At 41.8% G+C, this 144,179-nt stretch overlaps 1 protein-coding gene across 4 annotated transcripts; it reads right to left on the bottom strand.

The window, feature by feature from the left end:
* Window positions 1-9,889: 9,889 nt before the first annotated feature.
* On the bottom strand, window positions 9,890-115,083 carry KCTD1 (potassium channel tetramerization domain containing 1). Of its 4 annotated transcripts, none has more exons than XM_062568147.1 (5): window positions 115,052-115,083; window positions 46,697-46,875; window positions 18,948-19,092; window positions 16,437-16,742; window positions 9,890-12,836 (listed from the first exon to the last, which is right to left on the bottom strand). In XM_062568147.1, the coding sequence occupies exons 1-5, from the start codon at window positions 115,058-115,060 to the stop codon at window positions 12,678-12,680; spliced, it is 798 nt and encodes a 265-aa protein (XP_062424131.1). In that variant the 5' UTR covers window positions 115,061-115,083; the 3' UTR covers window positions 9,890-12,677. The 4 variants fall into 4 exon arrangements, with proteins under 4 accessions (XP_062424131.1, XP_062424132.1, XP_062424128.1 ...); XM_062568148.1 differs by lacking the exon at window positions 115,052-115,083 and adding an exon at window positions 82,518-82,626; XM_062568144.1 differs by lacking the exon at window positions 115,052-115,083 and adding an exon at window positions 80,427-82,251.
* Between the last annotated feature and the right edge of the window lie 29,096 nt (window positions 115,084-144,179).

Below are 144,179 nucleotides of genomic sequence, written 5' to 3' on the forward strand. Positions count from 1 at the left end.
GCAGGGATGGCTGCAGCATGTCAACATGACACACGAGAGCAGAAGTCTACAGTGGGGCAGTGCCAGCGCCAGGCTATGTGTAAGCGTGCGAGTGGCTGGGTTGATAGGAGAGATATTTCTGGTTTGCCCGGAAGCAAATCTCTAAGTGGTGTCCCTAGGAAGAAGTTGGAAAGGCAAAATATTTTTCCCCCTTCCTTCCAAATTTATTACTGATAAATCTAAATGTCGAACAAGTACTTGGCACAATTCCTAGCAGAGACTAGCAAAAGATAAAGTCCCTACTCTGACAAGTTGGATCAAACTGTTACCTGCTTCCATCATTCGTAACATAAGGTAATGTGACCGTTTTTTTAGAAATATTGTTCTAGCTACAAATTCGTCTAGAGCTGCAGGGTCCAGGAAGCATGGAGTAGTTTGGGAAATCTGGCCAGTTATAAATCCAGAAACCTTATTTAAGCCTCTTGTATTGCAATATTTGGAATTTTCTCCCCTGCTTCTAGCAAAATCACAGCTGAAACTTTCCACTCAAGTCAAGCGGGATCTCAAGTTTGTCAACGCTAACCTATTTTAAAAGATAGAAAAAAATGTAGAGCATAAGATAGAAAAAAGGAGCTTTTAACCTGCCAAATAAGGCTAAAATATCAATCTAGTAGTTATGTTAAGCAGTCCAAATGAAAATTATCTAAATGTACAGGATTATAGGAGAAGAAAGAAAACAGATGACTGGAAAGAGATGATGAAAAGAGGTTTAAGGGAGCAGAAGGATATAAAACATGGGAAAATGCACCTCAGCATGAGGAAAGAGGCTGAAGAAGTGCAAGGAGGAGACAAGTGGAGGCACACTGCTGTGAAAAATGTGACAGACACGGGACGCACAGATGGGCTCAGCATCTTCCACATTGGGTCCTGCGCCTGATCAGCAGGGCAAAGAAAGTCCCTGGAGAGGGAGAGGGCCTTTGCTAATGGCCAACTGTGGAAGGAGAGCTGCCTCGTTCCTCCCACACTACCACCACTGGGCTTGGCCCCAGCAGTGCTTCAGAGGCTGCTGGTGGCTTCTGAGCAGTCTCAAGGTCTTCTCCCCAGATGCAGGTGCACCTACACACCCCTCCTGTGCGCCCCTGAGGTGACCTGCTCACTCCATGCAGGACAAAGTTATTTGGGAGCACACCAGACACTTCTTGATGGTGCAATTTTAAAGGCCCATGAAGTTGGGAGTGTAGCTTCAGCCTCTCTGCTCACTCCTGCCATCCCTCCTGTGCGGTGAAATTGTTGGCCTTTCTCTTCTGCCAGGGTCTCCAAGGCAAAGCAATGTGCTTTCTGCCTGCTTCCCCCTGCTCTTCAGTGATATATCCACCAGCACACAGCTTCGGGGAGTGGAAGAGACAAATGCCTCACATTCAGAAAACGCATTTTGGACTTTCAAGAACTATGAAATGAGGCAGCTGTCCACTGTGGGCAATTTAGCTTAATGTGATACTGAATTCATCTGTTTAATACACCCAGATGCTCCAGCCGTGAGTGCATTAAAAAAGTTCTTCAATAAATAATGGAGATGTGAATAGGTTTTTTTCATTTCTTTTTTTTTAATGAAAATGGCAAAAACAGTAATTTGCTACTGTACATCTGCATCAGTTATTTAACATGACATCTTGCTGTAGTAATAATCCATCAACATCCAGTATTACATATGGATTCATAAAAAGGTTTATGCTTGTGTTGGTGCAGTTGCTGTCTGACAAACCAATTATATACATTTTACAATAAATTATACATATTGAACTGAGAACCTGCTGTGTTAATTCCTCACATTTTTATAGGGGAAAAATGTGGTCATGGAGTGGCTTTTTTTTAGCATGTTGAGAAAATGGCATAAGAAGATGCAAAGCCTTCAGGTTTTTCAGAGCTGAAAAAAAACCAATATTTACTCCTACAATTTACCACCACTAAAACATGCAAAAAATCAGGAAGAATGAACATTTGGCGAGGCTTTCTCTGGTGTCTTCTCGCCCCTCTGTTCTTTAGGCATCTGCAGTTTTGCTCAGTGAGGTATAGAAACATATGCGCAATTTCAGTTCTGTGAGTGTCCCATTGAAATCAAGACTAAACTTCTAAGGTGCTGAAAATTATAGGTGTATGCCAAAATACCTTTCTGAACTGGGGCGCTATAGAGGAAAGAAGGAGCTCTGGGGCTACCTCTCTAGCAGCTCTGCTGTTTGTTCATTCTTCAGCAGTAACGTGATGTAATTATGAGCTACAGCTTTGCTGTTCACAGGCTTTCTATGAGTAATACGTTAAATATAGTTTATTACATCAAGTGCAGCACTGGCACCCAACGGCTTTCAACCATCTTTAGGACTGAACCCCCCCATTCGGTTCCCTACCAAATATGAATAAATAAATAATTGTTGTAAAAAAATCTGTCTCAGAAAAAAAGATCAGATGGTAGAATTAAAAACCCGGAGAATGTGATGAGGGAAGGAAAGCAGAATGAAGTGCTATCTTCTTAGTTATAAGAAGATGCAGGATGATTTTGATGCTCCAGAAACAAACAATATAACCTAAGAGTGACATTTGGAGGAAGAAATGCAGTTATGTCCCGTCGGATCTCTGAGAAGTGCAAGGAAGCATGAAAGCCCTTTCCCTGCTGCTTTTCATTTTAGAGACAGCACATGTAGACTATTCTGTGTTTTCAAGGAGACCTGAGAACTGTGGCAATCGCAGCTTTTCAAAGGAAACTGCAAGCTGGAAAGGGAAGTTGTTTTCAGAGACTGCTTGGAAGGCTCTGGTTTTATTTATTTATGTTGTTTAAAACAAGAGCGTCCAGTTGTCACTTGGGAGAAAAGGTCTTCCTGCAGAAGAGTGACAGCTTAATCCTAGCGCGTGCCGCTGAGATGGTCTCCCTCCTTGCTCTTCCCAAATCAAACCTCTACTCAGAAACAGCCACTGTTTCTCTAAACTGCGCGATTAAACCCTGGATGTGAGGTGGGGGAACGGGCAGACACAGAGTGTACATTCACTTTGAAGAAACAAAGTCATGCAGTGGTATAAATAATTTCTTTTCAAGTCACATACATATTGTTCCTATTTCTTTTTGATGAACATGTCTGTAACACATGTTGAGCCAGATAGTCTGACATCATGGCCAGAGAAGAAGACAGTCTTTGTAATTAATATACGTATGTTGGAAGAAAATAATTAAAACATAATTTGTAACAGAACAGGCTTTTCAGGCTGGCTCTTCTTTTTTTTGCCTAACATAGAGTTAGACCTGGCCTTTTTTTCACAACAGCAAAGGGAGCTGCAACTGTTTTTCTTCTGTAAAGAATGGAAGCTATCATCAAGACCATTTTCCCCTCTACACGGTATGTTTCACTTGAATTATTGTCCTCCTCCTACTTTTACATACGAACAAAAAAGTGCTCTCTGATCACTTCCTCACATGAACCCTGCGCTTGCCCTCATCCTTCCTAAGTCTTATCATCACTATCCAAAACATAAACTGAACATCAAAGCTCTCAGTGATCCCAAATGCTCATTAATACTTGTTTTATGACTTTTTTTTCTTTTTAATGTAGTCTTCTTCCTTCCACAGTCTGCTTTCGCATCTCAGACTTCCGCACGCCCATCCAGGCTGCCGAGCGGAAGGGCGAGTGCAGGACGCGCTGAGCCCTCCGGCCAGCTCGCTACCCAAAGACGTAACTTACCTGTAACTTGAGGACACAGCTGGGCCCGTTCCTCCGAGCCTCTGCGCCCTGCTCACGGGTATTACGTGCTTTGGCAGCACCTGGGAGGCCTTGTGCCTTTTCGCGGCACGATGGCCTTCTCTGGGCTGCTTTCTCTGTCGGCATTTTTTTTAAAACAAGGCTGGTTTATTTACTGGTTACCAATTTATTTAAGGCACTGAGAGCACCGGGTGAGCCATAACGCTTTTTCACATAGATAGTGACCTATCCACCCATGTCTGTAGCCAGCACAATCACGTCATGGGAAATTTTTTGCACTGTGGATATGTTCTTCCACAATAGAGCACTTGATACCATCAAGTGTCAATGGCAGGTGTAAGGCCATATTGCTCTCTCTCCCCCCACAAACATTTCCCATCTCCATCAACCCCTAATCCGGGAGATGAGAGGACTTGTCCCTGGAGGGATTGACTTGAAGGTGGTGCAGGGAGTTTGGCACTGGGTTTGCCCAGGACAACCCCAAACATCCCCAGGAAGCCCCTGTTCTGCCCTGGCAGCTCCCAAGAGCCAGGTGCTGTGAGCCAGAGGAGTCACACATCTACCTGGAATTTGCGACAACAGTGTATTTTAGGTGTTCCCCCTCCCCCCCCAAAAAAACGATGCTGCTCTTGCAACACTTGCTCCTTCGGCAGCCCCAGTCTAGCTGGAGAGGGCAAAAAGGGGGCTATTGGCTTTCAGTCAATAAAGGGGGGCCTGTTAGTTGCCCATGCTAAGTGAGGACCACATCGGTTGTGCAGAGCACTGGGCTGGTGGAGACTGTTGCAATAAAAATAAAGTCAAGCCAAATCTCGGGGAGAGGTAAATGACCTAATTTTTAATGACATGCTTTGAAAGGGCCTGTTCACCCTACATTGCAGTTGTTATCAGGCCACTGTGAAAGACAACAATGACAAACAAGCAACAGCCAAGGATGTGTCTGAATTTCTATAGTAAAAAAAAACATTGTATAGCAAGGTAAGTATCTTTTAAATGAAGGCAGGTTGGCAAAGAGATTCTAGAAAAAGACTAAGATGAAAAAGTAACATTTACTACCAACATATACAGAAACATCTTGCTTCTCATCTGCTCATCACAGTATGGCCCCAATGTCTTTGATACATCTCATGGAATAGATTAGAAGACCCATAAAATATAGAACAGAGAAGAGGAAAGAAACATTTCCTGAACATTCTCTGAAATATATTTTTTTTTCTATCAAAACAAATAAGTCTGATGATTGACTTATCATCTCAGCATTGCCCTTTGGGCTCAATGGATATATTAACATTAAGCAGGTAATGACTTAAAACAGTTTAACATACAGCTTACAGCAGGGTTGCAGATCAGACTGATTTGCAGTTGTATCTGAAAAATCACAAATGCTCTACTAAATTTAGACAAAAAGATAATTGTGTTTAAAGGTGTCAGTGGGAAGGTAGTGAGACAACAAATGTTAGTGATCTCACTGCTGAGCCAGTGCATGCAACAGCGCAATGCAATTGGTTTGGTCACACTGAAAATGTCCTTTCCATGAGTCTGATGCTCATTTGATTATCCAGAGAGTGACTGGAGGATTTTTCCTTTCCAGAAAGGGGAAGATCAATCAGAAGTGAACTTGAATGCATGAAACGTTAAAACACCAAGTTACATACACTAGATTTGATTTTTCTTAAACATTGTTTCTCTGTATTGCCTCACTAGCCTTCAAAGTACTCAACATACTCTGCTCATGGAATATCTGGTTTCAGGCAAACAGCATGGCAGTTTGCCTGAGCTGAAAAAAATATGCTTGAAGTCTGCATTCACAGGCAGCTTCAACATCCTGAGGAAAATGCTTTGTTTTTGTAGCCTGAAAGTATGTCACAAACATGAATAGAATTATATGCTCACTCTCCCTCACCCTCAATCCTCTTTACCTTAGGAAAAAATTATACACTTCCAATTACAGGGCCAGTTAAAATCAATACAAAGGTGGGAGAAAACACATCATTTTTCTTATGGAAGTAACTGTTTTCATTAATTTTTCATTAGTCCTGCTTTTGTTGTGCTATCCATCACTGAAGGAGCTGATATGCAGTAGATTACATTTAGGTTATATCTTACATGCTTCCAGGATTTAGTAGATATTGCCTGATAAAGCTGCAAGCTTTATGGCTTTAACTTATGTCTATCAATAATGCATCAGAAGAGATTTTTTTTTTCTGTACAACAGTTGTCCCTGAGCCAAGTGGTTTTCTACTGGAATAGTTGGATCAGTTATGTTTGCTACTATAGCACAGCTTTTAAACTACTCATCCAAAAGCCACAACCATGAGAAAGATGAGCAAATGCTTAAGGAGGAACATAGTCCGCAAGCCCCAGTTTCCTGGTGTTGTAATTTTGATTTGGGAACTTTTGAAGTCAAGAGCCAGAAATGCCTTGCCTAATGTCAGCAGCCAAGCTCAAAACATCCCCATCATTGACCATCCTGGTGCATATCTAGATTTTCTTGTGATCCCTGTGAACAGCCAAAGCCTTTTCACATACTATACCAGGGATTTTTTTTTTCCTCCTGTAATGGCTGAGTTCTGTGGTAAGGAACTGAAATATCATACATAGAAAATTACAGTCATTACTGAAGAGCAGAGCTAAAGGAAGATCAAGACATTAGCAGAGCCTACTTAAAACATGAAAGGTGAGGGGATACTTATTCATTTATTTTTCTCTCAGCTGGGAAGGAGTTAGGAAAAAAAAATATCAAGCCTAAAAATCTTGTAGTGGTATTTTTAAAGCCAATTCGGACATCTCATAATTTGCTTGAATAGCTTTTAACTCTTAGCTTAAAAAAAAAATACGTCATAGCACCTCACTGATTTCGAAGTCTTTTATGCTCTAAGAGTGGTTGTAAAAGACGGACTGGCAATTAATTAAGTATAAATCTTGAAGTGTAGCTTGCCATCAGTGTGCTTGGAAGTCCGTCGTCTTTAGTTTCCCCAGCTGTAAGATGAGCTTATTGCTACCTCCTTCCCTTGCAGGTAGAGAGATGCTTAATTGAAGGTTTGTACAATGCTTTGAAGAGACAAAGTACTGCGTTAGAGCCGAAATTATTACTCTTGAGCTGCCTAGGCACAGCCCCAAGCAGAAGAAAAACAAGCCTCCCGAACTGAGGAAAGTGAGGGGAAAAAATGCACAGCTAGTTTTATTATTTGTCTGGCAATGAATGTATTTAATGCAAGACATTCAGATTTAAAGTATTTATTTATTCAGAAGCTGTAAGGTTTACTGGAATCCTTGCTATAGATCTTTAGATCCTGTGTCCATACTCTGCTTGGTTTTTTTGTTTATTTGTCTGCTTGTTTATTTTTCTGTTGAGCTTAATTTCTTTGGGATTAATCAAGTAAAGTGTCAAACATCCATTTGTGATCCTCCCTGAGCCCCTTGGTTGGCACTGATGGCAGAATGAGTACGGCGTGTGAGTTTGGGGGACTTTATGCAACACAGTTTTTGTTTTAAATCGACTCAACACTAAAGTATTTCGTAATGGTGACTGGGCAAGGCCAGGCAGCCCATATTATGTGTATGGCAATGGGCACAAACTGACCCACAGGAAGTTCCACCTGAATATGAGGAAGAACTTCTTTCCTGTGAGGGTGACGGAGCACTGGACCAGGTTGCCCAGAGAGGTTGTGGAGTCTCCTTCTCTGGAGATCTTCAAGGCCCGCCTGGATGCAACCCTGTCTAACATGCTCTAGGAGACCCTGCTGAGCAGGGAGGTTGGACTAGATGATCTCCAGAGGTCCTTTCCAACCTTACCCATTCTATGATTCTGTGATTTTCCTCAGAAAAATTAATAATAATATTGGCAAGCTACATAATAGAGCAGAAACCAGAAGACCATTTGGGGTTATAGATGAGATCATTCATCAGCACAAACTCAGGAGTCAAATCTCTCTCTCCCCTCTCCCAGGCTCCCCCCCCCCCCCCCCCCCCGGCTCACTCCAAAGAAAGTAAACTGGAGTTGTACTCTGAAGAGCGGTGGGACAGACTGGCTCGGTTTGACAAGGGCTAAAGCACAGAGCGCTCGTGAAGGAAGAGCGGCCGCTTTGGTTACACACCTGGTTTACTTGTGATGCAAAAAGAAGAGCTCAAGAACGTACAGCTTCAGTGCAGCTCGGGGCTAAGAAGCTGTCTGAACCATGCTTCCTCTGACCTACAGCGGAAAACACTGTTTTTTTTTTAAAAAAACATGCAATAGAGACGACACACAAGTTTTGTCTACGCAGCGTGCAGACAGCTGGTCATCGTTCTGCACATAACCCCCACCTCCCACCTCTAACACCTCTGACTCAGCTCGCACCTGCGCTGAGGGGTGACTCACCGCGAGTTCAGAGGCACAAAGTGGAATCTGCCCCTTCACATCTGGCAGCTGACAAAAACAGTATTTTCTTAATTATTTTAGGGGCGCAATGTTTTAAACTGCTAGCCAACGAATCTACAGAAAAGAAAAAAATCTCGGATGTAAGGAAAAGCAGACTATCTACCATCCGCTTCTGGAGCCTGGTCTTGCACAAGCAGAGGATGCTTCAGGGGCTGGCGCTGACATCTCTCCAGTGCAGACGTTAGCACCCCTAGCCAGTGACCAGGACACCAACTCAGGTTACTGCTGCACAACTCTGGGATGAATTTCTGTGCTTGGCACCTGCGACTTTACTGGAAGAAGGGTAATTTTTAATTAGGACAACTTTAAAAGGGCACTTTTTAACAGTCTCAATCTCAGATGCGAGGATCCAAAACACCAAGACTGTTTTGGGCTCTTCAGTATCCAGATCAATGAGGCAACAGCCAAAGTTAACACATGGACTTGCTGCAAAGTATTGATTTTTGGTGGTGGTAATCCCTCTAGACCCTCAAGAAATAATAAACCACTCAAACTGAAGCCTGAGAAAAGCAACTGGTCTGCAGGGCCTGAGGGTTTCTTGGTTTCATTTCCACTGCAAATAAACCTCAGGCAGCAAGAATGCCTACACATAAATACCAGTTGTCCCTAGAAATAATTCATAATATAGAATTCTGCAGTCAAGAAATGACAGACGTAAATAAATGTTTTTATTCCTCTTCAAAACTGACCATTGGTCAATAAAAAATCCCTTCTTTTTCCTGCCTAAAACAACTCTCCCTCCCTCAAATACTTAAAAATTGGAAACTTTAAAGAAAAATGCACTTGACAACTCATGTGGATGATGGTAAAAATCCTGTAATTAATATATCAACCAATTCTTAAAGGTTATTGCAAAAAAAATAGGTTCATGAACAAAATGTTTCTCTTCAGATTGAAATCTGTGCTTGTTTAACATAAAGAGAAATAACTAAACAGCTGTTTCAGATTTCATAATTTCACATGGTAGTAGGTTGTCCCCATTGGATTTTGTTATAGATTCTCATTTTATGGATCTGCAAGATCAACTTTTATTATTATTATTATTATTATTATTGTAATGGGGGATGCAACAGGATTCTATCAGACATCAGAAGATAACGTCCTAGCAATAAATGCTGGTGCTAATCAACCACTGAAATTATAAGTGTCTTTCTAGACATACAGCAATGGAAAGACATACTAGCTGGGTCAAACTACCCGGCCAATAAGAACTTAGAGGTGAAAAATCAGTAGTACTTATTCACAGGTAGCATAATAAAAAAAAAAAAAAAAGAGAGAGATTAACATTTTGACTAAGTGGGACTTCACTTGTCCTGTCTGGTGAAACTGGACCAGGTTAAATTAAATCAGTCTTCAAGGGACACTGACAGCCTTAAATGTTCATCCAAGAGTGCCGGGATCTATACTTACATTACACAGTTGTGTAATATATTAAGGAGGCACTAGGGAAAGAAATAACCCCTAGAGTGATGGTTATTGGAGAAATCAGGCATTAACATTACAGAAAGCAATAATGAAAGTTCCTCTGCTGGGGTCTCCCTGGAAGGAGGGGTCTCGTGGGGTGCTTGCACTCTCTGTGTGTCCACAGCAGTTCTCCCAACGGCAGCTTACTTGAGTTGCCAGAAGTACAAGGTTGGCAGCTACTGTTTGCTGCAATTCTTCCACTTATTAGTTAAATAAAGCACCACTGACAGCATAAAATGCATTTATATCTTTTATATATATAAAAAAAGATTAAACTACTGTACATGTCAAAATTACTAACCTCCAGAAAAGACCTGACCGTACTCGTAGTCTGATCCTTTTTCTTCCCCCCCTTTCCCGGATATATTGCTTATTTGTCTGCTGGTGAGTTTTTCTAGAGAACATTTTAAAACCACATTGTTACGAGCCTCAGTTGCAGACCGGACAACTCTCATTTGCTCTCTAAAATCAACATCTAGTTTACTGCTGCCTATCGGTTTTCATTGGCCAGTGCTTGGTTCATCATGACCTCTTACTCCACGACCACCGTGCAAGTGCAGCGACGTTTACGTTCGGGGCTCGCGAGCGGTTTGGGACTCGATCCACAGTGGCTGCCCACGCAGCTGCAGGCGACCGGCCACTCGGGGACAGGGAAGGAGCACAACGGTCTCTTCGGTGCCGTCGGGCCAGGCAGGCACGCGCCGAGCAAGCTCGGGTGGAACAGGCACCTCCCCGCCCGCGCGGCCCCCTCCGACGCCTCTGCGCGCGGGAACGCCGCAGCCAGCAGGGCTTGCTGGGATTTGGGAGAACATCTGGGCTTAACAGGCAGCAGGAACGTCTCTTCAGGTACACACATCGCTGCTGGTACGTGCTTTGGAAGCGCAGACAGGGTTTTTGCAAGAAATAGTCTCTGCAACGTCACACTGCTTTGCATCAGCGTACTGGCAACGCGTGGGCCTGACCTCTTTCCCGGCATCACAAACTTCGTAGCGCTTCCAGCAGTCTGGAGATCTGCGAAAAGTATTCATTTCCCATGGTTTTTGCTTTCTGACTTCTATGCAAACTAACAACCAAATTTGGAGCAGGAGAAGCAAGTGCTTGTTTATTTTGCAAGAGGATGACTGGCTGCTAATTGAAAACAAGCATTTCCAACGATGCAGCTGTTCCAGTACTGTGCAAATTTGTACCAACAGATCAGCATCACATGAAGATCTAATAATCAGCTAATGAACTTTAATTTTTGGAGCGTCTCCCCCCACCCATTTCCATGTTCCCGTAATTTCAAAACCACACTGATAAGTGCTGTCAGACAAATATTTAAGTATTCCCTCAGACAAATTTTAATAAAAAACAGCAAAATGCTAACTGAGTTATCAGACTATATTAAAAACCTCGTTACACATATTTACTTTAACAGTTTCTTTTTCTTTTCTTAAATAAATAGCAAAGTGTCACCAAAAGGAACGGAATGCCTGCACCATTGAGTCAATAGAAATTTCCATACTCAGATGAACATACAGTCATATTCCGCAGTATTGCATAAGAAGGTACTTTGGAGGAGAGAACGTGGCTGCTGGTGCGTCGCCTGCGACAGAAGCATCAACGTGCGCAGAGCTCGCGGAGCAGCACGGTTACGCGGCGCGCTCGCAAGACCTGGCCGAGAGGAAGCAGGGCAGGCGCGCCGCTGACCTCGGCGAGGCTCCGCGAGGGGACAGCGCAGAACTCGCCGCCCACGAACGCGAGTCGCGCAGCCGACGGCCTGCCGCGAGGGGCTGACAGTCCTGCTTTCTGGAGAGAAGAGCGTTTGCTTTAAACACGGGAAATCAAGAGCATTAAAAAGCAAACCGGCTGACTAACGCTCATCACCAGGGCAAGGCATCTGAGAGCTAAAGCTGCCAGCCCCTCCCTGAAGAAGGACCACGCAGCTATCAACGCTCACTTTTTCGTTTGCAGAACCCATTTTCTTGACTGGTTTCCCTGGGCTGAACTGGCTCTGTTTTTAAGTTTGACCAACAGCCTCTCTTTAAACCGGGGCAGAGCTTAAAAGAACGGCGCTGGAGGGAAACCAGCGACAGAAGGCGCGCCAGGCAGCGGCTCGGCTCCGCGGGGCCCCCGGCTGCTCCGCGGGACCCCGGCTGCTCCGCGGCCACCCGCGCAGCCGCCCCCCGCCTCGCTGCTTCTGTTGGCTCACATCAGACCCTCGTTACTTTAAACAGAGTTTATTGTATTTAATACATTATAAAATTTGAAAAATTGTAGGAAAGCAGCAGATTCAAAGCAGAGCATCTCTACCAAATATTAATTATTCTGGCCCCCTTTGAAAAAAAAAAAAAAACACAAAACAAAAGGAACAACAACAAAAAAACTCATTCAAAAGAAAAGTTAACCTTTCACATCTGTGAGGGCAGACAAAAAGTGTGCGACTTCTGTACAAACTACATTTAAAATTTCAGTTGACTAGCTTTCCAATGCAATGGATGGTCGTCTCCTGAACGCCTGCCCATCCACCTCTAAAAAAGACAGACATAAACCTCCATATGCAAATAAAGTTGAATCAAGGTGTACACCTAAAAAGTGGATGGCTGTTTGGCAATGGAAAATGTGTAAGAGTAGTCAATGTATCCCCCAATGGTAATGGCTTGTATACCGTTAAGTGGGCCCGAGTAAGGCCTAGGACACTTAATGGCCATCACAGCACCAACCTCATCTACCACTTTTTTTTTTGTTGCATTTCCTACCTTTTGACATATACATACATACATATATGTACATACATATTTATATATATGTACATACTTTTATATATATATATATATATATGTATATATATGTATATGTTTTCTTTTACACCTTGAGGTTATTATTATTACTACTATTCCAAATGTTCCCATATGAATTCAGGTGTGGTCTCTATATTTGATATAAATGTGTCTTTTATTCAATTTTAGGTTCCAGGACTTGTTTGGAGTCCAAACTGCACATGAAACGTCCCCCTTTTTCTTTTTTCCTCTTTCTTTCCTTTTTTTTTTTTTTTTTAATTTTTTTTATTTTTTGCATAAAGAAACATGTCCATTTTAGTCCAGAGGTTCTTGCTTTATTCGAATGACGGAAGGTGCACGAGATGTCCTTCTGAGTTCTCGTCTCAGTACGTATTCACTGAATTGGGAAGAGTCCACCCCACCTCCGCATGAGCCAACAATCTCAAACCCTCTTTGCTGTAACCTCTCAAGTACCTGCAAAAAGAGCAAACAAACACTTATGTATAAGTAAACAGACTATTTGTTGTCAAAGGAGGATGACTGCCATTTTCAAATGGATCCAGCTAGGAAATAAAAGTTGTTATATAGATCCATGAACAACCTCTGCTGGAATGTCTGGACTGATTTCTGCTGACTTTGTGACTGAGCAGTAAGAAGAAAAATAGAGAAAAAAATATTTTTAGTGCTGTCAACAAATACAGTATTTTTCTATCAACAAAAACATATTTGAAAAAATGCCTTCTCTGCTTTGCAAAATGGCAAATATGGGATTACACAGCAGGCAAAGGAGAATGCTGAATAAATATCTAAATGACATAGTGATAACATAGATACTAAGATCACAATTTAAGAAAAGTTACCATTAAATTTTCCAGAGGCTTAAAAACTGACAGTGATTGCAAAGATCTGTGGTTATACTGTTATCTTTGGTTAACATAGGACCTTTTAACTTTAATTATAGGACTAAAAAACCAGGCCTATACAACATCTTTCCTCCCTTTTTACATCCAGAGTTCACTTGCAGTGGAAGATATGCCTGCACAAAAAAAAAAAAAAAAAAAAGGAGAGAAAGAAAAAGAAAAAGGAGAGAAAGAAAAAGAAAAAGGAAAGGAAATTGAAGGGAATTCGAAAAGCCCCTCTGTGGCAGAGGGGCTTTGTTGATAATCCTAATGAGACAAGAAGGGCTGGTGAAAAAGCAAGAGGATCCACGTGTTGAACAAGCAGATTCCACAGAGATCTCAGGTCCTAACATTAGTACCAGGCTGCTAAGAGCGTGCAAGTGCCAGGTTTCCTTCCATACCACATTTTTTTTTTTTAATTATCCTTGTTCATACTCTTTTAGTATAACTTCAGAGCTCATGTGTTCTTTCTCCTGCTTATACTTGTTGGTACTTTCATCTTCATCTATCCATCTATTCTGCTTTCTGGGCTTCCTTCTCCTCATCTGCAAAGGAGGCTTTCATGGGGTGTCACCGGGGTGACCTGCTCAGGGTCTCCTCCTCCTGCCAGAGGAAGCAGATGCTCACAGACTCCCCTCCCATGAATTGGGAGCCTGTCCAGGGTGACTGAACTTCCCCGGGATCGTGCTGGGAGTGAGCTTGTCCATCGGACTCCTCTCTGCCGTGAGCAGCTTTCTCTGCTCTCTGTTCACACATGGGAAAGCTGGGGGAATACTGAATTTTTCCTAGCTATTTCACCAATTAGCAAATTAGCTTGCAGCATATTCTAGGACAGCAGGGGAAAACAGTGGCAGAAAACTGCTGCCCTGCTGGGGAGGTGGGGGGAGCAAGCTGTGGTTTAAAGTGCCTAAAACTAAAAGATTTGCCATGTTATTACATGCATTGCTTCAGGTGGGCAAATGATTCTCCAAAATACCTGAGCACAGCTAATTACACAGCAGACAAATCTCAAGACTAGAAATTCATGAAAAATGTAAACATCACAATTTCAGTGCAGTTTCTATTTATCCTCATCTTTAGCTTTTAATATTATAAGCCAAAATCCCCCAAATATGTCTTAGTGCAAGCTACTGAGAAATACAGCAGGAGAACCTAGGTTGCGAGAGAAAACGTGAGGGTAGTAATCAGTCAGGAAACTAGCCCAGTCTTTGGAAAACCTTTTAGTCTGCACATCACTCCCCAGGTCTACAAATAGTCCCCGCTCCACTTCACATTGCGATTAGGATTGAGAGGCACTCAGGCCCTCACAATCCTAACAGATAACGGAGGATGTGTCAACAGCAACATAGGTACCATGGGATCATCTTCTCTCCTGAAGCCTATTCACATTTTGCTGCTCTTACTTCAGTTTCTCACATGAGTAAATACACTTGGCAACTCTTATTTGTGTGATTAAATATCAGGATAAATAAAAACTGCTTTGACAACTATCGTAAGTTCTATGGACAAACAACGCGCTTTGAAGTCATATCCCTTTTCGGTTATAATTCTAAACGTTGAAGGAATGCCTGAAATTTGTATCAGCCAATATGAAAAAAAAAAAAAAAAAAAAAAAAAAGCTCCTCAGAGACACAACTGTCCAAGTGTAACATGTGTTAACAGTATCTTGAGAGGTCCAGTTATACTGCTGTGTTACAGAAGTGGCACATATACAATAACTAGTGAGCCCTCAGAGCATACTCCAATGCTCAGCTCTTCTTCTTTAGGGTGAGGAGCAGAGCTTCTCCGCCTGGATGGAAAGAGCTGATAGATGGAAAGATGTCAAGCTCAGTTTGCAGTTTTTTTCTGTGAAAGACCTTACCCATGAGTCTGGAGCATTTAGTAGGTGTATCTAAACCAAACAGCATCAGTTGCACTAAGGACAATTCCAGATTAGCACAAGATATGCTAACTAAATGGAGACAGGTTTGTTTATTTTTTTAAATCAACATAGAGGACAAGATGAATGATACTATAACTTGTAAGCTGATTGCAGTTCTTCCAAAAATTACTTAACCTCTCCCCCTAAATTTTCCTTATCCATTTCATATTAGATTTTTTTTAACTGCTACTTATTTAATATATTGCTACAACCTCTACTATGTCATAATAAAACAGGAAAAAAGTACTGAATGTGAAAGAGGAAGACCTTCCCTAAGATCACAGAAATACAGATAGGTGACCACCTATGATAAGCAGACATGTAATTGTTTTTATTACCTCATCAAGAAGTGAGAAAGAATAAGCTGTCTTCACCCAAAAGTAGAAAGTAGAGGGCAACTCAATACGTCTCTTCAAGAAGTATTAACATCTGAGGCACTGAGATGCCTCCACGTGGCTAAGACTCAACAGATGCCTTCTTCCATGGCTGCAAGCATTTTTCTCCAGAAGATGCTCTTATTTCAGGAGGAAGAGGAAGAGGAGAAGGCCACCCATGTTTTCCTTTCATGAAAACGACTACCTCCTTTCAGCACCCAGTGTCTGAATCCAGCCATGCTTACTTAACTCATCCTCATTTCCTTTTCCTCTCACTTCTCACTTAATACCCTGAATGAGAAACTGAGTCTTTATCTTTTTCTTCCTTTGCACTTCCTATCTAGTTTCAGAGCTCCTACAGACTCTAATAAATCACAGCATCTCTGCTACCTTTCTCAGCATGTGGAAGTTGTTTCCTGCGCAGGTGAAGGAAGGGACAGAGCCCTCATCTCCACAAGAGGATACGATAGTTCTGTCAGGATGTGGCATCTTCCTTTCTTGGCTTGAAATGTCCCTGTGGCTTCCCATCAGTCCAGAAAACAATTTATAACAAGCAGGGCAAGGGATGGGAAGCAGGTTTGAATGGTCACCTTATATTCAATGTCAAAAAGTGTTTCATCAAGTATACAATGTCTTTATATTCAGGTAAATGCGTACCTCCTAAAGCAAGTTTTTAACACTGTTGTAGTTTGTTTTGCAAAGAGATTCGGTCAGAAAGCATGTAAATTAAGTTGAGAAAGCAGCTCTGACCCACAGAATTAAATAAGTAGTTTCCAGTTGATTTTGTTCATCAAAACCCTCCAGTGACAGAGAGGCAGATCAATCCACTGGCACCCCATCAGCAAGCTCCCTCCCCAAAATTGTGTATGTGACTTCCTACCTGAACTGAGTTGAGGTGACAGTATCCATTCAGTGGAAATCTGATGACATGCGTTGAGTCATGATTCCAGCCAGCATTGACAGAATTACACATCACATCACCAATTTCTGGAAACACTTCTTCTATCAATGACTTATCGCCACTCAGTGTAATCCTCTCTCCAAGATCTGGGGCAACTCGCACCACCAAGCACTCACAAGACTTTGAAAAGCGGCCAGTCTCCCGGTCCTGTTTCCACCTTTCCATTTCTCCTAGCATGGGCTGAAGCTGAAAATATTTTGCTTCTTCATATAGCAAGCTGTAGTCCTGGAAGACATATACGTTACTGTGTACAATTAAGAAAGAGGCATTGCTAATGCACCACTTCATATACATGGTTATTCAGGCTAACGTGTTTCTAGATTTGGACCCTTCGGACATGCTTCACAATTGCTGTGTAGGAAGGTATAATAAAACAACAGCGCAAGCAAAAACAAATAACCATCAGCCACTTGAAACAGCCTGAGTATGGTAGCATTTGTGAGGGGAGGGGTAATGTAATGCTCCCTTAACTCCTCATACTATGAAATAATCCAGACAGTCACATCCCACCTTTTCCCACTTCTTTATCCCCGTAGTGATGTCATAAAATAATGACCTCATTGAACAGATGGAACAGAATTCAACCAGGATTCAGAGAATTCATCATCAGGAGCCATCGCGTCTTACAGCGATACTAGCAGGCACAGTAACAGGTATAAGCATGTAAATGAGGGAGCCTGCAACGGTTCTAAGTGTGAAATGATTCAGATATTTGCATAATGAGTTGCATATATTACTGCATTTTAGAAATTAAGTGTTTTTTAATTCCTCCCCATTGCGCCAACAGAATTGTTTACTACACTGTCTCAAACACCAGAGCAGAGAGAACGCATTTCTAAGCATAGCCAGTATAGAGGCAATTTAGAACTGATGATCTGGAGTTAGTCTATAGCCATATTTTAAATACAAAAAAAAATCTTATTTTTCTGAGGTTAAGGGCATAAGACCATTTGGAAAATATTTATACAGAGAGAAAACAATACATGAGAATTAGAGAAGACAGAGGAATAGAATGACAGCAAGGAAACAGTTGCAACAGTCAACATAGCACTGAATTTGAGCTGCAGACAGAATACTTTATGAGCATGGGATACCTGAATTATGTTCAGAATACTGCTTACATTTAATGTCTAAGAAAAAAAAATAATCTAACATCTATATTTCTAAGAAAGAAGGATCACTGTTCATTTTAAACACTGATCTTTTGGACAACTTAAAGCTTAACTGGAAGGGAACCCTCTGAACATCATGTTGGTTGGGTGAACTTGCCAGGAGTTACATTTTTAATTTGAGCACTGCTACAGTATATTTGTGTTTAAAAGGCTCTGCATACATGATTTGTTAATCTTATATGGAAGCTGTTTTTTCCTTTTTCTGTATTTCTGATTACCTTTAGGACAAGTGCTGAGAGCAGCACAAAGCCATTCTAAGGCTTCAGAAGAGGGATATGATGCTTATCAGTATCAATTTCTAAACTCCCACATTATTTAGGTAAGTCTAACGTTGTCACGCGTGGGAAAAATAAGTATGTGTCTACCACAGATGATGCAAAGATTGTTGCAATACAGCTCTTAAACTAAACATAACACCTATTACACCCCAAACATCTGAAAAAATCTCTCAAATATGAAAGATAAAAGGCTACACAACAGCGTAAACTGCTCTAACTTTTCTACATCACCTGATCAGTCTGAATTGCCAGACTTCCTACTGTGAACTAATGGCACAGCAAGCTACTTTCGTACGCATTCATAAAGTCATGATAAAGATCTGTTCTGACTGCAACTCTGGTCTCCAACTCTCACTTCATTGACACCACATATATATCCATGTATACAAAAATAAAAGAAAAACAGACTCTTCTATAAAGTCTCAATATTAAATGTGGCAATATTCATCCCTGACTTCTCTTCTAAAATTAAACTTCTAGTACATATTCAAGAGTTTAGATAAAAAGAATTCTATGACCCAATGTTCAAATATTACCATGTGAGCAGTTTATTTTGTTGTATCACGGTTTCCCCCATCATTCTTGCAGTTTCAGCATGGGAATGAAAGAGCCACTGCAATCAGAGGGGAATCACAAAAGATGGAGGGGAGAACCACTAATCTCAAAACTAATGAAGAGTCAGTTATAAACTGTAACCTCCTTTCTATCTTCCACTAGCATCCTATGATATTTAGTTTCCCCAGGTTAAATATGGCAAGGGTGCTCCATTACGCTATCATCAGGAAAGGAAGATTTAGTAATGGTGTCACTCTAGAAAAGGCTAACAGATATCCCTTTAGCAACACCACCATTACTTCTGCCAAGTACCTGAACTCAACCAGGATATTTTAAAAGCCCCTCTTGTCTGCTGCTCTATTTTGATGATGCTGTCAACTTCTTGCAAGGTAAATACAAAACAGTCAAGGCCCTTGAAAACTCACCTTGAAATCATCAGGAATGAGGAGTTTTGATGTTCTTAAAAAATTCAAGATATATCTGAACATTTGCCCATCTCTGTCGATGAAATAATGCTGCTTGAGACTGTCGAGGACAATGGGCTCTGTGCCATCAAAAAGTCTTCCAATTCTGTAGAGGGGGGAAAAAGTCAAGGTCAGATCAAGCCATGTTCAGCAGCGCCTCATGCCCCCACTGCGACTGAGCAGGAGCATCATACTGCGAAGGGCTGGAAGCCAGACGTATGCTGCAAAACTCAGACATTTAGTAAAACCCACCCATGCAAAGATTCCCACAGACTTCACTGACATAGCTCCTTGGCTCCAGTTCATAAGGAAAGGGCTGCTTTCAAACCACCTATTCATGTGTTTCATAGCACAGCCTCAGAAACTTTTTGGTAGCCCAGCTTACGGACAACTGGGCTGGGGAGAAGCTTCCCAAGCCAGCTTTGCTGCACAAATCCACATCTTGTGAGATGACACCTCTAGGCCATGGTTTGGGACACTTCTCAATGGCCTTCAGCTAACCTCAACCTTCTTCAGCACCAACTCCTGTTGGTGTCGCATCTGTTCTGCTTTCTGGCAGACTGTGTGCTGAACCCGATTTTGGTTGAATATTATTCTGAGTAACAGAAAAAGGTTATTTTGAACTCAGATTGATTTTTTTTGATGCACTTTGCAATCAACACTTGTACAGGTACAACTGAGGGGCAGAACATTGTGGGAATAAGTAACTGGGGATGCAAAGGTTATAATGTTTGAATGTGAGGTAGTGATTTCACAGGAAAATAACTCTGTGGCAAGTATCAATTAGCATGCTCTAAAAATAGGAAAAATATTTCTACTTTCATAAAGACTATCCACCAAACACCAGAACCATGCTGTCACACAGAGAGTCTTCATTTGCTAAAAATTCCTGCAACATCAACTGTTATGAGATAATTTCTATAACTGTTTCTCACAAAATCTGATTTAATTAGAACAGTAGGTAGAGCTGCAAATCCTGAACAAAATCTCTGACATAGCACATGAAATAAATGTTGTGGTTTTTTTGCACCGAAGTGTTTGCAAAACACTCCTGAGTCACTAGAAATTTCCCAGTGGAATCACCAGGAGTGATTGCTATGTTTGAGTGCGTGTGTGTGTGTTTATATGCCCATACGTGCATGCAGTAGTGCTTCCTCATTCTTTCCAGCGTCCTGCCTCCAAAAAGCTACAAACAAAATTGTCTCAAAAATAGCTTGTTTGAGACTTCACACAGACATTTTGCATGAAATATTACATTACTGGATATGATTTTAGATCCTTGTCACAACCTGTTACATTCTGCTATATGCTGCAGATTCCATGTTTCTGTTATTTTAATGAAAGTGGTCATTCACATGTAGCTTTTGTACTAATCCAACCAACCTGATTTGAGAAGCAGCACAGTCACGTCGACACGGCACGCTCTCGTTGTACATCGGCACGGACCTAATGAGGCAGAGGCACCTCATTCGGTGATCACGCTCAGTCTGCGGGCTGCCGCTGAGCAAAAGCCACTCGGCCCCCACAGCCACTCCCCTCACTTCAGAAAGCAAACTCGGACGGACTCCGAGGAGACATCTATGCGCGTAGCAGGTACCCCAGCTGTCTACCTGCCAGTACATTTTCACCAGAATACCAATCTCATCTATTCTTTCTGACCAGCTGGGAGAAACGAAGCCTGAGAAAGGAGCAACAGGCCTTTAACTTCAGCTAAGCCATTTAAAATTCTGTAGGAAATGCTTAAACCTATTTAATTTGCATGAGATCTGTGACATATAAGGGATTAAACATGTTTTGCAGAATGATCAGGTAGAAAACACTTTTCTCAAGCCTATTGCTTAGAACAATTCAAGCTTTCTTCCATAGGTATTTGCTACTGTCTCCCTGCTCCTCAAAATTTAAGCTGTGACAGAGCATATACTATAGGGACCTACTCACTACGTGGATGAGCAACATTTATAGTCAATATGCTAACCCTCAGTATTCGGAATTAATTTTCTCCTATACCCAAGCATGTAGTCTTGGAATCTATACTGGAATCCATGCACACAAAAATATATATTTAGCTAAGTAAGCCATTACTGAAATGCATAATCGTAATTGGTTTCTGCAGCACTTTCCTACCTCTAAATTACTGCTACAATTACATATTTTAAACCTCTAGGGTTGTTGTTTTCATTTCATTAATTGTTTAGGAGAACAACAAGATAGCGTCAGAGGATGGAGTCTTCTGATAAAACCAGAACAGTGCACAAACTTCAGGAATGCAGCCCAGGACCTGAGAGTCAGTTGATCTAGTTTGGAAGAGTTAATAGGAAGAGCTACCACAGCACACTTTTTCTTACAGCAACGACAACAAAAAATACCCTGGAATTGCAAATTCCCTTCTCATTCCTCTCCTGACAGTTGCTTTACCATATGCAACTACACTTCTAAAGATTAAAAGAGCTTCAGAAGAGCAGATCCCACGCAGACATAATACTCCAAATAAAATTAACATTTGTTTCCTTTTTAGATGAATAACTGCAAATTCTAGCTTCCCTCACAAAGCCTCGGGGGAAAGACTCACGGCAATATGGGGACTGAAACCCAGTAATGTGGTCCTGCCCCAAAGTAGCTTTTGCTACACCTGCCACCAGAGCAGAACGGGCTATGCCAACACCGGGGGGAAATCTCTGCCCTGCATTTGCCCTCTGCACTCGAGGTTTCCTGGAAGCACCACGGCAAACTCTACTGCATCTCACCTTCCAAGTTTTGAATACAATAATGTTTGAATAATCATTCCCTCCTTCACCCAGAACTCAGCTTTTCCTTCTGCTTGGTATCATGCCGAAATTATAAATGCTTAAGTGGCATCAATCTGCTGGCACAAAACAGCACTGCAAAATCATGTTTATTGTCATTGCACTTCCCAAGAAAGCCTGAAAGATGTTTTTCCCCATCTCCTTCTTGACAACTTTGGCTGATGATTGACAAAGATAACTTATTTATTTTTTATTTTTAATGACAAATATGTAACAGTGAAATGGATTTCTAAACAGGAAAGTGCAATGAAGGCAGCTTGCGAAATAAGCCAATAATTATATGCAGAAACAGCCAAGTATCAAGGGTAAAGGATAAAAAGCTGTAGTCCATTTAGAAGAAAACGTACTTCTGAAATATTTAATTAAAGCTAACAGGCTGGAATTTTCTGTATATATGGAAAATTAATGTCCCATGGGTTGAAAGTGCGACCTCCAATGGGTAATAATTAATGTCTATGGCTTTAAGTAGCATATTCCACTGTCAGAAATCAAATGCTTCCAGGGCTGAAAATACAACCACTGTAAAACCTGTGCTTTCACTGGAGAATTTGCTTTTACTTTGAGGATGTAAAACAAGTGCAACCTCAAGCTTGATTTTAGTGGGGAGAAAACAACAGGTCATGGAAAAGATCAATGTTTTATTTATACAAAACACTAAAGACGATTTTCCCCACAGATCGCTACTCACATAACAGCATTTCCAGAAAGAATCTAGCATGGGAAGATGACATTGCTTATAGGATTTCTCAAATACTTCAGAAACAAGTCTTGTTTGTCACGTATAAAAATATGCTCAGTCTGCAGCAAAACTGTATACATGGTGTGAGTGTTTATAAACTTGCCCTTTAAAAGTATAAATGTTTATATGTATTACTATACACAGGGAAAGACTTTCCGTTAGTGTATTCTGCTTCAACTGACAATTTGAAGAAACAATAATTAAGAAAAAGATGGCCAATGTTAATAAAAGCAGTAAACTATCCTACAACTTCCTCAACACTAAGAAAAATGACATAGTCCTGCAGATTTAGTGGCTTTACTGGATACAGCAAAAATTTTCCTCTTTCGTAATAAAAAGGATGCAAAAAACATGGAAAAGAAGCAATTCCTGATGCCTGAAAGCATGCAGAATATTGCATTACTTTTAATCTAAGGTAGAATGAACCTTTTTCTTTTTTTCCTGGGAAAATGCAGATTCCTTATTAGAGAATATATTCAGCATATATACTGTTACCAGAGAACACTACCAACTCCAAACTAACTGGAAAAAATTGTAATAAACCATTTTCAACAGTTTTAAGCTGCTGGCTTTGCCTTCTCTCTCCATGTCTTTCATGAAACAACAAAAAGGGAGGAAAACACCGGGTCTGAAGACCTTTTAATAAAGCAAGCAGAAGATTCTTCTCCTGCAGGTGGAATATCTGCACTGTTGTAGTAGTCAGAAGCCCATGTTAATGGCAAGGCAGAATCACTGCCTGGGACTTTACTGAGGTCTGGTACTCAGTGGCTAGGAAGCGGCAAGGTACTCATGAAAACACATCTTTCTTCCTCAGATAATGAATTGCATGACAAAGAATTATACACACAAGAAAAAGAAGTACTTTAGATGAAGTCTTACTACCTGGCTGGAGCCACTGAGGCAAAGTTGGTAGGGGCTGGTCCTTAAAGGGTAAGTGAATACAAGCTTTATTATCACATCATTATATTTATATGGCTAATGGAAATGCATATTTAATACTCCGGGGTGAACAGAGACTAGGCTGAAATAGGCTTATATATTTTTTTCTCTTAACGACTTTTTAGTCCACATTGTCCTTATTAATTTCTGTTCGTTTTCTTTTACTGAGTGCTCAAAGGCAATTTGCATAAGAGCCTGTTATAAATTAGATCTATTTAATGGTATACTCATCTTACGGCTATTTAATTTTATTTCCTCGTATGTCTAAATTATATATTTTTGGACTATCTCCTAGAAGCTAGTCTGTCTGGAGGGATATCCACACTAGGGTGAAATGCAGGTAGGTACACCACCTCAGTGGAGAATAACCGTAAGTTTCTCTTCATCTTTCGGAGGACCACTTTCAAGAGTAACAAGCTGCTCTTCTCTCTTGAACACCTTACATCATACGGATCCAGAGTGCCTGAATACCTTGCAATTTCTCTAATAACTCTGCGTAACAAAAGTTGCCTTGTAAACACGACATAACAGAACAAATTTGCAATTTCCAGTAACACATATATTATGAAAACTGCATTTTAACCAAGTACCCTGTTGTAATCTCTTGCTCTCACTGCTCTTATATTCTGTTCTTATCTCTTCCTCCTTACATATAATCTAAGGTTTCATGTTGATGAGTCTCAGGAATTCCTTGGCACAGACAGTTCCTACATTATTAGCAGAGAACGTGAATGCGCTGATTAAAGAGAAAGTAACAGGGGAAAAGTGTATTAAAACCTAAAATCTTATTAAACCTTTTATAGAAAAAAATTAAATAGGATGAAAAAAAGACAAAGCAAGAAAAATGTGTGAAATGTATTAAAATACCAGGTTTTAGGAGATTTAAAAGAAAACATTCTATGTGGCATTTTAGAGAACAGATAAATTGTAGATACTGAGTGGAAGTTATGTCAGAAACCTTTGTGGAAATAATTGCTTGAGATTCAAGAACTGAATCATTTACATGGAGACCATCTCAAACACCTTAGGATTGTTATTTGAGTACAGAGGCAAAAGAAAGGGCAAACTCAGAGGGTTAGTAAAACACTTGGAAGAAATTGAGATAGACAGGAAACGGTGAGTGGTCTTAAACACAGAGTAAACTACTTAAGGAACAGATGGGAAGGCTTTGAGATGATGAGTGAGGTGGTATCGTTAGGGAATACATTAGAAACAACACAACAAAACATGGGATTTGCTATAACCTGCCTGATCAGAGACAGCACCAGGAGCAGAGATGAAAGCAAATCAGGCATATTACAAAACGAACTAATAGTCATTGGATCTAACCCACATGGACAAACTAACACATTAGCTGGAAAAGAATATATTGCACAACACCACGTAGTCATGTTGCAGGAATGCTGCTTGCACTAGAGAATGAACTACAGCTTTATGTTCTGCAGAGAGGGTGAAGATGTTGTGTAAATAAATGAAAGTCAAACAAAAGAGGATATGTCAGTCACAGGAAACACTGGGATAAACTAAACTCGACAGCAAAGGCCCCAGAAGAAAAGAGCAACAGCCTAAGTTCTATTTGCCTGAAAAGGAAGCTGGAAAAAAAATAATTTGCATTTTCCCTGTTAAACAGGTGATCCAGCAACCTACAAGACTTACATCAGAAATAATAATTTCTTTCTGAAATAAAGCTAGTACAATAATCCCTCTGACTTACACAACATACTGATTCTCAGTCTCATGGCGAGTGTAGGTTGGATTAACATCCAGCAAAAGCAGTCTAAAAATTGTAGACTGCCATATCCCTGGCATGTTCATAACTGTCATCCACCCAGACCCAAATAGCACTCGTAGAAACACTGACAGTTTATAAAGGGAGAAAATAGTTGGGCTGGGAGGTAAAGAGCTTGTGACTCGCAGCTAGAAAACTATACACGTGGGCAGAGGGGACGTGCTGCTCCAGTGCTGGTGAGGCCAGGAGAAGGCTGTCCCAGAGCTGGCGACGATGGGACGCAACATTTCACTTCACCATATACATACCTTCTCTCCCTCCTCAGTACATCTAGCTCAGTTTCTGCTCTACCAGAGACACTGACAGATAAGAGTCAGGCTGAAACCCATATTTGCATCTTCTCATGCAAGGTCAGGCAATCAAGGGTTTTAAAACAATTTCTGTACAGTGGCAGCCAAACTTCCTGAAGCTCTAGGCTCCATGGGGCTGAAGGAGGTCTGTCCTCTGCTCCCTGGCTGCCCCACACACACTGCCAAAGTGCTGTCCTCACCCCCACAATCAGTAGGGCTTTCTGCAAAGTAAGGCTCCTCTACCCAACAGAGGCAGAGCCTGCTGGTGCTCCCGTCGTGCCCATCACTGATGCTAAGCAGTTTTGCTCATCCCCAGACACTGAGTAGTCCTCAAACCTTTTTTGTTATCATATAGAACTCTCTTTCCCCAAAAGCTCAAAATATTTTTACTTCAGCTAAACCACTATGTCCAGGGCAGTAGCACATCTGTCTAACACCCCTGAGATCCCCATCTGGCTGGCCAGCTCTCTGCCCTACCACCACTGCGCACTAAGCTACGGAGACCCCTGCGCATGGCAGAGGTGGTAGAAACCCTTCTTCCCTCTTCCATCAGGAGACCTTTTGCTTCAGTGGTTTGCCAGGACATACAACAAACAACCACTGGTATTTACAGCTCCATCTCTCCCTGCTACGTTCTTCAGGTTCACTCCACACACTGGATCTACTGATGAGCACACTGCAAATCTTTAAGCTCCACATCTCCAGCAGTGCTTGATATCTCACAAGTCCTCAGAAACTTCTGAGTTTTCTGGTGCACATCAAACCCACTTTTCCCCAAATCATTTAAACCAATGAAATGTTAAATTAATTATTCATGCAAATACTTTCTCCATCTCTATTTTTTGTAACCGAGTTTTCTTGGCAATGATAACATTTCACAGAAAATTTAACAAATTTTCTGTTTGCTTGCCAAGATAATTTTACTAAGCTCGAATCCGATTTCATTGAGGAACATTATTTATGTTTTATCTTGAGGGAAGCTGCCTATTAAGTTAGTAGCAACCGTATCCTTTTGCTTATGATATGGTTGTTACTAAGTTATCAGGAGTACCTTTAAGTTATTAGGGTGCAATGGCAAATTAAGTACTTTGCGTCATAATTAGCTAATAACTTCTAAATTATATTTTAATCATGTTTAAGATGGTCAGGTTTGCTGTGAGTACAGATAATGGAGGATAGGAGCAAAACTGGAGTGTTTATCGTTTAATACCGAAAGACAGAAAACAGCCAAATTGCTGAATACACAACATCCCGAAGGCCCTGATAATCTATATATTCAGAACACCAAACCCCTCTGCAGTCAGCCATACAATAAAGCAGAACTTGTGTCTTGGGATAATGTTTAGGGAAAAAAACAAAAATATATTAGCTCCAACCCACTCTCCTTCAAGCTTGGTAATTTTTCTTAAAAAGATATGTTAGTAACACCCATCTTCAAATCTCTATTGATAAACCCCATAAACTTAGATTCTACAAAGAGAGAACACTTTAAAAAAAATCTTAAGAAAAAAAAAACACTTTAAAAAAAAAGAAAGTTACAAGAAACATTTCACTTTCAAAAATCTCGATGTAGAAACAATCATCCTCAGAATGGGGGAAATTCTTTGATGTATTCCTTAGTGAATCAAATTTGCCCCCCAGCTTTCATGGATTTCACTCAAACTACCGCTAACTCTCAGTATTTCCTTTGTACATTTGGTATCAAAATTCCACATACAGATCACTAGAAATTAGGAAAATGCCTTCTGAGAGTCCTCCATTAAATCCCTTAGAAAAGTATCAGCAGAATGAGTTCTGGAATGAAAACCATTAGATATCACAAGGTTAAGAGTATATACTCTAAGAAATGCACTATGATAACACTAACTCTGCTCTTTTTCAGAAAGTTACTTTGGAAACTGGGCATCACATTTTATCTGTTTGCGGTTGTTTTGAGCCCCGGGAGACAACATTCGTTTCAATGAAATCATAAGGAACCAAGCATTCCAAGATATTCATAATTCTGACTCGTCACTAAGCCAGAAATCCTATCTGTTTTGTTAACTGCTGCCTCCTCTATAAGGAAGGACCACGCATTGCCATAGACAGGACAAGATAGCACATGCCTTCCCCTGTGCAAGAGCTGCACAAACTCCTTTGCGTTGCAGTCCATAAAGGCAACAGATTTTACAGCTAACCTCTGGTGCCGTACACGGGATCCTATGACAACTGCCCCTCACGGGAAAAAGAGGCCACTTCTACATTGAAGCTGAAGTAACAGATTCCCAATGGCTAATGAATAAAATCCAAAGAGAGCAAGCGCTTCTAAAAACTTTAGCTCTCAACTGTGAGGAGCCTTTGTCCCACAAAACCTTCTCCTCCAGAACCCAGGCAGGAATAGAGTATTCCCAAACTGCCTCATTCCTCTGCTCTCAATACCTGCAAAAGTCACTTGCAAAGTCCAAATCATCCTTCTTGAGTATAATTCACAAAGAGGACAACAATTTGCTACTACCAGCTTGTGCATCAGAAGCCTGTAGAACCAATTAGCAGGTTTCAACCCTGCAGCTGAACACAGGCTCTTACAGGGTACATAGGCCAGGGAAGGTGGAAAGATATTTAGTCTGTCTTTTTAAAGCCCCACAAGATTACATGTAAGAAAAAAATGTACATGTATAAAGAACATTATTAAGGTGATCAAATTAAGTGTCACAAGTTAGGAAACATCAGATACAAAGGTGTTTCTGCAACTTTAATTTGCAAGCTTCCCCCTGCACAAAACATTTTAGACTCGGTCTTTAATGACACAGCAGTCTCCTTTTTTTCCCCATGATACCCTCAATTTAGGCAGTAGGCACCCCAGGACAAGGCAGGTTTGGACAGTGTAGCACACCCTTGCCTACAGGAACTCTGCTTCACTTGCTGTAGCTATAAGGGATGTCTAACGAACGAGCAAGGGGTTGCAGGAAGGGAACGGAGGTAGGGCACACAGAGGCTGCCCTGGAGAAGTTTATTCCATCTAGGTGTGTGCTGAAATCCCTGTATGATGCCAGCCCAAAGTGCGCACTCCTCATTTTTGAGCTCTTACCATAAGACTTTGAGGCTGGTTTGCAGAAATGCCTAGAGCTCCAGGACTGAACTGCAAGGGAACTGTGCTTCCCACAAAAAAACGGTACACAGTGCTAAGTGCTGTGTGCCATCAGATAGCAGCAGCCTCACATCCAGCCACATCTTTCATGTCTTCTGGTCTTTACTCCTTTCACGTTACATCTCTGTCTTCAAACACAAATTGCCATGAGTGAAACAAGAAGGTCCTAGACTTAGGAGTGCTACAAGAAAGCATGTGAGAAGACTGACAACTGTCTTCAGAGAAGGACTCAAATAGTACACAGAAAATACAGCCCAAGGACACATGCTAAACCACAAGGAGAACAGGAGATGTTGAAGAGCTGCTTACTAATTGAGTATCATATTTCTCTGTGCTCTGAATAAAAAAGGATTCCCATGGAAGAAAAAATAGCAGTAGGCAATCATGTATTGGAGATGGTATCACTTTGCATACACATGAAGATGACAAACTAAGGTTGCCCTGGCAGCCCTACTAATCTTCTTTTCACATAAATCTGTCTAATTGCACTGAGAAAAGCTGCAATGCCAATTACACAGTATCTATGTTATTATACCTCTCTCTATTGTCCCAAACATTTGCGCTTTGCTTTACTACTTATATCCTCTGCTCTTATATTCCTCCACCTGGACTAAAAACTGTACTTCCAGGTTAACATGCTAGATTGTGAAAATCTTTAAGAAAATCAGTCCAGGTAGTATGAGAGGATACACAATAGAGGCAAGGCAGATGGGGGCATTACGCCCACAGAATGTAGTATTAGAGACTCAAGGTTATATATGAGGCTGGTGTAATGATTAACTCCAGCTTACATGCTTTACAATTATAGCACCATGAATCCTACTGTGGACACGCATGTGAGGACGTAGAGAACTGTTTATACTTGTATAATTTATTCTCACATATTTACATGTTTCACTGCTCCGTGCTAGAGGTTGAAATGATTTTAGTGTTTTAGTAACTAGGAAAATCACACCATTAACCAAATCAGCTAATACAAAAGCTGTGCACTAATCAGTTAAGAGGACAGGAAAGTCCACCTAAGACAGCTTAGGCAGTAGCTCTGAGCAATAAATAATGCTTAATGCACAGGTTTGAACTGCCAAAGCCATGCCTGTGTATTCTGCTGGTGGTGGGGGTGATAAAAAGCACACAGATAACATTATTTCCATTGACAATTTTTACATATACAAAACAGTGGCTTTATTGTTTATTAAATTAGATACTGTCATGGTGTAATAGTCCCTGTAGCCATACCGAACCCATCTGTAAAATGTATTTCTGTGGAGAAGGGTAAAAAGAAAAGAAAGTAAAAGAGCAGAGATACCATACAGAAGCAATACAGACTCATAAATAAGGATGTAAGGAATAATTAACCAGTGTATGGTTGTAGGAAAATACAAGCTATGAAGTTTTACAGTCAACAAAATCCTCAAAAATAACACGTCAGAGCTAAAAGTTGCATCAAGATGCTTTTAATATATGAGAGGCAGGATGCAATTCAGCTGCCTGAACACAGGCGTCGGGTGCCACTGGAGATGCCCAAGTGCATCCCATGCACCCCGAAGGGCTGGTGGACGGCATTCAAAAACCACCGCCGACTTGCGCCCATGCTCAGCGGCAATAGGAGGCCCGGCAGGAACCAGGGCGTCTGCGCAGGCACCTGATGCCTATGCTAAGGCCAGCGTATCCCACCTGCAGAATCACTACAAATTTACTGTACTAAAATGAGTATATTAAACGTAGTCTAATACTATTCCTTCTAGATACTAATTTCAATAGAAGAGAAACAAGCTTTACTAAATAAAATATAACAGTTTTATATAGTACAAGGTTGCAAGTAACAGTTTGGAGTGCTCCTAAAATGTGTAGGAATTAGTAACATTTAACCTAGGCCCTATTTCACCCTGCATATCAGGCTAGCCTCAAGCATATGAGCTGGATGCCCTTAGTTTCTTCTTAAAATAAGCTTAACCAGAGGAAATAACTAAGAGTGCCATAGGAAGTAATATTATACTGCAAGTGCATTAGGATCCATGTTTTTTAAATACAGGCAGTTGTCCTCAAATATTTTTCCACGGTGCTTACGGAAGCTTACTCTAGGATGCAACTCAGACACTTCTGGAGAGCCATTCAGATCACTCTAGTTACGTGGGATTGGATGTCATCCAACGTATGCTGTGTACACCATAAAACTGGGATCCTGCAGGCTCAAAAATCACAAAGACTCTATCATATAACAGCTAATAAATTCTAAATGCATCCAGACAAGCAGGAAGAGATTGTGAAGAAACATTCAGATGTACCAGCTCCATCTGTCTGGAGGGTTTACACTAGCAGAGGATTCAGGTCCGTACATTCATCTGTTGTGATCTCTTCATGGTAGAAACCAGCACAACTTGACAGCCAAAATTTCACTGTGGCAATTCCAGGATGCTAAGAAATAAGAAGTGGGAAGCTGAGCACTGCTTGGAAAGATGTTGACCATGGAGCAGTCTGCTGTTTGAATCTACAAATCTTCATCATTTCATTCACTTAATTTGGAAACCTTTCTCTAACAGGACTGAACTGAATTTAACTAGACTTGGATCACAAAAAAAAGGAGGGGCAGGGAGGAGATCATTGCCTGAGGGTTTTTCTGTATTTGCCCTTACCCCAGACATTGATACTGCTGCACAGCTCATAAAGTTGCAGCTTGCAATAAGTATTGACTGACACCGAAAAAAAATCTGATCAGCCATCACCATGGGTATGCATGTCCCACATGGCTATAATTCCCTTGACAACAGAAAGAAAGAAAAAAAGGAACTGACAATTCAGTAATTGAATTTGAAAATCAAGATTTTTTAGAATAATTGAAGTTCCAAAACAGACATTTTCAGGAACAGAAAATAGTTTTAAAATGTTTTCTTCCTCCTGTTTACTGTAAAATGTAAAATAAGGTATGTTACACTCTCTCTGCATTCCTCCTTCACTTGCACAGCTATTTAAGTGGCACTTGTTGCTCTATTCCTGAATGTAGTAAAATTTCAGTTTAGCAGAAATCTAGGTGTTCTGTTAAATTTCTGGGTTTTTTTTTTCTGCACCATCACAAGAGATAGGTACAATTGTTTCCATTTATCTTTACAGGAGAAGCACAGAGCCACATCATCAAAAAGTGTAGAAGTCTGAAAATAGTTTGGGATAATCAAAAGCTGTACAATTTCATCAAAAGTCTCCAACACTTCCACCACACACACATCCAGAATCCTCCTCTGCTACAACAAATGGTTTGAGATTATGGAAGGGTTCTGGTCATTTGACTTTACCCTTCCTAATAAAAGGACTTCACATTTGGAATCACAGAAACAAGCAGAGACTAATTAGCACAATGAAAGGAAGAGGTCTGGGAAAAAACAATGTCATTTAACGCAAACAATTTGGACTATGAAGCAAGACTATCAAACTGTATCCTCCTGCTAATCACTGCAGCCACAGAAGTCTGCCTTTACTTGCATTAGCCACGCAGCCCTCTGCGTACCAACGGTGCGATACTTGGCCGCTTGCTCTTGCGCAGCCTTTTTCCGCCGCCCACCAGCGCGCTTTGCTGGGCTGAGGGAGCTTGCTACCTCTAATTGCCACCAAGCAATGGCCAACTGCTTTGACATTAAAAGCTCTATGGCAGCGATATATATCCTGGGGATTTACACTGCCGTAAGGAAGGAATGAATAGTTACTGATAGCTTTGCAGAGACTGATGAGAAGTGTTAACTAAGATTTGGGCTTCATATCAGAGAGCCCAAAGGAAAAGGTATCTATCTCTCTATTGTGCTGCAAGGTCTGATTGATCTTTGTGGAAAGCCTTCTGCTAAACAATTCAGAATGGTCTAGAAACATCCATTACATCACTGCAGATAGCAGCACAGACTTCTTTACAGGAATAAAATAAGTGAGGCCATGTTTGTTCCCGAAAGTCCATGAACCCTAGCAGAACTGAATTGCACATTTAATTTTGGGAGCATATCTCTGGCTGATTAATCATCATGACTGGACATGGACAAGAGAAAAGGGATTTCATTTCAGTATCTGAAAGCAGAGAACGCTGACAGGAACACGTTCCTGCAGGCTGAACCACATGGAGCAGGGATTTCTTCCATGGAGTTTCCCTTGTGCATTACCCTCCCTCCCAGTCCTGTTTCCACATTGGCCCTATCACACTGCAAATGTTTTATTACTACAGCAGAATAACATTAGGACAGCCATGAGGAAAAAAGCTTCTCTCTGTGCTACGATGGATGCGCCCTCATTTCATACATACCTTCAGTCAGCAGCAGCTATAACAAACTTGACCTTTATGGGGACAAGGTTTCCTCGATCCTGTTTTTCCAGATCCCACCCTATTTATTCTCTTCTATATATGCAGTCTCTTCAATTTTCATCTGATAAAGCTTTTATCACCACTTATCTTTCTCAGTGGAAGCACTCAGCAAGAAAAGCGATTCAGGCTTGCAAGCCCAAGGGTCCTTCGAATGAAATCCCCTTGGATTGGGCCAGAGCCAAGCACTCCTGCGGGGAGCACCCGCCCGCAGCAGTGGTGCCCTGCAGCCCACCCATCCTGCCGACTCAGGGACGGGTTTTGAGGACACAACCGATTTTTTTTTCTCCTGCAAACGAGAACTGTATTATCAACTTCGTTTTTTGCACAGTACAAAAGCCTGTTGCTCTTCATCAATCCTATGGCCTTTAAAGTTTGTCACGTTTTCAGGAGTCAATTGGTGCAAGGAGGGATACGCACCTCTGATTTAGCCACTCTGCATTTTAATAGGAAATAGTGACCCACACTGAGGTTAAGTGCAACTGAAAGATGCAGCCACATTAGCCCTTTCTATTCTCAAACCAATGTCTCACAATGACGCCAAGACAAATAGCAACTGTCAATAACATCCTCTTCAACTTTCCTTTTGTTAAGCCTCCCAAAGAGAGAAGTACGAAATATATCTGATTGGGGGGGGGGGTATTTCTATTTTTTAAGCGAAATAGGGAAACATTCACTTGGAACTGACTTCCGCAGCTCAGAGAGCAGCACCTGCTCAGTTACTGAAAACTGCACTGTCAATCCAAAGGGGAAATGGGAGAGCACAACTGCAGCTCTCCTGGCGAGGTTAGCTGCTAAACAAGACACGGCTGGTGCGCGAGGCAAGGCCAAAGGCCCGTGTTTACAGGACAACAGCATTAAAAGCTGGAAAAATAAGAACGTTTGATAAAAATCAGAGCCTCCAAATAAGTTTGGGCTACAGAAAAGCAGCAGCTTTTCTCCTCTTCCTTTCCCAGGACTTCTTTCAAAGGGGAGATGGAAGTAGGAAGACATCTTTCCTGCTACAACTCCCCCAGCTTTACATATTCCTGTAACAACATTTATCACCATTTCCCTAATCGCACATCTCCTTTGCACTGAGAAGGTGGACACAGTCCCAAGGTTTTCCACTCCAGCAGCATGCTGCAGCCAACAGGACTCTATAGTTTCACTGCAGCAGGACAGAAAACTGGCATGACCAGGCATCAGGCACAACACCTTCTTCACATTTTGGAAGGCCAAAGTGAAGATTAACGTTCAGAGGAGTTTATCTGCAGTGCAAACTTGTAAAGTAAAATAACACCTTACTATCCTATAAAGGATGAGATCATTGTTTTTGAAAGCATAAGCAAGACTTGAGAAAAATCCATTTAATAATAATAATACATCTGCATATTGGGAACCTATCATGAAAAATTAGAAGAGGAAAATAAATATAATACAAGGTTAACGTGCATACTTTTCAAACACTTGATGGCTACTTCAGGCATATGCACCTGCCTGAACTGTATCTGGAAAAACAGCAAATCTTATTTTTTTAAATGAAACATGAGAAGTTTCATGGGAACCAGCTCAAAGTATACAATGCAAATATATATTTTAAATTATTATATTTTTAAATTCTGAAATTATACTAGTAGTAAACTAGAATTGAATATAAAGCAAAAACTATAGCTTTTAAGGCTGCAGAAATCATCATATTGTTATCTAATCTCTTCCCAGAAGTTATGAATTACAACTAAATCATTCCAACATAGACATAGGCTGAAATTCTGTATCAGAAGCATGTCCAACTTCATTTGGCAACCCTTCGTCAAGAAAGAAGCTGAATATAATTGGATGACTATTTGAAGTGCTTCATTATTTATGTAGGAAGGCTAGGTAAAAAAAGTGTTTTATAGTCCCCAGACACTTGAGGGTGTGTGTTATTGGGAAATAACCAATTAGGAATGTTGACAGCACTTTGTCTTTAGGATCATCAAGGCCAACAATACACCTGGGCGTCTATCACTGCGCAAAAGCACACACCCACTGCCTACCAGCTCAGTTTACTTAAGCAAACTTTTCACCAAAGGAAGTGGAAGAGACCCAGAAGGATGCATATTTCACAGCACTCTTTGATTTCACAATATTTTTTCTTCATTCTTCCCTTTGCTGCTATGCTCCAAAAAACTCATCTTTCAATGGCATTTCTGAATTATTGGTTACTACCGATTACTGCTTTGAAACAAATCTGATTATTTCTTTTCTGTTTTATTGCATATAATCTTCCAAACAACAACATCCTTATTATCTGTAGCAAAGAAAGACTGACAGTCAAAGATGCCAACCACAAAAATGCCACTACACAATTAAGTAAATACTACAAACTTAGAACAATAGAAATCAAGTCTTCCTTTCATGCTAGTCTAAGAAAAACAAAATTCATTAATACAAGACTATAAAAATATTTTTTTTAAAATTTAGAGTTTAAAAATTAATAATTGACACACTTAGAATTGGGGCAGGTTTAGCTCAGTTGGTTAGAGCGTGGTCCTGCTAATGCCAAGGCTGCGGGTTCAACCCCCATGTGGGCTATGCTGAGGGTTGGACTAGACAATCTCCAGAGGTCCCTTCCAACCTTACCATTCTATGATTCTATGAAATTCAGCACAAATTTAGCCCAAGGCAGTGCCCTCTAACACCTTGACAACCTGCCAAAGTAAGGCTAGAATACACTGACAGTTCACCAAACACTAATTTTTTTTCTTCTTCCTTTTTCTTTATAATTGGAATGAAAAAAAAAATCTGAAATAAAGTTTGCATTCAGATCAAAAGCAAAGCATTGCCATAGATGCTCAGTGGGGCTTTCACACACAGAAGTAACATTCAGACTTTTCCTGAACAATTTGTTTGCATCAAACATGTTAAATATGAAATCAATTTGTTATAAAAAGAAACAGCATTTTTCTTCTACAGCTCTCATTTTCTGGCTTGCATCCTATTCAGTCCATCCTGTGGCACAGTACTGCAGCATTTTCTCTGAGCTTCCCCACCTGCAACCTCACCCTCTCCCCTCGGTATCGCTGAGGTGATGATATTTTGATGAAATGTCACACATGGGCCCTCCAGATAATGGATTCAATGGGATACACTTAAAAGATCATTTTTCTCTTTTGTATTGACTGCTTGCACTGCTCTAAGACAGGAAGGGTTTTCATTTTTTATGTAAGCTCTAAGACCCTCAGGGCCCTCTAAACTGTTTAAAAGAAATCAATTTTTAGATGGTTGGAAGGAGTCTAGCAGACCTTAATGAGACTGGGTAGCCGTTTTGAACTCCTTCCCCTCGAACCTCCAACAAGTTTGGGCAAACTTAAAACTAGCTTTCAGCTGAGCCTCTCTGGCATGGAAGTGTCTCCTACTGTTTAGTATTTGTGGTTAGCATTCACATGGAACTGTAATTTATAGTATGCATATGGGAAATAAAATAAGAAAAAAAAACTTACAGAAGCAAAATAATCACTACTGCTGATGAAGATAAACAGCACTAGAGCTACTAAGCAAACCAGGACTTGGCACTTGCATAGCGGCAGGAAACCATTATCCCGTGACAAGGTTCTAATACACTGACATTGTTGCAATTACATCCAGGCAACCTAACAAAACAAATTCATTGTATGGCAGAAAATATTTCCAATTCAACATTGCAACATTTATTTTTTAATTATAGCACAAAGAATAGGGTTGGGGTGTGGAAGGACATAATCCATCATTTGCTCTGAAATGACACACTTATGGGAAATGTTACTACTATAACTTTCTATGCCACAGTAAGTAACTACAAGCAATTTCTTCAGCAAGGAACGCAAAGAGCTTGGGTGTGGTCTTGGGAGATGCCGCTTATCCCTCCATCTCCCTCCATGGCAGTGGGAACCAAAGGCAAGCCATATTTTGCTGTACTGGGACCTCAGCCACTCCTCCTGTTTCATATGCGCGTCTCACAGCCCATAGAGCTCTCTACCTGCGGCACTCCTCACATGAAAAGAGCTTTAACAGTTCGAAAATGGATTATGCAAGAACATAAATACAATTTTTAATTAAAATGAATGGTATTTTGATAGGTCATTTAAAGAACAATTATGTCTACCGTTTGACTGACAGCCAGGTCACATTTTAACCAGAAAACACCGTTGGGGTCTAGGATATAGAATGAATCTTTGTCTTTATAAATTGATGAACCATTAAAGTATACCCTCTTGCACTAAATATTGTTATGCTCAGCCATCTCATCTCAAGAAGAAAAACTGCATTTTTTTCTTATTCTCCTTTCATTTCTTCACAAACAGAAAGTTGTTTCATGGAAGCTATGAACTGCCAGCATTGCTTTCCTTCACCAAGTGCCTGTACTGCAAAATGCAGTGCTATGTAGAAATATAAAAGATAGGTCTTCAGTAATTAGCTTGGGTCCCAGATGCAGCACAGCTGAGTTAGCTGGAAGCAGGATAAACTAGTCCAGGTGGAGTGCTGCACCGAATTGCTTCAAGCAGCTGAGCTAGCCTACACAAACTGCACTGTCAAAGGACGAGGTGGGAAGGTGACCCTAAGACCACTGTTTTCCTAAAGGTGAAACTGTATAAAGTTTGTACAATGTCAGAAGAATTAGCTACAAGCTCAGCTTAGCTCCTTTCCAACTGTTACTGGAGCTCCTCTCCCCACCAAGGTTTGAGGCATGCAGAAAGTCATATCATACCCAAGCTTTAGGACAGGTGAAGATTTCGGTAGGGTGGCTTAGAAGATCAAGAAAATTGACCAACTGTTGTGTAGTGACAACTGGCCTAGAACACCTCCATAGATCAAAGCTAACCTACTGGCCCAAGCTAGAAGCAGTGTATTTTGTTTACTAATTCACAGTTTCCCTGAGAGAGATCAATATTGATGAGTCTGAGTATGCTTTCAACTGATGTTGCTAAGGTTGAAAGCATCATTTGAGCAAAATATGCTAGCTGACTAACTATATTCAAAGGAAACTTGCCATCAGCAGGAGCCAGACCACACAGGATATGTAGAGAGAAAGCAACAAGAAGCAATAACATACTTTGATCTGGTTAGGTAAGGTCACCTGTGACTTCCGTAAGCTCCATTTCTTCCAACAGAAATACAAAAATGTAGATGAAGAAAGAAATGAAGGCAAAGAAATGAGGGAGTTCAGATGACAAAAGCAAGCTCGATTCTCAGAGCAGAATGGAGACAGGAGAAACGTACTGGGCAGTAACTGGAGAGGCATTCTGAGAGTTGCAGACTGAGGGGAAGAAAGGCTGAGAATGAATGATACAGGAGAAATAAAGCTGATTAGATGACAGTTGTCTAGTCAAGACATGCCACATTCACATAAAATGCAAAGCAGTTAAGTTAGAGGACACTTTCATGTAACAGGAACTGATGCCATCCCCTCGGCCAGCACAAAGCATTTATGCGTTATCTGCATTAAGCAGAGTTCAGATAATCATTGGGTTCTAAGCAACTTTCCACCTTTCCTATGCAAGTTTTTTAAATATATTCCCAAATGGCAAACATACTTCTGTGTAAAACCCAGCCAGAAGGTTGATCATTACCAGAAAGCAGCAAGCCAGAAATTGGAATCTATATCCTAAAGCTCCAAACACACCCAATAGGTGGCCGGGTGTTGACAGCAAAACTGGAAGCCAAATGTTTACTTCTGCAATTACATTCATACTAGATGCCAATTTGCTTAGCAACTACATTGCAATTTATGAAAGACCAATGAAGTACAAACAATTTATGTGGGAGTAGGATCATATCCTAGTACTAAGACTCAGTTTCTTGAATGCAAAGACTGAGCAGAGCAAAAGGCAAAACAAAACGCTGCACCTTGAGACTGTGACGCAAATCTAGATCCAATCAGAAATGACCTGTGAAGAGAGTACTTCACCATCGAGCATGAAATTGCCCGCTCGGTTTCTAATGGCCTTATCCTTATCAGAGCAGCAAGAACCACAGGCTCAGCACTCCTTTTCTTCCTCAGTATTTTCTCAGCCAGTTAGAAAGAAAAACACTGTTTGAGTGCCTTCAAGCTGGTTTATGGAGCCATGGTCTTGGGTGAAAAAGCATATCTACTACAATCAACTGTTCATCACTGACAGATTTCCATTCACGGATGGATATCAAGCAGTCATTAAAATCAAATGATTTCTCAAAGTGCAGACCTTTCAGGCAAGCTACTGATACTCTCCCCTCTCACTGACAGGTTGATCCAACCCATACAATCCCACATAAACTTACTGGAAAAGGAATCTATTAACCATACTGACAATTACCACTATAGATTCTTTTTTTCCTCCCTCAAGAAGCATGTTTGCTGCTAAGAGGACTAAGAGTCTCATAGAAAAGAGCTGAAGCCTTTAGCTTTGCCACATGTAGAGATTTATTCCTCTGAATATTCCCATCCATGTCATGCTCATGTAACCAGTTATGCATGGTATCAGCCCCTGTGATAGGAGTCTGGTTCATCTATCTTCTATGTCTGCTTATGTGCAGAACGTACTCTGACAATTCACTATCTTGATTTCACTGCCATTTTATATTATATTTATATTCAAATATATTATATTTGAATGCAAAAGCATTTAATAGAAAGCCCTATTTCTAATCCTCCAAATAAGTAGTACACAAAAATGTTTTCACTGATACTTATAACAGGAAAGTATCAACTTGATGGCCCCTTTCAGTGATCACTCACTCTACCAGTTACTGACCACATGATATAAAAGTCAGACAATCTGATCATATTCACTAGTCAGTGGCCACAAGCAACACCCAAACTTACTGACCATGCAAGTTAACGGATATATTTCAGGACTAACACAGAAAATATTAACTTCTGCTGAGGTAACAATGTTCACCATATGTCAGCTGTCACTAATTGATGCAAACTGAGGTCAATAATATACACCTTGATTTCAGGATACACACCCAGAGATAAAACTAATCTGGGCATAGCCAGGACCAGAATATATGCCTTTGAGCTCTCTATTGATAAGTGTGTATTACAAAAGATTTATCCTCACAGTATTAGTTGCATAAATTCTCAGGATTCCTTGACACTGGAACAAAGAACATTACCCTACACTATTCTACATTTTTCCCTCCAAGTTTATATACGTGCATAGACCAATCAAAACAAAATATGGAACAGCACCCCCGGAGTCAGTGAGACAAGGTGATAGCACGGAAGTTTTGAACTATGTTGGACTAACTGTAATAAGCATGGTCCTTCTGGATCAGTGTTTTTTTTTTTTTTAAACTAATGTTACTGACGATACCAACATCATCAACTGTCTCTCTCTCAGTTACCGGCATCTATAATTATTTACACTTTGAGACAGTAATCTTTTACACTTTCAATCATCATCTCAAAGCATTTTACAAACTGCTTTTTTGTTAACCTTGTTAGGAAGTAACAAAAGCTCAAAGCTTTAACAGTTATCTTAGGTCAGTAACACAGCAAATGTTATTTCCCCTTCTCAAACCCCTTCCCTTGCCACAAGACCATGCAACAATCAAATGATGAAATATAAAAGGCGAATAACTAAACGCACAAACCAGAATAGGTAAGAAAGATTAAATTGAGCTTCTGCTATCCTCTTCTGCCTATTCCCCCCTGCTAGGAATGTTACGAAATCTTACAAAAGTGCCACCTAGACCACTCATGCTAACGCAGCAGACAATGCTAAAATACAATAATATTGAAAACACTCAAGGAAACTTGCTCTTTGAAATTAGCAACACTCAACATTTGTTCTCAAAAAATGAAGAACTACTTTAGTCTCTAACTACTGTACTACTACAGTATTTAAGAACTACTTCTTCATTAGATGTGAATGTTGCTTCTCTAGGAAAAAAAAATCACCAAATACTTCCACAAATAGAGATGTGTCTTTCAGGAAGTTTAATCGAGATACTGAGAATGGATGTCAGCAAAGATTTAACACCCATCCAGTTAGCATTTCCTTAAAAAGCAAAAAAAAAAAAAAAAAAAAAAAAGTTCCTTAGCTAGAAATCTTTTTTATTTTTTTTTAATAATATGCTTCACATGATTACAGTTTGAGAGGTACTATCCACACAGCCCAAGAAGGACTGTATCCTTAGCAATGCTGCAAAAGGTGTCCTATGCAAAGTGCAAAATAGCCCCATCACAACAGACCTCCTAACCAGCAGCCTCCAGCAAGCTGTTGCATCATGCAGAAGCAAGAAGTTAGGACCATGCGGGTGTCTTATTTGGAACCAGGGACAATCTTCAGAGAGAAACAGCCAAAGCTCTGAAACAGTTCTAACCTGTCTAACTCATAATATGTTCGTATCCTTGGAGGCCCATGTACGTAACCTATTAAGGAAATGGCTTGCTCCCAAACTGTCAGTAAAGTCCAAGGATTGTCTGAGAGTTCTATTAAATGATTTTGTACTCTTGATGGGGGAAAAAAAAACAAAACTAAACTAAACAACCCCCCCACACACATTTCACCAACCAAAAAAAAAAAAAAAAAAACTAACTGGATCCAAGTGTGTGAAATTTAATTTCCCTGAGGGCTGAGAGTAAAGATTGAGTAAGCAAACCGGGACATGAATGGATTGGTTCATATGAAAACCTGAAACAGCCTTGGGCAGAAATTTGGGAGTATTGTGAAACACTGTACAAGAAGAACCCATCTTCTTATGCAGGGAGTAACTCAAGATGGGAGATGCAACTATACCATTAGATACCCCTCAAAAGGTTCCAGAAGGCAACATAGGCTGTAATTAAATCTTCCCATTCTACGACAAGAATACAGAATGTGGCAATGCGATGCCATGGTATTGTGCAAATATTTGTACCAGATGACTTGGACAGCACTAATTAAAAGTCCAGATGCTTTGAACCTATGAGATAGATGACACTGCTGATATCAGAGATATCAGACAGCTGACGCTCATTTGACCAAAGTTAAACATATTCCCATTTAATTATGCCAGTCAGCCAAGGTGCTCCAAGTCTGGTGCACAATGACTTTTGGCAAATGTCAGACAGGCAGCATTAAGGTGCGAAACATAGGCATGCCAGTTCTATGTCAGGGTTTCACCCTAGTGAAAAATGATAGTGCTCTACAAAAAGAAGAAAAGGCTGTGCAGGTTTAGATATCAGAACTAACTGACCTGTGCTTTCTCTATTCATAATCATAAACTCTAAAACCTCAACTCACTTTCTGCAGACTCTCTTTGACCACAGGGAACAGTGGAAAAGCATGCATTTGCCTCAGCTCTCTGAAGAAAGGCCTCTTTAGCAGACCCTCAACTTGTATCTTTCCTTCCCTGGGAAAAAAAAAAACATTTTATGTCTGTCTGTTCTGGACTATGGCAAGCATTTTTGAAAATATTCACTCAAAAAACCAAAATAATAATAAAAAAATGTATGCTCAAATCTCTGAGAAGTAACTTCGTGCTACCAAATGTCATCCTGCAGACCTGGTCACTTAAAGTAAACCCTAGGTTGTCCAGATGAGGAGAACATAATCTGGTTTAAAACGGAACAAACTACAAAACCACAAGACTCCTCACAGAGCAGAAATAATATTGTTTGGTCCATTGACATGGACATAAGCATAATATGGACACAAGCATAACCAACGCTGTTGGCCGGCGCTTTAGAAACAGCAGGAACAATCTACGCACAAGTGATATATTCAAGGTCAGCAGTCTTGATGGAGAAATCTATACAAAAGTACATTTGACCCTCCCCAGGCATTTAAAGAAAAATATAATTTCTTTAAGGAGAGTGACTTTATATTAGGGCTTCTACATAGATATACTGATTCAAATCATCTTTTCATGAAGCTTGTGTCTGGCAAACTTATTATTCAGTTGGATGAGATCATGTCTGAGGCATGGTCTCACTGGTAGCTTGGGAGAACATGATGCTAGTTGACAAGACTTAATATTATGTGTGATCTTCCTTGTGAAACTAGCAAGTTCTCTCTGGCCTAGAATATAGCTGGGCTCATGCAAATTCTGTATCACTGATTTTTATTAGTTTTCTTTTTTTAACATTATTTCAGCTTCAGAACATAAAATTCCAGGAATACTCAGATCAAACTGTTAGACAAATGTTTTTTCTGTTGGATTATTCGACTGTATCAGCCTTTGGTCAAAACACAGGTAGGTTCTGGTTCCTTGGGTTCTTCAATCACAAAAGCATTTGGCAAAAGCCCTCAGCGATCTTCCTATAGCAAAGGGCAGAGACGCAGCATAAGCTGAAAGATGCTCATATAATCTCTTGGAAGAATGGATGAATACCTGACAGTAGGTGTTTACAAATCAAGTCACAAACCAGTGCTGGAGATTTAATAAAAAATAATAATGGAAAATGTGCCTGGTAGGCCATAAGTCTCTACCTGACGCCATTTAAGGAACCCTTTTTAAAGTACCCTCTCCTGTTCCTCCCATGTTGTCCAAGAAGGGAAAAATGGAGATGCATGAACCCAAAGTAGGAGGAAGAGTACCCTTGCTCCAACGTAAACACTGCTTTACTAGGATAGCTCTCCTCCACGCAGGCAAGTCACAGTGACTCCAGAGCTGCTGGTTTGGATATCACCCTTTCAATCTCTCAAAGAAAGATGACTCTGGTAGCTGGCCCACAGATTAAAGGTTCATTTTAGGCTTCTGGCCCTTAGACTACGTGTAATACAAGTTAGGAGTCTAATGACTTTCATGTCTCAACCTGTTAGATGCTGGAGCTTGCAACCTATGCCTTGACTCATTCCTGGAGCAGTGCTCTTTCAGGCCAGATAATCAGGACCTTACTTTTCATAGGCAATACTTCATATAATGGTAAAACTTAGGAGGCTTCAACTCACCCAAAGTTCTCTGCAAGACCCTGCTTCAATCTGGACCTTATTCATACATATGATACTGGGGGGGAGGGGGGGAGAAAAATCAAGCAATGTTGACTGGAAGCTTGAATTAGAATAACCCAGCATCAGCAAATTTAGACTTTAGATATCCTCTGACTAGGTCAGACTCTAAGAAGGAATATGTATTAAGGACCAAATACTACTGGATAGCATTTACCTTATAACACATACAAACAAATGTACATACTTAAAAAATTACTACAGTGGAAAAAAGTTAAGGTGCCACAGATGAAAAATGAACTATAATATTGTGATTGCCAGCTTATTGCCTCACACCATTGTCTTGACACCCAAACTGGTTTAGTAATTGCTCTTTTGAAGCTGCTAATGTTAAAAAAAAACAAAAAAAATCTAAAGATCTAGAAGTGGCTGGGAATTCCAGGTTCTAACAGCTACACTGGCATTATGCTCTCATCAAAGGGGTCAAAAGACACTTACTGTCAGAACCGAAACACAAACGCATATCAGAATGACTTGAAACCTATAACTTAGGATTGGGGGGTAAATTACGTTTGAAGAGCTTTGAAATGTTTAATTTATTAAACTAGCTTTGACACTACAGGCATAGCTTTCACTTTAAAGTGTTACAATAGCTCAACTGAAAGCAGAATATATCAAACAAACTCCACTGCTACCATACACACTTATGAAAAGATATTTTAGTTTCTTCACTTAAAAAAAATAATACACTCTCCCAGTGAATTTAACATGAGAACAGAAACTACATGTATTAAAAGCAACAGTTTCTCATGCCGCACTGCAAGAAGGCACCCAACATCAGGGAGACATTTTACTACAGTTTCAGACACAACCAGCCATCACTACAGCTACTGAGAAATGCTACGTAATCACAACTCCTGGTAGTTGAACACAAACAGTTCCTAGGAAAAATTCCTAAAAGTGACAGATTCAGTTTTTGAAGAACAATTCAAGTTTTTCCAGACATTGCTTCAGTCTCTCCTGGCAGACCATCAGCTCTTACAGTTAGAAGCACTACTACAATCCTACGTAAAACTACGTAAGGAATGCTACAGAGGCAGTAATAGCAGTAAAATGTATGCATATAAAAAAATATATTTCATGAAGTGTATTTTGTACTTTTTGGAAAGGAAAGTTAGAGCTGTGGGATGCTAGAAACTCCCAAACTTGCCTCCTGCCTCTACCTTCTATCCCCCAACAAGAAAATTGCTGATCAAAACACGAGCTTACGTAGACAAAAGAAATTCATTAATAAATACTTCAATTGTGAATCATTGTTATTCAACTAACTCAAAAGAGTGGATAAAGGTGACACTGGAGAGTAGTCATGTAACAGGACAACACTTGATTGGGGGAACTGTCTAGCTCTTGACAGAGAAAGAGAAGCTTGTGTTGCAATAAAAAGTACTTATGAACTGAACCACTTAACTGTGGTTCATATAGACTGAGAAGATGCCACCCAGACAAACTGTATTACAGAAAACAACCTGAAGATTTCTATTTTAAGATGCTCTTCAAGTTTTAGGAAGGAGTGACTTAATTTCTTTAGCACCCAGCTAGTTACAAGAATTAAAATACCTAACATTCTTATTGTAGAGGATGATATCATCTGAATCCTTCACAAAATCATCAGTAAAGAGAAAGGATCCCAGTGCTATTAAGAATCACAATGTCGGTAAGTGCCTATGGCCAAAGATCCAATAGATTAGACCCCTCCTCTCTCACTAATCCCCCATGCACCAACCCAGCTTTGGAGGAAATGAGACCTGGTCTCACCTCTCTGATGAAGGACGCATGTCAAGGTAGCAGCAGGAACCCTCTGGGTTCTCCTTCCCCATGAACCCATAGCTTTATGCTGCTTACCCTAGGCAGAGTTTCTTTTCTGCTCCAGCATTGAAGAGGAGAGAGAAAGGAATACAAACGACTGGGAAGAAAGGGGAGTTTCATCTTAATTTCCTCCTCCAACCGAATGCTGGAGTGGGAAGACCATGAAGGTAGCACTGTCTTCCCTCTAAAACAGGATCAGGCAGTGAAGAACAGGGTATAAGAATAACATTGTGATACAGTCAATATCTAATACATGATAGCTAAGTCATTTAGAAATACAGTACCACTACAATGTCTATCTGTAATCACAGCCATGAAATATTCACTCATTACATGTTCAATGTGTTTTTTTTAAAGATTCTTTTTAGAAAAGTTTAACTGCTTACTACCAATAACCTACCAGAATCACCAGTGTTTCACCTAGAAGATATATGAAGTGAGAATTAAGAGTCTAATTATTTAAAAGGTCCCAAGTTTCTATAAAAAGCATTTAGTACTGTTCTGTATTTTGTTGTATACAACCATGCCTTTATCTCTACTGATACAGCTGAGATTACACACTGATAATGCAGGAAAGCAGTTATTGCTCCAAAAACAACACCACCAGAAACTCCCAGACTTCCACCTTTGGGCTTAAATGCAGGATCTGTATAGTTTTTGAATGTAATAAACTGCAAAATGGGTGCCCAGGCATAAAACAAGAATTCTATGTAACAGAAAGAAAGTATTATCATTGACTTCACTTTTAGCACATAAACACAGGGATTTATAGAGGTCTGAAATGCAGTGAAGGAGGGAAAGAAAAGTCAGTCTCTAACCTCCTACCAATACAGAAACCTAGCTGAATTTTGAAACAAAATGAATTAAGTTTAACATTTGGAGAGCGCCTTGGACAGGATGTCCAAGGACAAAATTGAAGAACAGGAGTTGCCGAAGACATGCAGAACAATCTTTTTAAAGTTACCTGGAATCAGGATATTTTGTAAGCGTGGCCAGGCTGCTGGTATACATGTGCCCACCCACATCAATGTGAACTGGTGCGTTGGATTTTGTGAGCTGTGCTGGAGTGGGGATGCCTTGATTGTTCAATGGAGATGCAGGGGATCTAGTGATCAGAGGTCTTGACATATTGGGCCGACTGTCCTGTGAAGAGATAGACCGCGGGTTAATGATCTCCTTAACAACCCCGCAGAAACCCCCAGTCTAGAGTCAACAGCACTGCCTCACAGTCTCAGCTTACGATTTTCATCTTAATAAAGTGCAGACAAATATTTGGCAATTTTAAAGTCAATCCAGCTTTAAACCTGTTAACTGGCTACGTTTTAAATAGGTAAAGTAGGGCAAAATGCAATGATATGACCCACAACATAGAAAACAAGTTCAATAAAACAAGTTGTTCCTGAACGCTGCTTACGACAGACAATCCATACACACCACCCTCCTGTTCTCACATTTAAGAGCTGATAAAGGCTCTGAAAAAATCTTACTAGCTGTAGACAGAAAGACTGCGAAAAATACTATTTTCTTTCATTAAAAACCACAGGCAGAATTTATGTTTCTTCCCAAGCCCTCCTTCATTGCTACACAGCCAGAACAGAAATACAAACCCGTAACTCCTCCATTCTGCACACGCTTCGCTCGGTTTTCCAATTCACATATCACGAAAATAGAAGCAGAAACACCTGGACTAGTCAACTGTTCATGTACTGCGGCACACTGGACATCGACAGCCTTTGAGAAAGACATTTTCCATTTAAAAATTATACGTCTCACAGCAAACGGCCCCACATAGGCTGCAGGTCGGAGCGACTCCCCGAAGAAAGCGAGCTCCGAAAGCGACCCGGCAGCGGACGCTTGCCGATGAAACCAACTTTTGGTCGCAAAGGCAGAGACGGGACGCCGGGGAGCAGCGCGCGCACGGGCTGCGCGCAGGCAGGGTGGAGCCCCGCAAAGCGATTTGCCGGAGCCGGCAAGGCAGGCTGAATTCAAACTCTGAGATTAAAATAGAAACCTGCTCACGAGCGGCTTGGAGACGACCGCGCTTTCGACTGCGGGAACGCTCTGCGCACGGCGGAAACTTCTAAAGGCGGCCCGAGAACTAAAAGCCCTTGCAAATCACTAAGTTTTACATTTAAAAGGTAAGCAAAGCAGCAAGAAGTCAGATACTCTTCATCCCAACACCCGCTTTGTTCTTTCCACATGTCTTTTAGCTAGGAAAGGTACAGGACTCTGCAAACACCTCGGCAGAGCTTGCTATTAAACCTGGGAGAAGCAGAGAAGAACATGGTTGTGTGCGGGAATTACCGGCTGCTCCCATTAGTCAAGTCCTTCGGTGTTTAAAACAATCATTTATACATTTTTCATGGCTGTTAAAGATTCAAACTATAAAGGCAACATGAGCCAGGTAAGTGTCTAACTGAAATGATTTACAGGCCAATGTTGCACAATAAACCCAAGTAGTATGTAACAAAAGGCACCTATAAGCCACAAGGTACTTAACTGACTGACTTTCATACACAAATGTAAGTTTAAGTCAAATACTAAAAAAAACTTAAGAGATGAAGTAAAAAACCTAGCTGAGATGCTGGGGAGAGTTTAGTTTGGTTTTTTTTCGCCCTCTGTTTCTTTATAAGTACAAGTTAATATAAGTTTTCAGAAATACCACTCATAATTACTACAATTGCTTGAGGAGGTGCCTGCAGCATGATGAAGACAAGTCCAGGCAAAATAAGGTATACATGCTATGCAAAACTAATGTCTGCTATAAATTCTATGTGGTACAACCACCACCCAAGATGCTACTGATCTGCAGGATGATATTTAACAAAATAATGAAAAAAATTAAAAGTAACAACTGAAAAAATGAAAATAAGACTGCAAGAGAAGATACAAACTGGGTCTTTTTTTTAAAAAAAAAAATAAAAAAAAACCCTCTTGATGAATAACAACAGGAAAGCAGCCTGTGGGCAAAGGAACACGTTTCAGTGCCTAAAAGCAGTCAGACAATTTTAAATCAACAAAGAAGGCTGAGACTAAAACAAAAAACAAATTCTGTAACTTGTGTGAAATAGTCAACATTACCTCCCTTATGAGGATCTTTTTTTGTCAGAAAAACACAACCCTGTTGCAATTTAGCACACTGCAGCACCACGGAGTCTGTAATAGTTTTTCAATTGGACACATCTACTGTATATCCTGCCTCAGGCTGCTCAGGAGAAAATGAACAGATTTGCAGGGTTAATATTGTAGTTAGGCTGGGACCTCATTCAGCATAGCTATGATAGTGCAGGATGTATGAAATGGTAGAAAAATGTAGAGTATAAACATTACTGCAAGGAAGGGAGATAGGCTGAAGAACTGTAGCCATTTTATAAGGAAAAACAAACAAAACAAAACAAAAAAAAACAACAAAAAAGTTAAACTGGTTTCCAAAGTGAGATGTAATCCAGCTGCCATTTACACAGAGCCTTTATCTACTGAAACTCCCAGGAATAAAAAATACACTCTATAATAAAACCTTTGCTATCTTGTTTCACCCTCCTTCTTTTCAACATTCTCCCTTCCAAGTTACCTGAATTTACTATGCCTCAAGAAAAAGCACTTATATGCTCAATGTTTAGATATTAAATACAATAACACTAACCTTACTCCAACTTAGCTCACAAAGCACATTCCCCTGGATATAACGCTTTCACTGTTTTGGAGACCACACGAAAATTAGGCAACGGCATCAACTGCAGTTGTCCTGGAGAAATTAAATCAGAAATGGAATTCAGAGAATCGAGTGCTTCTTGTACATGGTGCAACTCACTACCACAACACAGAAGTGAAAGCGTAGTTCATCAGTGGACCCAGAATGAGAGACTATTTTGACACTTGTTTAACAGGTCGGAGTTAAATTGTTGTATTAGTTGAATTATGGAAGAGGTAATAGCAGGCAAAAACAATTTCTCAAGAAATTCACGGATTGCATTGCTTACTACAGTTTAAAGAAGTGAACAGGTTTACAGAAAAATGGTTAGAACAAGGCACTGTACAGTTTCATTGGATTTGGACAGCATTTCTCCATAACAAGCATTTTGGCACCACAATTAAGTTTCCAGAAACCTACGGTGATTACAAATAGAAACAACAACAGGAGGAGAAAAGGGAATCTCAGAAACTAAGTTTAATGGAATCCAATGGATCTTGAGCTGTTCACACCAGCTGATGGCAAAAGAATCAAAATGCTCTTCAGAAGCCTGTCTTGATATGTTTGGTCTCATATAGGTCTCTTGCACACAGGAAGGGGTTATATGTAGTTCAAACACAGCTGTTGTCACACGGGACGTCACAGATACTGCGTTCTGCTTCAGGAACCACACCAAGTTCATTCATGAGTGAGGCACAAAGCACAGCTGAATAGCACGTGCAGGCTGCTTGGGCAGCAACCTTCCCAATCTGTATTAACAGTTCATTTTTCACTTGATACCTTTCTTTACAAATATTTCAGTATTTATCCTATTAAAAATTAAATAAGAGCAGGAATTCCCGGGTTTTACATCATTTCCTCTTGTCTGAAAAGCTTAGCATACCCTCAACATTAATCCTCAAAGATTTTTTTCTGACCACTTCTCCAAATAAGGAGTTCCGATTTCAAAACTCGAATGATATTATTACAGTAACAAAATACTCAGAAGCGCTACTAAAATTTGTGCTAAGCAAGTTAAAGACAAATTAATTCCAAAGTATTCACTCCATATGAGACATTTCAGTTTTGATTCAGCACAAGAACTATGCTCTATTAAAAAAAAAAAAAAAAAAAAAAAAAGTTCTTCCACTTTCTTGCTGACAGGAGTCTTTCAACAACAAGGAGTCAACAGGCCCATGTCTTTTGAGCACACCTAATCTGCTCTCATTTTTTTCTTTAGTAAGCCTTTCTACAAACCCAACAGAAGCAAACAAAGCCCTTCCCAAAACTTCTCCTTGGGACTTACAGACATCCTTGGGATTGAAAAGTCTTTCTGCAAGAAGCAAAAAAAAAGCTCAGAGAAAAGCTCTCAGATCACTTCTCTTTTCTCTACCTTTTCTTCTATTCTACTCCCTTAGCATCTCAACTCAAGAATATAAAGAATGAGCCTTTACACCTGGGCTAAAAAATGCACTGACTGGAGGGCTGGAAAGCACACTGATGCAACTGGTCTACCAAAGAGCAACCTAGGGACCATGCCAATCTTCCGGTGCAAGTGGGAGAAACTCCAGAGAGCTGAAGAACAATTACAACATGCTGGTAAATGTGTACATCCAAGGAGATAGTAAGCTTCCTCTTGTCTGCCCACCCCCCCATCTCCTCAAATGTTAGGCTACTACTATTAGAAGTGGTTTCAGAAGCATTATTTACACTCTGTGGTCTTGAGTAAAGTCATGCCAGTTCCCTTCTTAAAAGTCAGAAACCTTGCCAAATACATACCACTACAATACAACTGAGCTCACTTACTGGAGGACAGACTTCCCAACACAAAACATACACTTGACTCACAGGATAGGGAGGATCATTTTAGTTTGCAGGCTAAGGTCTTACTGGCTAGGGTTACTATATCAGATACTCCACATAAGTCAACCTAGCTCAAGCAGGTGTGTATACACTCTTCAATACACTGTAGCCTCTGTATTCAAACTCTTGGATTAATGGATGTTCTGTATCTCAGTTCGAAAACCTGCAGAGATGCCCAACTTAGCTAACAGACCCTTCAATTACCAGAGCAGAAAAATCCAAGGTACATCTGTCTCTAAAGACTCAAGGAATTATGAAATGAGGACAAACTTATCTCACTCAACCTGGACATCAGAAAGGATAATAATGTAAAAGCTTATTGCAATGAATCAGATTAAAAAAGAGATGATGGATATAGACTAATGATGGAAAGCCACAAATAGTGTTTCACTTCACAAAAACTTGGTGCCCAGAAACAACTTGAAGTGGCAACAGCAGTCAACATATTCATGTCAACCTCTGGTAGAAGAGTGCTCTCTGGAAATATGCAACTTACTTGATGAAAAACAAATTCCATATGTGAAAAGTTTCAGAAGTTTAAGAAAAATACCCATTCCTTCAGTACAAAGTAGAAACTGTTAAAATGTCATGGATCCTGAGCCTGAAATACAGACTGATGCTTAGGGATACCCATGGGGATGAGGGAATCCAGGTTCAAGTCCCTCATCCAAACCAGGAATAGGATGGCATTCTCAGATTCAATTCCTGCAAGTGTCCTCACTTTTTCAAAATATTTCTTTAAAGATTTTTAATCTTGATCATTGCTTACTAAAATGCTTAAGTAACCAACCCCCTTTTTTGATTCAGCAAAAAGTCAGTACAACAAAAAGAGGCTGAAGAAAGTATTTATTCAGTGTAAACAATATTAGTACAGAACACCACCTTTGGAAGGAGGAACAAGCATGCAGAGATAGAGCTATGCATACAGCAAGCCCAGATGCTCGTTCTGTTGGAAGGGAAAACCCAACTCCAGGCACCTCTACCCAGTGGAAACTTCCTCAGACAGCAGTGTCTGGCTATGGCCATAAATGACATTAGGATGAAGGCACCAGGGTGAGCTGGGCCCCCAGAGTCTCACAAGGTCTTCAAAGACAGCTTCCTGTCAACAACAGTACGGAGCATGTGAGCTGCATTTCATCCTACTAAAGTGCACACGTGCCATCAGTGCCTTCTCTTCCTTTACATCTCCACTCTCCAAACCAAAAGGAACAAGTCTTAGATATGGTCAGAAGCTGTTATATGAGTGTATTCATGTCAATTATTCTGCTTCTTCACTCTTATACTGATGGCTCTGAGATGGTTGGGCTGTACTGCTGCCACTGGATCTGCAAAACAACAAAATGCATTATTTTTCCCAGTAAAAAGCTTGCTACACTGTAACATTTTGTCCTTCATCAATATAATCCAAGTGCTCTTTCCCTTGCTGCTGCTGAGATTTAGGACTGCTGACTCAGAAAATCAAGAATTACATTTATTAAGCACAACTCCAAAACAGTTTAAGTGCTGTGTGAGGAACAAGCCTAAAAACATCAAATGCAATTTAATGTCACAGTAAACACAGATACTTGCTCCCCTGAGACTGAGCAGTAGTACTAGAAGTATTAATTTAGATACTTTAGACCTCTGAAGGAAAGATTTAGCATCTTGAATGTCTGTCAGGATCTTGATAGAGGGTCAGATTATTCCATACAAGGTAGTTAAATACAACGGAGAGCTTGAGAAGTTCAAAAGGTTTCCTGAGACGCTGAAGTACTTCAGTGTAGCCGAAATTTGACTGCTCTACCAACTACTCTCTCCCACCACTGCTCCTGTGTTTGTAGTACTCAGTAAATTTACAGAAACACATGCAACGAAATATTTTAGGAAGGTGGGTGCCAGGTGACTGCCTGAGAAAAGGGACAGAAATACCCAGAGGTCATCACACCCAGCAAGTAAGGTACAGGCCATCAAAATAAAAATATTATATAACTTTTCCTGAAGGCACTAGAAAGACTTTAGAACTGCATCTCCCTGTCTTTATGTCACGCAATAGCCCAAATATAGACTGAGCCTACAAAGGTGATGGTGAACCTTGGTGCACTGGGCTGGCTACAACGTAGTAACTGAAGTGCTTACCTGTCAAGACTGTATTAAGTGGTCCTTCCTCCTGCTCCCGAAGGTGCTGGCCCTGGGGTGAAGCACTGAATCTGACCCTTGCAGAAGGGGATGCCTCCGTCCACATCTGATATGCTGGCTGCTCACAGCCTTCTCCAGGGGATCCATACACTTGGGTACTCAGTGCCTTAAGTGCCAAGGAGGATCTGTTGCACCTTCTTGGCATGACAAGCCTTAGCTGGGATTTCAGAGCAGATCAGGATCTAGAATAAATGCTACAAGTGCAGAGAACCAAATGCAAGGCAATGGTCCACAGGAAGCAAAGTATTTATGCTGGATGGAGAGAGCTGCCTACCTGGAGACTGATGACAGTTAAGGGTGACCCTGGACCAGAGTCCGCTGAAAATAGTTTGAAAATACCAGCCCCCAGATAGACAGCCAAGTCTATAGCACATTAACTCAAGCTTCAGCAGAACAGCTCTAACTATAACAGAAATTGCCCACTTAAGAGTTTAAAAACATCTGTAACTTAAGAGATTTAGGAGTAAGGGAAGGATCAAATGAGGAGCCATGCTAGTATCAATGCTGTTATGAAGGTAAGTCCAAAAAGGTCAAGTCTACAAAAACATCCTTTATCTTTCAAGTGCTTATATCAAGTGCTATTTTTCAAGATTCACTTAAGCCTTGGAACTGCAAACAGTTTAAATTCCCCCTCAAGATACCCTATAAATTCATACTTTTTAATGGAAGATTAGCTCAGCAAGCCCCTTACTTGTTTGGGTAAGCCTAAGCATAGCTAAGACCAGCCAAAATATCTGAATTCATTCAATTTAGGCCACACTTTTCTAAAATAAAATTCTGTTCTTCCACACTGCCTACCCATTTCTTGCTTCTCTACTTTGGTCAAGTAGGTGATAAATGTGGCTGGACTTGACTTAATCCCTCAAGCAGGAAATTCTGTATACATACAACTCACTGTGATATATATTACATATTATATATTACACACACACGTATATACATATATAACCTCCACATACAAGGTGGGGATCCAGCCCAGATTTCTCCACATGCATACACACTTCAGTTTCATAATGGAGTAGACTTCTAAGGCCTTCAGACTTGCTATTGATTTGATTCTTACTCAGGAAAAGCAGCAATTTAATTTACAAGCAGAACTGGATTTGAAAGTTGCTCTCAATTGCTACACAACACACAGCTGCCCACCTGACATTATAATCACAGGGTGATTACACCTCCCCAGTATGCATCAGTCAGAAACCTTCTGTAACCATGCTGGAGAGCACAGCATTTTGGTGCATGAAGACATGGGACCAAAGGTCAAGACACCTGCTGCGCAGTTTCTTGTGAGGCCTTATGAGAGGGAAGGGTTGGATACCTGTGATCTAAAGGCATTTGTTCCATGAGGAGCTTGCACAGGCTCCTACTCAAAGTGACAATAAAACTGATTTAGGAGTGACCAAAAGGAAGGTTACATCCCCAGCCTGAGCCTTCCCTAAGCACACACGTCAAGCCCAAAGTACTTCAATAAGCGCAAAGCCAGGCGCTCAGCCTTTATCCTCACAAATGGATGCTACCAGCTAGGATGCAAACTATTACAAGCTCGTAGCTGCCAACAGATCTCTCAGCCTCAGTGAAGACTGTAGTACTCTTAGAGTCCTCTTTTAAAAAAATAAGTGATAAGATGAGCAGTCCCTGGGAAAGATGCTGCAAGGCTCAAAGAGCTCTTAAGAGCCTGGCAGCCCTGCCTGCAACACTACAGCTGATACAAAAGTCTTCGTTTCTGCTGCCCTGACGACAGTTTTATTTGTTTTCCTTTAAAGCTGAAGAATAGGTCAACTCCTCTTTTCTCGCCTCTTCCAGACCTCAAGTAACAGAGACAGCATGAATTTACCTGTACCTCATATGAACGCAAGCACACACAGTTTCACCTTTTGGCAACGTATAGAGGTCACAGACCAGTTCTCCCTTGTAAGATATTTAATTCTTTCTGGTAAGCAGTAGCACCAATTCAAACATTTTGGACCATTTCATCCCCATCATAATGGCTGTGGCTTGCAAGTACTTTTGCAGATAACATACCTATGCACACAGGGAATTCATCCAGAGTCTATAGCACCTGCCTAAAAAGCAGCTGCTGCTTGGGCAGCAGCATAAGATAACTCTTCCTCCAGGTCCTGGGAACAGCCTTGCTTCCACTGCTGCCTCTGGAGCAGGGGTTGGAGGGGAAAAATGATCACCCAGCCTTCCTCTGCACCCGTGAGGACCAGCGCACACTGCCACACCAAGCCTAGCTGCAGATGTCTGATGGCTGGGAACAGATGAGGGAAAGAGTAGGGGAGGTATGAACATGGGAATCTATCTTCCAAAGCTGGACACCTTGTAGTTTAAAGTGAATATATTAATATCGTAATTTTTGCCAGAGGTCTGAATCAAATTATTCAAAGCATTGCTTTTTAGTCACTTTTAGCAGGCACTCTATTCTTATTTTGTAAGTCTTTACATGAAAAAAAAAAAAAACACTCCCTCCTGAATTTAAAAAGGAAAGAACTGCTGTTTGCCAGAACCATGTTGGTATATCTGAATGCAAAGCTAAGCAACTCCTTAAAGATGATGTCAAAATTTGAGGCAGGGGAAACACCAATTACAGTCTTGTAGGGAGTTTGCATTTTTTCCTATAATCATATGAGATGCTACATCAAAAAGCAAGCATTGCTAAAATCTGTTTTCTTTGCAAGTTAAGATTCTATCACTACATGAATAAAGATTAACACCATGAATTGCACTTGTATCTGAAGATTTTAGAGACCCAGAAAGAAAACTGCAGGCTTTAGTGGGACAATCAGAAGACTGTCATTAACTGCCAGAATTTGAGAAACTGACTTTTTAAACATTTGACCGACAAACTACACAAAAATAAGCCCATACTATCTTATTTAATTTACAGTACAGTTTGAATAGCACCTGCCCTTGGGTATGTTCCAGAAGAACATCTACCTCTTCACAAAGCAAGGCTTACACCCATTGTAAAACTTCCAGAGGCACATCAGATGTCTGTTCTCCCCCCAGCAATTTCACCCTTAGAAGTGGAAGGAACGCTGCCAGTTACAGCCTGTGCTGAGGGAACATGAGTTATAATTTTACCCTGGGAAAATTGCTGAACTGGGAGCTTCTGGTGTGGCATAGGTCTTGCCTTCGCAATCCAATAGTTCTTTTGATTCAGAGAGGCTTTGAAAGGGTGGTGATGAAAAACATAGCCTCTCCCTTTGAATCAGCCAGCTGCCTGCTTTCCTTAGCACTTTTAAAATTTGTTTTATTAATTTGCCTAGGAGGAAAAAGAAATACTGACCCATCTAAAGAAGAGATTTTTTTGGACACATTGACAGAATATTATCAACTTCAAACTGAACACGCAAACAATAAAGTTTCCGATAATCAAGAACTTTATCTGAAATCACTTCACTGGACTTTAGGAAAAGAACAAAGCAAAAACCTCTATCAGCTTTTCTTGCCACACAAAAATGCAAAAGGAATGGGATAAAAATATAAGGAATCAATAAAAATGTATATATGAAAAGCTGCAATACACAAAAGCTCTAAGCACTCTCCAGATGTTTCTGGCAGCAAAGAATAATAAAATAGTCTCAGACTGAATTGTAATTTTGAAGATACCGTGGCCACTTCATAATTATGAGATAGACAATAAAACAGACAGCTAGCTTCATCCACAACCCAACTGCAGCAAAAAAAGGCACAAAAGGGCTTTAAAAACCAAACATTAATAATTATGTAATTGAATATAAAAGATGTAAACAGAACTGTACTTTCGACAGTTACAATCAGACTTGTACAGAATTAGAAACACAGCATAAAACTGAAAGCTTAAGTTACACATCCTTCACGCTAAGAGTGATGCCATGCAATACTATAGGCAAGAGTGACCGATTTGGGGGATCCTTGCTCTGCTGCTGGATTTTCCTCCTCTCTCCCCACTTCCTCTCCCATCAGGTCACTGGTGTTGAACAGAGCAAAGCAGCAACACCAGCCCTCAAAAACGATCACCTACTGCAAACCAGCCAGAGACGGCCAAGAGGGAGGACAGCACAAAGAAATAGTTAAAAAACCCCACCAAACTTACTGAAACGACTGGCTTTTTAGAAGTCCTTGGGAACACGGGCTGCAATAAAGTGTTTGCTCAGCTCTAAAGTGAGCCTATACATTTCCGAGGTTGGTTAGAACTTTTTCCTTCTCCTCTTGTAATTCTCATTAAAATCATCAGCCTACGTATTTCATAACGAGCAACAGAATGAAAAAGTCCAAACGCAACCACGAGCAAAATCTTATTTATCATTAGCTATTTCAAAACGCACACAGGTTACTTAACACCTAAGGACACACAGTGTAACAACATGCAGGTGCCTAGTGCTATGGAACAGGAACCAGGCTTGCGCTAAAAATACGCGTCGGAGGGGTCAGGCAATAACGGAGGCCCCCCCGGAGAGCTCCCCAAGCGGGCTACGCATGCACCACACGAGGTGCAGGAGCCGTGCTCAAAACCACGAGCAACCCAGATACCTGCCTACCCCTCACCCCCTACTACGATCTGATGGTTTAGGGATTTTAAGTCCCTCCAAGGAATATGTATGCTTTTCGGTAGCTGAGAGGAAGGGGGTGATGTCCTGAATTAAGCTACATACAGCCATGATTCAATTCAAAAGGCTCTTTAATGCAGTAACACAATGCAAGATTTTTAGTTTAGTTCTCTTCTATTTTTCTGAGGTTTTCTTAAGCCCTGAGAACATACTTTGGGGATGAAGGGAGAAAAAGGAATGGTGCACACATGACTATTGGGGTCAAGCAGCAATTCTTCTGGTTAGCACAAAGGGCAGGATTTGAGGGAAGGAGAACACAGGATTCTGCTCTGGAAGGCAAGAAGTGTGCTTGGCAAGATGACGACCATATGGCATATGAACAAAGCATATTTTAGATTTGGTTCATTTGATTCCATTATGTGTAAAAGATACCTCAGGATCCAAGGCTAAGAAAATACAATTTTGATTATTATTGTTTTCAGACCTGTGGGGATTTCTCTGAGTAGTCATTGCAGCCTGTATGATAAACACATCCATTTGGCAGCTAATTTTAGCACTTCTGCCCACAAGGGTGGATTAACCACAGATCTGTATAACCATGTGCTCTATACTACCAGAAGCCATTGCAGCCACCATGAACCTCCAACCTCATGAAGCAGCAACCAGCTAACTAGTTTTAGACAGAATGACCTTTCCTAACTAGCTCTGTAAGCTTAGTTTTATATTTAGAAGTTCACATCAAAAGATCACATATACCCCTCAGAACACTGGACAAAAATCTCACAGTATTTTTTAGAGTTCACGTCTTGCTTCTATGCCCAGTTTTGTGCTTCTCTATTTTTTATTTTTTTAAAACAACATATGAAGCATCAGCATTTGGAAAACAAAAGGATCTGAAAATGTTTAAAGAAGCAGAAAAGGCTGTGTAACTCATCAAGAAGTACCCATCTTACTTTTCCTAGCTATTTGCTTTTATTGCATCCAATGTACAACACATTTCAATAAAATTAAAAAGCAAGAAATAAAGCCACATTAAGATAAACTCATACTAAATAGAGCTGCATTATGATACAAAAGCCAACAATAGAGAGGAATCACGATTAGATGATTCCAAGAGACAGCTCAAACTAAAAAAGAGGAAACAGGCAGCTTCATCAAAAAAATGAAAGCCAAACTTAAAACAACTTTGTATATTTTAAGCCAGATAAGTTAGACAGCCCAGGACACACACAGTTATGTGTTGGAGCTGGACTGGCTCCAATGTGGTAAGAATTAGGAGTCAAATTTCCTCTTTTGGCAGACTCTTCCATAACAGTCCTCTTGGAGAAGCTGGCCACTGTCAATTCAACTAACAACGGAGCCAGCAAGCCTCCTCATTCTCATTCAAAATAATGCGTTAGGAAAATTTCTATAGGAAGGAGGAAAAAGAAATACACTGCCTTGCTAAAGCTACAGAAGTCTGAGTATCCAAAGTAGTATGACCAAATCACGCTACTACCAGCAAACATCCTCTATAAGGAGTTTAGGTCCAAAAATGGACAACTCTGAACTACATCGGGCTTCTGCAATGGGAGAGGGTGGGGGGGACACAGGGGTAGACCACACGCTTTACCAAAGGATCTAGACCACAGGATCTGAGAGTACTTAAAAGGAATAGTTTTAATATCTAATAATTACATGCTGAGAAGATACAGGAATTTAGGATCTGGTATTAAAATGTAATCAGTTAATACAGCAAAAACAGTTTTATTTCTAAGGATAAAAATGAGTAAAAATTGTTGCTGTACAAAGTATCTGAACAGAACGTTGCCTAATATCTAACTGAAAAAAAGAAAGGGAAGATTTTAAGGCCACATTTCTTGTTTATAAACAATAGACTAGGGGAGACACTTTTTCCCCTAGGCACAGGAGGGAACCCAACATTGCTTCTTGTGAACAGTGCTCCCACAGGGGCTGGAGGCGTGAAGCAACTCTTCTACACAAAAGTCTCCTTAAACAACTGACAAAACGAAGCGTTACAGGGACATAACAGCATCACCTACCCTACACCTGTCTATCTCTAAAAACAAACCAGGCTCTAGCATACCAAAATCTGGATTACAGTTCTGCGGAATGATTTTCTCCTCCTCCTCCTCCTCCTCCCAGTTGAGGTAGGCTTGAAATTGTGGTTTTCTGAAACACACAACCAGATTCCCACATCATCACATTATGCTCCGAGAACGAGGTGGGGTGGGATACAGCTTCAAAAGAAGGCATTCATGGTTCAACGCTATACAGGGTGGCACAAGCCCTCTCCTCCAGCTGATTCTGTTATCATCGCCTATCAGTGCTCTTAAATGCTGAGAAACAGAGAAACAGATTTATTTTTTTTCTCCTCTAAACTGCAAGAATTGGAAAGATGCACTAAAGAGTGCTCAAACACAAGGAGTTTTGCCATAGTAGTATTCCCAGTTATAGTTAGGGATGCGTGTGCCACAGAAAAATGGGAGAAAGTGCCTGGTATAGACAATGATCAGTAACAATTAAGTAATAAATAAAATAATCATCACATGAAAAAAAACCACCACATTCCAACAGACACATGAAAAGCAGACGAAACCATTACAAGGCAACAACTTGACAGCAGCAGATAAAGGGACAGTTGCACACAGTGACCACTGCTCCTACAAAAGGCAAGCAAAGCAAGCAGACATCAAGCAGGTGTTGGGAGTGGGAGAGGGAGAAAAAAAAATGAAGCACCCCTATTGGAACAGCACAGTCTCAAAGAAAAAAAAAGCTTCAAAAAAAAAAAAAGAAAAAAGCAAAATATGGAGTCATTTAATCTCTGAGTGTGGAAAAGGATGGTGAAGTATATAAAAAAAATTAAAAGAATACACACACAGTTAAGCTGAGAGGCTTTGGTCTCCCCTCTGGAACAAACACATGAAAAGCTTGCCTTCAGGAGCAGATGAATTATGAGGACAAAAAATAAGAGCGCATGAAACAAACAAGAAAGGTTTCAGAAGTCTTGTGATGATCATCTAGGAGATGGTAGCAGCAGTTAACTTTAGCAACAATTCTGAAGTTACAGATTTGTCTCATGGTAGCCATCTTCGGTATCATTACAGACATATCGACCGAGTGCTTGACTTCTGCTGAACAATTGCCTGGAGCTAAAGGATTGAAGAGGAAGAGGATTAGTCTGGGGCCAGAGGGAGAGAGGGTTTTTTTTTTTTGGTGGGGTGGGAGGGGAAGTACAAGTGGTGTGCAAAGTTTTTTTTTTTTTTTTGTTTTTTTGTTTTTTTTTTTTAAGTAGAAACACTGAATCTGATGATTTCCATCAGTGCTGCCTTGCACACCAAACAATTTCAATCTTGATGATCTGCAAGGGTATTTGTATGCCTCGTTCTGCAGATTTGAAAAGGATTGCAGAATGAGGTGTGGCTAGTGGAATTTATAAATCTAGTCCTAGCTGGAAATGATGGCTGGATGCCAACCACGCCGTGAAGGTCCTGTTATCTAGGCTTCAAGTAAGGTCCTGAGGATGCTGACATTGAGATTGATGTATGCCACAGACACAAAGAAAAAAATATATAGATATAAAATATATATTTGCACTCCTAATGTTTGAGAGCCACAACAGTCGCATGCTTTTGCTGACAAAAATCTCTTAACCCATGTCAGAGTGACAAATGTTACAAAACGCTCAGTGCCAAGTAGCTTCACGGAAAATAATACACTCCCACCAACAGCAATTTCATCTGGCCACAAGCAAATCTCAGTTTCCAGGAGGTAGAGGTAGTGGTAAGTGGAGGAACGTACCCAGCAATAAGGATGGAGAGTCACCTTAAGGGGAGTGGGGAAAGCAAAATGAAGCAAACTAGAAGACTACTCATTGAGACTATGAAATCCAGAAGAAATTTGAACATATAACTAGGTTTAAACGATATAGTGCAGATTGACTCCCCCCCCCCAACTGAAGCCTGGCACCATTTGGTATCCCTAACTCAGAGGGAAAAAAAAATAATAAAAAATAAATAAATAAATGAGGGCCTCTTTCTTCTCCCTTTCTTCTGGCTCTTTTGCCATGCTGGTGCTTGTTTGTATTACGCCTTTTTTGAGCTAAATGAAATGGGAGAAGCAGAGTTTTGATTCAGTAGTAGCAATAAATGGGGTTAGCTTGGCATTGATCTGTGTAAAGGGGCCAAAGCTAGGACTGCCAGAAGCAAAACATGGTCAGTGAACTCCACAGTACCACAGAGTGACCCTGCAGCTGAATTCTTAGCCCTGATTACAACAGGAATAGACTGGCTTTCCTGAACAAAGAGCATTTCAGGCAGCAGATTAGCCAGAGAAAGTGTTCTTATAATAGCAGATTGAGGAAACAGACCAAAAAACCACAAAACACTTCAGAGTGTTTTAGAAAGCTTCTGAACACTGCAAAACAAATGCATTCCTTGCTCTACACTTCTTGAAAACCAGCATTAAGTCCAAAGTCTGAAGAAACCATTATTATTTTACATCTCAGTTAAATAGCTTCAACAAGTAAGTACACAGCAGGGGAAAACCAAAACCATTTTAAGGACAGCACACCAAAATAGTTTTTGCCGACTAAGAACATTTGCCCCACAGTCCTCTATAGAGAGAAGTCATGTTAACTATAAGGCAAAGCCCTTTTATAAGTCATATCTAAAATTAATCCAGAGAATTTATGCAGAGCAAGAATGTCACAATCATCAGGAAACATGGATCAAATATGCCAGCTCTCTGGGTGCTTATGCTATTGTGCAATGCAAAACAGCTAGAGCATACCAGTAAATCTGGCCTCATGACTATCAAGTTTAATCAGAGTGTATCAGTGATGGAGAACAGAGTGCCTCTTATTCACACTGCACTGTGATCCCACTTGATCCCAAGCCAAGCGAGGTCAGTTCAGGTCAGCGTTTGGGTAGCAAGTCCAGCCTGGAACTGGCCGTTCCAGACGTGAACAGAGCTCACACCTCACTCCCAAAGAGGCCATTCAAAATAACAAACACGCAAGGTACTGGACACTCGCAAACATCCATGTCACCAGCTATGACTGCTGTGCCCATTGCCCACGCTGGTACACTTGGTTGTTTATTCCCAGTTCCAGTAGGCAATGGGAAACTTGTCAGCTATAGCCCAGCCAAGCAACTGGAGGCTGTTGAGTAGCACGTGGCCTTCAGTTCTCGTCTTTTAATTCAGAACATTTGGCTGGTACCTGGCTGCGTGTCCAGTGCTAATCCTCACCAGAAACCGTGAGGCCAGACAGCAGCCCAGTGGTACAGCCCCATCCCGTGCAGGAGATCTTCTTGCTGGCTTTCAGAGGAGCAGTGGGGACTTGAGCATCTCCAGAGCAGAGAGGGAAGGGGAAAAAAAAAAAAAAAAAAAAAAACCACACACACCCACAGACTCACTCATCTCCTGCATTGACTTCTAACCAACTTGTTTCGAATTTTACAATAAATGCTCATTAACATGAACATTTACTTAAAAGAAGGCATTGCAGAATACCACGTTGTTTCAAATTCTTACATACAAGCTGCGAGATACATACAGTCCATTTTTCCTCAGGAAGTCCCAAAATGGATTTGTTCTGTTTGTTGTTTTATTAAGTAACAAAGGCACAGGAGGTGGAAGAAAAGGATTATTAGAAGTCTGTCTTTGTACTAATAGTCTGCAAAAAATTAAGACACAAATCTACAAGACTACATCCTATTTTTAAATGCCACTTGTTTGACTTGCCACTTACTATGGATTGTTTGCACTCTTCACCAGGGTTTTGCAGTGGCTACAGTGTGTCAGAGCATGGGACATGTGGTTGTCCCAACAGACCGGGAACTTGCTGACTGATTTATGGGAACTTACAAACCCACAAAACCAAAAGATATTTGTATTCACTTATACGCTGAGTGTTCATTTTGCCTCTCATTGAAAAACTTAAATTTAAACTAAGCATGATGTAAGTATGATATACTGTTGCTATGGAAATCGCCCCTAATAGCCAACACGAACAGCTTGAGGTCAGTAGAGCTACATCTGTAACAGCATCTTGAAATTAAGTTGTCACCTTAACAGGTATTGAGACATCTCAAATAAATCTGTTAATTATTAAAAAAAAGGCAATTATTGTAAATTTACTCCTTGCAGCACAACTGTCTAAGCTTTAAATATGTTATGATACACACTTGACCACTCTTTGTAAACGAAGATAGCCACAGGCTCCACCTCACCATCACTCCGCAAACAGCTGTGCAATCTAGGACTGTTCTTTTTTTTAAACCACTCCTCTCCCCTGCGCCGCCACCTCCGTAGCGGCTCGCAAAGCTGACTGTACGCCCATGCCTCTCGCGTTCCACTTCACAGACCAGAGCAAATGAAACTGTAGGAGCCGATGACAGCACGAGGAGGGAGGGAAAAAAAAAGTATCCATTGACCGAGGTTTACGGTAGCTGCTGAAGTATAGGCATGCATTACCTGCTGCTGACTCTGCAAGGGAGCAGAAAAACTTCAGAAAAGAAGGGTGGCAGCTGAGGGTAGAAACACCAAACTAAGATTTGCTAGGGCTTGTCTGTCAGAGGACAAAGTCGAACCTTTTAACCGTTTTCGGCACATTCCACATTCAGTATTTTCACTAGCTTTCTAGGATGTTTATGAAACAATTGCAAGGTAGGTAACTAAATTCACAGGGGTACAAAGAATTCCCTCCCACATTCCTCTTCCATGCTCTGCAGCCGACACAAATGAAGACATAGTTTACGTTTCTATAATCACAGTTTGTTAAAAGGAGAACAAGTTGTTAACTTAAAAGAGTCCATGAGCTTGCACCCTGCTTTAAATACCACAGTAGTGTAGATTTTACTGAATAAAGGCTGATCAAAACACTACTCGCAATGAATCCACATTCTGCTATAGTTTAGCATAAAACAATTTACCCTTAAACTAGTCATGTTAATCACACCAGTCAATTGGAAATTGTTCTTACGAGACCAATTTTAATGTAAGTGACACTCAGAACACTGTCAAGCCTCAATCATTTTACTATTAAATACCAAAGGGGTAATATCGCACATTTTATGACATTTTTATACCATACATCTTCTGCTGTTTGCTTTTAATCCTGCATTTCCTCCATTAAATACTTACAGTATTTATATAGCCTTGTAAAACTCCAGTATAAAAGAATAAGCAACAAGATCTTTTCCCCGTACATAACTTAACAACTTAATTATGTAATGTGAAAGGTTTACATACACCAGCTGGATCACATTAAGACTAAGTTTTCCTTTTTGAATTGCATGTTATCTGGAATACCGAAGTCACCAAGAATTGAGCTAGCACAAACACAAATTTATACTACAATATCCTAACTCTACATCGTTTCATAGCAAGCGTCAAGTCTGTGGACACTTAAGAATTTTAAAAAGCACCAAGTAAATTTAAATATTTTAAGCCAGGTTTGGGTTTTCCTTACTAACTGAACATCTCAGTCAACTTCATTCAGTTTTCCTCTCCTATGCATCACAGCAAACAAATGCTATTCCACGCACTGTAAGAAAATCAGAGAAGCAAGGAAGGGAAAGATCCAAGACACCACTGGTATAACCTCCCTACTGACAGTACTAGAAGTCAGGGGTATGCTAGCTTTAGACTGAATCAGATGCATTTAAAAAGTAGGATTTTTTTTTACAGTTGTAAAGAGTTCACCAATAAGACTGTCAAAAAGGATACTCAATACCCTATTTTTCCGTCTCTGCAATGTAAGCTTCCAAACCAAAGCAAGCTTGTCGCACACTTCAGTATCAGCACTTCAGACATTCTTGTTAAATCATGAGGCAAGAATTGTGGTTTAATAAATGAAGAGAACAAAACCAAGTATAAAAAAACCCATGTGCAATCATTTTATTTTTGTTGTATGTTTGACTGTAATTACTGTCTTAAGTACTTTAATTGTCTGGCATCCCAAGCGCCTTGCCTCTGGGGAGGGGAGGCAGGGCAGTTTACAGTTTGCTCTTAACGAATGAAGTACAAACAAGTTTACCTTGTCTCTAATCAGCATTCCCATCAAAACAGTATGGGAAGAAAAGCAAAGGGGTCCGTTTATCCCACAGATCCATCATTATTTTATTAATAGAAGTCACCTTTTAATTATTAATCTCCTGTCATTTCACTTATGCCTCTGAGGGAGACTTAGCAGGCTAATTTTTATAGCACCCACATGAGGAGCATCTAAGGTCATCACACAGATCACTAGTTGCTTGCCCATTTCTTACTCTTCTGTAGACATCTGCTCTTGGACACTGATCTGGGGGACAGGGTACTGGGAAAGCCTGCCCTTGGGTCTGGCCCCAGGTGACCTTTCCTGCCCATGCTGTAGGTGAGAAGGGGTGTGCACAAAGCAAAAATAAGCTCTGCTGTTTGGAAGCAAATCTGGAGGGTCATTTACAATTGCTCTGGAATGGCATACATCCAGCCCCTCTCAGCTGGAAATAATTTTTGCCTGGAGTGGAAATGGAGGAGGGAAAAAAGAATGAACGACAAAAATCCACGCAGGAGAGAATAAAATATACTCCTCTGCTTCATTAAGAAATGACTAGACCCAAGAAGTCATCAGTAAAATCAGTAGTTATAAGAAGATGGTAAAGTCAGAAGGATGGAGAAACAAAATGGCTATTTTCCATGATTAATAAGGAACAAGAACTTGGCCATTATGTTTTCTCCCCATTTAAATTGGTACAGAAACCTGCTACTTATAAAGAACATCACATCCACAACCCAGCAGACTATCCAGACAGCAAATCCACCATGGGCAAAGCAAGTTTTCTCATGCTGTTGTCAGCAGGTTTTGACCAGAAGGAACAGAGCTCTAGGGATGACGGCAGCTCTTCCCTTTGCAGTGCCCGTTCAGCCCCTGCCTTGCTGCTGAGGCTGCCAACAAGAGTGACAATTAGTGTCAGTCGTGATGGTCTCTTCTGTTGCGAGGATACTCGTCCACTGGGATCTGGACTAAGACCACTAACTCTTCCACCTAAGTCACAAAACTGCTTTCAGAACAGCTAACAACTTTCCATTTCTCTTGATAAGGACTTCTCCCCTCCCCCCCCCCCCACACACACACTCTTCTTTGGACTAAATTATTGGTACAACCAGATTAACACTTTCCTTGACTACATAGGCTATCACCTCCTCAGAGTGTACTAATTGATTAAAGGCCACCTCCAACATTTCCATCCCCTTGCTCTTGAAGAATAACTGCTTATTCTTATGAGACCATCCCACTGGCACACTGCTCACTCAAGAAGGCTTTATATTGTTACTCACTTCTTGAATACTTCTTTTTTGCAATGAAAAAAAAAACCCAAGCTTTTGTTTGAGCCACAACAAAAAGTGTATTTTAGTGAAATACTCATCTCAGAAACACATTACTACTGCTTTTACAACAGCAGTCCTACCACCAACAACATAATAGTTAAGCACATGAAGACCTCTCCTTGAATAAATTTTTAAACAGACTGCATGACCACATACTTTGATATATCTACATATATACATATACACACATATATGTAGAGATAAATGTAGATATACCAGTGTGTAATGTAGGAGCAGATGCTGTAAATGCTGATTTGAGGTCTTCTAAGCATTATGGTACATAGCAACTTGACAGAAAAGAAATCTGAAAATAAATGGTATAAGCTTAAACCATGCTTATAGACTATAATATAATAGCTGCTTAACTTCTAAAGAATTGACTGCTGAAAGCTAGCATCCAGCCATCTACCACCCAAACTAATGAGAAATTCTCAACTTCAGAGCTACAACCCTGCATTTGCTTCTTCAGGGAAAAAACTATGTTTTGATTAAACACACCACTGAAGCATTTAAAGCTGTCATCTACAACATGAACTGACTATACAATGAAAATGCAGGCATTAACATACAGAATAGCCTCGCATACACAAGCAATTCTGGATGCAGAAAGCAATTCACAGGAGTCAGTTAACACCACCAATATTTCACTAGGAAACTGAGACCCAGAAGAAAAAACAGAATACTCCAACAGGTCTGCCTGTCTCCTTTTCTCCCATCCCACTCTCTAAACCTTCCCTGTGTCCTCCCGTCACATCACAGTGGCTGCGAGGGCCTGTTCAGCCATCCAGCTGGAATAAAGCTTTCTCTGAAAGCAGGAACCTACTGGGCTCCTTTTCAGGAATTTTATGAAGTAGCTTAAAGATTAATGGAGTAGATCACCAGTTCATATAGTACTTTGATTAAAAACATGTTTTTCCAGCTTCCTTACTGAGATTTAATAAGATGTGAATGAGAAATTGATCTGGACACTTTAGTTTACAAGGAGTATTTCAAGTAGCTTGAGGAAACTAGTTTACTGTCCATTAAGAACATAAAACAAACACCATGCTTAAATGCCACCTCACCACAGTGCTGACAGTGGATTTCTTTTGGGATACACACCCCAAAACCAACACTTACTCTGAAAAACAAACAAACAAAAAAACCTCTAGGAAGCCACTGGTTTGAATATCACTTTTTTAATTTTAGGAAAGGAAAAACCTTTAAGTTCCAGTTTTCCTTAAGAGGCGAAAATTATAATGCATTTAGTTTGTCATATTCATTTTCTTTTAACTGCTTGAAATTTAAAGAAAAACAAGATTTCTCCCCTTCAAATTCACTTTTCTTCTGCATTTTCCTCTAGTATTTTTATTTTCAAAAAGAAATGCACAGGTGTTCTCTCTCATTTCACTGAGTCTATCTTTTCCTAGATCAAATTTTGCTTTGTTACCCATTACATTTGTACTTAGGAGAGAATATTATTTCAATATTAATTTCCTCCTCTAACTTGAGCTTCTATTCAAACAAAAGTACTGTTTCATATTCCTTGAATCCAAAACTAATCCATCAGAAGTGCTCTGTATACAGAAATGAATCAAGTTTCTAACTTATGCTGTAACAAGATGGTTGGTGAAGTTCTCACCCTGCTTTCTCTCTCCTTTTTATTGGTCCATTCAACTTCTTTCTGAATCTTTTCCTTCTTATAAAATATCTACACTATACCTTCAAATTCATGCTAGCAAAAAATCATTACTACTTTAAGTATTGCTTTTCCCAAGCTTTCTGCCTTCCAGATAGGTCAATGAGCTTTCATTTGTTCTCTCCTCCATCCCCAAAATATAATCCATTCAAATAAAGGAGACAGCGATTTCAAATCACTGACATTACTCCAAGAATAAGAACTTTCTAGGTTGTGGGTTTGTTTTGGTTTTATGAGGAGTTGGGAAGAAAAATGACAGAATTTTAGTTTTCTCCTGATACAGTTTATTTTTTGGAGGTTATCTTGGAGGAAGACCTGAGAGGAATCAAGGAGGCAAGGGTGGTGGGCTGCCTGGCCTTTGGTGGCTTCACACAATGTCCCTAAGGCAGGGCTCCAGGGACACTGCTCCAGCAGGGATGTTTGATGATCAGAGGGCTGGAGCACCTGCCCTATGAGGAACAGCTCTGAGAGCTGGGCCTCTTCAGCCTGGGGAAGAGAAGACTGAGGGGGGATCTTATCAATGTGTAGAAGTACCTGAAGAGAGGGTGTCAAGGGGACGGGGACAAACTCTTTTCAGTTGTCTCATGTGACAGGACAAGAGGCAATGGGCAGGAATTGAAGCACAGGAAGTTCCGCCTGAACATGAGGGGGAATTTCTCCCCTGTGAGAGTGACAGAGCACTGGACCAGGTTGCCCAGAGAGGTTGTGGAGTCTCCTTCTCTGGAGATCTTCAAGGCCTGCCTGGATGCAACCCTGTCTAACATGCTCTAGGTGACCCTGCTGAGCAGGGAGGTTGGACTAGATGATCTCCAGAGGTCCCTTCCAACCTTACTGATTCTATGATGTCTGCTCATGCCCAAACTGAACCACCGCTCCCAGCACGCTGCTGGCATCACACAGCTACAAACATCTGGGCCACCAGATCATGCAGGAATAACTAGATATAATAGTAATGGCACATTGGAAAATGCTGAAAAAGAAACATTATTATGGAGACTGTTGTATCAGCAGAGCTACTATATTCTATAATAACCATTTCTGCATCTGAAATCTTTATACAAAAATGCTAGCAAAGTGAGCTCTTCACTGATCAGATCACAACCCTATTGCCAAAAAGTGTTCAGTGCAATCAGTCCAGCACCTTACAGAAACAGAAATGCCTTAATTAGAACATCCATCAATTAACAGACATGGAAGGATTTTTTTTGTTTCACTTTCTTTTAAGCAAAAAATGGACATATGTAAATCTGGAAAATTATTTAATCTGCTATTCTGTCTTTTCCTGGAAAGATTATAGATTTGACCTGATGGTTTAGTGTCTCTCACCAATCAAAATAATATGCATAAGCTTCTGTTCACCATACATTTTAACAGTCACTGCAACAATTACTATTATAGCTTTATTCTGTACTGCAAGTCTAACCTACTTTTATATTCATGATCCAGAACATACCAATTAATAGTTAGGAAGTGAATACTCAGTACTGAAGAAAGCTGAAATTTCCTTTTAACATAGGCATGTCTTTTCTTAATAGATTAAACATTTCTCAAAGTTTACAAAGGTAGTTATCACACTGTGAGGATACTTTTTGATATTTGCACAATAATAGATGACTGTATTGCTACTTCTATACATCAACAGAATGTATTTCTATTAATAGTATATTTAGCAATATTTGAGCCACTATGCTTTAACTTGTTATCCATTTTAACAATTTATTTTATTTACTAGCTACAGTGAACCTGGCTTCTACCTGTTCTTTGGCATTCATTGCTTTGATATGCTTAACTACCTAAAAATGAAGAGAACAGATGTCTAAAACTATTTTCAGTAGAAGCATTAACACCCAGGACCTCCTTAAGAGATACTAAAGCAAAAAGACTAATAATGTTTAACTTAAGAAGCCAGTTGACAAATGCACATATATTTCATAAATAACGCATTAAACATCAGAAAGAAAAGCGGGGGGGGGGAACTTGCAAATACTTCTAAAGAGATTAAAAAAAAAACAGACCCCTTCAGAAAAGTGTTAACTGCCCACAGAAACAGGCACAACCACACAGTTCTGAAGGGACAGCATTTTAAAGCGCTTTTTTTTTTTTTTTAATAAAAAGAAAAAAATCTTAGCTATGTTACACATAACACTCTGAACTGGCAACAGCCTTGAAAAGACAGTTTTGTGGTAGATTTAAGTCTGACACCAAAACCATATTAGTTCCATTCTGCCTATTTGATTTTCTAGAAAACAATACTTGAGCAAAAGAGCTAGAGCCAAAGGTTGAGATATTCACATGGTAATTCCTGTGTTTGTGCTGGAAAGAAACCATATTCCTACCAACAGCAATCTTCTTTCCACTGAACTTAATTCTCACAGAGCTTCATGGACAACACAACTTTACATTACCCCGTGAGCCTCTGAGAACAGTTACTTTCCCACTCCTGGAAGTCCTTATGGTGAGGTTTGCCAGTCACTGCTTAGTGTCTCTTCACAAGTCAAAGTCAACCAACAAAATCCCACCACCATAGAGCCCCTTACAAGCTGAGTGCACTTTCGTTTAAACTCTGCAGTTCTGATGTGCTTAAGTTCACAATACAGATGATTCAAAGCACCATTAAAGCACATGAAAAGCTGTGTAGAAAATATTTATCCAACTCATCTGACTTTACCACACTGCAGGATTGCATTGCAGATAGAGAGAGAGAGAGAGAGAGAGAGAGAGAGAGAGAGTGAGAGAGAGATGATTAGCAAGATACATACTTCAGTGTTACCAAGTTAAAAACCAATAGAAAAAGAAAGTAAAATAAACAAACAGCCTAAATACTTCTTTCTCAATTGGTTATTCACCAAAATCCACATGCTTAGAGCATCTTACTCTTTCCCCAGAAAGCATTTTAAAAGAGTTTAATAGAAATGCAAACATGGTTCTGTTCAGATCTAAGGAGAGCTTTCAGAAACCAGTGCTAAAGGTGACCGGAAAAAGACAACAAATTTGCAAACTCAAGCTGGAAACTAGTATTAATAAACTTGATAAAAGCCTGCAAAAAGCTTTATCTCCCAATTACTGCAAATGTAGTCCATAATAATTTTCCAGCTAACTACATATGATAACTGTAGCAGGTATTCCTGTCAATTCTGAGATTAAGACAAGAAGAACGGCACACATATCCTTTATGTAAGCATTAAATTAGTCACAAAATCATTAGAAACACAGGCCACCCTCAACAGCATAATGAATTCAAGTAAGCTCTCTCTTTACATGACATGCAAGCATCACTCATACTATAGCCTGTAGGTTTGACTGTTATGACACCTATGCTTCCATTCACACTTTCCAACTCATCAGCATATCTATCACAATTAGGCCCTTCTAATTGGGCATCAAAACTATATGGGTTAATTACAGCACTTAAGACTACTCACACATTTCTAAGTGCTGCAATTTGAATACATGGCAAAGGAATACGTGGGGCACATCACAAGTAACAACTGACTGTAGGATGATGAGGCAAAGGAAGGAAGAAAAGAAAGGAAGCAAGCAAGCTATTTAGTCCATTTAGTCTTCCTGTCTCCTAACCTACCTTATATTTCGCACATAAAGAACAGTCTCAACTTGCCTGTAAATGGGACCGAAGCAAGAAGGAGACCGTGGACCTTGCTTTCTTTTTTGTGCCAGACCTGCCATGTGGCTCCCTCCTGACTTGGCCAGGCATCCCAGGCCTCATCATTCTGACACCAGAGGAAGAGCACAGCTTCCAGAGCTTCTTTTCCAGATAAGCACCAACCCCGAGGATGCTTGGTAATTAATCCTCCAGCTACTTCCCATTGCATGGAAAAGTTTTGATGCTTTTGGTCGTTACCCTGAGTCCATCCTTAGACATCTTACCCAGGACATCAGAGCTCCCATCGACAGGTTAGGTTTGGTGGGCTGCACAACAGTAACACAGAACCAAGGACTACTACTTTGGACTTTGAATTATTAAAGTTGAAACAACAGATGTAGTTCACGGGCCTTACTTCAGGCCAATTTCTCTCTGCAGTTTTTGAAATCTACAGAGATAAATTAACAGTAGCAAAAGAAGCAACTATATGTTTGCAATTTGTGTATATTTGTGGTTAGTAACAGCTGAAAATTCAGCCATGGGTGTTGAGAAGTGACTCTTGAAATTTCTCCAGCAATCCTTAAACATATATGAATGGACACACACAAATAAAAGCAAAGAGCTTAAAATACAATGGTTTTAGAGAAATTCATTCACTTACATATTATATTTCTGACAAAAACCATGCAAAAGTAATAACAGTGTCCAAAAGTGCTATTTACAAAGAAGCCTGAGAGCTGAAGCTCCTTCATTTGAATTACCAAGTAGTCTCAACTCATACAGCCTCCTCATCTTCCCACTACCCATTTAAAGAAACCAAGCTACAGTAAACAGTGGCATAGCCAGACCTGGTTCTTCCAAATGGAGCACTGTGGTAGACTTAAACCCCAGATCAGAAGTCACCTCAGCATCTCCAGACGATCTTTAGGATAAGAAAATGGAAGCAAAGCCAAAATTCATCCTTGCCTCTCATCTCCCATAAACAGACTTCTACTTTCCTTCTTTCATAAAGGCAGCGTGCTGCAGGCTGCATTATCTGAAGGGACCTACTACAGCAACTATTTACTCCTAGCTGCTGCTCGTGGTTGGAAAAGTAACACTTACACTTTCTCTTCTCTGGCCACCTTGAGGAGTCTCCACCAAAGGACTTAGTCTATGCCTCCCCACAGCTCACATTAGTTTTTTTCTTTCTGGACTCTTTCAGTTCCCCAGTTAAAAAAAAAAATTACAGGTAAAGCATCAGTTTTACAGTGCTAGTGCCACTGTTAGGAGACCAGTGATTATCCCTTTCAAAAAGCAAAACCATGATGCGCTATCCATACTACAGTGCCTACATTAAGTTCCAGAAACGCTGCAAACTGTGGCGTGGTGTGCCATGCAGACTAGTATAAGAAGTCAGAAAACCCACAGAGGGGCTAGCTCGAGTATCTATGCTCTGTACTGAATTATACTGAGAAAATATGCCCTAATCATACAATGCACGAGCATTTTCATTTATTGTTGAACAGGCAAAAAAAGCCACCTAAAACAAGAAAAAAAACACTCAATTTTGGTTTTAAAGTGATCTGTCCTAGCTACAGAAATGCATAGATATACACAATCAGTAAGTGAATCAACTAATAATTTACTGGAAATGTATATGCTGCATCTATGCACTCTGATTTTGACCATTTCCAAAACTCAAAATGGCATTAAGAACACAAAGGCACTTGCTTGCATCATTAGGGATTAAGTCCTTAGTGAGTCTGAAGGTTTTCAGATAAAAACTGCCTGAGTGCAAAAGCATGTGAATTTATAAAAGCCTTTAAGAGTCATTTTCCTGTATAGATAATCCCCCCAAAACAACCAGAACAGAATTCTATCTTATGTTATACAATGTTACTTTTAGACCAAGGTATTATAAGAAGTTCCAATCTCTTCCCTACTACCCGCTAAAAGCCTGAGAGGGACTTATAAAGCATCCCCTGAAAACATGATTATATATTTTTATTATCACAATACTAATAAATCTTTTCTACATCTGATAAAACAGTTATTAACACTTGTCCCTTGAATCCAAAAATACGATAAAAATTATCTTGCACATGCATATTTGGCTACTTGCCCTTAATGATTTCTTTCCAAAAAGAAGAGTATGTTTGTTGCTTCAGAAACAGAACACCAAAATTATAATAATAATAAAAAAGGACACTAGGAAAGAGATGAGCAGAAGGTCTTCCAAAGTGACTGCAAATCTACAACACAGCTAATTAGGTTCCAGCTTCTAACACAATAGTGGGTGTACCATGGTCTGTTATCAAGTTTATAGCCAACGGCACAAGACAATACAACCCCACATTCAATTTAATTACAGCCCATGGCTTTTGCAGCAGTGGTGTGTTTCAAAGGGTTTAAGCACTCATTTATTTCTACACCATACATGAAATAAGGCAGCTCACTGTCATACAGACTCACCAATTAGACTGAACAGTTTCTGATCTCTTGCTCTCTAGAAAGAAATGGGAAATGGGAAATCTTTTGCAGGATAATCACATGAGTTTTGTTAAAAAAAAATGCTGCCTTTAAGTTTGTGCACTTCATCTTTGATGTCTACAAGAGTATCATCTCAGTTGTTTCAGATTCTATAGAATTGAAAAAAGTGTCAAAACATAGCAGCACCTTAATGATGCTTGTTTTCCTCCTAATTGTCATCAAATAGGTCATCTTCACTTGATTTATACAAAATGGATCATCTCTTTAAGTCACTGAAGGCTGGACTAGGCAAGCCTAAATAAGTGTTACGACTAGCTCATATGGTGCAACTATCTGAAAGGAGTATAATTGCTGAAAAGTAAGAATATTTGAAAAATTAAAGTGCTAATGGAAGAAACCACAACCTGACACAGTTCCTTAATTTAATTTCTCCTACATAATATGCTGATACAACTAAGAGGCTCTACAAAGACAGTCTAGTAAACATATTGAAGTTTAAATTCCAATACTGAAATTTGTATGCATGTACCAAAACAAGATGTCGCAGACCTCTAATAAATACACTCCTGAAGGACCTTAAAACAATGCCCACAGCACTAAATAGTTAATCCAGATAGACCAGATAGACTGAGGAAAAGAGGATCATCTTCATTTATCTTGGTGCATGTATAACCCCCACAACCTAACAAGATGACCAAGCCTAATCACCATTCTAATTTTCTTACATTAGTCTTGGGAAACAACCACATCCATCCGCAGCTTCACACTAGCTAGAGAACTCGATTTGGGATATCCTACCACCGTGCAGAGAAAAAAAAAAAAAAAAAACACTGACCGATAATTTTTAGAATTCAGAATTACACATTACATTATTGTTACTGCTTCAGAAGAAGTAAGTTAACCAGCATCCCTGTATTTTGCTATGGAGATGAATAAGAACACTGTATTTGGGGACAGTATTCAACATTCTTGCCCCCTGCCCCATCAGAATTTACAAACACATTGATGGCAATCCATTGATAGGTCTCTTATATGGTTAATCACTTTCTTTATCTGTGGATCTGCTAGAAGAAAATCCTTCCCATAAAAAGAAGGGGAAAAAAAACACAATAGTAGCCTCCTCAGAGGTATGGTAGGTATGGTTTTATAATTCTTTTTATCCTCATACCTCAAGATTTTCCTGGATTTTATTCAAAGCTGTGAAGATCTATTTATCAAAGAAAGTGGCACTAACCAGGCAGTAGCATATGCAGTACCAGTCTCTAAAATGGGATAAACAGTAGTCCCACAGAAGTAACACGGTATTTAGTAGTCACCAGTCTTAATTGCTACTGTATTTTAAGCCTTTAAGATGGGGATATTGTACTGTCTATTACCTGGATAGAAATAAAGCCTCCCTACCATTCTAACACTGCCATCCTAAGTATCTCTCCTTGAAGCTTTCTGATCTGTTTTGCTAGTCTATATTACTGGGAAGCACCTATACATGATTTTGGCAAAATTATTACAAACTTTTGTACAGAACAGAAGCCTTTTCTGTAGCTTTTTTGTGGAAACGTAAGCGCACACCAGCCAAAAATAAAGTAGGAGGATTCTTATCCCCCTCCAGAGAACAAGAAGAGACTAGCCTGCTTCACTAATTACTTCAACCTGCTGTTGTTGTGCCTGCTGTCTACTTATATTCATCATATATTATTGTTTTCCCTTCTTTTCCAAAACCTGCAGTCAGATTTCTGGTTCTGGTCAAAGCCAACTCTTCAAAGAAAGCCTAAAGCAATGAAAAGACACATGCCAGATCAAAAGAAAACAAGGTGGCCAGCCCTGGGTTAAAAGCAGAAGGAAAAATGCTTAAGGATTCCCTAGAACACCCATGACAGATGGGGCTGTGGGCCACACTTAAGCAACTAAGTGGTTCGTAGATTAATACTTGATAAAATTCTTCACTAGTATCCCAGAGAAACCCTACTGAGTTAGAGAAGCAGCATACAAAAAGCATTTTCTTAAGTGACATATAAGTCACTTATATAAGTGCCCCAACAAATGGCAGAAACCAATCTACTTACTTAGACCTATTTTTGGATATTACTACTGTAGTAAGTTCAGCATGTACCAAGTCTACAAACCGCATCAGCTACTAACCACCACATTGTAGCATCAAAAGCTTAAGCTTTAGCTATTGTTCATCCTTCAGGAGCACGAGAGAGGAACAACAGCCAAATTACATCCTGCTGTCATCAACTTGAACTGAAGTACTGCTGTCAGTGGCAGGAAAATTGCTACACCTCAGAGCAAATAAAGACTGAAAAGAAAGTTGTGCCATGATGGTATAGTATCGTTTGTTTGAAATACACTGCGTAATTCTGCTCTCAAGGCTACAACCTAAAGCAATGGTTGGATCGAGATGAACACTTAATGTACCCTTCCCTAGCTCTGGAGGAGGCTCCTACAAAGCAAGTGTTAAAAGATATCTTAGGGCTAAAAAAAAAGATGGGAGCAACCATGATAGAGAATCATAAAATTAACAGTCTTGCTCAGATTCTTACACTTAAAGTTTGCAACCAGAGCAAGCTGAATACATTCAGTTTGGTCCTTTTGTTTAACTTTTTCCATACCTTGCTTAACATTATTAATGCTATTAAAAAGTATATAAACACATAGTGTAAACATGCCAAGTACTTACTCACTAGGATATTATACAACTTCCATAAGGGGAGCAGAAGCTGTCTCCTTGAAGAATAATTACAAGGATGCCAATAAAACATAAGCCTACGACCTTCACATTTTCAAGAAATCAGTAGTATTTGTCAACAGCAGACTTCAACATCACATTGCTTGATGAGATGTATTCAGTAAGAAGGCCTGGAAAGTCTTTGTTTATAATTAAGCAATAACGATTGAGGGCCAGGGCATTTCCTGGGGATTAATGACCAGCTGGGAGAGTTGATGGCTTGAGGCAATGCCTTGGGCCATTAACCCCAGCCGGTCATTAATTTCCCCAGGAAATGCCCTGGCCCTTGAGTAGCATAACTACCATAAAAAGGTAGCTAGGGAGAAAAAGTTTAACATTAACATTCTCCAAAGGAAATCTCTTCTACGGCCAATGCTTTTTTTTTCATTTTGTCACATCCCACAAGAAGTGCGTAAGTTAAAACTGACACAAGAAGAACGAGCAATTAAAAAAAAACCTCCCTCCTCCTAAAGATTTGAATTAATGAGTTTTGTAGCAAAAGCAAGATTTAGCTACAGAAGTGGCTAGGCAGTTGTTTAGCTGATTAAATGGTGAATGGAGATGAACGTTTCCATATAATTACTGAAAAACCCACACTGCTGATCGCTTATTTTCTTTCTTGATACAGTTAAGGGGACACAGACATGGGCTGTTTTCTTATCATTTGTGAGCTATTTCTCTCTTTCTCCCAACAGCCAGCCACTAACGAAAGCTACAGTGCCAAATGCTTCAGATAGGAAGTTCAGCTATACAACAGCCGTATTTCTCCTCGGTTAAGCTTTATGCAACCGTGAAGTGATAAAAAGATTTCTGGGCCAGGCTTGAGATCAAGCTGTACAACCTGATGACTTGAGGTACCAAGATACCTGATTTTACAGCTTAAAGGCTCGCATACACCATTCTACTTAGTTCGATCAAAACTGTTCTGCCTAGTTCCCTCGGCCCTATTCTAAAAGCTGAACTACTCCTAAAGTTTCAAAATTACTTTCAAGGTCATTAAGAGCAGGCAAGACGAATTCAGCATTAAATACAGCAAAGAGCATTAGCTTATACCTGAAATAATGAGCTAGAACAAAAACATTATCTGCACATAATCAAGCCTCTAAGCCATTGAGAGACACCAGATATACACAGCAGGAGATCAAACTACAGTACTCAACTGAAGTGGTAAAAACAAAAAAAAAATAAAACAGCAACAACAACAAAAACACTAGAAAAGAGAGGTCACAGGTATTTTAGAGACCAGAGATGCTTATGCAGGCATTCACACAAAGCTTCCCCCCTTCCCCCTCCCCAATTAGCCTTCAGGCTGGTTGATTAGCTGGCAAACTCTTTGAAAGGGTCAGTTTGTCCAGAACTGGTATTTCCACTTCAGAAACAGCTCAGGCATGTCATATACCTGCATTCACCGAACAGTGCTCTTTTAGGCCTACGATTGAAATTGCTGTTATTATTCGACACAAGAATGTCAGAGGGGTTTTGTAATCACGGAGGGCAGCTAGCATTAAAGTTATTGCCTGAAACATGGTATTTTATGGGGCACAACGTAACTGCGTAGGTTTTATAGATTTAGTTGGAATGACTTCCAAACTTTAAGCCAACTGCAAAAGTGTAGCAAGTCTTTAATTGAAACGCAGAACAGTAAATTAGCTGGAGGGATCAAAAACCTCCAAAGGAAACTACTTTTGAAGGGGACGGGGAGTGCGTATCGAGTGCGTGCGGGCACACAGCAGAAGGGAGCCGTAACGCATGTATTGAGACACATCTCGGCAGCGTGCGCTCTTGACAAGACTGCTTTACCTAAATAAAAAACACATCCAACGAACTCGGTCTCATTGCACTGTTAAATTGCACCTAACCCGTTTAATTGTGCTGTTACTGTATATTTTGCCACTATGGCAACTAATGCAACGAAAGCCAATTTGCCTTATTAAAAAAAAAAAAAAATCACTGCCAGGAAACAGAGCTATTTTAAATAAACAAATACAAGATGAATGCAATTGCCATATTAACCCTCTTGTTAACTTCTGAAGTCTAAAATTACACCCTCATTACTAGTATGTAATTGAGTATTCTCCTGGCTGTTTCCTGCATTTGAGGTTATTCAAATAGTTCATTAGCACATCAAGAACACCATACACATTAGTGATATCTGACACCCTTATCTACCATTTTGGACCAACTTTTGTAACTCCCACCAAAAAAAAAAAAAAAATAAAGAAAAGAAAAAGAAAAAGAAAAGGGGGGGTGCTAGGGGGCTCTTGTAGAGCAAAACCGTCCACGCTACCACTGCGGGGGGAGCACCGTGGCACCTGGGCACCTCTTGTGCCCGCCGGGACAGCTCCCCTGGGGTGCAGCGAGCCACCAAGTTTACAAACTCGCGTTGGGCTCGCCTGGAGCCTGCACAGCGAGGCTCACCCCAGGAGCCACCTCCTTTCCAAAGGGGGCTGCTCCGGAGCTTGGGCAGTGGCACCTGGGTTTGGGGGGCGAAGGGGAAGAAAAGAGGGGTGCAGCAGGGAGTGCGCAAGCTATGTGGGACAAGGAGGGGGCTGTCAGCCTTTTTTTTCCCCCTCTTTTCTTTCTTTCTTTCTTTTTCTGGTTACCTGTGTGGGGGAAACAATAGCAGGTGAAACTACTGTGGGTGAGGTGGTGCTTCTGTGCCCATTGGCTTCGGGGAGGAGGTGAGGCAGGGGGTCGTGTTTCACTGAGACCACCACCACGGCAGGCGCGGCAGCGTCCAGGGGCTCGGTGGGGCGGCGGCAGAGTCTTTTGGGGGAGGCGGAGGGCCCGCACGCGTCGCCGCCGGCCGCGGCCCCCGCCGGGAACACCGCCTCGTAGAGGGCCCGCTTGGCCGGGGCCACCGCAGCCGCTTCTGCCTTCACCGGCGCGGCGTCGCCGTCTTTGGGCAGCACGTAGGGGTCGGGGGCAGGCGGCCGGGGCCGCGGCCCACCGTTGAGGGTGGCGGGAGTGTAGCAGCCCCCGCCAGCAGGGTGGTGGAGGAGGTGGTGGTGGGGAGGGGGATGGTGGTGGTGGTGCAGTGGCTGCGGCCCCCCCAGCTTGGTGCCGATGCCGGCAATGCTGTTGAGGGTGGCGATGGAGACGGCACCAATGCAGTGGTTGGTGTAGGTCTTTGAGAGCTTAGCCGCCTTGGAGAGCATCTGCATGCGGGTGCCCAGGAGGTTCTTGCCGATGGCCTTGTTCTCGTACCAGGTGACATCGCCCTCGCTGCAGTGGTCCCGTGGGCGCTGGAAGAAGGCCTTGCAGAGGGGGTTGCGCTTGGAGAGGTACTTGACAAAGCTGGCGTAGGGGCAGAACTCGGTGCCTGTCTCGTACATGCGGGGCAGGTTCTCCTCGTCATTGCTCTCCGCCCGCTTCTTGCTCCAGGAGGAAGAGCGCGACTTGTGGTAGGGCCCCAGGGCCTTGAAGTAGACGAACTTGCGGCCGTCCTCGTCCATAGCCAGCCCAAAGGAGTCCTCCTCCAGCTCCCGCTGGTTCTCCCGGCCCCGGGTGCAGAAGTACATGCAGGTCTCGAACCAGACCTTGTTGAGGAGCCCAAAGGGGCTCTGCGTGCTGAAGACGCTGCAGGTGTAGAGCTTGCGGAGGTCGGCACGGGTGATGGCCTGCTTCTGCACCACGGGCCCGGCGCCCTGCTCCTCCAGCTTGCGGATGACAGCGGCCAGGGTGAGGTTGGCGGCGCGGAGCTCGGGGTCCTTGGTGAGGTCGAGGGTGCGGCAGTAGGGCGGCTCGTTGAGGTAGCGGTTGAGGGAGCTGCGGATGCTGATGAGGGAGGACTTGGAGTAGAGCTGCCCGCTCTTGGAGCGCGCCTCGGCGTAGAAGGAGCGCAGCACCCGGCACAGCGCCCCCTTGTCCATGGTCTCGAAGTCGGGGCTCTGCGCCTTCTCGCTGAGGTACTCGCGGAAGATGCGCACGGCGTAGCGGGTGGCCAGCCGCGTGTTCTCGCTCAGCCGCGCCCGCTCCGGCCGCTGCAGCAGCAGGGCCGCCTCCAGCTCCGCGTCCTCCGCCGCCCCGCCGCCGCCGCCGCCCCCCGGGGCCGCCGCCGCCGCCGCCGGGGCCGCCCCGACGCCGCCGCCGCCGCCGCCCGGCATATGGACCGGCTCCGGCGGCAGCGGCTCCTCCTCGCCGTCCCACTCCAGACCCATCTCCTCTTCCTCCTCCTCCTCCTCCTCGTCCAGCAGCAGCCCCCCATCGGCTCCGTCCTCCTCCTCCTCGTCCCCCGTTATCTGCACCTCCTGGATCTCATCCTCCTCCTCGCCGTCCTCCTCCTCGCCGGCGCTGCAGTAGTGGTGCGGGCGGTGGGTGCCGCCGCGGCCCGGCGGCCGGTCTCCGGCATTGTTCTCGCCGCCGGTGCCGGTGCCGCCGGTGCCGGTGCTCCACTCGCCGCCGCCGCTGCCAGGCATTCTCGCCATATTGCCGTCTCCCTGCCAGTCCTCGGGCAGGGCGCATGCGCTATATTGGACCGCAGCGCTGGAGCGCTTTTGTGTTTAATGACCTTCAGCTACCGGGAGGCAAAGCCGGGCTCTTAAAGGGGCCGCGCTCCCAGCGGCGGCGAAGGGACGGCGCGGGCTGGGCGCGGGGACGGGGTGGCGCGGCGCGGCGCGGCGCGGGCTGGTGGACGAGAGCGCTGCGGCGACGGCCCGCCCGGGCCCCCCACGCAGGGAGACGGAGCTACTTACCGGCGCCCGCCCGCCGCTCACCTCGGGCCCGTCCCGTCGAGGCGGGGGGGGGACGGGGGACGGGCACGGCGGGGAGCCGCCCGGCTGGGGCGAACGCCCCGGCCCGGCGGCTCCCCTCACGCCCGTTCCGCGGAGCTGGCGCCTCGCCCCGACGGCTCCTCCTCCCCGGCCCGTCCCTCGCCGCCTGGATGCGCCGGCAAGCCCGCGGGTCCTCTGCCCGGTGGCGGCGAGGTGCAGGCGGCCAGCGAGGGCCCGCCGAGGTGGTAAAACCCCCAGTGGCGCCCCGACGGCAGCGCCCGGCGCGCACACGGCTCCGCCGCCCCGCCGCTTGTTTCCAGCTTTCTCGCTGCCAGATGCTCCCCCGCGGCAGCGAGGGGTCACGGCACTTGCGCGGCGCCACGGCCGCTGCCCGCTCTGCCCAGCGGCGCCCCCCTCCCCAAGGGGAACGTCCTCCCTCGCGGGACACCTCTGCTGGGACTGCGTGGAAAGCGACGCCAACCTCAGCTCACATCAAACTGGTCGTTATACGGGGCGGGAGACGCGATCGGAAAGCGCGATCGTTATCGGCATTTAGGAGCACGGGTCCGGGGACGTATCCCCGGGTACTTTCGCTCCTCCCTCCCTTTCTCCCCCGCCCCATCGCCGAAAGCGATCAAGAGGAAATCCCTGTGCGCTATTCGGAGCGGCTCCCGGGCGTGTACGCGGGACGCGGGCGCAGGGGAGGGGGGGGGGGTGAAGGACCGTGGGCGTGCAGCGACCGCCGCGAAGGGGAGCGGACAGGGCTCAGAGCGCCTCGCACCTTGCGACTCTGAAACAGCGCAACTGCACAGGGGAAAAAAAAAAAAAAAAAAAAAAAAAGAGTGGGGGAAAAAAATAAAATAACGCGTCGCTCCGTTTGCCCGAGCTTACGGCCCTGCAGCGGCGGTGCGCGGGTGCGACGGCCCCGCCCGCTGCAGCCTCTCCCGGCCCTCGCACCTGGGGCCAGCGGCTGCGTTTCGGGCAAAGGCGGCTTAAGAGGAGCCGGACAGTCGATGCTTTGCCGGGCAGTTGCGGCTTGGCCCTTCCCGCGGCTCCGCGCCCGTCTCGGGCGGACCGCAGCCCGGCCGGGCGAGGCTGGCCGCGGGGCGCGCTTCCCACTGACGGCTGCCCGCCCGCCCCCGGCTGCACCGATAAGCCCGCAGCGGCTCGGGCAGCTGGAGGGGGGCTGCGGCCACCGCGCTGCTGGCTCGCTAACCCTGCCCCCGCCGCCGCCCCCGCGTCCCTGGTGGGCTGCCCGCCCCTTCCAGTCTCCTCTCTGGGGATGCGGCACCTATTCGCGCATCTACCAGCGGGCTCGCTGCAAATTAGCTTATCCATCCCCGGGAGGAGCCCCGCGCTGCTCACGGCATCGCGGTGCCCCGTGTCCGCCCGCCCGCCGCAGCCCTCTCCGGACGGGGCAGCCGCACCGCGCCTCACCCTCTCTGGCGCTACTCGGGCCAGGCGGTCCTGCACCTTTCCAGGACCACCTGGAGCTAGCCAGGCGACTTAATTTATTTCGCAGGTTGAAATTAATATTCATTACGACTACTAGCCACACCTGAAATCATAGCCTTAATTGCACAGCTGCTGGCCCGAGTTATCACATTTGGTGCTTACTCAGCAGCAGGCAAGTGCTCAGCGCCGGGCTCTGGCTGCAAGTGTCTGTGTCTGTGTCTGTGTCTGTGTCTGTGTCTGTGTCTGTGTCTGTGTCTGTGTGTCTGTCGGTGAGCAGCGCCGAGCCCAACGGGGGCACGGCTGGTGCAGCAGCAGCCCTCGCTGGCTGGGCAAAGGGGCACACGGAAGGGATGCGCAAATTGTTGAGCAAATTAGGCCACTTCGAAACAAATAAGCGCTCCGGGAAGAGGGCCTGCCACTCGCAGAAAATGATTGTAAAGAAACGCAGCACTGTTACACGGCTGCAACCTGGAGTAATCGCACAGGGGTCAAAGTTATTGCTCACACCTAAAGAAGCCGTACCCGCTCTGTAGTCTGAGAATGGATTGTGTTCCCTCTTAGGTCGATGGCATATATATTCTAGAGATTTTTTTCCTACGCACATAAATAGGATATAAATAACTTTTTTTCCTGTCATATGCTATTTGTAACCCAGTCCTGAGCCAAAGTCTCAAAGATCTTCCAGTGTGATAGACCAGATGCCAAAATGGATAGCTACAAAGCAGAAAGCCTGTGATAGAGTTAAAACCCAAAAGACCCAGATGTGTTCCTGTAGGAAGGTAAAAACCTAGGACACAGAGAATGACAAGGCTTGCAGCATATACCTTTTCTATGAAGTTTTTTGTATCACTGCCATAAATGCTAAAAATGTCATGTTTTGCACTGGCATTTGAACTTGATTGATTCTTTGCTAAGACCACTGAGGAGATGAAGAAGTGTCCCCCCCTTTTTTTTTTCAATGAAGTGCTTTCCAGAGTGCAAAAGGTAATTGAATATTTGGGGTTTTTTAACTTCACAAAAAGATGAACACCAGGTTGACAGCTTCTGTACTTGGATGTTCATTTAATCACCATTTCCTGATTGCAGGAGGTGAACTATGTTGACAGACTTGGAGACGAATATGGAGCCAAGTATACTAATAGTAAGTACAAAGGACATAAAGAACTTGCAGTGAGGTTGGAGGGGAAAAATGTATGTGGAGCATCCATATTACACACATCAATTGAAAGCACCTCAACAGCCAGGGGGGAATTCAGAGAGTAGCAAATGACGTGCTACGTGCTGCAGGGGATCATAATTGGGAAGAAGACCATATAATGTATACACCTATATAACCCATATAAATATATATTGATATGATAACCACATTCATGTTAACCCATCTATCTATCTAAGTTCCTAAAGATAAGATTTAACCTAGTCACTTGTCTTCCTGAAGTGTAAACCTTCTTGTTCAAGCTATTAAGCTGGACTAGGTAATCAAACTGCATTCCAAAGCTGCCAGAGAGAGTTGCACAGAGTCGTCTAACCAAAGTTGATGCAATAACGTTAAACTTAAATCCACTCCACCCTCCATGTCATTACTCAAAATTTTAGTTCTGCAAAGAGCTCTGTATCAGCATAGATAGCATTCTCCCATATGACTCAAGGTTTGAGGCTGATTCTAAAATAAGCCCTGTCCACACTTGGAGAATATATTTTATTACTACTGTCAGTAAAAAAGATGTAACACCCACAGAGCATTAATAATGCACCTGCCCCACTAAGGTTGAAACTCTGGCTTTAATTTGCTTTCCTTTTGTACACTTGAAGATCACTTTATATGCTATGGAAAGAGCATGTCAGGTTAAAAAAACAAAACAAAACAAAACAAAACAAAATCCCCCTTCTCTGGGTTTACAACAAAGGTAAGGCTTGCAACAAGGTTACCAAATAATATCAGACCATTCCTCACTTCTTTTTTAAGCCACTCTGCCCTCTCCCTTCTTGTGCTGCATAGAGCTTACCAGGGTCTTTGACAATTAGACTATTGTATTAAATCTCCTCACAATCTTATTCACCTTCAGACTAAGCACATACTACTTCTCCTATAGCCTCTGTAAGTAAGTGGTCATTTGACTTCCACCTGCTTAAGCCTTCCTGGTTCTGTGTTTCTTGGTAGGTATTTGTCACAAAGCTTCTCTAGGAACTAAAATGGAACGGCCAGAAAATGAAATATCCAGGAAATTATAGAGGCATAGCAAATCTGTTGGACCCATTTCATCACCAGGATTCAGTATAGAGATCTAGAACAGATTTTTAAAATAATATTTAAAATATGCTGATTGTTTAGCCCTAAGACTGATCACATGACACACTTCTAATAAAACAGCTTTTCTTCATCTACACTTCTACTGTTAGCTTAAATGCATTAAATATGTTCTTAAAATGTATTAATATGTTTTCTATATACAAGATATTTTCCTTGTAAGACAAGCTGTGTAGAAATTGGTATGAGAAATCCATATTGACTCCACAGAACTAGAAGGCAAATGAAGCCTGGAACCCTTGGAAAATTCACTTGGGGGGGAAAAAAAAGCATGTCTTAGAAATCCTTTTCCCACCCAGAAATATTCAGTTCTGAGACAAGCTTTTTTTTTAGCATTTCAGGACTGTTGTTTCAAAATGCTAATTTCGTTTTTATTTTACTCTTGTAGAGATGATATTTTTAGTTGTTACATTACTTCTCAATACTAGGGACAGCTGATATTGACACACAATGTGTTGTCACAGATTTTAAATCTCTTATTTTACTTACTTACTTATTTATTTATTTATTTATTTATTTTTAGATTCGTGTCTCCTGTCTGTGTGGCAATCGAATAGTCTTATATAACTCAACAAGAGAGACATTGATTTAGGAAAGTAATGATGTATCCATCAGTGCTAAGTCACAGCTGTTCATAACGAATTTTAAAATACAAAAGCTATTGCACCTATTAGATTGTCATATTATGAAATGTTAGTAGCAGTTGTGCATATCACAGTCCCAGCTCCCACCGACACATTGTGAAATGTGAAGGCAGCATCAAACCAGCCCTCTTGCAAAGTTCCACGCTGCAGTTCCAAAGCTTATTTTAGAAATGTGCTGATATTTTCCCCCAGGTATTTGTCGTGATTCACTTGACTTTTTTTTTTTTTTTTTTAAGTTGTTGAGGACAAGATTTATTTCCTGATTGCTCCTTTTTCAAAACAAAACAAAAAAAACCAACCAACCAAACAAAAAAACTGTGTCACCATCTTTGTAACAAAGCACAAAGTTTAGTGCTTGGCAAATTAAAAGTTAAGACTTTATGAATCACTGTTATTTTCAGTGTCAAGCTGGAGCTTTTTTGCTTCCAAAAATATAGAACAGATACATTCTCAAATAGTTTGCAGAGTCAGACAGTAAAGTGTGTTGCACTGCGTAAAGGTTTTAAGGGTCTTTTAAAGTGGGCTGGAGGCTGCCTGAAGATATATTATCTTTTAATGTTTTATTTATCAGTGTTTCCGTTTATGTTTGCCTTTGCTTCTGTGGTGATGACAGCACTTGAAACAAATTAGGTGGTCTGTAATATACGGCAATAGCAGTATGGCTGCTCTAGCAGATGCACAGTGGTTTGTATGAACTACTGCTGACACAAAGCAATCTGGTATGTTAGTGACATAATATTTATCCTCTGTGGAGGGCAATAGTTCTTTCCATCCAGGCTGATAATTTAAGCCGGTCTTTAGTCCTTCTTAACTGGGTCCATAAATTTCACATAGAGGTGAAGGAGGGAAGTACGGAGATTTAGAAGGACCAAGTCAATAACTTACAAAATAAACCTTGAAAGAGAAATCCCTGTGAAACCACAAAACCATATTTATAGGTGTTGTAGATCTGTGTAGGTACAAGTTTTCATTTTTACCATTTTTCTTTTTTTGCATGTAAGTATGTAATATATCATAAATTAAGAATGTAGTGGATATGGAGTTCTTATAATCTTATTTTCCATTCATAATCTTCCAATAAGAATTTATTTTGAATTTTCAGGCTGGAAGTCAAGGTGAGTTGGATGAAATATATAAGTGCAATGAGGAGTGAATGGTTATGTGACAACAGGGGTCTGGCTGAGAAGACTTAACACATTCTTTAAAAATGAGGGGGGGGAAGAGAAAAAGGAGTCCCTAAAATATAACCAATAAACGTGTAATGTCACTTCTGAGACTCTGAGGAAATGCCCTTCCCACCCGATTTCTGTACCGTTTGGGTTCATTTTGCCCTGTTTGTTTTTCCATCCCTATTGCATGAGCTCCAGGACTGAAGTTTCTGCGGTGCCCTGAGGTGCAGCCCGGCACTGAGTCCAACTCAGGGACAGAGGTGGAGCTTTTCACCTTGCAAAACTTATTCATGCCAGGCTTTTCCCAGAGCTTGGAGCCCTCGAGAGACAGGGTAGCAGCTGCCTTCAGCCCTGCCTGAATAAGGGACTCTTCCTCTGACTGCCAGCTAGAGCCTTTAAAGCCTCTTTATACCATGAATTCACTGTCAATATACTTTTGTTTTGACTTAGTGACTGAAATAAACTGATTATTCCCCTTTTCCACCAGTATTATGTCTGTGTCATAGTGAATTTGGAAATTCCTTTTCAGGTATTTATGCAGCAAAAAACCCAGCACCAATGGCCTGTCTACTTGGATTTTCTCTTCTCAATTGAGTTGTCTCAGCTGGGTTGACACAAACCCACTTGAAACAACTTTAAAACTGGATGAGCTGAAATGAAACACACAGAGTGCTACCATACGGTTAAAAAGTGTCTGAGCCCCCGGGACTGTCGCCCAGACCTGCCCTTCTGTTGCTGAAACAGTGACCTACAATTACCCACAGCTGATAATTTTAGTGCCTCCCTTCTTTCTCCCCCATTTTATTTGATATGATGTTGCCAAAGCTGATCTGTGCAATTCTTGCACCTTTTTTTTTTCTTTTTTCCTTTAAACCAATATCTAGTCACAACATTTTGTGGCCCTTACAACAAAATGCCATGTTCCTTCCCAGTGTGTGAGATGCTTAAATACCCCTAGTTGTCCTATGAGAGCTAAACACACAGGAACCACGTGAATAAGGTTTGCATCACACACCCACTAAGACACAAAACTTAGCATTTGAGTAGAGAGGAACAAATTCATAGATCATACAGAGGAAGAGTACAAGGGTATAAAAAGTACGGCACGTTTATTGCCATTCTCTACCATGTCCTTTATCAGTCCATGACAGACGATTTTATTCATATCAAAAACGGAGTTGTAGAATATGTGGCAGAATATTAATAGATAAGCAGAACTGCATGTTGATTTTGATTTGACTGATCCTTTATGCAAAAATGCTTTCACAAAATAAATGTTACCAGCGCATATAATGTCAGATAAAAACTGTGGTAAAATCTTCACAATACTGTCAAGACTTATGTTTGAGGTTTAAATGTGTTAGCTATGAAGTAAAAGAGATCTGAAAGTGCAAACTGCAACAGAATGTCATATTTTAAGTTACAGAGGGTAAAACATGGTAAAGTAGAAAAGCTGAAACAGTTCTTTTTTAGATCAAGAAAGCTTACAAAGTTTAGTGAAAAAGATAGGACACATTGAGAATACCTTTCTCATTTTTTCCAATATTCAATAAGACTAAAACAGATGAAAAATATATTTAACAGCTGGTGTGCATTTATTAGAACTTGGTATTATAAAAAATGAGTTCTACATCTGTTCAGAATGCTTCTATGCTATGCTTTTTTAGCCATCCCTGTGTCACACCTTGTTGTGAATAGCCATGAATTTTTATAGGTCTGAAGGATTAAGATATGTTGATCCAAAGTTTATTCATGTGAAGATCAAGGCTAAAATTCAGGTTCTTTTCACAAAATTAAAGGTGTCACCATATAAGGACAAATTGTTTTAAAAGCCCTCAAAGCCATCATTTTGCACATTCAGGTACTGAAATACTTAATTATGAGTAGGCACTTTTTATATTAAAGACTCTAGTTCATAGGATCAATCAGCATTGTTAAAGAAAACGATAAAAAATTGTAAGCCTTTCTTTTGCTTTATGTATTGTCAGCCTTGTTCATGTAAATTGGTGTAAAAGCACCCACTACACAGTGCAAAAACAAAACAAAACAAAGCAAAACACACAGCTGTTAAAATCAAAGCTTCAGTGTAAAAGGATACAAAGGGTGAAATCCAGGCCCATCGCTTTCATTCTGGCTTTGGTGATCATAGAAACCTGCTGTAGGGCAGGACTAATCTGCCAGAAAATTATTATTGAGCCCTGGTAACTCAGATATATGTGCAGACTTGAAAATGTTGGTCTCTGTGCCAACTCTAGGTCCTACAAGAACCTCACATGGTATCCTCCACCTGGCTTACAAATATGCTGCATACCACGTTATAGCAAAGGAAGTTTGTTAATTCCCAGGCAGCTGTGAACAATTTAAGCTCTTTCCAGACAACCCTGGCATCCTATTCCAATCGCAAATTTTCTTGAGGAATGGATAGTTTGAAGAGCTAGTGAGAGATATAATAGGGCCTTTATTCCAAGGTCAGTGGGATGAGCTGGGTCTAAACAGTAACATCTTGATAACAGCATTGCCAAGTCTCACAGCCTCCAGATACTTAGTGTTTTTGGAAGCTGGTGGTTGAAAGAGAAGTTTGAAACTTTGAATGACTGCTCTGTAAAAACTCACAAATCTGAGGAAGAACCACAGATCAATAATAGTTTTAGGACAGAGAAATCCCTGAGATTTTAAAGATAAATTTATTATTCAGAATACTAGCAGTTGGCAACCCTGTGGTTCACCAAATCAACTGCCTGTGTGGATTTCTGCTGCTGCTAATTTCATTTGTTTTCTGGATAAATCTTTTTCTCTCAGACTTCTTTATAAAAAAGAGTCCACCAGATCCTATGCACGTCATTTTTGCTACCTTTTTAGCAATAAATTAAGAAGAGCCAAAATATCACTAGGAACTACTTCAAGTGTTGCAAAATTCAGATCCAGATTCCTCTGAGATCTCAGAACCAGGAATGTTGCCCTGATATTTAGAATGTCTTCATATTCAGAAATTGTCCTATAGGCATCAAAAATGAGCTGTACGTTTAAACTGGCTCGGCAGCTGACATATTGGTTCCATGGGAGCTCCTCAGTGCTTAGCCATTTGCAAACAGGGCTTCTTATGCAGATAATAAAATTAATATTTGTAAGCCCAGAGTGCTTCTGAAAACCTGACCTTCGGCTTTTTAGGCACACCTGTAGAAGAGTGAAGGCAAATACATACTTCACAAGTCCTGTAGCTCAGTATTTGTCTCTAAAAATGGCTAGAAGTCACTTTCAGAATGCTCTTAACAAGAAATTCCTCTGTTTCACAAGATTTTCTGCTATTATGATATAATTATCCTGCCCAGCTCTAGATATAGTATTTCATCAATTTGATCCTTCTTTGTATTTTCACTGGAGTTTCCAAATTTTAGAGCTTTTATCTTATTTAGCAAGATATGTTGGGCTTGGATTATACTAAAATGTTTAGTAATATTCTCTAAATTAGTTCTACCACATCGGAAATTGCTGATGTTTAATCTTAGCACTGATGTTTAATCTTAGCCATAAGCAAGGCATAGGAACTGAATTACCAGTGCTTTGCTTGTGAAGTGAAAGGGATCAAAGTATCTGGATTAAGTTGTAATGTTTCAGGAACAGGCACTTTGTTTATTTTAAAGAGAGTTCCAGATTGAATTTGTTAATCCATCACTTCAAACAAGCCTGTCAGATCCCCAATGGCAAGAGACAATATTTTGACTTGTGAATTCCAGTTTGGCCGCTACTGCATGGGCTAATTAGGGCCAGGTAGATAGTGTCCTGCATGCTGCCGAGTAAACTAGAAAAATGGTGACTGCTCCCAATATTTGTTGAAACCACCCCTCTGCCAAATATGTGCGTATATGAGATAACAGAAGGTTTTCAAGTCTTCGATTTTTTTGTACTTTTTGAGCACAAACTCTGAGCTTTCATGAAGATTCTCCCTATTCCAAGCACAAATGCTATTACTGCCCATCGCTGCCTTGCTAACCAGCCCACCAAAGTGACATTCAGTTGACTTGCACACATCCGGTTTTGCACACACTTTCTAAACTGCAATCCAGCCTTTTAGACTGAATGCTGCTTTATTTAGAGCTGAATGAAGTTGTGAAAATAAAAATATGCCAAAATTGATACTTTTTCTTAATTTGGGAAATTGTAAATGAATAATGTTCTTCTTTTTCCCAGGCTTATAGTTTTCTACTTTTTTGTTTTTTTAAATCTGTTGTATTAAAAGAGAATCTTTTTTTTTCCAAGTGTATCTAAAATCTCACTGAATCAACAGAACATTATGCAACATGGACAGTGATTGTACTGTATTGGCCTAATCAGTTTGAAGATAGTCTGACTGATAATGCAGAGGATACATTTGTTATGTGGAAATTACTTTAAGTACTGGTAGTAGCCCCAAAACAAACAAACAAAAAAAATCTGATTTTAAGATCATCTGATTCCACCTGCTCTTTTATAGCCTACCATGGAGAGTATCCTCATCTCCTGCATTGGACACAGAGCATCTGTCAACAGGGTGTTGCTTAAAAAATGGACCCAGGAAAGGAGAACTCGGTCTCAGCTGTTTGCAGCTTTCTGAGAGCTTGTGGTGATCCATGCCATGCTGTTTGTGTTCACTGCAAAACGTACACACCTTGGGGGGAAATGCTAGTAACCTGGGCACAAGAACTAAAGGCTTTCCGGTAGAATAATCTGCATCACATGTCTGGCTTTGTTTCCTCATGGGAGAAATAGGAAGCCCTCTTGCTCTGTGTAGTCAGCTCATGTTCAACTTATTATTATCTCTTTTAAGGATATTCTCAGTAAACAACAAGAAGGCCAGGACTGCTGCTCTGCTGTATTGATATCTTCAAGATCTTAATGTTCTCCTGTTAATACAGAGCTCAGTTTCCTGATGATTTTCTAGCAGAAGGCAGGAACTCTGAAAAACATCCCACTGTGTGTTTGTAAACCTAGCAATACCAGGAGGAGCTTATCCTGGATTTGTGACAACTAGTCTGATGCATAAGGCTTGTAAAGGCTTTAAGGATAGAAGTATAAAAGCAAAACTTCATCATGGGCATTCCTCTTGAATAATAACAATAATAATAATAATAATAATAATACCCAAACAGATGGCTATTTTTTCCATTGGCATCGTACCTTTCTCCTTTTGAACCCTGCTGCAGCTGTATCAGAGAAGATGTGACACTAGGAAGTCGTGGTTAGCAAGGGAAAAGAATCTGAAGGGAACCTGGAAAAAAGATGAATGAATGGAAAGGTAGGGAATGGAGCTGGATCACAAAATAATATGAAGCAGTTCAGAATTTACTTCTATTCAGGCTGTGCTTTCCTCCGACAGTCTCTGCCTGCCCCATAGGTTATCTGAACCTTCGCAGCCCTGAAGCCTTCGCATTGCCAGGCCTTGTGCTATCATCCCACACATTGCTGAGTGGAGCATGTAACAGAGGAAGATGTGGTCTGGCTGCTTGCAGTTTCTTCCCATCAGCTGTCCCAGCAGATAGAAAGAGTCACTACGGGAAAATTCCTGCAGCCCTGCTGCTTGTGTGATGCTTGGGCAGGACACAAATAGACTATATTTGTGAGCATTATACCCAGAACACGTAAAGACTTCCCAGTAGTACAGCTAAATTTGAATGTCATTGCCCCAGTGATGGGGCAGTAAGGGATGGGGATCAGGGTCAGAGTGTATTCAACACAGAAAAGGGAGGGGGGGAGGAGGAGGTAGATGCGACAGAGCCAGAAACAGTGCTGGAAAGCCAGGCTTCCTTTGGCCCACAGCTGACAAGAGGTGGGAGCTGACTCCTTCCCCTCCCAGCAATGACTTTCCCTTGACAATGGCAGCAGCAGCAAGTCTCATTTTTTGAGGGCTCTGGCATAGGTGAAGCAGAAGCTGGGCCACAGCTGTTTTGTTCCCTGTAGCAGAATATTGCCCTCAGCAGCTTCTGCTTTGCTAGGGCCTCGAGTCAGTGCTGCTGAAAGCCTCTGGCAACTTTGTCTCAAGTCAAAATCCTGGTGTCACAAGCGAAGCCGAGGTAAATTTGCTTTGCCCGCAGAAGCGAGACAGGAATTCTCCGGGGGCTCTGATAAGGGCTCCAGACAGTGGTGCCAAGTGGCATACATCCTGCATAATCACACAGTCATCCCCTTTGCTATGCAGGGTCACTTTGCCCTTAAGCGGGCTAACAGTGAAAAGGATGTCTTGTTTTGTGGCATGCTGTGACTTCTTGCATTTTCCTTTACTGCAATCTGCAAAGAGGTACAAACTCTACTAGTTTCAAATTGTTCACTGCAATTAAAAACAACTGTGGAGAGATTTATCTAGTGCCCTTCTCCCACTTTTTCTCCTTTAATGCCCCTCTTGGCAGTTAGGTCTTGCATTGGCCAGAATGGCTGAAAAATATCCTGGGCCTTCAGGGCCACTTGCTACCCCTCTATTTTTCTGAAAAATTTGCTAACTCTTCTCCCACTCCCAACTTATTGCACTGAGATAACAGGAATGATGCACATCAGCTGCAGCTTGGAAAATGCTTCCTCCCCTCAAGTCCTCAATTTTCGCCAAATCACCTCATTCTTCACCCCAGACTCTGTCCTCTACCAACCTATTCTTCATTCTGGCATGGGCAGATACTCACCCAGCTACCTGAACCATTTCTTAGATTTCCACTAGGTGGAGATTGGGAAGATGAAAGACAGAGAAAGATGGGGCAGAAAATACTCTGAGCTGATGTGCAAAACTACCCTGAGCAATTCTTTTACTATTTACACCTCCTGCATTATCTCTTCTCTTTTACAGTCCCCTGAAAACTGTCAGGAAAACACTGCATGCCTGGCAGCTTCAAAGCAGAAGAGAAAACTCCCTTCCTCACCGAGCTGTGATTGCATCCCGGGAGAGATGGCTTCCCCCTCTTCTGTGGGAATGTCAGTGGCTGATCCATCACTCCCAGGTAATCACACAAGCAGCTGAACAGGTGCTGCTAGTATTTGTGGGAAAGATTTGATGATCTCCTCCTCCAAATTGTACTATTTTTGCAGCCGCAAGAAGTTTCAACCCCTCACCCTGGTAAAAGCCACAAAACAACTGTAACACTCAACTCAAGGTGAGACCAACCACAGCAGCTGTTTGCCAGTCCCGATCTCCTCAGCTACATGTAGGAAACCACCCTGCTTTCAGCCATTTCTGTTTGTAAGAGTTTTGGCATAACAGTGCCCAAACCTTGCCTATCTCAAGAATTCATGACCACAAAATGTTCCAAAACACAGCACAAAGAAAGAAAAAAAGCTTGATTATTTTTTAAAAAGTATATCTGTGGGAGCTCATTTAACTTCTGTTTTTGAGTTTTTGAATTGCATTTGTTCTGTTTTCAAGTCTTATTCTGCCTTCCCTTCTCCCACTGCCCTATCCATCCCCCCTCCAGCCCAAATGTAACGACTAGAAATGTTTCTTCTCCCTTTGAAATCTGAGAATCTCTTCATTCCTGGATATGAGGCACTGAGAAATATACTGGGAGGTGAGGTGGGGGAAGAGGCTTGGCAACCCAAGAAAGAATGCAATAAACCAGTCATTTCCTTTCAAAGCATAAAACTCCACACCCTAGAGTTAGTGGTCTTTCTGATAGCCTAGACAAACAGAAAGAGGCTCCCAGAAAGGGACCTATGTTTCAAAACTGATGTATGGACTAGGTGCCAAATGATTGCATTTCTTTCATTTGCAGCAAACTGGGTTAGTTTTGAGCTTGAAGGAGAGAGAATAGAAGGTTTTAAGTACTGCTTCCGGGCCTGGCATCAATGTTTCTGTTGCCATAATGAGTCAGACGTTAGAAGCAGTACTCTCTACAGGAAGCAGGCCAATACTAAAGCACACAGAAGGGGGAAAAATGAGTGCATGTGTTAGGGAAGGAGGACTCCATCCCCACAAACGTTTTGCATTGCTAAATGCAATTTCTGGCATTTCAGCAAATAAAGTCACTTCAAAACAAATCTGATGAAAAAAAAAAAAACCCTCTTGAATTCTGTGCTAGGTTAATTTGCCAGAGGCAGATTCTGTTCTGTTAATTGCCATTTGCCATGTACCAAAGCCACAGTCCCCAAATGCCCTTGCACGCTTCCCATCAGGCAAGCACACACACACAATTAAGAACATTTGAGCAGTCATCCTTAGGACTGTAAAAAAGATAAATCCTTAAATGGAGGAAAATTTGTCTTCCCAGCCACAGAAACCATGGGCTCAGATGCTCCTTGCCATTGCCACCTACCAGAGCTCTTGAACGGCTGCTGGATTAACTGGGGCACAGAGCTGGATCCAGGGACAGACTATGGGATGGAACACGCGTGGATGAGAAAACATTTGAAACTGTGATTTATACCCTTACTCGAACTCCACCATGAACTCTGGGCAGTCTGGAAACACGTTTGACACTTCTAACCTATCTTGGCAGTTGAGTAACTCCCTTGATTTGTTTTTCTCTGCCTCGCTCTTCTGCTTTTCCTTTCTCCTCAGTTTATTTTCAGACCATACCTTCTTCTCTGCCTCTTATCATCATGACCTCCATTCCATCCAAATGCCTTGAAATATAGGCTAATAATCTCAGCTGGAGAAGTGATACGCATTGCCCAGTCGTCATCTTTATTTTTCCTTGTTGTCTCCACCACTTCTTTAAACATAATCACGATGAATGAAACATTTATTACAAGAAAGTACAATGATCTGCTAATGCAGCTAATACAAAATGACCAACCACAGACGTCTGATAGACCTCCAAAATCCCTTTCCTTCACTGCTGTTAGGCCTTCTGTCAGGCCTGTCTACCCTTGGGAGTTTTAATAATGTGATTGATTAATGAGAGAGTTTTAAACTTATTTTGACCAACAATCCTATTGATGAAAAAAATCACAGTAATTACAGTTGTCCTGTTGTAAAAAAGACCTACAGAAGACACCTTTCTGATGAGAACAACAGCAGTCTAAGTGCTGTGCAGCTATAAATATCACTTGTTTACTTTTATGTTATTGAGACTTTCATCTTACAAAATGAGGGTGGTGTGTTACAAACATTTGCATTACAAAAATATGTGAAAAAAACTCTACTGAAGCACACAGAAATCAATATTCATGTTTAAAAACCTTGGGTACATCCATTTCCACAGCGTTAGACAGGGTGAGAACACTATTACAAGCCAAAATGGTGAGGTCACGGCTACAACGGGAACACAGAGTAACGAGGTCCAATATCCACAAAGAATTTGCATTCACATGCCATTGTATCTGGAGTCAGTTAATCATTAACACAGATTAAGTCCTGCACTTTGTGGACACAATACCAAGGTTTCTATAAATTGCAAGGATATGTAGATAAGTTATAAGAGTTTTGAAAGAGTTGCTATTTCTTTAAGGCTACATACCGGCAACAAAACCAAAAGTCTTACAGAATATTAAAAAATTTGTACAATTTCTGATTTGCTGCCAAGAACTAGCTATTATTTTGCATACAGTGCCTTGGTGTTTCAGATCGTGCTTACCTTGTATGATTCCACACACATGCTGCAAATAAAGAGAATGTAGTAAAGCAGCAGGAACATGATTCAGCTTAGATCTGGGGATGGATCCTGGCCCTCTCATATTGTTGAGAGTTTGTGGGCACCAAAGGGAAAATGCCCTGCAAACTAAGGGTGTGATGTTAATGAAAGTTGCCCAATACTAGTGTCTTCCATGCTGCTACATCTACAGTAAAACTGTTCCCCCTGCCAGCCAGATTAAAGGCAGCACTGCTATGCTGCTTCTCCTATTGCCACATTTTCTTTTGCATTTAATGACCTAATCACATCCTACTTTTTTCTGCAGGGTCTTTGCCTCATTTGGTGCCCAGGATGGATGAGACTTATTGAATAGGCACCTGCGCTCTGACAGAGTGTCTGAAGATTTGCCTGGAGCCGAAGATACATCCTTGGTTCTATCCTCATCGCTGCCACAAAGTTCTTATGTTACGATACTAAGCTGGGCACTTAAACCAAACCAAAGTGGCTACTGAGAGTCTGCTTTTATGCCATTCGTGCCTGACTCAAGGCACCCAAGATGTCTTCTGTAAAAGAGCTAAGCACTCATTGTATGCAAGTGGGGCATAATGCTACAAAAATGCTAAGTATTCTGAAAAAAAAATGGGTGCTTAGCAGCTCAAACTGAGTACTTAAAATTGATAGACAGTTTTGACCTTGATCTCCCTGGGCTTAATTTCCGATATACAAAATGCTTCTTACAGCATGGGAACAGTGTGACAGTTACAAAATATGTCTGTGTGGGAAACAGTATTTCCCTTTTGTGAAACTTTGAGGTATAAAATCCACATTAAGACAAAAAGAAAACCACTCACAATGCTCACAATGAGGGAGGACCTCTCATACAGTTTCTAGGAGTTCAGGCTCTTCTATGTGGTTGCCCTGGTTAGCAGGTTTTTGGCATTTCTAGATCATTTGCGCACTCTCAGTTTAACTGAGAACCTTTCCCAGGCAAGATTTAATCAAAACTAATAAATTCCATCAAAAGATTTTGGTTTCAGAGACCTTTTTTTTTGTGCTAGACACTGCCTTATACCCACATTTCTTGTCTGGAGAGCTGGGAGTGTTGCAGGACCCTCAGAAGAGTGTACCAATCCCACTCTACAAGTTTCAGTTTCCAAAGGCTTTTCTTGCTTTGAGTGAAACCAAGTCAGGCTTGCAAAGGCTCCTCTTTTCTCTGAGCTCTGCTCTACCAACTCCGGGTGGTTCAGAGCTCCAGGGGAGCTCAACCTGGCTCAGGTCATCACTGTCCACTACAAACGTGGAGAATGACCAATTTCCTCTGAAAGCCCAACAATTCTGGCAACTTATCCAGCCTGCAAGCCCTTGGATTTGCTCAGAAGTGCACCCTGGTTTATACTTAAAGCAGCCAAACAGTACAACTTCATATAAACTATTCAGATAAGACCGCCACCTAGGTAACTGTCAAAGCTTTATCACTTCTCAATATACATACATCCCTTCATGCTACCTCTGAATCTCTCCATCTTCCAGGGACAGACGATCTGTCACTGGGAAGTAGATCTCCTATCCTACAGAGTCAGTGCCCAAGGGAGGTAAGGAGCTCCTTGGGTTGCCCTATTTGCATTGCACTACAAAACCAGGTGTAATCAAAGCTATTCCAAGGATGGGAATCAGTCATTGAATCCCTCTTGGACTGCAGCCAGACATTTATGCATCATTTTTTTTTCAGCAGTTCTTCCCATTCTTGGAGGACAGAGAAGATTTAGGCAAGACCATTAAAAGAGATGGAAAAGCTTCAGCAGGTTTGCTGTCGGATCCTGTGGGTCCTGAATCTCATGCACATTGCTTCAAAAATGGATCAGTGCAATCTGGCATTTAAATAATGCTACCATGGGAGCGGTTCTTTTCTGTAATGTGCTACAGTTTCTTGTGCAATGTCAAATTCAGTATCATTTTGACATCTGGTCTGTGGCACTCATCCATCTGTTGTAACTGAGTAGGTGCTGGGTGGGGTTGGCAGGAGAGGCTTGTTTAAGTGTTTGTTTTCATCCTGTAAAGGAACTGCAGAACCAGCTCAGTAATTAATTAAATACTTGTCTTTTAAACTTTGGGTATATTAATATACTAAACAAATGGTGAATATGGCAGTGGGTGCCTATCACTACTGAAATGCAAATACTTCATTCCCATTTCTCTTTGGTTCCATTTTCCTTTAGGGAAACTTCCCTGACACAGCCAAATGGCCCTGGGCAAATCTGGATGGATCACTCCATCTTTTGTGCAGCAGTTTCCCGCTCTGTAAAACGCATCTACAATTAAATATCTTCTTTGTTAAAGGCTTTGAAAGCTGTTAATAAGAACTATCACAGAAGAGATGGCTATTTTCATTATTATCTTGTTTTGTGGTTATTCCATTAAAAACCCATAGTTCTAAGTCAAATGGGCTCCAAATAAATTGCTGTGGCTCAGACAGAAGATGTGAAAGGCAGAGCTCTCCTTTCACTGAGACTTGCATAGGGGTCAGAAGGCTGGGAGCTGCAGTTGTGCCTTGCCACTTCGAACACCAGCTACATTTGGTGTCATCTACTCACAGCAAAAGAGATGTTCTCCTGAGCACAGTGGAAACGCAATTTCCAGGCTGCCTCCCCAGATAAATCTGTGGGTCCTGGGAATCTGTTTCTCTCCTTTCACTCATAGTAGCACATAAAAACACTTCTCTCTGTTTAACTGCCTACCTGTACCCTGTCATAAATACATGCTGTACTAAACCATCCCTTCATCTTCCACTGGTGGTGACAGAATGCTCCACCTGCTCTATTTTAGCTTCTGAGCAGACTGCAATATTCAGCTCCTTGCCTGGTGATGGTGACTCCTGCTGCTCTGCTTTTGCAGTCTACAGAGACATAGACTTTCTACTAGCAATCAGTTTTAACCTGTGACCAGTCTACAGATCGAAGATGTAATTAATAGCAGTTTTTAACACCTTCAGCAGAACAGTTATTTGCAAATCTAATAGAAATAGGGGAGCTCCCTATGCAGAGCTAAACATAGCAGGTTCAGTGTGGCGTGTCTAGTCCTGTGAGGTCCAGGCCACCTTCCCCAGCACCGATGCAAGAACAAGGGATGTTCAGAGCAGCTCACAGATTGCTATTTTGCGGCTGGCAAATATGAAAGCCAAATTCAGTATATCTTTAAAGATGTGCACCCACTTACGGAGATAACACAAACTGTCTCTGTGATCAAAAGAGAAAACAGTGCTCTGACTGTTCTCTTTCCTTCCTTCACCTTCTTACATACACACAAAAATAGGTATTACCCTGGAAGTCTCTGTAAGGGAGTTTGTGGGAAGAAGTTCATCACACATTGCATGCTTCCTATTTTCTGGCAACGCCTGTAAAGCCTGGCATCTTGGCACTCTCACAAGTTAGGGATTTAGCACTGAACATTATCAGTCCTGTTAGACAAAACCACAAGTCAAATACCGGATTTTCAAATGCACTTTCCTATAAAATGCTCTGTAACAGCAAGAAGGGAAACATCCACTGGGGACATTGATTAAAAAGAACAAAACATAAGCTTAGTTTTTGTTTAACTAAATAATAGGAAAAAAAAGCAGTGTTGAGAATATCATGCTGAAGTCATCTATATTTTACCTATACTGTCGCCGATTGCACCAGAGAGGAGTAGGGGTTCACTTCATTTTGTTTGTAGACCAGATTAGACTGAGGGGTTTTGTATTATTATTTCTTAGCTTGCAGACTGAAGCAAGTATTGTATGTGGGGGGGGGAGGGGAAATCATTCTCTGTTTCTCCACTGTGCTTTGAGTCATAATAAACTTTTAGTTTCTTCTCTAAATGATCCCCCTCTCTGTAATTTCCTCTGATGAATTTTGGATACGGAAATGCTACAAGCCACAAAATTACAAATATGAGTATTTGGAACTCCAGTTATCCACGAGCCACTTGTAATCCTTACATCCCACAAATATCGTGTTTGCTGTAATATCAAAGGACCTTACTCTGTGCTTTAATCATGTCCTATGCATTTACATAAACCAGAACTTCTCCTAGTTCAAGCATCTCTCAATTTCTTTCTTGACCACCCCAGAACTGAAAAAACTTAAAATAATCACATAATATCACATAATGAAATGAACATTTTGCACTAGCAGTTTTGCAGCAGAATATGATCACTGCCGGAGTAAGGGGGAGGAAAATAGGCAAGAACAGTGAGCGGAACCTTGGATTATCATAGGCAAAAAGTATGAACGATCCATTACTGTTCCCTTGAAAACTAGATCACCACTTTGTTGCAGGACGGTAAAAAGCAAGATCAGGCAAATGGGAAATCTGCAGAACAGTCAACAATTGAAGGATGGGTTTTAGTTTTGCACTGCAAACAAAAAAAAAATAGTGACATGGGAGTAGATTGTGTTTTAAGCTTGGGCTTTCTGTTATAGGTTTAAAGCATAAGCACAACTTTTTCTTTTACTATAAAGATCCTACACCCTAGAATTCCTCTCACAGTGTTTACTAGGAGTTGATGAAATGTCTAATATACTTGTATTGTTCTCTAGCATCCCACATAGGCTGTTTGTCCAAAATAAATAAATAAAATAGCAAATAAGCAAAACCTAGTAAATAAAAAAATGAGCTCTCACACAGCCAGGGGGTGAACCTTCCCTATATTTGTGGTTGTCCAGGTCATCTGTCCATTTGGAGTCTTTTCTGTGTCTGCTGCAGGGCTGCAGAGAGGCCCTGCTGCTCTGCCTTCAACCACCTAGTGCCAAGAACTCCCTCGCTGCTCTGCTCTCACACCGCACATGAAATCAGAATTCTCTTCTGAGCCAGTAATGTGTGTAGAGAATGCAAAATATTGCTCTGCCCATGCTTGCTGTGTTATCAAAGCAATGAAATGAATGTGGTCTTCCTGCGCATGTAGCCTTATTTGGGTCCCCAAGTTCTTCAGGGTCCTCTCTGGCTCTGGGAACCTCACTGCTGTGAAAATTCATTAAAAAAAATGAAGGTCACCACCAGTCTGTGGCTATTCTACCACCATTCTTGCTAACCTTGCTACCTTTTCACTTTTTTATTCTGACTTTACTTGCTTGCTTTTTTAAAAAACAGGCAATAGGATAGAATTTTGTATTTTGCCTCATGACTGCCCAATTTTTTTCAGAACATCTTATGGGAAAAGTTATCAAACACTTTATGAAATTTCTTCTAAAATTTACATTAATGATTCTGCATAATCCATGGCTTTATTGAGATACTTCAGGATTTTTTCAGGAAGTTGAGGTTTATTTTTCCTTTATTGAACCTGAGCTACCTTATCAATATACCATTAAGCTCAGGTGCTCACTGATTTATATTTCAGTCTTTCTTTGTTTCTTATTTGGCTGTGAAGATTACCTTGATTTTAAAGTAGAATATATGCCATGTTCCATTTATTTGGTATAGCAGAATCATCTATTTTAAGAGAAAGTTGCATGATTTTGTTAACAGCTATCAGCCTTGATTAATGCCATCTGCTCTAAGATGCTTGTTTCTTTAGCATGTCAGTTCTACAGTTTCTCTTCTGATACCTCAATGTTTGACAGGACCCCATCTTTAGTAATTCAATAAAATACGGAGGGAGGAAGTGTATTTCCAACCAGTAAAGACTGATGGGAGGATATAATTTAATCTCTGCAATAGCCTTGTCATTTTTAATTGCCCTTTTAATTTAGCAGTCCCACTGATTCTCTTTCAGATGTTTCTATTTCTCCTTTGTTTGTAGGCATTTGTCTGTTTGCTTTTGAAATTTCCCCTCAGTCCTCCTGTTTTCCATCTTCCATTTTTTTCCCCTTGCCAGTTTACGTTCCTTTCTTTCGGGTTAGCCAGGGCTAGATTTCCTTTTCCTGAAGGTTACCTGTTTGGTTCATCATACTGTGTTTGTTTTTTCTTGCCTTCCTGCTTCCTTTTTGGTTTCGGGGTATGCATACCTTCTGTGATGCAATTATGGTATGCTTAAGTAGTTCCATGCTGAGGCTAAGGACTGTAATGTCTTCACTTCTGACTAGTTTCCTCCTCTGTACCTTACCCTCGCCTCTCTCCAAATCCCCCAAACTGAAAGGATTATGTTATAATTGCAGTACAGTTTAGGCATTAGCTAGCTCTCGGATTTCTCGCCTCACCCTAGAAGGCTTCGTATGCTGTTTTGAGTTCTTTGCGTTTAACTAGGGGAGGAGGGTATTTGCATTTGCTTCTTTATTTAATACTGGCCCAGACCCCAAACTCTACACTTCTAGATACTGCATGCAATGCAGTTGTGACACACGCAAACAGCAAATGCAATTTGAAACAAGAATCTTGCCAAGGCAGTTTGAGGGGAAATGACATATTCAAATTGGTCGGTCCATTTGATGCTGAAGCATGCTTCAGTAAGTTCAAGGGCAGCAGCAGGGTTTTGGGAAAAAGCTGGATGTGTTATCAAGCTGCCATTCTCCAGGAAGGGAGGGGTTGCTTTATTATTATTATTATTATTATTATTTTCTTTTTTACACCATGAGCCTATTTAATGGTGTTTGCTAAACAAGAAATGGGAGAAGGGTAAGAAAAACCCTGGTTTTAAACCAATAGACATACATGCTTTGTTTTACCATTTCCCGATGATGGTAGGACAAACTGCTCTAATCAGCTTCAAAAAAACAAACAAACAAACAAAAAAAAAACAAAACAAAAACAAATCATGCACAGCTCTGGAGCCTGGAGGGAGAAAAGAGGCATTTAGAGAAAAATGCTGAGAGCATTGAGAAGGAAGGGAAAGGACAGGGTCGGAGAGGAAAGAAGTGACATCTCACCTTCTGCTCCCAGGCAGAGAGCACGAATATGTCCCCCACAGAAGGAGAAAAGGGGAGGAAAAAAATAAAAGAGTCAGGCAAAGCTGGGACCTAGCAAGATCCCATTTCCTACAATCCAGCACAGTGGGAGCCAGGGCACCATCCACCGTAGCCCCAGTTGGGATGGCTAGAGAGCATGATGGCCACGGGTGCCACCACACTGCAGCTCCTGTCACTCCAGAAAGGGTGTCGTTGGCTTCAGCACAGCAGTATGGGTCTTTCTGGCTGTGGTATGGGTCTACCTGGCTGTGGCTCGTTGCAGTCAAAGAAAAAAGTATCCCTCATGGTGTAAGTGCAGGACTGAGACCTGCACAGGAGAGGAAGAAAAAACTCTGGTTTTGTATTAAGTTTTTTGTGGCCCCTGTAGTAAGACATCATTATATTCACTTGACTTAGGCTTTAAAAAGAGGTGTATAACAGAAGAATAGCACCAATATATTTTTAGGGCACAGAATAATCTTAAAAATATATATACTTTGAACATACACAGAAACTGACCCTTGGCAGCCTATTTAAAAGAGCTTGAAACTATCTGAACTACCCAAGGAAAAAAAAAGAAAAAGAGGAAAGAAAAACATGCCCACAAGGGCTGAAAAATCACTTCAGTAATAGATGACTTTTAACTTTACATCAGAAAATGTTTGGCAGGCATAATTTTAAAGTGTTAGGGAAATGTGTGTGATAACTGCTTGGGTGAAAGAGCAAATGTAGTCCATAGTGAGATTTATCAAATGTTCACATAAGCAGTCAGAATCTGGCAAGGCCAGCTGCCCGTGGAGAGGGGCAAAGAGGATCACAGCTCTCCACTTTGAAAACCTAATGAAGCCTACTGACTTCTCACAGGAAATTTTTCCTTTGAGCATGTTCATGTGCCGTGGGAATACTAGTGAGCAGAAGGCTCTGACAAAATGCCAGCTATAAGGCATAAGGGGGAAAAAAAAGGAAGAAAGAAAGAAAGATAAACTCCTGCAAGCCCTACCACAGGCCAAACCACCCTTTTCCCTCTTTTAAAGCTGCAAAGATACTTGGTGCTCCAACACCCCCCAGCCTTGTTCTGATATTCTTAATCATGTAAACAGACCTGCTGATGCCATTGGGGTTATTAGGAGGGTCCCATAGGACTGCTCCCTTCTCAGTGAGAACAGAATTGCCTGACCAGCCTGGGACTGGTGTGGGAAGGTGAGCAGGTTTCAGGAGTGCTAGCTCACTATCTGCTTGCAAAAGGAGAGAGGGACATCAGGTTAAAAAGGGAGGGACATGGCTAGGAAGATAAAGAGCTGATGATAAAATGCTATTTAAACTAGAATTCAGTTATCCCTGGTTTTACACTACAAACATGTAAGCAGCTTACTTTAGCTATTCTACCACAGCAGTATCCTATCAACCTTTCAGCGCCTTAACACACAGGGTGTTTTAAAAAAGTGGGTTTTATAGTTCATAAATCTCCAAGATCTCCTTCTCCAGTGCTTGGGACCATTTAGCAGCACATGGTGGCAGAGAGGTTACTGCAACCAGGGAGCACATTTGCTTGCCAGGTGTCCTAGCACATGGGGCTATAGCACACACCTTGCTGCAGTGTTGCATGCTATCCCCAAGCTCATGTGTCCGAAACAACCAGACACCGAATGACGGACCGTGCTGGTGAGGTGCCTCAGACACAAAATGGGCTTGTGGAGTGGGATAGAGGTGTTAGAAATATGTAACAGCCAGGCTTAGCTGTGAAAATCTGAGGAAGGGACCAGCTGGATGAGTCTTATGCTCCTTGTGAGTCTTGACAGGTTGTGGATAATCAGTTTATTTAGACTGGAGACAATCCAGCAATACCTTCGTCCTGATCCCACAAGGTGCTAAGCACGGATGGGAGAGAAGGGTCCCCAGTGCCTCTCAGGAATGGGCCATCACCTACACAGAAAAGGCTGGAATTTGATTCTGCTTTTCACTTTCAGCAGATTTACTCCGGCTTTCCGAGTCCCCAAGGACGCAGGAAAGCCCTGTGTCAGTTTGGCCCGACTAGTTTGTAACTCATACTTTCCATATGAAGTTCACCATAAAATAACAAAGAGAAGAGGCATAATTGAATTTGTCTGGAATCTAATATCAGAGCAGTGTAACAAACAGAAAACAGTCGAGCACTGCCCAATCAAATGGTTAAGAAGAAGTTACGAATTTCAACGTGTATGCAGCCATGCTATGCAAAAACAATCAAAATTACTGCATCTACTAATATAGCTGCACTTCTGTAATAATGTCCATCCAGGCACAGAGAAACACTTAACATATTTTCCCGAAAATTTCCCAGTATGGTACCTTGGGACCAAAAGAGAAACTGTGGATCTCTGTAGTTAAGTGATTATCCTGGGGTCATAGGCAGGAGATCGGAAACCGAACTTTGGGCTCTCGGTGATGTGCTTTAGCCACAAGCTCATCCTTCGGTTTCCTTCATGCTGATGACTTTGGAACTAGCTTTAAAAGATCCAGTGAGACGCAGTGATGGGAGTGCTAGATAACAGCACTAGATAGCCAGAGGCAACAAAAATGATTAGAGACATGTGGGGGTATTTCTAAACAAAAAGATTAAAAGCAGAACTATTTCATTTAGGAAGGAAAACAGTAAAAGATGATAGAATTGAGGTATATAAAATAATGAATGGTGTGAAGGAGAAATCAGATGCCCTTAATAAAACAAGAGGACACCTAATGGAGTTTTAAAAAGCATTAGCTTATGATAAGGATACTCTTCAGCTTATCTCTAAGCAACCCGTGGAACTCTCAGTTGCAGGATATTGATATAAACAGTCAATAAGATTAAGAAAAAAGGAAAGACTATATATAGCCAGCAATAAACACGGAAGACATCTAATCTAAAAATAAAATAACCCTTCTTCAAAGCAACAGATTTCCCCAGAGAAAGAGCTAACGTCCTTATCATTAATTCCTGACTGACTCTCACCTGCCTGAGTACAGATGGCCCAGCAAAAAATGTGGCTGCTTTTTCGTATGTCACCAAAACAAGATCACTTTTGCCTACACACTTTTCACGAAATCTGTTTGTCAGAACAGCGTCAACAGCTTAGAAATTCAGTCCTGCTAATTCTGCCCTCATTTTGCCTTCAGGCTGCTTTCTGGCTGCACCCCAGAGGCCACAGTAAGGAAAAACTGGAGCACAGGGAACATTTCACCCTCTGATCCCTGGCCTCTCAGCTTACATCCACAGCTGCCTCCCAACTCCATTGCTCCTTTCTCTCCCTTTCCTTCCTTCTCCATGGCCAAGCTGTGCGCGGGTCTGTGTTAGATCCTACTCAGATCTCATCAGTGGTCCTCCCTCTGCCATTCAAGGCAGCTCCATCAGTCATTTCATTTGCCCATGTGGAATGGAGCCCTTAGCCCCAACTGTCCTGCTTTCCCTTCTGACTCCCTTTGACTTCGCTGCTGGTGCTGCCTCTGCTGATTTTCATCAGCCTTGAAGTCCCTCACTAACTTCCTCGTATCTGTGTGCTCCCTTTACTGGAGAGGTCGTTCTCCTCTGTCGATCTAGTGAGCCTTTTTCTCATTTTCTCCTGTAACTGTCCTTGTGCCTTCACCTACAGTCACCTGCTGGTACAGCTACCTGGACATCATCCTTCAGGCCCTCTCCAATATAGATGTTAAGCCTGCCTAACTCCCTCTGTGCCATGCCACTTCCAGTGAATCAGGCTACTATATATAGATCAAATTTGCCAATTACTAGCAAGCTGAATAGGTTTGAGTTTACTTTGCCTGATCCTTAGTACTTCAGTGTATAGAAAAGCATTTGGTACAACAGGTACATAACAGATTACAGAACTAGTGATGGTCCTCTGGGTTATTCAGCACTGGTTCCTAAAGCTGAAGGGATGGACCATCAATCCAATCTTTCTGGGAGGACCTCTTCACTAAACCTCTAAATGAGCTGGGTTATTTGGGAAAACAGCACACCCTAGGCTCCCAGGGAGATTGGCACTGACATTTTGGGCAGAGATCCCATTTCTTTTCCTCCCCTGGGTCTGGGTAACCACGATACCTCTACTCTACCCCTAGAGGGCTGTGCCACCATGTCAGTGGCCTATGCTCACTTTGTAAGATGTGACAGACATGGCTCCTCGTCCATGCAATGTTGCCTCCAGGTTCAATGTACATGAGAAAATGAAGCTATCCTTATTTCATAAGAGCGCTTGGCCTTGACTTTGAGATGCTGTGGTGGCTCCAAATACTTTGGGTTCCAATAGTTATTTATATTTTCACGGTGTCTGCCACTTGTCCTGTCTCTTTGCCCTGCTCCTCTGGCAACACTGTAGGAAGAACTATTATTAATTACTCATTGAGTACCTGCAGTGCTCTGCTGCAGTAGGAAAATGATGAGAGACAGTCTTTCCCCAACAGGCTTTATAAGCTGGATATATAAGTAAACTGTCATGCAGAAAGTTTGCCAGATGATCTGATGATGAAGGGGATGTTTTTAAGTGTTTGGAAGAAAGTAAGGAAAAGAGAAAAAGGCTCTATGCTCCTACTTCTTTATTAAATCTTTTCTGTTCTTGTTATAGAGTTATGATGAAATGAAGTGAATGTCAACAAGTAAATAAGAGAAAACCAATGAACATTAAAGTTCTAATTTGGAAAAATAAAGAATTTCCAAAAGAGAAATAGTTCTGCAGCTAGAACTAGGAGGAAATTATGGCTCCTATCCTAAATAGCAAATCAGACTCCTCTTACTGGCAAACACTTGCAAAATTTTCACTGATCTTAGCAACAGGATGTTGCTAAATCCATGACTGTTTCTTTTCGTGTGAAAAACTCAGATGAATTCTTCGTTTTTCTGTCAGATGGTCTGTTTCAAGTTTTTGGTTAAATGAAATTCAAAATCAAAGTAAATACTAGTCTTCATCTGTGAAAAATGTTTTTTTTTCAGTCTGGTAAAACTGGTCTTTGACAGTTTTTTTTTTTTAATTAAAATTTATCTTTTGCTAAAAAAGGCTAAACCTTCTTCCACTGACAAAAACATAGGTGAAAAGTTTTAGCCAACCGTAGCCTAATGGGACTGTGTAGGTAAGTAGTGGCTTATTCAGGTAAATAAAGGGTTGGCAGTTGTTTTCTGTAAATATTCTCTAAGTAGCCCAGGCTTGAAAGATATGCCCAAAGCAGAATATTTCCAGATTCAGTGTATCTCACTTTCAATGCTGAATCTTCTAGATATTGCAACAGAAAGTGGTTTTGGATACTACTGTTTAAATAGGCTCAGTTTCTAGTTGTGTTTATTCTGAATATAAAGAGAACTATTAACAGTTCTTTCTGCAGAATTTACTACTTGTTTGTATTTATAGAGAACAGTCATATCCCTTTCCAGACTACATTTTGCTAATGCAGACAGTCAAGACTCTTTGAATCTCCTTTCACAAGACAGATGCTCCATTCCCTGACCATCCTTCTAGCCCCAGTTCCAGCTGAGGTTCATCTTTCGCTGAGATGGATGCCCAGAGTTGCACATCACGCTCTAGATTAAGTTTCACCTGGGCCTTACGCAAAAGAGTATTAATATTTCTTGATGGCTGCTGGACGTATGCTGCCTCAGAGAGCCTCTCATCATTTCTGCCTGACCAAATCACGACGGGGGTTCGCAGTCCTCCCATGAGAACCAAAGGCTTTGATAGATGAGGTCTTGCAAATCTTGCTACAGTAGCGGGTTTTGTCCTGGCACTAGCTGCCTGGTTGGTGGAGGCAACCTCCCACCACACATGGAGGCAGGAGCAGGACACGGGCACCTGCTGCTTGGTACTGCTTGTCAGAGTCCAGCATGTTAGCTACGCAGGAAGGAAAAGCTATAGGTGCTTACACTGAACCTAAAGTTTGGGGCAGAGCTGGGTTGCGAATGAGAGGGAATAGCCCCGCTTGCAAAGACCTCTCCTGTGAGCCACGAGCTGAAAGACCCATTCACCTGGGCGACACAGCACTCACTTTCCTTGCCTCCTCTTGGGGCAGCCCTGGCTTGCAGTTTTACTTGATTTCTTACAGGTTTTTTGTTTGTTTGTTTTTTGTTTTTAAAGGGCTGTTCCTTGTTCAGGAGTGTGTTGGTCAAGTTGAACAAAAGGCACTAAATAATTTGTCGGAATTAGCCGTTCTTTGCTCAAGCAAGCACTTTTAAGGTTTATATCCCCCACTTGCAGACTTCAGCTACCTAGAAACCACCTACCGGCAAAGCCACCTTTACGCTAACCTGCCAACCACATCAAACCAGCAGCCTCGGCTGCCAGCGGGGCAGCCAGCCCTACGAACAGCTCTCAGGAAAAGGCTATCGGGTTGGCATTTACTTCATCAACATGGGCTTGTTAAAACTATGACATACATCATCAGTGCAGAAGGTGCTCGTGGCTTTCACATACTTTTTATAACATTTTGTAGGTATTATCAGCTAGAAAGATATTAGTTGTTCTCTCTCCACCCATACACATTATCTAAGGATAAACATATTTTCCATCTAATTTACCAGGAAAGTAGGGAAAGAAGAGGTACCTCTGCTCGCACAAGTAGTAAAGTGAACAAAATTAAAATGAAGATAAGCATTTTATGTTGTTCTCCTTTGAGCTGGAAAAATTGTAATTGTATTCAATGGAAAGTAGGACAACAGAAATCTGTATTTTAACACAGCAAGGCAAATTAATTCTTTGTGAAACAACACAGAAGTCAGTGGAAATATATCAGAGATGAATTTTACCCATGTTGTAGAAAGACAACCTAAGTGCAATGCAGATCGAAAGAAAACATTCCATTTAAAGTCAGTAAAGTAAGAATTATGTTTCTGTCAGAAAAAAAAAAGGACTAAATTTGTTTCCTAGAAGGAGATCCAACTTGGCTTCCACTGCAGCAGCCTAAGAGGGTCCAAATTAAGTAACAGCAGGCATCACTTCTAAAATTTTCTTCTGATTGACATTATTTTTCCTCTAGTACCAGCGAAGAGCTGAACACACATTGCAAGGGAGGCACTGTAGTGTACTGCATAGAACATGAAAAAGGGGACTACAACCTCCAGATTTTAAAACTCAGCCCAGCCAGGGGAATCACTATATGGTCCTGAACAAATCATATATGCTCTATGTGGCTAATTCCTGCTTAACTACGTTGGTTTCATATACACATAAGCCCATTTTTTTTTGGGGGGGGGGGGAATATTCCTAATTATAATCATGTTCTGTATCTACTTCCTCACGTATAAGATAGGGGTCTGACCCTCATAGCAGGAGGGTTAGCAGCACTGAGTGAATATCAACTCCCTGAAGTATCAATATCTTACTAAATCCAGCTGATGACTAGTTACTTGAAAGTAGGAACTTCATATTACGTTTTAGTGGTGCTAGTTTGTATATACCAGCACGTGCATTAGCAAATGAATAATAAAATACCATAATCAAATTCTTTGCACCTGTGTTTGTTTTACAGAGTTTTGAAAATGTTTCTAAAGTAGTAAGAATACCAAAAGCAAAAAATACCACTCCTTTCCAGCTGAGCTCATGTGAAATAGTGTCTGACTGTGACTGTCAGATATGATATTCTGCTGATTGTGAGAGATCCTCACTTTGAATAATGTCTTCACGTTTGTTGTGATCAGTGAATACTTCCTTTCATATAATATTTTCTTACATAAACTTATCATAATACAATAATGACCATATGTATGCAAGTCTTCTACATGTAGCATTTCCTCTATGCATGGGTAAGGCTGGCTTTCTTGTATACCACAGTCATGCAATTTTTCATTTCTGCAGGAGTAAGACTTGCAATGAATGGAAGTCTTCCTCATGAGAAACTGTTTGTCCACAGGTTGTTCCAGCCTAAAACTGAAGGCTTCATTCAGAGACATCTATTAAGTGGTGCTTTCCAGAAATCAGTAACAGAAGCTGCACTGGACTTGAAGAAATTGTTCATAAAAAAAAATACATCAAGAGCCAACTAGGGAACTATGCTGATGTGACGGATGAAACTGCAATGGAAAAAGGATCTGGAGAGCCAACATAGTCCTGGAATCTCACAATAACTTGTCTTTCAAAAACTGGATGCACACTAAATATTCCCCCTGAATTCTTACATCTAATTCAACATGTTCAAAATTGAATTGATATGAAGGTAGTGCTGTGTAAGGGATGGAGCAACACCTAAGGTCTGAATCTGATTTAAATCCAGAAGAATTCCACTGAAATCAATGGTTAAAACAGTGCAAATCAGTAAGAGATCTAAATCTGTCCTAGCTGATTCCAGATCTATCTTTTATTTGCTATATGGCTTTAGGCAAGTCAGTGACCTTCTTTTTATTTCTCAGTTTCTCCAACTGTAAAATGGGGATAATACTGCTTGTATTACATGAAGATTGTGGGGACTAGTTAATTCCTATAGCGTGGTCTGATTATGAAAATCACTTGTGATCCCTTATTTTTAGCAGCCTCCTCCATCACCTTTACTGACTCTTTATAATATTAATACTCACCTTTCTGCTTGCTTGCATATTTTTCCCTTAAAAATCATGAATCATAGCCTGGAATATGTATTCAGGTTTTATGCTGTTTACTTCCATGACAAAATGTAAGAAAACTGAGTATGAAATTTGGAATTTGACCCTAACAACACCAGGAAAAAAAATGCAAGGCTATTTCAAACAACACTCATAAATCACTTCATGGAATTAATTCTGTTTAGATTTGTTTCTTAGAGCTCAGAAGAATGTGCACATTTACTGACCCATTGATGGCCAAAACAACTGCACAAAAAAGTAGTGTGGCAACCTCCTCCTCCTCCTTCACTATTATTTCAGTAATGTACACCGAGCCGGTTGATGCAGCCGTTCAGTGCAACCAAGAGGGAGGGGGGCAAAAAAACCCCACATAAACACACACACACAGAACCTGAAAACACCCTCACGCCTGACAGCTATGAGAGGGACCTCTAGTGTGTGCTGGAGCATTTTGTGTCGCGCTTCGGGCATAATTAATACACCAAAATCACTGCAGTCATTTTGAATACGCGAGGGCGAGCTTCGCCGGGCGCCTCTGGACTACTTTAAAAGCATCCTTGCACGGGAGCGGGTTAAGCCGGTCGCCATCAAATCAAGTTGCACTTTTCGGAAGGAGAAAGCGCACGAGTTGCCGCCGACTTCCTCGGCTTCACCCAAGTCCTGCCGGGCGGCGCCGCTGCGGGGCGCCGGCGCCGGGGCAGCTGCCCGGGAGGCTCTTTCCGAAGCGGGGGGAGATTAAGATGGAGAGCGGCGTTTCGAAGGGAGATTTTTAATCGCGTTTGTGCAAGGGAAATAGGGAGGATGCATTAAAAAAAAAAATAAAGTAAAACACATCCAGAGAACCTGCAGCCCCAAATGAACAGCGTCAGCTTGGTGGCGTCCCCTCACGCACCGAGTGATGCTGAAGGTGCACTCAGTAATATTCCCCTTTCGGAAGAGAAGCAAAGGAAAGCAAAGGGGGTCTTTTAAGGAGCCTGCTGCTGAGGAGGTAGAAGTATTTCGCTCATTTTTAATTTGCTAAAACAATCCAAGCATGCTCGGTACCCCGAGGCTATCCTCAAATAAACTTGTATCAAGCTGCCAGCTTAGCTGATTGAAAGCAGAAGGCGAACATTTTTTGCGGAGCGGGGAAGGGAAGCTGCCCCCTCTCTGTCCCCCGGCCCGCGGCGCGGCGGCCGGGCAGCGCCGGGCCCGGGCGGGCGCTGCCCGCGGCGGCCGCCCCCACCGGGCCGGGGCCGGGGCCGGGGCCGGGGCCGCGCCGCCCTCCGCGGGGGCGGGCGGGGAGAGCCGCCCCGTCCCGCCCCGCCCCGCCCGGGCCGCCAAGAGCGCCGCGGGGACCCGGCGGCCTGCAGGGGGGCCCCGCCGGGGCCCGCGGAGATGGGGCCGCGCCGCCGCCGCTACCTGCCGCCGCCGCCGCGGTGCGCGCGCCCGCGCGGAGCGGAGCGGAGCGGAGCGGAGGGGAGCGGGGCGGGGAGGCGGGTGCCACCCGCTGCAGCCGGGAACCCGGCCGCCCCGGGGCCGCGCCTGGCGCCGCGCGCGCGCACACACGCGCACACACCGCGCGCACACGCGCACACACCCGCGCGCACACGCGCACACACACACAATGGCGGCCCCCTCCTGCAGCCCGGCGGAGAACAATGCCAGGCGCCAGCGGCGCCGCGCGCATCCCCCCGCCCCGCGCCACCCCTCGTTGCAAAAAATAGTATTAAAAAAAATAAAAACAAGTAAAATGAGTAAATTCCTCTCCTCTCCCAACTCCCCTCCTTCTTTCCCTCGAGAGGCGGCGGGGAAAGGAGGAGGAACCCCCCCCTCCTCCGCGCGCCCCCTCCCCGCGGCGGCCGCGGCGCTGCGCGGGGGCGCGGGTTGCGCGGGGGAGCGCGGCGGGCGGCGGGAGAGGCGCCCGCGCCGCGTCCCCGCGCGGGGTGCGAGCGCCCGGCACATGCGTGGAAGAGAGCGGCGCCCGGAGTCCCCGCCGTCCCCTCCGCTGCAAATAACAACAAGCCCGAGCAGCCCTTACCTGAAACATCGGAGCCGCAAAAGTGTCGCTCGCTCCCTCTTTTTTTTTTTTTTTTTTTTTTTTTTTTTTCCCTTTTTTTTTTCTCCCCTTTCCCCCCCCCCACTCACACTTCCGATATTTCTCTCTCCCGGCAGCGGTCTGCTCTCCTCGCTACACCAGAGAGAAATGCAATAGCTTGGCTAAGGTAGACAGAGCAAAATACAGAGAATAGTTGCTCCAGGGCTTTGAAACCCCTCAAGGCAAGGATCAGGATACAATTAGCTCATGTCTCTACCTCCAGTCTGAATCAATCTCCAAAATAAAAGTTAAATTAAATTAACTGATCACACGGGCATAAAATTGATCTCCTTCGAAACGTGCATATAGATAGATAGATAGATAGATATTGTATGTATTTTTTTCCGAATTTTTTGGTGGAAAAAACAGTCTCATTCCAGCCTCCAACTTGCTTTTTACTCTCCTCTTGCACAGAAAAGCTGATTTTAATCGTTGTGATTAGTTTTGATGTAACGTTTCCGCGGGCGATTTCTGCAAATGGATGGAGTGTTTCTTTGCCAGAAGAGGGAAAAGCAGCAGATGATGATAATTATAAGGATTGTTGGTTGTTTCTTTCTTTCTTTCTGTCTCTCTCTTTCTTTTTATTTGTATTTAGATCTGTCTCTTCACTTTCCCGAGTTGACCTGACATTGCCATTGCACTAAGGTCGCACAACTTGTTGATTAGGATCACCTCCCGTTTTGATCGAGGGATATGTGATAATTTGGCAGTGGAGCAACACATTTTCTGTTCCCTTGGCTATATAACTTCCCAAATGACGTGTATAAAAATAAGCACATGGAGTCTGCTTTGCCCCAATCAAGTCTGAATCAGTGCCTGGGGGTGATACACAAACTCATTTCAAATGTTCAACCATGCAGAATTGCAGAAAGATTGAAGGAGTTTCACTGCATTTTTTTTTTAACGGCAAAATTAAAAGAAAACAAATCCATGTAAGCAAATCCAGGAATTTACCATCTAGGTTCATGTGACATTGCATGTAAATGCTACTAACTTTCTCAAATAATCCAATTAAAATGGAGCCTTGCATATTTCCTTTTCTTCAATAGGGAGTTTACAGCTCCCCTTTCCTGGGAAAAGGAAAAAAAATAAAAAAAAAAAAAAAGGAGGAGAAAAAGAAAAAAGAAAAGAAACCAAGGCTAACTAAATATTTTAAAAATCTTTTACTTGATTAGGCTTCATTTATTCTACCATTCTTAACCTCACACTCTGTTGTATATTGCTTTGTTCAGAGCTACAGTATATAAGAGCTATATTAATTTATTTTTTGTTACAATGGGCTATTTTGTCATAAACCCATGGGTCACCTCCCATTAGTGTCACATCCTTGCAGTATACTTTTTTTGAAACGGTATGTTTCTAAGCACTTCACAGTCCATTAATTCAAAGACTTTGCTGACATTTCTTATGAAAAAGACCAGGCTCTGAGGCCAAAACTGCCAATAAAGCCTCTGAATAGAACCAGACATGTCCACTGAGTACCTACAATTAGCTTCTTATTATATGTTTTTAGTATTTTAAAGAAAATAAAGCAAAATATGGTTTTTGCCTTTCACTTAGGCAGTTGCTGCAACCTAAGGAATGACTCATTCTCTTGCTTCAATGTATATTCAGACAAATTCTTTTTTTTTCCTTCCTCTTTTCATTACGTGGTAATGCACAATAAATGCACAATAACGTGATAAGACTTCTCACATAGGAATCACACCATTTTCAAATGCTTTGTCCTGTTGATAAAAAACCAAAAATATACATGGCAGGTTGATTAATGGGGAATGGTTGACAGAAATCTGAAAGAAAAAACTTTGTTAAAGTAATTGCACATTTGCATGCCCCAAGAAATACTCAATATCGCTTCATTTTCAAATTATATTTCTAATATTTTTCAAAAAAAAAAAAAAAAAAAGTAGCGCACAAGAAGAAAAACTTCCCCTAAACCACTTATGCCTTCCTCACTTGGATTTGTGTGGACTATGGCTATTGTAAATTAGTAATTTAGTAAATCAGCTTTAGCAATTGAGTCATTTTCAAGTACTCAGAGCTGACTGAGTAACTCACAGATACTTATGGCTTTGTCAATTAAATACAATAAAGATTTTTTTCAAAGTTTTCCATTCAGATTAAATGAACATACTAAAAAGTTCAGTAGAGCTCCATCCTGACCTAACTTTATTTCTATCTTGCAGTGTATCGCTGAAAAATCTTTACAGCTCTTTGTATGTGACTGTTTTAAATGCTTCACTGCTCTTCTCTTTCTAATAAATAAATAAAACAATGCCAGCAGCCTGGCACTCATTAGCAACCTGCATAATAGACAGAAAAAATCAGTAAGGAAGAAATTTTAATTTTAAGTTTGCAAGTAGTTATCAGAGAGAAAGTTGAGAAAAAATAGTAACATAGTATGCTTTAAAAGTTGCAAAAATATCTTCATGCTTTTATTTTATTTTCCGTGGAGAGTTTATCAAAAGATATCAGTGCTAGTTGTTAAAAAAAGATTTATTTTCTCAAGAAACTAGAAAATTTATTTATTACATCGAAGAGGCTTATTTGTTAAAGCTTTCATCTCTCGGTCAGAAGACGATGGCCTTAAGTCTCCCGTCACATTTACATATTAGTTATTCCTCCCCTCTGATGACGATACGGTTTAGTGCGCTACTGGCACAGCTGTGAGTGCCACCGTGGCAGTGGATGGGGCGAACGCTCACCGAGCACGGTTGCAAACCATCTTGGGTAGGAACTGGTGTTTCTGTTTGTCCACTGACGTATCATGATGGAACTGCAGCCTCGTCCTGCCTTTTACATGATGGTCAAAAATGCAAATGAAAATAAATAAAGTGGCGAGATCTTTGAAGGAGTCAATGCTTACCTGAATAATTAAACATTTCTGTAGTACTTTCCAAGGAGAACAGAGGAAAACTCTGTCCTTGGTCATCCTTCTTCCTCACAGCTTTCAGTATTCACAGCTATATGCCTTAATTGCCTTAACTCAGGTCTGAATTTATTGCAGGTATGGCTATACTCTGATCTAGGGACATATTTTTTGACATCAGTAGAGTCCACAAGAGATCAATACAAAACATGAGAGCTGTCACATATATCTAAATAAGTTAACAGTGCTTACCTTTATTGACTGCTTGGAGGTGATTTGCATAGAAAGGAGAATGCATTAAATTAAATTCTACTGTGTTTTACTTGGAGTTATCTCTTTTTAAGCAGGCTTACATAAAACTACATTGTGTCTGTGCATTATGAATATTTTACTGATGCTGAATAGCAGTCTTAATGAGCTCAAACTGAGCTCAATATTTGATTTCTGAATTTTCGCTCAAATCATCACCTGTTCATAATTAATTTCTGCAAAACCATAGAGCTTTTTTTCAGTATCATTGTCAATGTTAACAGTTTGGAAAACTGTAGCTTTTGAAGAGGCAGGCTTTCCAGGGGCTGCAGATCCTAGGTGTCCACTTGCTAAAGGGCATTATTTCTGATTTTGCTGCAATCCCATCTGGAAACGAGTACAGGGGCTCTTCTCAGAAAGGCCCTCATGTCAGCTTGACCTTTTTTGGGAAGTTTCCTCTTGTCTTTCCACAGGTTTCATACGTATTGCAATCTTGTTTCAAAAATATTAGTAAAGAGAGTTAAAAGAAAAGCTAAAAGCTAGCAACAGTTGCCTGAATTAGATATTTAGTAAGTGGTTTCTTTTTAGAGAAACAGAAAGCATTTTAAATTTTATTTATTTGGAGAGTAGAGATTTATTAGCACAATTCATCCATATTTGTTACTCCCTGAGGAGTGGTAGAAATAATGTATTTTTTTCCCCTTTATATCAGTAACATTTTGATGAAGTATTTGAAGGAATAGATTTTGCAGGTTATGCAGCTGTAAAGTGGATTGAATAGTGAAATAGTTGAATTAAGCAATAGTTTCCCTTCCACATTTATCACACCGGTGAGAAAAAGAGCAGGAAACAAGCCACAGGTCTACTGCAGAAAGGTGGCCACACTAACGCCTAACGCGGCTGCAATTTGTTCTGCCTTGTTTCTAAGTCGTTAGGTACCACTTGCACTTATGCCTTGTTGCCTTTAAAAAAAAAAAAAAAAAAAAAAAAAAAAAAAAAAAAAAGTTCCAGAACCTGAATAAAGTGTTTCCATATCTTACTACACTTCTAGGTCATGAGGTTGCATTGGGCAATGCAAACGTATATAGGAAAAGAAGAAGTAATGGCTTTCCAGGTGGATGTTCTAGCTCTGCTCCAGCTGCCCAGACGGAACGGATGTGCTGGCCATTCCTAGTAACAGGAGGTGACTTCTCTCTCTGCATCTCAACACCAGGGTCACTTGGGCACCAAGCTTGCTTAGTTACTTGTGAGAATATAACCTGAGTCTACCAGTGGCTGGTTTTAAGAAGAAATAGTTTTGCTGCAATGAGAAAGGAAGATCACTTCATCTTTAATGTTGTTTTATCATAGGTATAGTAACTCCCCGACTGGACTAGGTTCCTCTCTGGGAAAACATTAGATTTTGATGTATCATAATCTCCTGAGGGTTTCTGGGTTCCCTGTGAAGACACAAAAGAGTTTTCAGACTGTATGGTTAATCAAGGCACCACAGAGAAATTTCGCAGAAAGCCTCTCTTCAGGTGCCTGGGCTCTTCTGTGGGAGTCTTTCAGAAGCCATCAGCACTCATTAGTCCTTCCACCATCAGCAGGAGCTGGAGATGCCAAGAATCCCAGCAAATCATGATACTTATAGGTAGATAAATAAAGATGGATTTAGAAGATTGGATTTGAGAGTGCAGCGAAATCCTGGCATCACGGCCTCCTATGAATATCCACTTTTATGACAATCTTCAGAAAACTCTACAATTCTCTGAGGTACTCTACTTCCCCCTTCCCCACAGTTTTTCATTCCCCCTGTTGAAGACACCCCTCTACTTGTTTGATGGTTACAAAGTGAGGCTTCTGGTTGGGCAGAAGGGTGTGCAGCTCCTTGGCTTTGTCTCCTGCTTTTGGATGGTTGTTTCCCAGGGGAGGCCGTCTGTCCTGCCTGCTAAATGATGGATGGGAAAGGAAGGATTTCTGCAGACCTTGCAGGAAGGCAGCACCCCAGGGCTCACCGTCGCTCTTGCCAGCTGCCATTTTCACTGGATTTCCCTTATGCATATTGGAACTCCAACATACATACCCCAATCCCAATGCAAGCCAAATGTTTTATTTGGATTGCTAAGTATACTTTATGAAAGGACTAATGCACCCTTATGGTCACTGTAAGCATTTCTGGGCCTGATTATGTGAACTACCATCAGGACTGAATATTTAAGAATCTTTAGTCGATTTGATAGTTGTGAGGTCTGATGTAAAGCATGCAGGATCCAGGGCATAGCTGATAATGTATCTCATGAGATTGTACAAATTGCTTTAAGATCATTCCAATTTAACTGCTCAACTAATTCTAATTAATGACTACACTGAGGCAAAGAGGGTAAAGTGTGTGTGTCTGTGTGTGTGTCTGTGTGTATGTTGGGGGAAACTGATAAGGAGTAAAATAAACCTTTGATAAAATTGTTCTTGCTATTTTTTATTTCAGTACTCCAGAATAGAAGCCACAATCTCTGGAGGTAGTATCATTCTCAGTTCATCTGGTTCAGAAACACTTAGCTTTGCTTTGCTCTCCTATTTCTGTAGCCAAAACTGTTCACAAGAAACCCTGTAATAGAGCAGAAGCACCTTCAGGGCACCATATACATTTATGTAAGTATATCTCTTTGTGCATCCTTTGGGTGTCAGAACCTCTCGGCTTTCCTACCATAAAAAGTATTCCCTGAGCGCACCTATACACACAGAGAGAATGAGTAGAGGTATTTGGTTTTGTTAAATAATAAAGCACACCAACAACCATCTGTCCTAGATTTTTATTATTAAAAGCACATTTTTCAGAAGTCTTCAGAGAGAAAATTAACATGGAAGGTACTGCACTTTCTCTCAATAGAGTTACATTTTTATATACACTCTTTCAGAAAGTGGGAGATACTAGAATAATATAGTAATACATTGAGATAGTTATCTGAAGTATGAATTTTTACCTAATAAATCATCCAATGCAACCAAAGAAATACTTCAGAGAGAAAGAGAAAAAAATCCTGTAAAATCTGGATTTAGATCTGTTTTGAATAGTCCAACGTTTGGAAATACATATATAGATCTGAGGTTGTTGAGCAGCTGATATGATAAGGAAAGAGGCAGTTTGTAAAATTTAGACCTGGTTGTTATTTTGCCCACTGTTCAGAAATAACCATTTCCAAGTTTTCAGACCTACGTATAAAGAGTGTAATGAATAATCTGCATATTTTGGAACTGGAGAGAATTCCAGACTTATTTTCTAGACTCATTGTAGACAAAGTGTATCTTTTAAAAAAGATAGTTGAAAGAGATACCTACTGCTCTTTTGCTAAAGCAGCAGCAGTCTGGAACACATACTTTCCAAAAGAAAAAGAAAAAAAGAGTGTTATTATAACTTGTATTATATTTCTGTATGACAGCAAATAGCTTATGCTTTCAATATTATTCATGAGCTTTAAAAAATTGATGTTGCTGTGATCTCTTTGCTCTCTCTTTGAAGAAACAGAAATCCATGGAAAACATCTGCACTTTTCTGTTTGGAATAATTTGGAGAAATCCATTTTTAGATCAATGATGTTTTTCTCCTAGCCACTTCATGAAAAGCAGCACTTTTTCAGCTCATACCGATTTTACATCATTGTCGTTTCCTAGGCTTGCAAGGAATTATAGGAACTGAGTTTGGCTGGCCCTACTTGATGGATGAGTTTATGCAAAGGAGGAACAGTGCACTAATGTTAAGCAACTGTGTGCCTCATTCTGGGTTCCCTGTATAATGTGTATGTATGTCCCAGCTGCAGTTGTATGGTAATTCCCATGTTCAAATAACGGTCTAGTACTTTGTTTTATAAAAGCAACGTGTAAACACTAGCAGTAATAGGCAGCAGTTAGGTCTTTCAGTAGTGACAGCAGTCAGCGGTATGAACCTTGCAGCCTCATCACTGTTCTTTGTTCGTTTCCTGGTCTGAAGCGGTGGCTTGCCAGAAGCTCATGGATATTTTAATCCATGCCCTGCTGGTCCTGTCATAGCTGCTAGGGGGACACGAAGAGACCCACAAGTTTAAAGAGGATTTTAGTTGACTGCCTGTGAAAATAGACACAGTCATCTCCTAAGGCAAAGGTTGAAAATGTCTGCCAGGGAAAAATGCCCATCTGGAAAAACGCTCCCTCTCATGCCACAGTCACTGAAAATTGCTGTGCTAGTTCATGTAAGGGCAATACTCCCATATTAACCTCCCGGCAACCCTCTTCAGTCCCACCACGATGAGACAGATGTCGAGAGAAGTCCTACCTTGTCAGCCAACTTCCTGCTGGCCTGCTTTTGATTTTGCTGTTGTTTTTCACTTTAATGTTCAGTCTCCTTGTGAATGACTGAACCAAAGAAACCAAGAACCAAGAACGCTAAAAGGGAGCCCCTAGAAGAGCAAGGACGTGGTGCTCACCATACATAAATCCAAAGGCAGTCCAGGGAAGGTGGTGTGAAAGAGGCATCTGACAAGGGCACATAAGCAAATTACACTGCTTCCACGGCCACGTCTGTGCTAGGAATGCTCCCCCGACAGATATCACAGCAAAAGGTGCTGGCAAAGAGTCAGTGGCTTGATGCAGCAGACACAGATACTGGTGCAAAAAAAGCAACAACTCTACGGAAAGGCGATAGACCACCTTCTCCCTTCTGTAACTGCCCAACCTGTGCACTCAAATAGCGCTCTACAGTGATGAACTGCGACTGAGTGTGCACACGCACTGGCCAAACTTCCTTCTCCTTCTGCCTCCACACTTCTCTTCCCCAGCAGGAAAAGCAGAGTTTTGCCAATGTAACAGCATCTGTCCTCTCATTGCAGTGTCAGCAGTGGTATGAAAAGCCATATGCAAAATATTCTGGAAAGATCACAAATACTGAGGAAATATTCCTTCCCTATTGCCTGGGGATTTGCTGCCACTTAGCAATAGCATGGCCATGTTATTGTCTCTCTTAATTTCTCTCTCTGTTTTGAAAGAGGATGATCTTTATTTGCTTTTTTTGACTCAGTGGTCAGGAATCAAGCTAACCCAACCACGCTGACACCTAACACAAGAGTGATCCTCTCTCAGTTAATTCTCTGTGTACAAATAGACTTGGAAACACACAAGTTGTGACTGTGTAGCGAATTCCAGCCAAACTTAAATCAAATCAATCAAAAATTGATGAAGTCACAGAGAGACTGTGTTGCCAATGTTTATTAACTTTTACTCCTCCAAGATAAATTTCATTTGATCATCAGTCATCCCAATGTACAGAATACATCTATGTGTTTGAATTCATCTCATGCTTCTCACAGTCTTCTTCAACAGCGTGGAAGAATGAGCACCATCAGCAAATGTCGTTCACTCCCTGGTTATTTTTCTCTGCCAGCTCACTAATGCAAACATTTGCTGAAGGCAGCTCCAGCATCCCCCTTGGGATTACTCCTTTCTCCCTTCTTTCTCACTAACAGCTAAAGTCTAAATCCTGGAAGAGACCAGCCACTTTGAGAAGATCCTGGGCTCCCTTGGCAGCTGTATAAAGGGGGAGTTAGTACACTCAGCCTTTTGCAGGAATGAGTTGAACTAAAGCAGGTGTAGTTGGTGTCAAGGCTTGATTCATTTTTCTTTTGGTATTTATTTTCTGTAATGTGCGTTAGAATTTATTGGTCACGACTCTCCAAGAAGTTGAGTGTCCCTGCTTCCCTGGGAGAACTGGGTCAATACTTCTCTTTCAGCTGCTTTACAAACGTTGACTAACTAATCCGTGCAATACCCCTCCAGACAGGAAAACGAGGCAGAGAGATTATATGACTTGCCCAAAGCCACAGAAGGAATAAGCGTCAGGCTTATTATGAACAGGGTATATAGATCAAAGGAAATACAATGAGAACTCAGGAGTTCCTGTCCCCAGTCCAGTTTATACAACACAGAACAACACTTCTTTCTTGCTGTATAACTTTTACATTCTTTTTTCAGTAAGGGATCTTGTCAAAAGCTGGAAGAAAATCCAAGTAAATCTATCCTGACTTACATTTGTGAGAGAAACTTGCACGCTTGCCAGCTTTCAGTGAGAATTGATATTGGAAGGTCACAAAGGCACAAACTTTTTTCTAAAGTAAAGTTAATATTAGCTATTTGACTGTAGGTTTTTTTAATGTGTGTTTTAAACCTTTCATTCTTAATTGATTTAGTTGCAAATATGTACTAACTGTAGTTTAAATTGCAAACTTCTCTATAATGAGTGCTTTGCTTTTTTAATCATTGTGTCTGGGAAGGAGAAACTTGCAAATAGATGGGCTTGGATACTATACACTACCTTCTTACAGACCTTTCAGAGGAGTTACTTAATGCATTTCAGTGATTTGTGGGACCTAAGAAAATTTTTTGATTCCTCCAACTGTATTTCTTGTCAAACTGAAGTCAAGAGCAAAGTTCCTACAGATTTCCAGTATGCCAGGATTACACTTCTCATTTATATTTTGATCTGTAATTTCATTTCACTGTGGATCATATGACAGATCTGAAGTGTAAGCTTGTAGAAACAAGTATATGCTGCAGTTGCATATTACTTTAACTATTGGTAGCAAACATGCTCCGTTATGTTTTGTTCAGGTTTTAAACATCTGCCTTTATGGGAAATCCTTTTACAGGAATAGTAGTACTGAACTAATACTGTTCTACCTGTGTGTGTGCCGGGGCGGGGGGGGGGGGGGGGGAAGGAAGGGTGTGTGTGTATAAACATACATATATATATGAGGGTCAGAAGAGATAGATTTAAAACTGTACACAAAACCCTTACCTCTGCCTTTCCAGACTTTTAAATGAAGAGCTATTGAATCCATGTTCTGTTCAGAGTGGTTTTCTTTCAGTGAGTTTCCAAACAAGGCTTCTTTAAAGAAAAACGGGAATGTAGAAAAGGGCAGAGTGGATTGTGAAAGAACTGCAGAAAGATATGTAAGTGCCATAGTTTGAAACTACTAGTTTGGATCAGAGACTACTAGCAGGACCAGTGCTCTGCAGGACTATGTGCTTGGCACTGGGGTGTTTGGAGTGGCTGCAGCCTCCCCCGTACACTCTGGGAGCTCTAGTGACCGGAGGGGACCCTTTTCCTGAATACCATTCGGAGAGGATCTCATCTTCTCAAAGGATGTTTTCTTTTGTATAGAAGTATGCCAGTCAGCTCCTCCTTTGAGAGGGTGCTCTTAAATAGCTGCAAATTGATTAATCAGTTTTAAGTAAGTGCTTTATTTTGCCTTTTAGCCTGCTACTTGTCTTGCACCCTTAAACTTTACACTTAGAAGTTTTTATTCAGATATTATTTTATGAAATCAAATTATGCAGTAGTCTGTCTTAATCAGTGAACATTTATTCCTCAATTCCTGTATTAAGTCACTGAACTAGCTGAACGCTTTGGCATAGACTTAAGTCTCATTAACTGCAATGATACTTAAGCACATGTTTAAATGCTTTGATGAACTGAGGCCTAAAGCCTCTGTATTTTTATTACACTAGATTAAGCCAGCAGTTAAATTTTGCCATTTGGAAAAATGAGCTATTTCTTACATTACTGTTAGGATGAGTATTCATTTAGGCATACTTTCCACCATATGACTTGACAGAAATACACATTACATTCCCCCAGCATAAACTGAAAATAAATAGCAGTGAAAGGGTAAACCCTTGCTTGTGGGGATGCTGGTGTTTCGAAAATGTCTAGATTATGGGGTTTTGGCAAATCAAACCAAACACGTATCTGGCAAAATAAGATGGGATACGTAAAATAGTCAATTAGTTACTGTCACTGCCGTATTGGATTTTGCAGGTTTAAAGCCTTAACATATTACTTTCAATAGTATAGAAAGCATAACTTACAATGCAGCTCACTACATTAAATGAGCACAGGATTTGTAACACACTTAGTTTCATAAATCTCTTAGCTATGGTGTTCAAATTAACATAGTTTCTACCTGCTTTCTGCCAGTTTCCGACAGTCCGGTTACATGCTGTGTGCTCATGCAACTGAGGCCTAAGCCTGCCAGCTTTATTTGGTTTTGGTTCTGATTTGTTTCAGATTTGAGTGGAACCCAAAATGTGGGCAATGCTATGCCACCCAGTTGCAGTTTGGCAGCTGTTGCAACCCTCTGGAGGAGCCCTGGGGCTGGCAGAGCCCCCCAGGCCTGGGCAGGCCTTTCCACCATTCCCACCCCACTAGGGCAGAGTTTAGCCAGCTCATCCCATTTCCCAGTCAAGCTAATTCTTTGCTCTTCTGTAGTGCCTCCTTTCTGGTACTTTTTTTTTGGTCTTTTTATTATATAAGTAGGTATCCCAACATCCTGAGAAGCAGATGTTGCCTTCTTACACTTACCCCCCTTTATAAAGGGACCTAGATCCCTTTAGAGCAGCTAAAAAGTGAGCAAATGCATCTGGGCCCTGTGGATACACAGAGTAAGAAAGGTAGATGCAAGAAAGGAACATTTCACTTGTTTTGGATGAATTTGTTGGATGAATTTGTTCAATGTTACTTGGCATGCTCTTTGATTGGCTACACTGATGCCAGAATCACTAAAAGAGGTCTCATTCATTACGCCCACTTGCAGTATAGCCTGACTTCAGCCGTGACTCATTTACTAAGTTCACAATACTTTTAATTTTGGATGGCATTTCACTGTAAATGAGGCCGATACACACAGTGTGAATGTGGAAGTGATGCTTCGTTCCAGTGAAGTTGTAGCTTCACTGATGACATCTTCCTGGAATCAATAAAATACCCATGAACTAACTGTGAATGCTCATGTGGCAGAGAGCTAACAAAGTGAAAAGGACAGCAGCGTTAGTTGCACTCGGGGCCAATGTATGTCTCCGGACACTTTGCTTCCATGGAAATGTATAAACAATGCTAAGATGAATTTATTTGTTAGGATGACAAAAATGGAAGTAGGAGCTAGCTACGTGGTAGATGCCCCAGGGTAATGGTGAGTGCAGGATACAGTTCTGCAGGATGGAATATCCTTACGTCTGGCTAATGTCAGTGACAGCACAAGGTTATCAGCACCATCAGCTGTCTGTCAGCATGGGCAAGGGCAAGGCAAAAAAGAAGGGATTCTTCTCATTGTATGAGAAAACAGCTCAACGTGCGTAATTGCCCTGATGAGACACTGGCCTCATTCCCCTTTTTCCTCATTATCACTGTTATTAAGCTTAAGATATGAGCTCTCATTCACTGCTGACCATGGGAAATGAGAAAGCTGAACTCCCAGTGTTGATGTTATCTCACCAACCAGGGACTGCGGCAGCACAAATGCAGGCTCATGGCCTCACTTCAGAACAGAGCAGAAAGGGAAACTTTCTGGAGAGGGAAACTAGACTGGGAGAAAAATCTCATGAACACAGATAAATGCAATGAGCCCAAGCATCAGTTTGAACTGAGCTGGAACCTCTATTCCAAAGGCTCATAATCTTATAATCAAGTTCTGCTTGAATTCTTAATCCTAAACTATCTTTTGTGATTTTGGCTCTGGACTGGATGAAGTAGCTCACAATAAATTAAATAAAAAAATGTCATAAAATTGCCATACACAGCTCCTGCTGTCCTGGGACAAAACCTCAGGAGGCAACATGCATCTTCTGTAAATGAATCATTCAGCAGATAGCTAGCTCTTACTTTCATTTTTGGTATCCTCATAAATAAAAATCAATTTACCACTATTTATAAAGGCACACTGTAAATAAAATGGTCTGGGCTCATTCATTTTATCTGAAAATCTGGCCCAATATTTATTGTATTAAAAAAAAATCAATTTGGAGAGAAGCCTTAGAACACTTGCAGTCCCCCCAGATGATCTTAAATCACAGTGAGGTGGGGGTGCAGGGTTAGAGGAAGAAAGGAAGAACAAGTATCATCATGATTAGTCTTGCCCTCCTCCCTCTATCCAGCCTATCCTTAACGTTGTGTCTTTTAGAAGATGCAATACTGAAAAATCCCACAAACCAGCCGGCTTTAATATTCCAGTGCAATATACTGCACTGCTACTGTATAGTTTTATAGTAGAATCTACAACGTGATCACAAACCAGTCCTGTTGTGTCCTAAATTTCACGGCACAAGGATTGCTCGGAGGAATAACCCCTTTTGTTTGGCACATTGGAGCCCAGATTGCCATGACTGTGGCTCATGTTTTGTTCGTGTGTATACATATGTATATATTTTCACTTTCCGCTCCTTTCATTTCTCTTGGAGCACTGAGGCTTGCGTATTTGCTAGTTTTAAATTTCTGCAGCAGAGGAGCTGAGGAGCCTTCCCCCTCTCTCCCTCCCTCCTCCTGTTTGTTCCCCAAACTCTTCTTGCAGTTTAACAAGTCAAATACAAAACACAGGGGGAATAAGGATCCACACGATGGTACTGTGCGTGATATTGCATCATTGATTGGATATACTGCATTGGAACATCACACAAAAGAGCCTGTAACCAAAAAAAATCATTTGCCTGGAGCTCTGAGCTTTCAAATTAGGCTAAAGGGGTTCCCATGATAACCAGCAGTGTTGAAGCTTTCAGTATTATTTAGCTGTCCAGACATCAGTAACAGTTTTCAGATAGAAAGGCCCGGAGAGCTAACACACCAGTGAGGTAACCCACCTGCCCACTCAACACTTTATGATCAAAAAGTCTATCTAAAAATCTTCAGTTTACCAAGCACAACTGGGAGCAACTGCTGCTCTCCCTTCTTCAACGCTATCGCAGCCTGTGCAGCCTATTTTGCATCAAAAGATCCATTTGAAAGTAGAGATCCCTTAGAGCTAAATATTCTAAACTGACAGAAAAATTTCTAGTGGCACACCAGCCTAAAGCCATATTTTTATGAGGACATCACTTTCTATTTCTAAGCTTCAGTATGCACTCATGCTTCCTCATTGCTAGGAGCAATGCCACATCAAGTTGCCTCCTTCCAGCTTTTATGTTTTTTTAATGGAGTCCAGTTTTCTGCCTAACTTATGGCTATCTCCCTGACAAATTGTCAGACACCTAAGTCACTAGGATGGAGGTGTGACGCAAGCCAGAAAGAACATCATAAGTATTGTTAAAAAAAAATGTACAGGATATACATTTTTTTAATCTGATTATTTTCGAAAGTTGGGAGGGATTTGAAAGAAAATATGAAACCAGATAGTCAATATTCAATATGTAGTCGTTAAGTACAAGCTACAAGCTAGAGATGGGCAAGACAGTTCCTTCCCCAGAGAGGTTAAAGTCCACGGGCCTGATCCTGTTGCTATCTCACAGCGATACTGCGAATGGGACCTGTGCTGGACCCTGGCACCAGCGATGCTTTGCCCGGCTGCCCTCGGGCTGCAGACTCCTTGGGGCAGGCTCATGACTCCGTGTACGTCTCATTCAGCACTGAGCAGACTGCTGGTGCTTAAACAAACAGCAGTCGCTTCGGTGGCTGGCTAGAGCCTGACGGCTTGCACTGCTGGGCTTAAAGAAACGATAACGGACCTGCCTTGGTTTCAGACCAGGTGGAAGCACTGCTCTTACTGCAATGAAGCTCGTTTTTTTCCCTAATGAAAAGGTGTCAGGGATTAGCCGCTCCCTCGCAGTCCTGGGGAGCTTAACATTTGCTAAAATATTCTAAAGGAATAGCACAGGATTTCAGCCCTAAAAATCCCACATCCCTCAAAGAAGGTAGGAATTTTTATGTTAAAAGAAGAAAGATGTGCTGTTATAAGTCAGCAACTTAAATGCCTTTATCTATACAGCCTGCAAGACATCTGCAGAACATTCAGCAATTAAATATGCCCCCAGCCGAACAATAATGCTGCTGCTTGGGCTGCATGTAAATTAGGAGGAGTTGAGGGTGGGTGCTCAAGCACGCTGCTGATGCCAATATCCTGTGCCACAAACTGCCTTTGAAATCACAAGGGCATCTGCAAAGGGCACTCACAGGGATCCCAGTCACCCTTCTTTCCCCCTCAGTGCTCAGATGCTTTTACCAGGGATAAGTACTAATCAGGCATCATCTTAGATAGCTCAGATAGCCTCTCAGCCTGCCAAAATATGCCTGTTTGAGAAGGGTAAGAGAAGAGGAGAGAGGGCACAGAGCATTTCACCTCTGGGCTCCTGCTTCAAGCATATATCCATCCAGGCTGAGAGTGGCAGGAAATTTTCACCCCCGGACAGCGGCGGTGGGGTTTCCCCAGAGGCAGCCCCATGTGTGGGCCTGGTTTTGGGGCTGCAAGCCTCACTGCAGCTTCCCCTGCTTGGCAGTCTTGGCTGACAGGCCAACAGACTGCATTTTCTGCCCCCAGCAAGTGGCCTGTCCAGCTGCAGTTTGGCGCTGGCAGGCATATGTGCATCTGCGCGTGCGTGTGCACGCTCGGGGGGTGGCAGAAAGCTGGGCAGAGAGGCGCTGCTTTTGCTCCCGCTGCGTCCTCTCCCAGGCTGAGCAGAGGATGTTGGCGCACAGGGCCATCCACGGAATTTTTGTTACAAATAAATCTCTTCTTTTCTCTAATGCCTCCTGCACGAGGATCCCAGAGAAGTTTGCAGATGTTGAAGCATTTAATTAAGCCTCCATGCCACTCCAGCAAGGCAGACATCCCGGGGAGGGAGCTGGAGGTGCCCACTCAGACACGCAGCGGCAAACGGCCGCACCTGCTTGAGGAATCGCGGTCGTTGCTGCTGGCCCCTCTCCTCAGCCGGAGGTGCCCCTCGCTGGAGCAGAGGTGGCAGCCCAGACACGTGCTGGTGCCGGTGCTGGTTGCTTTCTGCTGCCCCTGCTCTGCAGCGGTGCCAGCGAGCCGGGCGGAGAGCTGGGCACAGGCGTCCTCGGGTGCAAGGTCCAGCTTTGCCCGAGCTCATCTGTCAGATCTCAAAGGCATCGACTTGTCAGTTGACTTACGCCTTCCTCATGACTGCAGCACCTTTTTGCCCACTTCGAATTGCCTTGAGATAAAAAAAAAAAAAAAGAAAAAAAAGGAAAGCATTTATCTTTACCTGTTGGGGCCTTTCCTCCCTCAGAGAAACAAATGCCAAATTTGTCTTAGAGAGAGAAAAACACTGACTTGCTCTTTGCTCCTGGTAGTAACCCTCTGTGGATAAACTGAAGAGCACAGGAAAATGCACAGCTAATTGTGCAACATTTTACAGGTTACCTGGGCTCAGGCACATGCAGTTTTGTAGTAAAAAATCCATGGGACCCCTACCATCTTAGATCTCTCAAAAAAGGTCTACTTAGCCTGTGTTTTGAACCTTATTTTTTTAACATTTTTTTTTTAAGCACACAGAATATCTGTTTTCTTCCAGCAATGTTATGGCAACAAACGGCTCATGCCTCCCTTTCACTCTCATTGTCAGCTTTCTTCTTTATTTTTTCACTTTTCAAAAACAAGCCCTGAATTTAGCTTGGTGCAAAAGGCACTTGACTTACTGGAGATGATATAATGGGGACTCACAGTATGCAGGCCAACGGCCTTGCATATCTTGCTAACCATATAAGCTTCTGGGAGGAAGGTACAGAAATATCCAGAAGCAGTAAATATAGTAAGGTATGCACAGAGCAAGTACAGACTATTAGCTAGGGACCCATAACAGAACATTGCCATCTTTAAAGGCATTTTTGTTTCTACAATTTTATGACAGTTTTACGGCAATTCTGTAACTACTGTACTTCACTGCTTCACAGTGATTCCTTTTTATCTCTTGAGATTATTCTAGGATGTTAGGATGTAATATATGGAGAGAGGAGCAATCATTGCATAGCAAGCTACACATAAAAGAGTCATATAATCAATTGCTCTGATGTCATAAAAGTCACAGTCCACTGATCTGATGTCACCGTGATGGATTGGGACTTTCAATGCTTCATTTATGGGTTAAAAAAAAATAAAATAAAAGGGTGGTTATGTCAAAACACATGCCATTCTTAATGTGACATTAACAGAGCTAAGTGGGATGTGGTGGTATTTATTTGTCTGACCACAGAAGTAGAGAGGAGGATCCGATTACACTCTTAGGAGCCTCATTGTGTTTAAAGCACTTCAGAAACTGCATTCAGGTCGGTTTACAAGAGTCACCAAATGTGATCCAAGTTCAGTTTTAACAGCATAAATGTGGATTCTTCTGTGTGCTTTCAGAAACTAGTGGGCAAGGGCCAGGAGCTATGAATATGTACTCCAGCTGAGGATCTCATCCAGCATTTTAATTAATAATAAGGGAACTACAGGCTCAGCCATGACTTTGCCCCAGGTCAGAGGCAGCACATGACGGAGCTACCCAAGGAGCAGCCTGGGAGGCTGTGACTAGTCAAGTCACAATCTGCTCCTGCTTCCCACATGCTTGGCAAAGGAAATACCCTGGACTTGCACTTCCCCTCACTTGCAGTAACTAGCACACAGGGGAAAGGAAGAGGAGTGGGGGCTGGAACGAAGGTCTGCAAGCATTTTTGTGGGCAGAGGTAAATGGATACAGCAGTCAAACAGAGGTAGCTTTCCTCTCTTCGCTGTGATCCATAATCAGGAAAAACTGTTCAAAGGGGCATCACAGCCCTTAGTTTCCAGATGAAACAGCTCAAGATGGGTCACTTGTGGCCATAAGATTTAAGGCCTCCATAGTTCTTATAACATTAGAATTTAGGGTTTCATGAAATCTGGGGAGATCATCTCTCTCTCAAACTAGAATTGTCCATAAATGAGGATTTTCAGTTGGTAGAAATAAATAAAAACAACAAAGTTACAGGAACTAAAGTGTGGACATTTACTATAGATAGGAAATCCAGTATTTTGCATTAATCTAATTCATTTAGTTTGGAAGTCCCTTCTCTTAGGCAGCCTATATGCCCTTGGATCAGATCACTTGGAAAGCTGGACCTTTGGCAGCTCCTGAGGAAGTTTTCTCAAATTGGAGGCATGTGGAGCAGGGAATGACTTGTAGGAAATCCCCCAAATTTTCAAGCATAAAAAGTTTGCAGGAAGTGATTTTTGCCCAAAGGGCAAAATTCAGGGCTAATTTCTGACTAGCCCTCATTACACCAGAAATGGCTAACTGGAAAAAAAAAAATCCTGCATATTGTTAGTGCATATTTAACACACAAAGGCACTACTGATTGCAGCCAGTCCTATTTAGGGTTTTAAACTCAAGAGGCAATAAGACTTTTTGGAAGCGTGTGAGCTGCTACTATTTTCTTAGTCATCGTGTGATGAGGAGAGAGGGTATACTATAAGCGAGGGGTGTGAGACTGGCATTTCCCATCCTGGCAATCAGTCACAGCTGTCTTCTGAAATACATTAGGTGACTATTTCTACTAAAATGTTTACCAGTGACCTTTGAAAGTGCTGATGATAGGTTTCAGGATCTGTGCATGCTGGAATTAGTAGCTCACGGTTCCCCAAAAGTGACCAAGGCAGGCAGGATTGGTCAAGTTTTGATGCATGTTAGGTAGATTTTCTTTGCAACCAACTGTATGCAAACATACAGTTACTCTTTAGCAAATACCACAGCCATGAAATCACTGAATACAGTCATGTTATGAGTAAGAACACCTCGATTTTTAATAGGCATTCAAGGTTTTGCACCGGGCTAGGCTTAAGTCTGGAAAAAAACAACTTGAGTCATTCCCATGTAACATTCTTGCTCGTCCTGGCTGCAGTTAAAAGATGATCCTTGTCACATAGCCAGAGAGAGACACGATCACGGCTCTGCCAGTGCTGCTCCCAGCTCCCCTCCCCTCTCACCCTTCCTTACTTACCCCATTTTCCAGCCTCTACTTTGCTTTCACTTCTTTGGTCATAAAGTCCTCACACCACCACACTGTCTCCTGGGGCTCAGGAGAAGTGAAGGCAACGTCCTTAGGAGCACAGCATATCAGCTCCTCTCTGCTGAGGGTCAACGGGGGTCACCCCACACGCGTTTCCCCTTCCCATGGCGCGGCCGCTTCCCGTGCTCGTGCCTGCAAGCCTGCAAACCAGGGCCGAAGTCTCGGCCTCAGAGCAGGATCCTCTGCTTTCACTTGGAAGCCTACTGCTGGCTCTCCTGGACAAAAGCAAAACCAGTTTAACTTTGCATCCTCACAATGTGAAACCTTTGAGGCTTGAAACCAGAAACCCTTACGGAAGCACTGCCTTGTGCTGTGCTCCAACCGTTCATCCATCCATCCATCCATCTATCCATCCATCCTTCCATCCAGGCTATTTTCTGTTTTTTTTCAGGTTTTTTTTCACCTAGAAGGTGACTCGAAGAGATGTCAAACCAAGCGATCCACTCCAGATATTTGTACTAGGGCTTATTTTTCGCCGTCTTTTTAAAAGTATCATACAGTCCCTTCCCTTCATGTTGAAAGTAGAGTAAGAGAACTCAAATTTCATGCCCTCAGGTCTGAATAAAAGAATAAAAACAACACAATATTTGCATCTGTTTAACAGTCTCTGTTCTAGAAGACTCCATGCAGAAAAATGGGGGGAAAAACCTCTCTCTTCAGGTTAAATGGAGTTGCTCAGAGATTTCTGCAGGAAGGAAATGCAGAGAAGAAAATCATTGTCATAAATGACCTAAGAATTCATGGCCTTATGACTGGGAACACAAAGTCTAAAAAGGTTACATTCTCTTGCTTCCCTGCCTACCCTCGATATCAATGAACATCAGCTAAAGGTGGCTGAAGAACCAATTTCATGCATCTACTGTAGAAGGAAATGAACTGAGCCAAGGGCAAAAATAAAATTATACAAATGTTATTATAGACTAGCCTGCTTCTGTCCTAGTTTAATTCAAATTTCAGTGCTGCAGGCTTTGCTGCTGGCAGTAGCCTTCCTGAATAAATCAACATTTGCTTACATCTAAATTATTAGAGAAACATGTGACTTTGTTTATTGTATAAATTATACGCAAGGTTAAAGCATTAACCGTTCAGCTGGCTTTGTGCAGCTGCACAACCCTTCCCAGCCCCGCTCCGAACCTTTGCGGGCCAAACACCCTTTTTTGGGTGAGCCACCCCGAGAGGCTGGAGACCCTCGGGGAAGCCCTCGCTGCCGCGCAGGGTGCAGCGGGGAGGTTCAGCGCGATGCCCTTCTGGCCGGGCAGCGCTTCGGACCGGCTCTGCAGGGCGCTCGCGCCCGCCCGAGGCGGCGGCGAGAGAGGCTGAGCGGCGCTGAGAGCCCCGGCGCGGGCGGCCCGAGCGGGGCCCCGGGACCCCCCGGGGGCTGCGCAGCTGCAGCCCCCGCTGCCGCCCGCCGCGCTCGGCGCCTCGCTCCGGCCGCCCGGAGCCCCGGCGGGGACGGCCGCGGGCGCCCTCCCCGCCCCCCCGCCCGGCGCTTTCGCCGCCGCTTCCCCCCGCCGCTTGCCTGCCTGCCCCCCCGCCCTTGCAAGCGCAATCCTATCGCAAGGAAAAGCACCGCCGCAACGGGCCCGGACACGGCAGCAGTGTTGCTGCAACCCCTATACCCCGGATTATTGCTCCGAGGTATTGGAGGATCCTCTTTCTAAAAAGGAAAGCAAGCAAAAAAACCCCAAGGAGCCCTTCTCCCCCAAAGCCAGAGCTGTCTGGTAGATTGGTTGGTGCGGAGTTTTTTGTTACAAGTACATCAGCACACAGCAGCTGAGCAAATCACTTCCACAAAGGTATCAGATGCCACTAGCTCAGGGTCTAGGATATGGAATCCAAATGTACGTCCCCTGGGTTTCCGCACTGAAATGCTGTCAGGATGTGTCTGCGGCCAGATTGAACTGAATATTTTATTTACATTTCATTTACACTTACAAATTAATATACACTTTCGATGCTGTTAAAGGGCCATTGAACAGAGCTATAGTTTCATATTCAGCAACAGGATGTAATTTCCCTATCAATAAAACTGTTGTTTGTTTTTCTCTACACTCGATTATTATGGAAATTTCACAGTTTCTCAGCTACAGTGATGTTTAGCGAAATGAGCAGGCCACTTACGTGGATGGATTTTTTTTTTAAGCATCCTTACTCTTTTCTATTTATGCTAATGTTATTTCATGCTAATAGTAGTCTATATTTTGCTTTGATACTATTAAAACCTGGGTGGCTTGAGTAAAAGGAACGTTTTTACAATGCTTTCTTGAAATACTCTAACATAACAAAACCATCCCCATTAAGAGTATGGTTTTGGAGCAGACTCTGTTTCCCCGCCCTTCAATCCAAAAACTGAGAAATCCTTTAGATGTAAATTAATTTTGCTGATTCCCTTTCTTATTTTTGTTCTTTGTAAATGATAACTTACTGTGTAATTTAGCTATGCTGTAAGGAGCTCTTCTTCCAAGAGGAATTCAGGAAGCATATATTGTTTATCTCAGGCTGTGAACATGAGGTTTACAAATCTCATTACCAAATAATGGGATTGGAATTCCTATTTCAATTTTGTATGCATCCCTTTGCAGAACTGTGCCCTTCTTTTCCCTCCCGAATAACTGAGATCTTCCTGCATCATTAGACAGGCTCTGCTTTGTGATAACCTGTCCGTATTTCCTTCCTGAGCATTACCACAAACCTCAGTGGGGCTGCACCCACAGACCCAGAGCACAATCTTAAAAGAAATAACAAGAATCCACTTGCAGCCTGAAGTGAAAACTAAAATGAACTCCATCTTCTTTGCCTGAAATGTATATCAAACCCATGAAAAGGGACTCGCTGATTGAAATAACTCAGAAAATGTAATTAATATTAAGGCATTTATAACTACAGAGTAAGGCTGTCTTCTGTAATCGTTCACCTTCACGCCTGCCTTCTGATCCTTCCACCCAAATGGCACTGAAAATAACACAGAGGAAAATGAGTTCAATTTCCCTTCATGGACCTGGCTGGGGAAGTCACAAGCTTGTCCCTCAATTTCCCTTCATGGACCTGGCTGGGGAAGTCACAAGCTTGTCCCAGTGCTGCAAAACCCATGACGATTTTACGGGAGAGGTCCCAACTCCAGGGAAGTCTTCCTTGGTCTCACACTGCTGCCTCAGAGCTCTTGCACCAGGGACAAATCTGGCACGGCCACATCTTCCCTCAATTGGAAAATTTTCCTCATCTGACTGACAAGCGCAGGCACCGAGGTCAGCTGGGAGGCCTGGCTTAACAGAAGGCTGTAATGAAGACATTTTCTCTCTCTTGGCTGACCTCCTACAGCCGACAGATTTGAATAGCCTCTTCCCCAGCTGACAAAATGAAATACAGGCTAGCAAAGATCAAAAGCACTTACCATTTATCTATCTAGTTATTCATAACATCCCCCATCACCATGGTATCTGAATGCCTCCAATGAGCTGGGGAAAGTTCCCTGGGGCCAAGAGCCTCAAGTGCTTCCTCAGAGCAATCAGAATTGCTTTCTGAGTTTTTTTTTTCCCTCCTTTCCCCTACTCAGAATTTTTATCCATTACTGTGGATCATTGTGTGGATTAGAGGGAGGATTGAATCGACAGGGCAAAAGGCTTTGACTGAATTTGCATAAACTCTCAGCTGGCTCCAGCATTCTAGCTTATGATCAAAACACTTATTTTAAAAATAAAAAGAGTGGCTTAAGAGAGCAGTTAAATGTTTCAGATCACAAAGCTGTATGTAAGAGCCCTGCAAATTAACAGAGACAAAACTACTATTCTAACATTAAGGCTAGATATGTTTTACTCACTGAAAAGATAGCTAAGTGCATGGAATGAGACATTTTACAGAAAGATACAGAATTTCGCAGTGGGAGTTATTTCCTTCCTTGTGATTTGTACAGCACTTTAACAGTCACTCACATAAAGCCAATAACTCTTTGCCATTAGCAGCAAGGAAACCAGTGCAACAACGTGTTAGGTGAGTGACTCATCAAGCAAAGCCCATTAGAGACAGAGGCCATAGCAGGTGGGTGTTCGTAGAGAAAGGTGGAAAGATCGTTTGTTGTAACATAGGATTTTAATCATTTTGGTCAAGAAAAACATCTCTGAACGTGTTTCTTCTTGGTTGGGTAGAATCCTACTCTGCACTCATTCAGTTCCCCCAAAGAGCTGAATGATGAGACCAAATGATGGTTGTATGTCCTTGTAAGAGCAGGTAATACTGGGCTCAATTAATTTGCCTGAACACCAAGAGCTGCAGCTCGGGAAGCATGGAGAGCATTGCACTTGGCCCAGAGTTACAACTGCAAAAAGGAAGAGGCTCCCAGAGCCATGTCTGCCAGCTGCCTGTGCCAAAGGCATCTCAGGTGGCATCAAATAGCTCTGCATGAGCACCTAAATTATGCCCTCTGTGTCAGCAACTCCCATCTCACCCCAGTTCAGTGCCAGCTGCGGCTGCGCAAAACCCAGGGATGTTACAGTTTGGGTGCTTATCCGTAACATCAGTACATTCAGACTGTCTCCTCTTATTCTGGGTGCCAGATCATGATGAGCATTCACTTTATAGTTACAGAAGAGCTAACAACACTCATAACCCTTCTTTGGAATCTAACCTTCAGTTTTGACTCAAAAGCAGACAACTCAATATTATTGAAATTCTGTCTAAAATCTTCATGTTCACCTGCCACTAAGCTCCATAAGGCATAACCCTTTAAGTTACTAGAATTAATTCCCCTGAATAATCAATGATATTGAATAAATACAGTACCAACCCTTGCATTTTTTCCCATGTTTTTTACAACATTGGTCATTTGTCTTCAAAACTTAGCTCCTGAAGTGATTGCATAAAGATTTCAAGATTTTTTTTAGAGTAAATATGAATAAATAAAAAATTAAAGCAAAAAGGGCTATTTTATTTAAAAACATTCCTATATTTTTTTCACTAACATTAAGATTTCTGGAAACCTGATTCGTGATTTCTGAACACTTGGTGCTAGCATTACTAAAATATCATGACATAGATTTTTTTTGCAACAAGGGACTTGAACTTCATACAAAAGAAAATAATGTTTCAATTCCTTACATCAAAAGCAGAACTCTGAGCAAGTTTGGATCTTCATTTTCATTTGCAGCTTGTTCTTCTAGTCTTCCAGTATAAAATAAAAACTAAATCAGGGACTATGAAGGGACTGTAAAATGGTGATCAGGTAAGACTAAGTGAGGAACAGTGTTCTGTGTTCTGGCATTCATGTTACTAATTTCCTATGAGACTGCAAGCACCTAGTCTGTGCTCTGTTCCCTATCTATTAGCCTCTTCTTACACCACTTTTCCACTTCTCACTGGTATCATGAGGCCAAATTCTTTATTGTTTGAAAGGTATTGAGATACTTTAATGATGAACATACTAGCATACCAATCAGCAAACTACAAAAAAGTTTGGTGAAGGGAGGCCAGTATTCCCATCTTCTGATTTGCATAACACAGTCAATGACTTATTAAGGACTTTTTAACTAAAAATGTAGCCAACCTTATGATTAAAAGGAAACCCAAAACAACACACAGGAGATCCTATATGGGATTATCTTATGGAAAACTCAATTAGGCTATAAAAACAAGCTAAAAATAAAACTAATGTGTACTTCCTTGACCCCAGGCAATTACAGTTGGGTAGTGTTCTCCAGTCTTGTGTGGTGTTGCTCTACGATAGGACTAACTAGTGCATTCTGCTTGGAGGAAGATTCATTTCAGCTGTGTATAGGGACAGAGATTTTGAGTTCAAACAAAGCCTAAAAAGAATCGCATTTCAGGTGCCTAATATTCTATAATACAGAGTCACAGAGAAATGGTTGTTCTCATGGAAGTACTTACCTACATCTTTATTTAAACACATGAATGATAAGAGATTCTGTACAGCTCATTTCTGTGACAGGGCAAAAAAGGCTGTTTTTTTTTTTTTTTTTTTTTTTTTTTAATTGCACTTTATTGCACAGATAGTGGCAGGCACCTCTGTATTTCTAAATTCAAGCTGCACAGGAGACTGCTGTAGTGGAGCTATATTTCAGTGGACCACTGTGGTCTTTTAGCACAGAATTTGTTGTGTTATTATAAATATAAAAAAACTAGTCTAAGTAGAAGCTAACAGTGTGAATCACTGCAGTAAATACAGTAAAACTATGCTGCAGCTGTCAAAGCAAATGAAACAGGTATCTGATCAAGCATCCTATGCTAGTTTGTTTGATAGTCTTTAGTTACATACTTGTTAATTTGCAAAATTCAGTAACTGATGCTGGGACTTCCACTTGCTAATGTTAATTAGCCAGGTTTTGTCATACGTGCAAAAGCTTCTTGCAAGGGTGTTCTGAGCTCAAAACTCCTGCTGATACAGGATATTAAATAAATCATACACAGGGCAGTATAAAAGGTAATAAGCTCCAGTGTACCGTATGTATAAACAGTCTTGATTTTTTGGTTAGGAGCATAATGTTCTATCACATAAGAAACCCGGGCTGTGGTGTTAACCTTACCTAGCTCAGAGTTTAGGAGCATCACAGAGGTGATATTTTCAGCCTTGGAGGGATAATGTATCATACTTGAGCACCTTGTTCACAGCAGTGCTGCAGTCCTGAAATAGGCTATCATCACTTCTCGGGGCTGATGGCTTTGTGCTGCAAGGTAGCAGCAGCACCTAATGCTGTGAGGAGGGGGGACCTGGGTGCGGAAGGACAGAATTTAATGAGGAAAAATAGTTATTTGCAGTCATGCTCATAATTCCTCAGGCTTTGTGTCCCAGTCAGCTCTGAGTAGGCAAGGACAGGTGCAAATATCTTGGAACTTTCACATACAAAAAAAAAAAAAAAAGTGTTTATACAGATTACAATTATGTAGTGTTCATTCAGGGGCATTACTTACAAGTGCTGTTTGCAGTGGTTGCTTCAGTGCTGTGCAATTACACACCGCCCCTAAAGAGAGCCCTGGCTTGCCTTCAAGTGGGCACGCAAACCCAGCCCTGCCCATGTCAGAAGAGACCAAGCGGTGACACTGTGGGACATACACCACCAAGATGCAGTATCCAGTTCTCCACCTTCCTCTGCCCAAGAGGATTCAACGTCCTCTCTCGTTTCTGGCTCAAGGGAGCCTTAATGATGCAGGTCAACAAATGGGCTCTCCCCTTTGGTAACTGAGTGCTCTGTCCAGTGGTGGCTCCAGCTGGGAAAATGACCTGCTCCCTTTCCTGCTGTGGTTTAAATGAAAGGAATGATCTGTTGGGAACAGGCTTCCAGGCAGTGAATCCCAAACACATATTAACTGCATCCCATGACAGATTAAATATCTCAGCCCCGGATAAAGGCACAGTTGAAGATATACCTGTTTGCCTAGAGTTTTCTATCATGTTGCTCTATGCCTGAGGAGGCTGCAATTACATTGCTATGTATATGGACTGTTTTGGCTCCTGTTCTGAGGTGCCCAGCATTTGTCAGACATTGTGCAGTGTGTTTTAACACAAGGTGTTTCAGTGATCGGCCACCTAAAAGCTAGCCACTAGCAAACAGCATTCCGCCCTTCCCAGAAGAAAGTTAAGAGGTCTTTTGTGCCTCTAGAGGTCAAGCCTGAAGCAGCCCATAATCACAAGTGGAGGAGTTGGTTCAGCACTGACACAGAGAAGTGGGCTACCTGACTTGTTGGCATTGCAAAGCTAATAAGCTTGGTCACAGTGCTGCAGGAACATGGACACAGCTTCCAGACAAGCTGACCTGAACCATGGAGCATGGGCAGAAGGAAGCTTGTCTGTGGCCACATACTACTCTTCATTGTTTCATTGGGGAATTCCACCTCACTGTTGATCAGGTTTGATTTTGCCTAGCTGGGAAAAGTCATAAAATCCAATTCCAAAGCATTATGACTAGAAGGAAAAATGATTGCATGGTTTCTGTCCTAGTTCAGTTTCCATGTTTGGCACCTGCTTTCCACCACCATAATACTAGAAACAACAGAGCAGATTAATGTTGATGTCAAAACTATAATTTTGCATTCTTGTTGTAGTTACAGAACTTCTGAAATGTCCACAAGATGCAAGAATGGAGACATCTGTCAGAACTACAAGTGGTAGATATGATTTGGAGACAGAATCCTTGTGATGGACCCCATCTCCACATAAATCTAGATTAGTTTTGGGGTGGATGTGAGATTATGAATGCCTCTCTTTATCTCTTTCTCTGTGACATTGCTCTTTTCATTATCCACAGAGGCAAAAACGAAGAATAGATCCTACCAGCTTCTTCTGGTCTTGAACTTGCAGCTACTTCTATAGAGTAAAGCTAGAGATACCTATTCTTTCTACATTGAACTGCATGGATTGAAGATCCTCCTGTCTTGGATGCTAGAAGTTGCTACTCCTGCCATAGGACATGACCTTGTGAGAACTCTTGGCCAAATCAGATAGGTGAGGTTACACAGATGAGGAAAGCAGCTTTGCTGTCTGGCTTGAAGCAGATGAGGAAGGGCTCACATGCTCCTTTCCTGGCAGAATTGAAGTGACAACGCTTTCTGGTGGGGACGTGGTAGCAACTGGTTGGGAACGATAGTCTTTCACAGTTACAGCTGCTTGCAGAGTCCATGACCTAATATTAAACTTTAAATATCAGTGGAAAAGCAGCCAGACACTGGCAAGCATAGTATTTACCAATGGGAAAAATCTAGCCAGGCTTTTAGGCGCTAGAGGACTGTGGCACATGGTATTGAGGCTGCCAGAGTGTTTTAGGACTCCTGGCTTGCATCTCCCTCCTCCCTCCTCTCCCCACTTCTGCCTTTTGGCCTCCCCTAGAGGCAGGGTCAGCTGGAGGGGTGACGCAATGGATGTCCTCTCACCATGCTGGCAGCCAACATATAGTATGTCCAGCAGCAGAGCTCAGCAGCTCTGAAACGAAAGAAAGACGCACGCAGCCTGCAGTTTTGCTGCCTGCAAAAGCAAGTGCTGGCCCTCAGCCCTGGCAGTGGGAATGCTGAAGTGCAAAGTGAAAGGAACAAAAGCACAGCTTCCTTTCTCTTATCTTTATCTATTTATTCAGTTAGTTAATCTAGTTTGGGATGCTGAGTGTTCTGTGGACAGCCTGTGTCATCCCTAAGCTACTGTAACCTTGATTAAATCCAAGTGCCCTGATAATGTGAGAGCTATAGCTTTGCATGGTGGTCCCACATTGTGCAGGCAGCGGTAGGGAAGTACAATAACATATAATGACAGATGCAGAGTGCTAACGTGTATTAAACCTGTGTGAAGCTCACAACGCAGCAGGGCTGGCTTAGCCCCATGGCTTTTCAAGGTGAATGTGCTGAGGAACTGGAAGCTGAGAGAGTGTGTGGGTCTTTCAGAAGACTCCTTAAAACCTGAAGCTATCGCACTTCTCATTCAAGTGGAGGTTTGCTTGGCAAACTTCAGCTGTGATTTTTCCTTTCCTTTGCTGCCTTTCTTCCAGATGTTAGTCCTGTTATTGTGACACTTGGGTACATCACAGAAAAGGGCTTTCAAGTAAGAGCCTTCTTCAGATAAGAAAACAAAATAAAACAAAGTAAGTCTTTGAGTTTAAGAGCTGCAGTACAGAGCTTCTTGGCTCTCAGCTCTCTTCTTTTACAGTGTCTCCATTCGGAGTTGATCCCTTAGCATCAGCAAGGCCAGGAGTGATGAACTAGAAAAGGAGAACAAGAAGGAGTCAGAAAGAAAGAGGGAGAGAAAATCAGGCCAGATAGAAATATATATATGTATACACATAAAAATATAGTGTGTTTGTATGTATGTATATATATACATACACATATATACATATAAAATCTCTTGATCAGTATCTTTCCAAAAGAGATGTATACAGGGAGTTCCCACTGCACTGGTCACCAGTAATGAGGCTACAAAGGTCTTTTTCTCAGCAGGTGACAAAACCACTTTGGAGTTCTCAATAGATGACATTAGTAGCCGTATTTACAATTTCCAGCACCAGTTACTTGCCTCCCTTTAGGAAGCTGGGCTTAGCAGCCCCCTCAGTGGTGGCAGCTTTGAGCCACATGTTCCAGTGGTTTTTTTTCTCATTGATTAAAGGTCTGAGTAGGGTTCACTGTAGCCGAACAAGCCATTCTTTTTTTCCTGA

The sequence above is a fragment of the Rhea pennata genome, chromosome 2 (genome assembly GCF_028389875.1).
Source record: "Rhea pennata isolate bPtePen1 chromosome 2, bPtePen1.pri, whole genome shotgun sequence".
Lineage (NCBI taxonomy): Eukaryota > Metazoa > Chordata > Aves > Rheiformes > Rheidae > Rhea > Rhea pennata.

What these genes read in the sequence shown, in the direction of transcription:
- KCTD1 (XM_062568144.1), bottom strand. Translation starts at nt 82,250, where the DNA reads ATGGCGAGAATGCCTGGCAGCGGCGGCGGCGAGTGGAGCACCGGCACC. An exon ending in ACAAAATATCCTGATTCCAG is followed by an intron (nt 19,093 to 46,696) that starts GTAACTTTAAAA and finishes CCCCCTCTACAG; the next exon opens with AATTGGAAGACTTTTTGATG. An exon ending in TCATTCCTGATGATTTCAAG is followed by an intron (nt 16,743 to 18,947) that starts GTGAGTTTTCAA and finishes TATGTCTTCCAG; the next exon opens with GACTACAGCTTGCTATATGA.